This window comes from Castanea sativa, chromosome 2, assembly GCF_040712315.1.
Source record: "Castanea sativa cultivar Marrone di Chiusa Pesio chromosome 2, ASM4071231v1".
NCBI classification, from domain to species: domain Eukaryota; kingdom Viridiplantae; phylum Streptophyta; class Magnoliopsida; order Fagales; family Fagaceae; genus Castanea; species Castanea sativa.
Genome location: NC_134014.1, coordinates 8,082,379 through 8,226,557, shown reverse-complemented (window position 1 = coordinate 8,226,557; position 144,179 = coordinate 8,082,379). Strand labels below are relative to the sequence as shown.

At 35.7% G+C, this 144,179-nt stretch overlaps 6 protein-coding genes, 2 non-coding genes and 1 pseudogene across 10 annotated transcripts in view; 6 read left to right on the top strand and 3 right to left on the bottom strand.

Moving 5' to 3' along the window:
* The first annotated feature begins 4,581 nt into the window (after window positions 1-4,581).
* On the top strand, window positions 4,582-7,701 carry LOC142623480 (uncharacterized). Of its 2 annotated transcripts, none has more exons than XM_075796907.1 (4): window positions 4,582-4,734; window positions 4,810-4,968; window positions 6,110-6,375; window positions 7,204-7,701. In XM_075796907.1, the coding sequence occupies exons 2-4, from the start codon at window positions 4,878-4,880 to the stop codon at window positions 7,480-7,482; spliced, it is 636 nt and encodes a 211-aa protein (XP_075653022.1). In that variant the 5' UTR covers window positions 4,582-4,734; window positions 4,810-4,877; the 3' UTR covers window positions 7,483-7,701. The 2 variants fall into 2 exon arrangements, with proteins under 2 accessions (XP_075653022.1, XP_075653021.1); XM_075796906.1 differs by having other exon boundaries at window positions 4,648-4,734; window positions 6,127-6,375.
* Window positions 7,702-13,091: 5,390 nt separating this feature from the next.
* On the bottom strand, window positions 13,092-13,910 carry LOC142624830 (transcription factor MYC2-like). Its single transcript, XM_075798573.1, has one exon. It carries the CDS (start codon window positions 13,908-13,910, stop codon window positions 13,092-13,094), a length of 819 nt encoding a protein of 272 aa, XP_075654688.1.
* A 14,281-nt stretch (window positions 13,911-28,191) lies between these two features.
* Window positions 28,192-30,477, bottom strand: LOC142623687 (putative acyl-CoA dehydrogenase IBR3; annotated as a pseudogene).
* Window positions 30,478-32,437: 1,960 nt separating this feature from the next.
* On the top strand, window positions 32,438-32,633 carry LOC142626561 (U2 spliceosomal RNA). The gene has a single exon (XR_012842557.1). It is a non-coding gene; the product is annotated as a U2 spliceosomal RNA (small nuclear RNA).
* A 6,289-nt stretch (window positions 32,634-38,922) lies between these two features.
* On the top strand, window positions 38,923-39,118 carry LOC142626564 (U2 spliceosomal RNA). Its single transcript, XR_012842559.1, has one exon. It is a non-coding gene; the product is annotated as a U2 spliceosomal RNA (small nuclear RNA).
* A 3,933-nt stretch (window positions 39,119-43,051) lies between these two features.
* Window positions 43,052-88,195, top strand: LOC142625598 (DNA-directed RNA polymerase III subunit 1). 2 transcript variants are annotated; one of them, XM_075799247.1, is made up of 27 exons: window positions 43,052-43,292; window positions 43,409-43,538; window positions 47,713-47,859; window positions 54,057-54,234; window positions 54,504-54,694; window positions 54,857-54,966; window positions 55,109-55,208; window positions 61,396-61,608; window positions 61,698-61,846; window positions 61,926-62,067; window positions 62,156-62,296; window positions 63,364-63,552; window positions 64,589-64,805; window positions 65,463-65,556; window positions 69,294-69,528; window positions 69,770-69,961; window positions 72,615-72,713; window positions 74,988-75,191; window positions 75,270-75,545; window positions 76,491-76,638; window positions 76,757-76,908; window positions 77,909-78,061; window positions 78,148-78,264; window positions 78,392-78,477; window positions 84,194-84,398; window positions 84,503-84,705; window positions 87,627-88,195. In XM_075799247.1, exons 1-27 carry the CDS (start codon window positions 43,222-43,224, stop codon window positions 87,676-87,678), a joined length of 4,194 nt encoding a protein of 1,397 aa, XP_075655362.1. In that variant the 5' UTR covers window positions 43,052-43,221; the 3' UTR covers window positions 87,679-88,195. The 2 variants fall into 2 exon arrangements, with proteins under 2 accessions (XP_075655362.1, XP_075655363.1); XM_075799248.1 differs by lacking the exons at window positions 78,392-78,477; window positions 84,503-84,705; window positions 87,627-88,195 and having other exon boundaries at window positions 84,194-84,323.
* A 9,323-nt stretch (window positions 88,196-97,518) lies between these two features.
* Window positions 97,519-99,140, top strand: LOC142624829 (uncharacterized). Its single transcript, XM_075798572.1, has 3 exons — window positions 97,519-97,758; window positions 97,834-98,391; window positions 98,748-99,140. The coding sequence occupies exons 1-3, from the start codon at window positions 97,519-97,521 to the stop codon at window positions 99,138-99,140; spliced, it is 1,191 nt and encodes a 396-aa protein (XP_075654687.1).
* A 32,438-nt stretch (window positions 99,141-131,578) lies between these two features.
* On the bottom strand, window positions 131,579-135,429 carry LOC142623190 (uncharacterized). The gene is made up of 9 exons (XM_075796586.1): window positions 135,189-135,429; window positions 134,937-135,055; window positions 134,086-134,258; window positions 133,335-133,428; window positions 132,929-133,039; window positions 132,740-132,829; window positions 132,298-132,383; window positions 132,031-132,095; window positions 131,579-131,897 (listed from the first exon to the last, which is right to left on the bottom strand). Exons 1-9 carry the CDS (start codon window positions 135,382-135,384, stop codon window positions 131,788-131,790), a joined length of 1,044 nt encoding a protein of 347 aa, XP_075652701.1. The 5' UTR covers window positions 135,385-135,429; the 3' UTR covers window positions 131,579-131,787.
* A 5,931-nt stretch (window positions 135,430-141,360) lies between these two features.
* LOC142626449 (putative serine/threonine-protein kinase At1g54610) overlaps window positions 141,361-144,179 on the top strand; it is a 7,170-nt gene continuing 4,351 nt past the window's right edge. The window contains exons 1-4 of the mRNA XM_075800269.1: window positions 141,361-142,209; window positions 142,530-142,814; window positions 142,932-143,249; window positions 143,418-143,645. Coding sequence (XP_075656384.1) covers window positions 141,865-142,209; window positions 142,530-142,814; window positions 142,932-143,249; window positions 143,418-143,645 — 1,176 coding nt within the window. The 5' untranslated portion in view covers window positions 141,361-141,864. The remainder of the gene's footprint in view (window positions 142,210-142,529; window positions 142,815-142,931; window positions 143,250-143,417; window positions 143,646-144,179) is intronic.

The window sequence follows — 144,179 nt, the reverse complement described above, 5'->3', positions numbered from 1 at the left end:
TCTATGTGCTTAGTGCTCTGTACCTTAAGTGACCGAATAGTGGTCGCCTCAGCATAATTAAGCATAATCCTCACATGAAGGTTTTTTTTTTTTTTTCTATGTGTGTATATTATTACTGTAAGTGCACAATTGCATCTGGTCCCAAGAACAGTTACGGGCTCAGGCCCAATGAGCCTTAAACAATATGAATTTGTAAAGTGTGGGCTCGAAACCCAGGTTAGAAGTGTGTGAGGATTAAATGACAAGCCAAAGATTGCAAATACTCAAAACAACGGGGAATATTGTAAATCAACCTCCTCGGACGAAGCCAAGAGTTGTTCTTATATTATCTCTTTCTTTTTCTTATTTTCCTTTTAGATTACAAGGTCGTTCCCCCCCATTTTCAGTTCTAGGTTACTTCTTAAATACTCTTCTTTTTGATACTTTGTACACGTGTTGCCCCAACTCCCCCTTAGCCTAGATATTTCTTTTCTCAGTGCCTTTGAATAGTAACCAGAAGTTTCCCTTCCACTGTTCAGGTGTCACTTCCCCATTAATGCGGCCAGGGTGGTAGGTGCAGGGTCTTTAATGTGGAGGTGGCAGCCTTTATCTTTGGTATTTCTCTAACATCGGTGCTTCCAGGACATTCAAGGGTTCACCCCTTTTAACCAATGGTCTTGACCGTGTCCTTCCCTAACCTTTACCATGAAGTCCTGGGTTCTCCGGTGTCCGTCCGAGGGGAAGTTCACCCTCGGCTGGATCCTCGGATCCTCGGCGTATGGGCCGACCCATAGTACTAACAAGTTCTAAACCCAGGAGAAGGTCGGCATTCCTTAGCATGGCCCAAAGGCCCATATACCCATCAGGGTCTTTTTACTCCCCACAATTACTATTTAATTGTTTGGGTTGTTTGTAATTCTTTTGGACACTACTACATATTTTACTCATAAAGATACTTTGATGAAGATTTTCTTTCATCTTTTTTTCTTTTTTATATAGGTTTTGGAAGAGTTTTAGACTTGCATTTTCTTTTCTTTTTTTCAACTAACAGTACTTGCCCCTTTTTTGTATAATAATAATAATCGGCTGAGATTTTGGACTTCCTTTCATCAAGCTAGTGAGTTAGACTGCTTAGATTTGGTGCAAATGTGACTTTTACTTGAAACCATCAACTGACAATCAGGAGGAATGCTCTCATGGCATTGAGCAATCTTGATAACTCTTGCAACTACTATTGGCTTGCGAGAAGGAATGGAAGAACATGCATTTGTTATAGCAGTGATTTATTCAAAGAGTTTAGTTTGATTTGCATTATGCTTATTGAAATGTTCCGTTAAACATCACCATGTTAGCTTTAGTACTTACTTTTGCTTCTTAATTTTTTAATTCAATGACTTGTTGTAGTAATTGTGGAAATTGTTATCCAATGAATAAAAGTATTCGAGGTGTGCAACAATGTGCTATACAAGATATGATGTTTAGTAAGCATTTGGTTCCAAAAATACTAAAGCCAAGAGTGTGAAGTAGTTGCATTTTTTTTGGGATTGTGTGCTTTTGTGGCCAAATGTCAATTGGGCGAGAGGTTTTTATGGGATATTACACTTCTAAGTACGCATCAAAAAAGGTATTTGGTGTAGTAGCAGTATGAAATTGAGACAACTGATAATGAAATTGAAAATTAGAAAATGATTTGTGCGCACTTCAGAAGCAAGTTGAATCTAGATTGGCTCTTTAGCAAGAGGATCATGTAGAATAATTGTTCAACTTTTTCTTTCAAATTTTTTTTTTTTTTTGTTGACGAATGTGATGCAAACTCAACTGGTGAACAATGTCATTTTGGTCAACTTTGTTGACAATAACCCCTCTCTAATTTGGCCATTGAAATGAAAATGTCTAAATATTAACTAGAAACTCATTCGATGCAGAGAAACTCCACTCTAATACAACCTTAACTAAAAGATAAATACTATAAATTCATAAAGTTGTTATAAACTGTAATGTAAGTTACAATTTACATAACAAAATTAATGCGTTTTTGACCTTCTTAAGAACTTTTCACGGTCGGATTTTACTCATGCTCTTTTATAACCCAAACACATTATACCATTAAAAAAAAGATGTTATAAAACTATAGATTAACAACTCAAAATGATGTTATATTATTTTTTTATAGTTTCAATAGAATGTTAAATTTATGGTGTCTACAATAATTGCTCATTATCATTAGGCCTAAACACACCTAGCAAGATATTATTTAATATATATATATATATATATATGACATTTAATAAAATAACATAAAGATAAATATATTTTTTAATAGCTTTCCCATGCATCACACAATTTAGCAACTAGTTACATTTACAAATCCAACGTATCATTCCAATATATTAAAGCACATTATTTATACTACTATTTAAGGGGTTCTACTGTTTGGACCATATTTTTTTTGTTCTAAAATACCTTTACAACCTACGTTTAAGCAATGACAACTCAATAAAAATATATCTTTAACTCCCACTAAAACATTGCCTACAAAACAGGACCACTATCCTGATGGTTTTCAAATTATTTTATCCATTTATTAAAAAAAATTAAAACAAGCACAAGTTTATTTGTAAAAATACATCTGCTAATTAAAAAAAAAAACACATGCCATTATTGCTGTAAGGACCCAAATTGATCCAAGGCCCAAAATATTTGGACAATAGTCCAATAAACCCACAATAATAAATTTGTTAGAGAGTGGGTTTATTACTAAATGTTCAACGAGTCAAATGTGAATCACAATAGGTTAATTTAGTGTAGAAATGATTAAGATGAATAAGTTGAACGGTCAAGTCCGAGGATGATATGTGCTTATATTTAGCTCTCAGACCTATACAAATATTCAAGTTCTTGATTACAAAGTAGTCCCCCTCTTTTCTTTTTCATCCCCCCTTCTATAATGGAATCATTTTTCCTTTTATACTTTTTCTCCTCCTTTCATCTTAGCGTTCTACTTATTGATCAGATAACTAATATTTTTTATACTTGTCTCATCATAATTTTTTTGAAGTCTTTGTGGGTAGCTGTAAGGCTAGAAGTCACTGTTCAATTATTACCTCCACATTAATGCGACCAATTGATTAGGTGCAGATCATTCAAAGTGGTGATAGCAACTTTTTCCCCAGATATTTTTTTATTCTCCGTTAACTCACTTCTCTCTAAAGCTTATCCTCCAAAGCACAGTTGTCCACTGTCCAATACTTGATGGGTGGTCAAACTTTAGGCTTCCACTTTGTTGGTCGAGGAAGTGCGGCTCATCGGACAACATTACTTGCTTGTTGTGACTAGACCTCTTCCTTGGCCTAATAATCTACTTGCCTTTACTAATACTTGTTAGTCATCGAGCTCTTTGACGTCCCTAGGTGTGGTCCACAACCCAATATCCTTATCCGAGCCTCTCATTCCTACACTTCATTTTGGCTTCTGTTAATGGTTGTCTAGAAAAAGTTTTTCATTTTTTTTAGTTTCCTGTCTGTTTAGAATGATGTTGTTTCAAAGTGTCTCACAAGATTGATCCAAAGTTTCTATTTAAATTCTTCATCTTACTACATTGAGTATTTTCTATTAGTTTCATGTTATTCACATATGCGAGTATTTTTTAGAACACTTTCTTTTAATTTAAGCCTATATGCCAATAGAAACTTTTAGGAAATCCAAAAGAAAAGAGGAAAAAAGAGACTAAAAAGCCTATAAAAATGTGCATAGAGTGTGTGAAATAAAGAAGGCTACACACAAATGTTCTTTTGATGGTTTAGAATGCAGCTGACACATTTTGTTCATTTTTCTTATTATTTTTGTATGCATATGGATATTTTATTTGTTGTTGATAAATATGTATATGAATATTGTACATACATTGTTTTTCAATGTCATGTAAAAGGTTATATGATTTTGATATTGTACCAAAATAAATTGTTGAGTTTGATTTTGAATGCTTTTGATAATTTTTGAATGCTTTAATTGGCTTCCTTGAATAAAACTAGCTTTGAGCACGCTCAAAGACTTTTCTATTTTTTTGGTAAAAATTAATAATTTAGATAAATTATAAATTGAGATCGCTACATTTTTCAATTATAAAAATTATTAAGAGTGTGATGAGTGTTATGCATAAAGAAAGGTTAATGATTTTAATATTTGGTACAAATAAATAACACTCATTACACTCTTAAATATTTTTGTAATTGAAAAATATAATAATATCAATTTATTATTGATATAAACTATTAACATTTACCAAAAATAAATAAATAAACCTCTAACCAGGCGCTGTAAATATAAATATTTTGTTAAGAATGAAATAATTTACCTTTTTTTTTTTTTTCTTTTATTGGTAACATTGGCACGCAAACAGAAACTAGAATGACGCGTGTCCGCTCCTTAACTAAAGTCAGCTCCTTTGCCCACTTCTTAAACAAAAACTTTCCGGACCGAACTTTCCGTGTACTCCTCTGTCTTCTAAAAATCGGATTCGCTGCTTCCCCATCTTCAACTACCTTTTGCACCCTTCACGTGTCACAATACCATTCGCTGCTTGCTCCTCCCCATCTTCATTGCATTGCATTGCATTGCACCACACCGTACCCTCAAAAATAAAAATACAAAAGCAAAAACTGAATGATTTCTCATTCTCAAGCCATGAAGCAATCGGTGTGTAATCAGAGCTCGCTCCCAGACGATATTGCCTTCAAAATTGCTTCACTGCTTCAGGTTCATTTTTCAACTCTTATATTATTTTTCTTTTCGAATTTTGAAAATAAATTTTTTTTTTTAATTGAATTGAAGGTATCGGATGTTTGTGCCTTGGGTAGTTGCTGTCGGTTATGGAGGGAGTTGTGGGGTTCTGATTCCATATGGGAGTTTCTCGCAAAGGAAAGATGGCCTTCTATCACACTATTCCATGCCTCTTCTTCTTCCAATGTCATCAGTGCCCCTATCTCCAAGGTTTTCTCTACCTCAATTGTCCATGTTCCAATTTTAGTTTCTGGGTTTATTTATTTATTTATTATTATTCGATAATGACAATATTTCTGTCCCACTTTAATAATTTAATCACAATTGATATATATTTTTTATCAATTGTCGCAACAGCTTAAGCTATTAAGAATGATCAAATTTAATCATTTAACCATAATTTTAACACATGGAACAAGTTTGGTTCATTAAGGGTCAAGTTGTTAAAATCATAACCATTTTATGATAAACTAGCCTCACGCGAGTTGCGTGTGCTCACAGGCTCGTCTATTTTTTTTGTTCCTAAAGAACAAAACTTTTCATTCATCATTTAACCATAATTCTAAAACATGAGACAAGTTTAATTCCTTAATGGTGGAGTTGTTATAATCATAACCATTTTATGATAAATAAGTCTAGACTGTAGACAGAACTTTTTCACAAAATTGTTTAGGCAAGTTGTGGGTTAATTGACAATTACTAAGAATTTTTCACTTGGAATTTAAGTGATAGTCCGGTTGTAATGGCATCATTTGGGGTGCACATGGTTCTGGTTCGAACCTCACCTCTCCCTCCCCCACTATGTATCTAAAAAAAAAAAAAGAACTTGCCACTTTAGTTATGAAAAAGATTATATATGTCGAATCACTCCATATTTAAACAAGCATTAAGTGGTATTATTTTTCCTTCTAGATGTTGATGACATGACAAATTCTGAACCGTTTAGACTTTTAAGATCTTAATGGTGGAGTTACCCTAGAATCTTTAGAAAATCCTAATTTGTTTATTAACTTGTGGTTTAAAATGTGATACTTTACCAAAAGTATATTTACTTTTTAGCGTTTGTGATTTCATTCTAAATGATACCTCATCCTTGGTTTTTTTTTTTTGGGGGGGGGGGAGGGGGGGTTGAAACAAAATCATATGATCTAATCATTAAAGCCTTCTGATCATGATCAAGCTCTCTCATGCTTTTATGTTGGTTCTTGGGTAGTTTGAATAATGTCATACTAAATTGCTCTCTCTTTGTTTTTTTTTTTTCTTGATTCTTGCTGCATCTCCTTCGTACTTCCTATGTACATGGGTTGCACCCCTTTGTGCTCTTAATATATATGTTTACTTATCCAAAAAGATGTAAAATTGCTGAAGGGATGGAAGGATTTTTACATAAAGAGGCACAAAGAGGTGGCAGGGAATGCTACTGCTGTTGCCAAGTTTGTGGAACTATGCTCACAGACTGAATCACTTGAGGTTGGAGACCATCTGAAAGCAATTGAAGACTTGTCAACCACACAGCTTGGTTTTAAGGATGTCCAAATGTTCCTGTTCAAACCTAAGTGCAATGTGCTGCTTAACTTGGTTGGCTTGCATTACTGCATACATTGGCTTGGAGTGCCGGTATTTACTCTTTGGCCTTTCCATTGTTCTGGATTGTTTAATTTCTATGTAATACTAATATGTTTATTTTCAGATATTCGAACACCTGGTAATGTAAAGGGAACTAAGGTTATTTAACTTTATAAAGATATTTGGGTTCAAAATTAAATCCAAGTAGCCACCACTGTTTGACTAATGCTATGTCTGGTAGGAACTAGAGTGAGAAAATACAGACTTGCCTTAACAACTTATGAGAATTTAATTATTTTCATGCTAGGTGGTTGGGTGTTTCAATGAAATACTGGGATAATATGTTGGGTATTACAAGTTGTGTGTTAGGATTATTTCACATTTCATGAGAAACCCTCCTCTTATGGTTTTGATTGCATTGGCAACATAAAATGTATACCAGATAATCAGGTAATATGGCTAAAAGAAAAAGGCATGCAAGGTTTTTTACCTCTGGTTTCAATATAATTCAAAATTTTTAACTGATTTTGATTACTAGGCTTGTAATGTGCTTAAGAACAAACTGCAAAAACCAAATCTTGAAGATTTAATTTTGAATACGGACCAAGCTTAACTCCAAAGTACAAAATCCATTTTAGTTATGGGCTCAAGCCCCTTTTAGTATATATAATGCTAAGAACTAATGAACCAAAAGATGCCAAGCTGGTCAGTTGCTTATCAAACTTGATGTACATGCTTGTGGCACATGCATTTCTATTTATATTCCTGCTTCAATCCTTGAGTATTATTCTGGTTATGTGATTCACACTTGCTAGCTTTAGCTTTGGATGGCCCAGATCCTGATTTTGATTTTGGTATGTTAAAACTCATAATTGATAGGGCGAGTATGTCATCAAAGCACTTCAAAGTTGCAAGATTTCTGAGCGCCAAGTGTGTGTCAAATGGTGGAAGCTTGGCCGATGGTTTTATGGCTTTCGTATGCGGGATGAATCTCATTCTCGTTGGGTCTCTCTGGCAGATCTTGCAATGGCCAAAGAACCAGAGGTTCTTGTAGTGCTTCAGCGAGGAGCTATTCATGAGGTTTTAAGGGTTCAGATATCTATTGCTAATCCGACATGCACTCCCTGGTCTTGCCAAAGTACACAAACACAGAATTAGACAATGCAGCAATAAGCAGTTTCTTGTAAAGATTATTTCAGAGTAATCCTTGTGGTAATGGCAATATGGCATTAATGTATTTTGACTTCAAAAAAAATTTGTACCTGTGTATAAAGCACCCAATTCTGGGTAGGGATTTATGTAATTTGCTGTTTATGTATATCATCATACTCGTAAGTATATATATGATGTTCCCAATGTATGATTTGTTTGGACTAATGTGATTCTTAGTATTTGTATATCAGTGGGGCTAGCTTTTGTTCTAATGTTGGATAATCTCCTGTCATTGGTGAAGGTTTTTTTCTTGTTTCACCTATAAACCATAGCTTGAAGATAGCAACAAGACTTGCTGATTTTTGGTGATTGGACGCTCATCTTATAAAATCTATGGAAAATAAAGTAGGAAAAAAATTTAGTTAAAATTTGCCATCTTTCTTGAGATCTTTGGATGAGCATTGAGCCCAAGACGGCCTACGACTCCGATATTGGTTTTAGCCACACCATTCTAATTTGCAGATTGCTCTCTTAGCTTAACAACAATTAGTCATTTTGTAAGCCACAAAGAATTTTAGCAATCCAATGCATTGAACTAATTCGTAAACCACAACGGTCAGACCCACAGGCAATAATCAATTCAGTGCATCGGTAAAGAAAGTAGACTAATGATCTTAAATGCAAGCCCATGTGTCAATGCAGAGAAGCTAAACCACTTAAATGATTATAAAAACTGAAAAATGCTACCAGCTAGAATAGATTATATAGGGACATTTTAAACACACAGCACACACAAAATTTACAAGGAACTCACCCCTAACCTTTATTACTTAATCTCAAGTACAAAGTAAACCCTTTTACAAGCCTAGAAAATTACACAGAATTTTTCCAAGGCCAAAATACTCTCTGTTGTTGACACCCGCAACAGCCTTAGGGTTAAATACACAGAATTAACTGCTATGGCAGTTACTACCTAGTAACAACCTGGGTCCTGGACTATCTGCCACTTGTGTTCTAACTTAGGACACCTTCAATTGATACTGTCTTCGCCTGCTCTTCACATTTCCAGCCCTTACACAGCAAATTTGAACATCAAGAAAGCTAGAAATTGTCTGGTAACTGCTTAATAACTACCACTACACATGCTGCACATGCACAACTCATGCCTTAGCAGACCATGAGGCCTCTGCTCATCCTTCAGCAGCCCACACAACATGTTCCCACACATTTTAGGGAGGCTTGGCTCATGCTCAAGGCCTCCCATCAGCACTACAGTCCACACAGCATGCCCACATACAGCACAGAAAGTAACTGTCATCAGCCCACTAGCACTTGTCCATGCATTCAACCAGCCCCATCTAGCCCAATGCCTTGCACACAACATTTAATCATCATAGCAGCCCAACCCTGCCTTGCACTCAAGCTGCCAAGCCCACACGCAAGAAACCAACAACTAAGCCACCAATGCCATGCACTACCACATAGGGTCAGCACCACTTGTTGCTACCCATCATCAAAATATTAAAATATTTACTGCTTATACAAATATGCACTATTAAAAAAGATTTTATTTTTTGGTGAGATAAAATACATTTTTCCCCCTTTGTAAGAGGATGGGAATGCATGCATTATAAATTACTAACTGTTATTGGTTTATTGCCACCAAGATGGATCATGTATTGATAAATTACTAACTTTTATTGCCACCAAGATGGGTCCTGATCTGGTTGGCTAGCTATTAGAAAAGCAGTTCGAATTGCATCATGACACTAGACCATCAAATGGTAACTTGGAGATGCGTTAAAATCTGTCTAGACTGTTTTGCGACTTGGAGAATAGGTTACTTTAAATCTGTCTAAACTGTTTTGCAACTTGGAGATGCCTTAAAAGCAAAACAGTTTTGATGCCCAAAGGGAAACAATGATTTCAGGCCATGATCTATTCTATAGCCACTTCAAATCCATGGATTTTAACCACATTGAAAAAGGCATCTGATTTGGATGTAACAAGTGTCAGATTGTGGTTGTGTTTGACATTAGCTTATAAGGTCACTTTTAGTTTTTAACTTTTATGTATAGTTTTTTAAAACCTCACAGTTTCCCTCTTTTTCTCATATTTTCAAAAAAAATTCAAGGTACAAATATACTATAAGCATATTTTCAGCAAAAAAAATTTAGTAAAAAAAAAAAGTTATTTCCAAACTAACTCTGTATAACAATTAGTAAATTACTAAAATGTAACCAATTAGAATGACCTAAAATTCCATCAGCATCAAGCAAGTGTAACGGTCACACATCTAAATGGTGATGCAAAACCCACAAAGTTTCTTCTGCTTTTGCTTAAAGTAGTTAGTACCTCGGGTATATTACATCTCATATAAAAGTTAAGTATTAGCATCCAAGCTTTTAAAACATTTGGTAGTTTGCGCTCTAAAATTTTACTTTATCCATTATATCATACATTTCACAACTTACCTAACATCTCTTATTTTTTTTTTTACATATAACTCGTTAAAATAAAATAAAGAACTCATTTTTCTTTCCTCTCCCATCTCTGTCTTCCCTCTTTTCCTCTCTAGCTTTCTCTCTAGCAAACCCACCACCAGCAGCAATCATCTACCGCAAAACTCAGCTCAACCACCGAAACTCAAAACATCACCACCACCATTGAAACACTAAAAACCGAACCAACCAACCACTAATCACTAAACTGCAACCAACCACCACCAACAAAACTAAAAACCCAAAACCAACCACAAACCACCACCACTGAAACACCAAAACTCAACCACCACCAAGGAAAACTATATCAAGGCAATTTCCACTGAAACTTAACCACCACCATGGAAATCACAACCCACACACCCAAATGCCAATCCACAGCCTAACCGCTGATCTACATCCACCCAAAATTGAGCGAGAGAAAGAGAGAGATAGAGAAGAGAGAGTCAGATAGTGAGAGAGCTGAGAGAGTCGGAGAGTGAGAGGGACTGAGGGAGAGAACTGAGAGAGAGGATAGGGTCAAAGAAGAGAGAAGAGAGAAAGTAAATAAATATATTAATTTTTAAGTTTAACACCTAATTATAGTAAGTTGTAAAAGTAAGAACTAGTGTAGAAAGGTTTGAATTTCTTTTAGCTATAAGAACCCAATGTAGTGGTATTTTGGTGTTTTGGGGTTTAAAAATAACTTTCCGGAGTTTTAAAACTCCCAATGCTCTAATAATGTGACTCTGCATATAGGATCTACTTTGATGTGAAAGAAAAGTACATCGAGGGAATTAAGTAATTTCCTATGCTTTATGTATGAAAAATCTTTATCTCCAAATTAGTTCGGTGGAAAATTCTTCCAACTACTTGGTGATTGATAAAATCATCCACGTGTATTTTAGCTACGACTTATTTAATTGATCATGTGATTGTTTAAATAATACATGTAAATTGTTTTATGAATGAAGTTTTTGAATAGTTATATGCATAGTTGTTAGTATCTATATTGCATAACTATGGTGATAAAGTTGAATAGGGAGGATGATGAATATAATGAAAAATAATAATTATACTATCGTACTCATAAGTGTATATATGATTTTCCTAATATATTGATTTGTTTGGAATAGTGATTCTTAGTATTTGTACATCAGTGGGGCTAGCTTTTGTTCTAATGCTAATTAATCTCCCCTCTGTTTGGTGATGGCTTTGTCTTGTTTCACCTACAAACCATAGCTTGAAGGCAGCAACAAGACTTTCTGAATTTTGGAGATTGGACACATTCATCTTATAAAATCTATGGAAAATAAAGTCGAAAAAAAAAATTGTAATTGAAAGATCTCTGGTTGAACCTTGCCACTTAAAATGAGGAGCTAGTGCTCATATACCCAGTCATGGTTCAACCCATTCTGTTGTTTCCTGTCCCACACTGCTTAGATTATAGATTCTACATAAGTTTATAATAGGCATCACGTGCGTCTTTGCTTGCCGAGTTGAGTAGCGTCAACTTGTAACCTGAGCAGAGCAGGGGCATTAGGTTGGTGGGATATTGACTCGGCTTTCCTGGCAGGGGTGTGTCTCTGCAATTTCTTGGCCCGCCCGTTCCAAGTTGAGAGTTGGACCTTGTAATCTGGGCGAAGGCTCGGGTTACGCTGTTCCTAGAGTGGAGGGTACTGCGTGAGGCTGGTTTCACAGAGCAGCGAAGACCTCACGCTCTCAACAGTGGAAGGATCACGGGCCGGTGCACGACTGGACATCACATGCCTGGGTGAGTTGTGCGCCTTACACCATCCATTCTTTTTTTTCCTTGATATTTTTTATTATAATCGAAGCATTAAAAACCTATCGATTAAATCTAAATCCAAATACTAAAAAAACCTATTGATTAAAATCTAAATTCAAATACTAAAAACTATTATTTAAACTCTCCTACTAAATAAGGAAAGAAGGTTGATTTTATCAAGCAAGCAAGTATAAATCTTTTTTTTTTTTTTTTGTAATCGAAGCATTACAAACCTACTGATTAAAATCCAAATCCAAATACTAAAAACTAATTCTTTTTTTCCTTGATTTTTTTTTATTGTAATCAAAGCATTACAAACTATCATTTAAACTCTCCTACTAAATAAGAAAAGAAGGTTGATTTTGTCAAGCAAGTATAAATCTTTTTTCTTTTTTTTTTTGTAATCAAAGCATTACAAACCTATTAATTAAAATCCAAATCCAAATACTAAAAACTAATTCTTTTTTTCCTTGATATTTTTTTATTAAAATCCAAATACTAAAAACTATTATTTAAAATCTTCAAATACTAAAAACTATTATATAAACTCTCCTACTAAATAAGGAAAGAAGGTTGATTTTATCAAGCAAGTATAAACCTTTTTTTTTTTTTTAATTGTAATGAAAGCATTACAAAACTATTGATTAAAATCCAAATCCAAATACTAAAAACTATTATTTAAACTCTCCTACTAAATGGGCTTTCATTAGTTTGATTCCTCTAGGGAAAGAAGCTTGATTTTATCAAGCAAATATAAACCTTTTAGAAAGCATAACTGTTAAACAAAACAATAGAAAAATTAAAGCTTTTGCTAACTACTAAACACAACTTATGATAACCCACTATTAATCTTTTGTTTCGGTGAATTCCCTCAAATTTTCACCATCTATTGGAGAAAACTAAGCGCCATATGATAAAGACCACAAAAACTATTTCACTACACCACATCGTATGGATGTTGAAAATGGTGTGTAATGTAATCCAAGAATTGCTTTAGTTTCTAATGTGAAAAAATAAAGATAAAGATGGAAAAGTGTGGGCTTAGATCAAGGGAAAAAAAAGGAAAAAAAAAAAAAAGTGGTATAAGGAGCCCAACTCACCCAGGCAACGTGAACGAGTAATCCAAACTATTGCAAAATCTGGTTTTGCCCTATCCAAAGATCGATCTTTTATTTGGAAAAAAAACCAAGGAAAATCAGCTGATACAAAACGAGAAATATCTGGCAGAACCTCCTCCAGAGATAAATTATAGTGTCCTTTGCCCTTGAGATTATTCTCTTCTTTTATATTTTCAATTAAGCAAAAAAAAAAAAAAAATCTTGCCCTGGAGAAATTCACTTCAAAGTTCAAATCCTCGAAAGCCTAGTTCTTTGCAGTTCCAGGCTATTGAAATTGAACAAAACCCTGACTTTATTCATCAGATCCGAGCTCTGAAAAATCACCTCCGTGGATCCCAATTCCACAACCCCATTTGCAGAGGGTATAAAAACCATGGTTTGGAGCCCGAAATCCTGACCCTGGCGAGCCCGGTCGCACGGCGAGCTCGCTAAGCGATCGGCTCCGGTGACCCAAATCGGGTTGGAATTGAAAAAAGCCAGACCGGGGAGACCACCGCCATTAACGAAACTCTGAGTCATAGACACCAAAAAGAACCATTCAGTGTCGGTGACCTCCTCGTCAATAGCATCATCAGTAGCCGGAGTTGCCGACCCAGAAATCAAAGAATTGAGTTCTCGGAGGACTTTCTTCCGGTGCTCTTGCTCGGCCGCAGACGACGAAGCTTTGGGTTTGGACTTATCGTCCTCGCCTTTGTAGTACCCATCACCCCAACCCAAAACAGAGGCACCGTTGGAATAGTCGTAGGAGCTCTGCCAAAAGATAGCGTAGGTCCAACTCTCGCGCGCACCTTCGATTAAAGCTTGGAGGCGTTGTTGGAGCGTTTCCTGGTTGAAGAGAGCAACGGAGGGTTGTGATTGAGAGACGATGCGCGCGGGTGTGGGTGTGGGTGTGGGTGTGGGTGTTGAGGTCGAAGCTGCAGAAGATGGCTGGTGATGGAGCTGAGGTTGTTGCTGTTGGGAAGGAGGTGGTGGCCAAAAATTTGAGAGATCGGAACTCATGAAAGACTCGATGACCGATGCGTTGTCGTCTGAGGTCCAAAGATTCATCTCTTCTTCCAGTTCTGAAGATGATGATGGTATTAGCAGACTTTTTAACTGTTAACCGTTTAGTGAGAGAGAGAGAGAGAGAGAAGGGCGGAGTAGTAGATACTTTATGGCCTGTTTGGATGGAGGGGAAAGGAGAAGGAGTGGAGGGGAGTAGAGTAGTGTTGGTTAAAAATAAGATAATTTTGTGCTACTCTACTCTACTCTACTCTCCCTCCCTCCTCCTCAATCCAAACAGACCATTAGAGAGAGAGAGAAGAAGGGGCGGACGAGGTGAGGGTGGGGGTGGGGGTTTGGAGTTTGGGAGTGGGGATATATAGGATCCGTTTGGATAGAACTTATTGCTGAAAATTGAAAACTGAAAACTGAAAACACTGTAGCAAAATAATTTTAAAATGTGTGAATAGTACCGCGAGACCCATTTTTAATGAAAAAGTTGCTGAAAAGTGAAATTTGTGGGTCCGTGAACAGTGCACGAATGCACTGTTCACAGAAGATTGGGTCAACACTTGCGGCTGGAGGAAAAAAAAAAACAAAACGCGGACGCAGGAAACGCGCTATCCAAACTCCACCATAAAAGGAAAAAAAAAAACGTAATTTAGGGTTCATTTGTATTCGGGATTTATTTGGAGTGCATTTGAGCTGAATTTTAGTCCGGAGATTGAGGTGCGGTTTGGATACAAATCATTTGCGTCTGCGTTTAGAGAGCTCATGTTTCAGCTTTTTTTTTTTTTTTTTTTTTTTTTTTATTCAGCGTTTTCTGCTTTTTGGAGACATTGTTTTCGGTTTTTAATTTTCAGCAATAAGTTTTAACTGTTTTTATTAAAACAGTTAGAGGAGTGAAAAAGTAAGAGGATGAAAAATATTTAATTTTCTCTCTTGTGTTTGGTTGGAGGGGTGGAAAAGTGGGAGGGTAAAAAACTCTTTTGTTTGGTTGGAGAGAAAAATAGAAGGATAGAAAATATAATTTATATAAATTGACTATTATACATTTGTTACATAATATGTAAGAAATAGATATATTTATATTCATTACATAATATAAAATTTACCACATCATATATATAAATTATTTTTATTATTATTATAATGTAAAAGTTATAATATTGTACATATAAGTTTAATTGGGCAAAGGATTTTGTAACCATCAAAAAGGTAGTTACAAAATCAGGTCATGTTGAAAAAAAAAAAAAAAAAAGAGAACGTTGAAAAAAAAATAGATCAAGTCACGTTAAAAAAAAAAATAGAAGAGAACGTTGAAAAAATAATATAAAAAAATAAAATAAAACATTGAAAAAAAAAATGTGGGAAGAGGGCATTTTTGTAAAAGTGATACTATAACACTTTTTTCCCTAGATTTTCCTTTCGATTTGGGAGGAAACAAATGTGGGTTGGGAGAGAAAACTTTCTCCCGGGTTTTCTCTCCTTCTTATTTTCCTTCCCTAACCGAACAGTGGAAAGCAGCATTTTTCACCCTATTTTCCTCTCTCTCTATTTTCCATTCTCCCTATTTTCACCCCAAACGTACGAACCCTGAGTGAGTGGACAAGGGAAAAAGCATTGGGGCAGTTCCTACGAAGGGGCACACTGATTTAATCAGGGGTCATCCACTTTATTTATTTATTTTTTTAGTCTATACTTTGTGAAGACTGTAGACGGTAGAGTATGCTACCTGTAACTAGAGTAAATTAGTACCGACATTAGGGTGTAAAAATCCAGATATTATTTTACCAACTAAGGTATTCACAATAAGGTTGTCAACTCTCAAGAAAATAAAGCAAGGTTGTCAAAATAAGCTATATTAGGATCTGTTTATTAATGTTGTTTGAACAACATAACATCTATTTTTATAACATTTTTTCACTCACACTTATTTTTATAACACTTAAATAACATTTCTATAACAATATTACCAAATAGGCCCTTAATCATACAAACACTAAAAAAACCCTACATCAACGGTATCAAATTTATAATTTTTTAACAACTTGCTACAGTAAATTGCTACTAGTAACAACTCACTATAGCAAGTTACTTTTTCATTAATTTTTTTTTCTGTCTCTCTTTGTCTCGTGCCTCTTTTCGCTCAAGTCTCTTATCTATTCTCTCTCTCTCTCTCTCTCTCTCGTGCCTTTATCTCGCAACTCTCTCCAAAACTATAATCTTTCATCTCTCTCATGACTGAAGAAGCCAAAGCCAAAGGTAGCTTTCTCTGTCAGTGACTTCCCCATTGCCACTTCTCCATTGGCATTCTTCTTTCTTTGCTTTCCTCTTCGTCTCTCTCCCCTTACACAGTGGCCCGGTTTGCTCTTGGTGTTCATCCCTTGTTGGTGGCTATGGCACTGATATGAGTTGTGATGGGTTGTGGCTAGGTGTCAGCAGCTGTGGCTGGGTGTTGGTTAGGTTGTGGTTGGGTTAATCTCGTTTTAAGGGCTAAAGTTAGGCCTGGGTTAGATCTCATTTTGCGTCAGTTGTGATTGTTATTATTTGTCATCGTTGTGGGTAGTGGTTGGGTTGCCAAGAATGGGGCTACTACTAATTTAGTCTCAATGGGTGGCAATGATGGAGATTTCAGGTGGATGTTGTCAATCTCACATAGAGGTTAAGCTTCCTTGGTTTCATCTAAAACGAGGTGGGGGGTATGCTTGGCTAAATATGGGGATGTTGTTAATCATAACTGATGATGTTTTGGGTTATTTTGTTGGAATTGTGGGTGGTGTTGTCAACGGCTATGGCTATGGTGGTGGTTGCATGGCTAGTCGTGGTAATGACGGTGGTGGTTGCCATGGCTAGACGTGGTTGTGGTTGTGTTGGTTGTGGTTATTGATTATTGTGTTGTTTATATTGTTTATTATGTTGTATGTTAAAATAGAACCTTTGATATTGGATGTATTGTAAAGTGAGTTATTAAAATAGATAAGGTGACTTCTTTGAGTTGCTAAAAGTTAAATTTTTAAAAAATTTTGATGTGAATGCTCAACACCCCAAATTTTCTCTTTATTTGAGTATGTATTACTATATTTTTTTAGTAACCATGAATAGTGAGTTTTCAAATATACAACCTACTATTTATAGGTTGTAAACGTAAAAACATATATTATTAGAGAGAGTTTTGAGGGGAGTACAAATCTAGAAGTTGGGGATACAAGTATTTTGCACATATGTTTGCATTATATCATAATATTATATTAAAATGAAAGTTTAATTAGAATTCAAATTAAATTTAGATTAATTTCTAAATATTGTCATATCTTTGTACCACGTGCTTTTCTCCTTTAATTTTTTTACTAAATGACTCATTCATGATACATAGTGTGAAATTTGAGATAACCCCCTTACTTATTTATGTGAAACTACCTTATAATCACTACTTTTGAATGTTTTATAGCATTAGCACAAATTACAACCTAGTTTCTTATAATGAGCGAGTTAGTTTCACACACGGTAAAACTCACGTGTTTGTAAAATTAATTGGTGTATGAGATAATAATTGTTTTCTTGAGAAAGATGATACCACTCCAAGGAGGGATGACAACTAAACAAAATGGGTTAAATTATTGGTGCCTTGCTGCAAAGTAGAAACACTTCAAAAACCTTAACATGTCCAGACACTTTTGCATGCGTGTCATCATTATGGTAAGTGGAAAAACTTTATTTTTTTTATTGAAAAAAGTATTTTAATTTTAAATATGTTTACAAAGATTAGATATTCCTTATTTAGTTTGAAAAGTTATAAGCAAATATAAAATATTTCTTGTAAATAAATAAAATATACCAAATGGGTTGTGCAAAAAAACCACCTAGCCTGCCAAAGCTGCCCGACTCAATATATGTGTCCATTAAGGGTCTATTTGGAATTCGCTTATTTTACTGAAATTAAAAACTTTTTGTTGAAAGTATTGTAAATAAAGATAAAATTTAGCTGAAATAGTACAATGGGACCCATGAATAGTAACAAAAGTGCAGTGAGACCCATGAATAGTAGCAAAAATAAGCTAAATAGTAAAATAAGTTGGTAAAAATAATCTTTGCCAAACGGACATTAAGTGAGGTGAGTCAGGTTAGATAGTGAGTTGAGATATTTCTAACCCACCACAACCCAACCCACCCACCCACCTATATTATATATATTTATATACTTTGTTATGTTGCAAACTCTACCTCACATACCCACCCACTTTATTTATTTCATCTTTGTCTCTTCCCTTTTATTTTTTCATCTTCATCTTTCTATTTCCTAATAAACTATAGTTGCTCTCTTTAAGATTTTATTATTGGTCTTACAGCATGTACTAGTCTAATTTTAGATTTTGAGATGTTTTTCTTTTCAATGTGAAAAAACTTACGCCATTATTATAAAAAAAAAATCTAGTATTTGTAATTAAATTAATAAAAATTTTAATTTTTCTTTCCTTTTTTATTTGAGGTATAAAAAATGATTCAATTTATTTGAAATAATTTCATTTAATCAATTGAATTTGTTAACCTATAGAACCAGCTCAAACCGTCAAGTCGAAATTGCCAAGATATTCAACTGACCTGCTAGATTCAAAGATTGGTTTCAACAAATTGGAATATTTTCAACCTATTATTGGCGGGTTGGTTAAAAATATTGGCCTCTACATGCTCAAATGGACTTGCACATGTAGTGTTTTTATTATTCATGCTTTGACATGTAGCTATGTCTCAGGTCATGTCGTGTCGTGTCCGTTTGAGTGTCTATTTGGGAATAACTTATCTAAATTTTTGTTAAAGGTATGGTAAAGTATACTTGTACTTCGAAAAAGTAGAGTTTTAAAATATTGTACATAAAAATTAAGCTAAAAGAAAGTGTCCGTTTAGTAATTGCTTATTTTCGATAACTTATTTGCATAATGTGAGACAAAAGGCTAAAAATAGCTTATTTTCAAAACCAAAATTAAAATTATAAATAAGATATATATTAAATTCTATTTATAACAAATTTAAATACATATTTAATAATACACACACACACACACTCTCTCTCTCTCTCTCTTAAGTTGAGTGAAAAATATATGTTTCAATTGAATCCTTCAATTTTATCTAATTATTATTTAAAATATAAGACATGTTGTTGCAAACACAATAATAATGGAAATAACACAAAAAAGAAACTGAATATTATTTTTGAATATTATTTATTTGAGATTAAAAAAATATATAACATTGTTTGGATTGAGGTGTGACACTCGCTCTTTTTAAGAAAATTCAAGCATATTATATGACTTATAACTGGTGCAGGCCTTTTCTGACTTGTTTCTCCCAAAATACAACAACCCAACAAATGTAGTATAGCCCAAAACTGTTGTAATGATGTAACTTGTATTAGGTATGAATGGGTCTATTTATAGACTAAAGTAGGAGGATCCAAGAGATTGATTTATTTCCATTGTTGACACATTTGCCCTTCACTTCCCCCTTGAGCACGTATTTGACCCATTATATGAACCAATACATATTAATTCATTAATTATCACAATCAAAATAAAAATAAAGTAGTCTCTCTTATTTTCAACGTTGGGTTAAACATTTTCACTAATTTTTTTTATCTTACATATTAACTTCCACATCTTTACATTTATATTGTCATATAAATTCATTATAATTAAATAATATTAAAATGCTCCAACACATGTAATATTTAAAAATAAAATAAATTTTTTATCCACCTAAAATGATATTTTTTGCTAACATTAAGCAAGTTCACAAGATCAATAAACTTTTTATGAAAAAAACGTAAAAATGATTAACTATTTTGACAGTTTTTTCAGTTTTCCATAAAAAAATTTCTAAAATAGATGACTATTGTACGCTCTAAGGGCATACATTAACGAACCCAAGTAAAAAAATTGAAAAAATTAATGCCAAATGGAAGAATAGAACATGATATTGAGATCAAGTGCAATACTCGCACTTGATGTAATTGATATAAATGGTTGAGATTTAAAGTTGCAAAAAAACAATTTTAAATTTTAACCATTAATTTTTTTTTTAAGTAAAAGTAAAAAAAAATGTTATTAGAGAATTGTGGTGAATTGTAGGGATGGCAAAATTGGACATAACTCGCAAATCTAACATGACACGACACGAAATTAGTAGGTTATGGATTAAGGCTTAATGAGTTCGTGTCATATTCGAGTTGACATGACTAACTTGTTCAATAAATGCATTGGGTTAATGTCCATCATATGAAACACGTTTAACCTATTTGACTTGTTTAATTAAATGAAATTTTACTAATATACCCTTCAAACCCTAGGTATATAAACTTATTATTTTTTTTGGAGAATAACTTTTTAGTTGTTGTGGTTTATTTTCTTTGACATATTATAATTGATTATTTATGATGTTGAAAAAAGTTTTAATTTTGAATGATTATTTGTGATACAATTACTCATTATTTCTGAAATTTATATTAAAAATATTTATTTGTTTGGTTTTTCATAATTCATATCAATTTAGTTAATACTAAATTTTTTTTTTCATTTTGATAAAATTTGATTAGACATCATAATCGTTCAATCCAGTTCTGTGATTGATTAGACATTTTCTTTGCACAAGGCGACAATAGGCAATTTCCTATAATAATATTAATTTTATTTTGACGAAAATGCATTTTTGATTCTTACATTTTGGGTCAATTCTCATTTTAGTCAAAAAATTGATTTCGTTACTAATATCATCACTAAAAAAAGAAAATCATTTTAAAATGGTCCTTGCCGTCAGCTAACCAACAGAAAAATCCTATATGTCAATAAAATGTCCTATTTGCTGACATGACGCTGACGTGGCCATTAAAATATTATTAAAAAAAATTATTCGGCATTTTTTAAATACCACGTCATCATTTTCATTTAAAAAAAAAAGCCATGTTAGAAAATTTAAACAAAAAATAAATAAATTTTTAAAAAAGCCTTAAATATATATATATATTTTTTTTACTTTTCATTATTTTTTCGTAAGAACATAACAATTTGTTCTCCATGTTCTTCCCAAATCTAAAAAACAAACCCAACAACCAAATCTAATCTCCATCAATGCCAGGAAAACAAGAAATAAATCCAACAAACCAACTAATCTCCAGCAAACCCATAAACTCATAAATTTCACATTAAAATTATAAAATTCCTATTCCAAATTCATATTGATCATGAACACACAAGAACAACAAACCCATAATATTCAATCCCAAGAACAAAAGAATGGAAGCCCAAAATATTTTGGCCTTCCTTGTCCTGGATCTTGGCCTTGACATTGTCGATGGTGTCGGAGCTCTCAACCTTGAGGGTGATGGTCTTTCCTGTCAAGGTCTTGATGAAGATCTTCATGCCACCGTGGAGACGGAGGACGAGATGGAAGGTGCTTTCCTTTTGGATGTTGTAGTCGATGAGGGCATGGCCGTCCTCGAGTTGCTTTCCGGCGAAGATCAGCCTTTGCTGGTTTGGGGGAATTCCTTCCTTGTCTTGGATCTTGGCCTCGACGTCGTCGATGGTGTCTGAGCTCTTGACCTCGAGAGTGATGGTCTTGCCGGTCAGGGTTTTCACGAAGATTTGCGTCTATTAAAAACAACAATAAAGATATGAGATTACGATACTACGCCGTTTAAGATTTCATGAATTTCCATATATAATTTTCCAGATTCAACATATCAGATTAGATCAATCAAAAGTAATATGTAGAAACAAATATAGATTTAGTTTTTTTTTTTTTTCATTTTCCATACAGATCTTACAAAATTTATTGGATTTTAGTTTTAAAAAAAATAAATCCTCCACTATAATAAACTTTTTTAATTTAAGCTTTGTTTGGATAGCTCATCTCACGTCCATGTTTTGCCTTTTTTTTTTTTGGGGACCTATGCATGGTGCACTGTTCATGGCATATGAACAGTAACCACAGAGTGAACAGTTATTTTATTTATTTATTATTTTTTTTTTTTTCAGTTTTCAGCAAAATAAGTGGTATCAAAACGCACACTATGGCTCTGTTTGGATATTACTGATTTTGCTAAAAACTGGAAAAAAAAAAAACAAAAATAAAAAAAAAGGTTACTGTTCATAAGCCTAAAATCACTGTTCATCGACAATGAACAGTGCCAGAGGCGTTGTCCAGGAAAAAAGAAAAACACAAACACCTAAAATGCAAAACCCAAACGCCACCTTAGTTTAACTAATCTGATCTGGCTTTTTTTTATTAATTAAAATGCTAATGTGGTATTTAAAAAATGCCAAATAATCTTTTTTAGTAATATTTTAATGGTCATGTCAACACCATGTCAGCAAGCAAGGCATTCTATTAGACACGTAGGATTTTTCCGTTGGTTGGTTAACGGTAATGACCATTTTAAAAACGATTTTCTTTTTTTAGAGATGATATTAGTAAGAAAATCAATTTTTGGACCAAAATGAGAATTGATCCAAAATGTGTGGACCAAAAGTACATTTTCGCCTTTTATTTTACATTCGTATAACTTTTTTTTTTATATGTCAAGGTTTATTTGGTGTGTGTGTGTATATATATATATTATATTATATTACAATTTTTACAAGGTCTAAATATGTAAAAGAAAAATATAAATAGCAAAAAAACAAAGTAAAAAAAAGAAGAAGCAAAAGCTATAATTCAATTTTTTTTTTTAAATATTGTTACCTTTTCAAAAGAATCATGATTTCTAAGTTTAAATTCCTTAGACAGTAACTTGTTGTTTTCATTAAAAAAACATGTAAAATATAATAAAATTTGAAAATAATTATATAATATAAACATTGTGAATTGATACTATAAGCGCACAATTGTACCCGGACCCAAAAGCAGGTGATGGGCTCAGGCCCAATGAGCCTTATACAATGAAATTTGTAGAGTATGGATTTGAAACCTAGGTTTGGGATCTTGGAAGTTTGATTAACAGGCTAGAATGCCACAATCTATGCAAATGATAAGCAAATATAACAAAGAAACCTCATCGGACGTAAGCCGAGGACGAGTTGTATATCTCTTCTATTTATATGCCAAAGATTACAATTCTTAGTTCTTTTTCTAGCTAAGAAGTTGGGGTCCCCTCTCTTTCCTCTCTCGTCTCCTTATATACTTCTTCTTATTCACTGGTTTTTCCACCTGTCATACAAATCTTCCCCTTAGATACTTGTCCCATCCACCACCTTTTTGAAGTCTTCAAATAATAGCAGGAATGCTGACTTCTACTGTTTAGGGGTCATTTCCCCATTAATGTAGCCAGGGAGGTAGATGCAGGGATCTTTAATGTGATGGTGGCAGTTTTTTCTTTAGATATTTCTCACACGCTCTTGCTTTTAAAGGGTGCTTGGATCACGCTTTTACCCGCCAGTTCTTCCAGAATCCTGCCTCCTAATTCGTTTAGCAAGTCCCAGGGCCATTGCTGGATCTGCCCAAGGACATACTTCTCCTCAGACAACTCCTCGGACCACTATAGTACGAACCGACCTATGGACCCTGACCAAACAGACTTATATTTAACCAATTAGGCCCAAAGCCCACACACGTTTGTCCGAACACTTTTACCCCTCGCAGATACTATTTTAAAATTGAATTCTAATTTTGGTCACATAAAGGAGTGTTCAAATTTTATGTCTCACTTTTTCTGCTCTACTCTATACTCCACCAATAAGAACTTGTCACATGTTGACCTAATTAATTAAATACTATCATTATTGACTATCTTTTAGTTTAATCACCTAAATTAAATAAACAAAAAAGAAAGGTGTTACGTCCACAACATTTTTACAACAAATCATAGGTGGTTAGTTGTTACTAATTCAAATTTGAACCTAACACTAAGATTACTTTTTTGCCTCAACAATAACAATCAGTAATAACCTGACACTTATGATTTGTTATGAAAATGTTGTAAAAATATTGTGGACTTATCATTTCTCAGCAAAAAAACCAACAGCTCCCTACCATTATCACCAAGTCCACCACCAAACTTGGCCGCCGCTGGAAGCCTCTATCATAGACATCGCCAATCACCACCATTGATGCTGCTAGATATTAGTTTTTTTAAAATTACAAATATTTAACCATTTAATGAATCTAACAAAAGAGATATAAAAAAAAAATCTAGTAAATAGATATAATATAACAGGCATTCTATCTTTTTTATGGGTTTTTTTAATATTAAAATGCTATTTAATATTAGTTTGAATAGCATTTTTATAGATACAATAGTATTTTAAATCTTTGGTATTCGTTATGATAATTACTATTTATCATCAAATCAAGACACCAATTGGTTTTTAATATAAATAAAAATTAATTCTCAAATCTCTTATTTTACTAAAAAAAAATTTTACCAGTTAAATTAACTGAAATCCACAAGTGCCATATTATTTATACATATTAGTCTTCAGTAATTTTAAATATAAAATGCATTTGTTGTACTCCTTTGTAAGGTGTATAAACTATAAATTTATATTTACATATATAGAAATGTTACTTATAAATTTGATCTCTAATCAAATTCTAATATCATTCACATCAACTCATGTAAAAATTCATGTCTATTATAATTATTTACTTTTTTTTTTTTTTACATAATTATTTTTCAAAACACTACACATAAGATTATTTATTTTACACTATACTTCATTAAAATATCAAAATTTTTATGTTTTTAAAATTGTTTCTCTTCCTTTACACACAATAACTATTATCTACTCTCTCTCTTCATTATCGAGATATGTAAAGAAAGAATAAATGCAAAATAAATAATGTTAATATAAATTTACACAACTACTGTAACAACCATGCATTTTTACACAATTTTATATGAATAGGTAAATTTTAATCGGGTAAATGGTCCCTAACCTTTACGCCATACGTCAATTTGGTCCCTAACCTTAAAAATGTGTCAATTTGGTCCCTAACCTTTTAGTATTGCGTTAAAATAATCCCTGCTATTAGATGATGGATGGAAAATGCTGACGTAGCCAACGACCCAAATAAAAAATTATTTTTATGCCACATCAGATGACATGTGTAATGCCACATGGAATAAAAAAAATTGGTCATAAGAATTTGCTTTAAAAATTAAAATTGTAAAATAAAGTAAAGAAAATCATTTGAATCCCAGACACCCTTCAAACCTAGACCGATGGAAACCCTTCTCCTTAGCCACTTTTCAAACCCCAAGAAAACCATTACAGTGCGGTTGAGACTATGGCAACAAATAAAGCCGTACATATAGCATGGGCAACGGGTGCAAGAAAGTAAGAAATTGTTTGAGGAGTCGAGGATGGATGCTCAAGGTAGGCATGCCTCTATCACCACACTCAATTACGTTGTTGCCCTATTTTCACTCCCATATTTCAGTTGTGTACACCATGTTGTCATTGTCTTTACAGCTTTCATCGTCATTGGGCTTAATGTGTTTTCTCTGTTGGGATTTTAATTGGATTGAGCATCAACACTAGCTGGTAGTTCCCTTGCTTTGTTGCCCAAAACAAAGGATGAAATTGGCGGTGAAATTGCATATTTTAAATTTGAGTCATTTTCCTAGTATATCAATAAGTAAAAATGTTTTTCTTGGTTTGAAAAGTGGTGCAGGAGATGGGTTGCCGTTGGTCTTGATTTGAAGAGTGTTTTGGGTTCAAATGATTTTCTGTTTGGATGCTGAGAAAGTGACGAGAATATTCTAGAATGATTTTACATTATTTTAAATATTTAATTTTTAAAGCACATTGTAATTTATATTTCAACAAATTCTTATTTATATTTTTTATTCCATGTGGTATTACACATGTCATCTGATGTGGCATAAAAATAATTTTTTATTTAGGTCGTTAGCCATGTCAGCATTTGTCATCCATCATCTAATAGCAGGGACTATTTTGACGCAAGTAAAAGGTTAGGGGCCAAATTGACACATTTGAAAGGCCGAGGACCAAAATGACATATTGCGTGAAGGTTATGGACTAAATACGCAGTTTACCCATTTTAATCTTAACAGGCTAAAATGTTACTTTTTTTTATGGGTCCAATTAATGTATGCCCTTAGAGAACACATTAATTATCTATGTTTAAAAACATTTAATGGTAAATTGAAAAATCTGTCAAAAAAATTAATAACTTTTTCATTTTTTTATAAAAAGTTTTCTATAATAGTTTACTAATATATGCCCTAAAGGCATACATTTATAAAACCTTATTTTATTATGGGTCGGTTAATATACGCTCTTAAGGCATATTTTAATAATCTATTTATAAATTTTTTTATAGGAAATTGAAAAACTGTAAAAAGTGGGTTCTAATTAGTTCAACTGGTAAAGTTTCTAATGGTTGAATAAGAGATTTGAGGTTCAATCCTTACATACACCAAATACCGATTGATGTGTTGCTCTGATGATAAAGAACTATTATCAATAGTAAAAATCATAGATTGAAACTCTCTAAAAAAAATTGTAGAAAAAAGTGAATCATTTTCTCACCCTTTTTTTTTTTTTTTTTAATTTTAATTACTAAGAGCATCTCCAATGGCTTTTTTTAAAGTCAATTTTAGAGAGAAAACACCCCAAAAACCCATTCCAACAGTATCTATATCTTCATTTTTTATATTAGAATTGCTACAGTGCTTCTCCAAAAGTAGAGAACACTGTAGATTTTACTATTCATACCTCAAATTTTTTTTTTCTATTATAATAATCAAGTATTAAAAAAAAATATTGGAAGATGTGTAGTTGTTAAAAAAAGAATAAAGAATAAATAAAGAATGAATAAAGAAATAATGTTTAAATGAGATGGAGAAAATGATAAAGAATCTATTGGAAAGTGTAATTGAAAAAGTATGTAAGTAAAAGTTAAATATTACTGTTCATTGTTCAAACAGTATAAAAATTTAGATAAGCTACTAGAGATGCTCTAATATATTTCTTTAGGTCATATGCGGCTAAAACCCTTTTATTATTATACAAGCGATCTAATTGAAGGTTGACACATGCATACCCACCAAAAAGTGATACCATCTCTTTATGACTACCATAGTACTACTAGTACTAGGTACTAATTCTACTCCCCACCCCGTCACCTCTCATCATTTTCATCTTGGGTAAGTTGGGCGCCTTACACCACCCATTCTTTTTTTTCCTTGATATTTTTGATAGGCCGCACTTTTCCATCTATATCTTAATTTTTTCACATTAGAAACCAAAGCAATTCTTGAATTTGAAATAATATCTAAAATTGATAATGGATTTGTAATCAAAGCATTACAAACCTATTAATTAAAATCCAAATCCAAATACTAAAAACTATTATTTAAACTCTCCTACTTAATGGGCTTTCATTGGTCTGATTCTAATAGAGAAAGAAGGTTGATTTTATCAAGCAAGTATAAACCTTTTAGAAAGCATAACTATTAAAAAAAAAAAAAATTAAAGCTTTTGCTAACCGCTAAACACAACTTATGATAACCCACTATTAATCTTTTGTTTTGGTGAAGCCCCTCAAATTTTCACCATCTATTGGAGAAAACTAAGCGCCATGTGATAAAGACCACAAAAACTATTTCACTACACCACATAGGATAGATGTGGAAAATGGTGTGTAATGTAATCCAAGAATTGCTTTAGTTTCTAATGTGAAAAATAAAGATAAAGATGGAAAAGTGTGGGCTTAGATAAAATATATAAATGGAAAAAGGAAAAAAAGAAAAAGAAAAAAAGAAGGGGTGGTCTAAGGAGACCAACTCACCCCGGCAATGGAATCTAGTAATGTACCGGCCGTAAAACTAAGCGCCATATGATAAAGACCACACAAATTATTTCACTACACCACATAGGATGGATGTGGAAAATAGTGTGTAATGTAATCCAAGAATTGCTTTAGTTTCTAATGTGAAAAAATAAAGATTCTCAAAAAAAAGAAAAAAAGGAAAAAAAAAGAGATAAAGATGGAAAAGTGTGGGCTTAGATAAAAAATATCAAGTGAAAAAAAAAGGATGGGTGGTGTAAACAAGGAGCCCAACTCACCCAGGCAATGTGAGAACCAGTAATCCAAACAAGGTGTTTGGATTTATTCACATGTCCAAATCCAGATATCCAAATGCACCATTGTATATTATTTGGTTATTATTATATTACCAAGCGATACATTCAACTTTAGGCTCATTTTCTGCCTTTACAGAGATAAATTGTAGTGTCCTTTCCCCTTGAGATTATTCTCTTCTTTTATATTTTCAATTAAGCAAAAAAAAATCCTGCCCTAGAGAAATTCACTTCAAAGTTCAAATCCTTTAAAGCCTAGTTCTTTGCAGTTCCAACTTGCCAATAGTACCCAAGTGGACTTCATCTGGACCATCTGCAGTTCGTAATGTTCTTGCTGCAGCCCAAAGATGTGCCAGAACGGTATTAGAAGATAAACCAGCCCCACCATGCACTTGCATCACCATGTCAAGCACCTTCAATGCCATGTTTGGGGCTGCTACCTGCTCCACATACAACCAGACCATTTTAAAAGAAAATTCAGCAACAAAACAACCGTAAGCCAAGATTGGATTCCGGCACTTCATATTACAAACAACAATAATTATCAAAAAAAAAAAAATTACAACCAACAATTTACCTTGGCCATTGCAATAATCCCACGGGCCTTTTTGTTTCCACGCTTATCAAGTTGGTCAGCTGCTTCCAAAACCAACAATCTGGCTTTCTCTAGCTCTATCCGACATTGAATCAAAGAGCAAATGTAAGAAGAAGACTGCTATAATACTGCAGCTAGGAGGTGAATCTAAAATATAAGGATTCAAGGTGGACCACTAGTTCAGCAAAAGTACTTCTGGTTTTTGTATTATTGATTTAGCTTACATTATTATTTCAGATTTCGTGATGTGTAGCAACATAAATTTTTTCAATTTTCTATAATAGAGTTTACCTTTGCAATATCTGAAATATATGAACCTTGTTCTGCAATCAACTTTCCAAACACTCTTCTACTATGAGCCCTCTGAGCCATCATCTGCATGCCACGCTCAGCAGCACCAATCAGTCTCATGCAGTGGTGCAGCCTTCCCGGTCCTAGCCTACCCTGCAAGTAACTCAGTACCAAATATAAGATAACCATGTTGGTACACCAAGAGGCAGCTCAATAAATGTCACGTAAACTCTTCAAATTTCAATTAATGAAACACAACCATCAATCATATTATCACATCTGCATCAGGGGATGAGTTGGGTGCCTACCTGGTTTTAATTTTACATATGATCAGTAACAATCATTTCTACTTTCAGCATATGAATGTCAGAAACAAAACCTTTTTCTTCTTCTTGGTTTAAGACCAAGAACAAGAAGCTTGCTGCACTTACATTGATATGCACTATAAAAACAGAGAAAACTGTTGCTGTTTATGGAAATTTATAGAAGTTTCAACATTCCCTAGGAAATGCAATTTGTTATGAAATTTATGGAAGACAAATAAATTTGAAAAACAACTGTTTCATGTTGCCAAGACCTTAAATGTGAAGGCCTTGGGTTTGACCAACGAGAGGGGAAAACCCCCCACCCCCCCAAAAAAACACACAAATTCATAATGCACTAGGGAAGACGTTGAAGTTAGAACAACTTTACCGGAGCAATCTCAAATCCACATCCTTCTCGCACACGTACATTAACAAATGATACTACTGCATGCCCATGAGGTGCAGCATCAAAGCCAAACACCATTAGGGGTCTCTTTATGTGTACCTGAGGAGCATGGCCGGGTAACCACTATGCTCATAGACTGCTGTTTATGCTTAGCGGCAGTGAAGTCAGCCTTCAATCATTCTTGCTGGAGAGATGCTATGCAGGAAGAAAGAAATGCCCAGAAAAAAAAATCAGACTTAGTCTCATTGCCTGCAGGGAAACAAGCCATTGGCTGCAAGTGGATTTTTCCCTGTATATTGTTCAGATAACATTCCTTTAACTACATGAATGGAAATTTGAACTTTTCATGTTATGCCAAACAAGAACTAACCATGACTATGAGAACTTTGCACCTGGGATCCGTGGCCCCACTTGTCCACCACTTCGTCCCATTAATGATATATGTATCTCCTTCTCTGCACATGGATTTAACAAGCAGTCATACATAAATTGCAAGCAGAAGCTCTGGCAAAAATTGGCCTGTGCCACATATAGTTATATCCCATATATCCACAGAAGAAGTTTGGATGACTACTGGGAGACGCAGTCCCTGTACTATACTTGAAAAAATGATTTTGATAAACAATACTCCCTTTACAAAGGTGCCGCACACTACCTTTCAATAGAACACTCAATCTTGGTAGCATCAGAAGATGCAACTTGTGGTTCTGTCATTGCAAATCCAGACCGGATCTTACCGTTGAGCAAACGTATAAGCCATTTATGTAGCTGTTCTTTATTTCCATAATGCAACATTACCTATAATAAAAAGGAAATTTTTTCTAAGTAAAATACTTTTATTCAAAAGAGAAAATAGATCAAATACACACTATATGTATTGGCCTATTCCTAAAGACAGACACTCCCAAACTCAGAAAGTCTAGGAGGTCGAAAGGAAAAAGAATTGTTGTAACCTGATCAAGCCATACATGCAATATAGGTAGCATTCATATTTTGCAAGAAAATTTAAAACCATATCAATAATTTTTTTTCTTGATAAGTAAGAAAAATTTATTGAAAAAAAAAACTACTTTATGCAAATGGTCACAAAATAGCCAAAGAATAACAAAAGATAACAAAAACTATGTACAAGAAAGAAGAGTCTATAAACATTGGGAGAGAATCACTAGTTGGAGTCTCCAAGCCCTAGACCAATCAAATGAAGAGCCAACAAAGAGGCAAGAAGTTGAGTTGCCAAGCTCTCCACATCTTCAAAAATGCAGTTATTGTGTTCCCTCCAAATGCACCATATCAAACATAACAGTGTCAAATTTCAATATTAAATGAGGGTTTTCCCAATCAATTCCTCCATCCAAAAAGAAGATCTGGCACACGTCTTGGTAAAACCCAAGTAAGCCAATGCTCTAATAATGCAAGTTTGCACATAGGATCTACATTTATATGAAAGAAATGCACACCAAGTGAATTGAGTAATTTCCCATGCTCTTGGTATGAAAAATCCAAATTAGTTCAGTGGAAAATTCTTCCAACTACTTGGGGATAGATAAAACCTTTAAGTGTATTTTAGTTACGACATATTTAATGAGTCATGTGATTTGTTTAAATAATATATGTAAATTGTTTTTTGAACGAAATTTTTGAATACTTGTATACATAGTTGTTAGTATCTATGTTGCATAGCTATGGTGATAAAGTTGAATAGATAGGATGATGAATATAATGAAAAAGAAATTATTATATTATGTTTATGGCACTTGTAAGTGTATATATGATTTTCCCAATGTATTGATTTTTTTGGACTAGTAATTCTTAGTAGTTGTACATCAGTGGGGCTAGCTTTTGTTCTAATGCTAACTAATATCCTCTGTTTGGTGATGGTTTTATATTGTTTCACCGACAGACTGTAGCTTGAAGGCAGCAACAAGACTTTCTGAATTTTGGTGATCGGACACACTCATCTTATAAAATCTATGGAAAATAAAGTAAAAAATAATAATAATTGTAGTTGAAATTTGCCATCCTTCTTGAGATCTCTGGGTGAACCTTTAGCCTAAGACGGGTTATGACTCCAATCTTGGTTTCAGCCACACCATTCTATTCTTCTGACTGCTCTCATAGCTAGCAACAATTAGTCATTTAGTAAAGCCACAAGAAGAATTATAACATAGTCCAATGCATCAAACAAATTTGTAAGCCACAACCAATCACAGACTCACACAAGGCGGAATGGGCAATGCATTCAGCGCGTTAGTAAAGAACGTAAACCAATGTTCTTGAAGGCAAGCTCATATGTCAATACAGAGAACCTAAACCACTTCAATGATTATAAGACTGAAAAATGCTACATGCAGGAGAATGTGTTATGTTACACGAAACACCTTATGACATGGTCCATTGTCATTCATATATGATGCAGAGCTTGATGTAAATAAGAAAAAACCTTTCACCATTCCAGTTCAAAGCAGCTGTGGTAAAATTGGAAGAGGAGATTCATATGTTTTTTACTCTTCTTGCAAAAATTAGAAAAATTATTTTTTTTAGCATTTTCGTTCTTCATATTACTTTCAGCTAAAAAAAAAAGAAAATGTCTTTTATTAGGCTCAGTTAAAACAGTTTCTGGGCAAGCAAAGAGTGTGGACGACTGTGATGAGATCAAAATCTAAGAACTAATTAGAAGATAAGTAATGAAGGAAATTGAAAGACAAGCAAGAAGTCGTAGCATCAAGATTCAAGCAGCGAATAATGTGAATGTGGAATGCGAGATCAAAATACAAGGGTGTTGGGAGTGTGTGCGCTATTAGAAGAGGTTCGTATGTTTTATGTCCCACATGGAGTAAGTGAGAGAAAAGCAAAGCATAGACGATGGATAAAATGAGAAGCAAGCCGAATTACAAGTCATACCTTTCTCGGCCTTTTGGCTAAGATCAAGTGTAGTATCTGTTCTTATCAGTTTAATATCTGATATGTGGGTTATCGGCCCACACGATATTAAATTTATTTCTTGAGGGGGAGAGTCCACCACAGTAGCTTGCTACTGGGGCTCTCAAGCGTAGCCCATGCGTTGCACTATTGCGCGGGCCTGGCGCACCCCACCAATTCCAGTCGTAAGTTTTGTTTATGAAAATTGACTGGGTTGCCTAATTCAGTTTGGGGGCGTGTGTATAATGGGCCTCACCAATGCTTGTCTAAGAGTTAATTTGATAGTAGACTGCATCTCGCTAAGATTGGGGTTCGTCACTACGATGGGCCGAAGGTCTTCTTCACATATGGAATTCAGAAGAAGCTCTCTTTGGGAATCAACTCAGAAGAAACATGTTTCTAAACTTAATGCGTAAAAAAATAGAATAAACTTGTTTCTAAGCTAGTGCGTGAAAAATAGATTTACCAAAATTATATTTACACTAAAGCATAAAATAAATATTATTAGCGATAAATTATAGTTTATTTTGATGTAATATAGGAAAAATAGATTGTACTTGTTGACCAACTTTTTAAGAAGTTATTTGGTTTAATATTGGAGTAATGGATAAACTTTTTAATAAGTTATTTTGATTTAATATTAGCCGTAAGTAGTTTTTTGGTGAGGTAAAATGCTAAATAAAGTAGTTTTTTGGTGAGGTAAAATGCATGAATGATAAATTTGCCACCAAGATGGGTCCTGATCTGCTTGGCCGTAGAAGAGCAATTCGAATTGCATCTGATGTAGTGCAATTGAATGGCCTACCTAAATTGCATCACACATCTAAATGGTGATGCAAGACCACAAAAGTTCCTACTGCTTTTGCTGAAATTATTCAGTACCTCAGCTATATTAATCTCACAATAATGCGAGTTTGCACATGGGATTACATTTATGTGAAATAAAGGTACACCAATGAATTGAGTAATTTCTCATGCTCTTGGTATGAAAAATCTTTACTTCAAATTAATTTGGAGGAAAATTCTTTCAATCAATTGGGGATTGATAAAACCATTCACATGTATTTTTGTCACATGTTATATTGTTTTTAGCTCTATTACTATATTCATAATTGTACTTTCTATATTCCATATTCTTCTTGACTTTCATCCTACTTGTTTTACTACTGACTATTCTAAATATTGTCCAAATCCAACGGCTATGTTTAGATTAAGACATTCCTTCACCGTATATTCATAATTGTACTTAACTATATTCCATATTCTTTATGACTTTCGTTCTACTTGTTTTACTGTTTGTTCTATTGTTTTTATATGTATTGTCATATATATGCTTATATGCTTTCATTCTGGGTGGGTTGAGTGACACATCTATTCCTAATTTAATATCTCATACATCACTCATTGGGCCACATTTTTTTCAATTGGGCCAAATTTCAAGGCTGTTTGTTCTTTGTTTTAAAAAACAAAGAGAAAAAAAAAGAAAAAAAAAAAGAAAAGAAAGAAGAGAAGGCCAGTGGCGGTTCCAGAAATTTTTCTCAAGGTGTTTCTTAAGAAACATAAATTGCACAATCTAATAAAAAGAGAAATTCATATATTGACAACAATAACAATAAAAAAAACACGCAAATACATAAAGTATACAATTGCCTTCTATGAGTTTTCATATTTTGAAATCGTTGCATGATAATTTCATTATCAATGCTACAAGCTACATCTTTTTCAATATACACAATCAAATAATCATTCATCCACTGATCTCCTATTCGATTGTGCAGTTCATTCTTTATATATTTCATTGCTGAAAAATGTCTTTCTACTATTGCAGTAGCGACAAGAATGGTCAAAACTAACTTCACAAGCAAATAAACTAATGGATAAGTCTTATGCCTCCCTATGTTCACTAACTTTCAGCAACTTCACTAACTCCTTGAAGCTCTAAAAACAAGTCATTATTACTCACATAAAAAATGTAATTCTAAAGTTGAGAGTCAAGTGCCAAGATATCTGTCCCAAGAAAATCAGATGGATAGAACTTTGCTGGACGTATCAATTTTTCCTTATCAAAAGCCACAAATGAATCACTCGGATTCAAGCAAGCCATACAAAGTAGCAAGTCAGTATTCGCCTCTAAAAAAATGTTGTGAAGCTCTTGAAGTTGTATAACTATAATTGTGTAGAATAGCTCAACATGATAATGATGTAAGTTTGTATTTTGTTGGATGTTGTATCGCGGTCTCCCACTAACTACAAGTATTTCATCCATATTCAAGATAGGAATATCATGTGTGGTACAAAATGAAGACACTTTAGTCAATAAAGATATCCATTCACCATCTCTCATCACTTGCAATGGTTGCTTAGGCACTTTAACAAGTTCCATAACATTTACTATATCTTGATTTTTTTTTTTTTGTTGCAATGCTATTGACAACTCATGTGTGATCCCTCAAAAGATAGAATTGACCTCATAATAAATCGAGCCTTAACTTTTTGGTTGTAAAGGTCATCTTCTTTAATAAGCTTAAGTACATCAACACCAATAGAAAATATCAAAATTAAGTTGAGAATAGTCCCATAATATGATCCCAATGTGTATCACCAGGACGTTTAAGATTTTTTTAATTTATTTATTCAAACCTTGCCCACTTTTATGTACATCATTCTCTAAATCTTCTTTAATTTTGGCAAATTATGCATCTCAAAGAGCATCTCGTCTCTTACAAGAGCCTCCAACAATAGTTACTAAATTACTAACCACATAAAAAAATTCAGCAATGTTAATGTGATTTTTAGCAACAGCAACAAGTGTCAATTGAAGTTGATGAACAAAACAATAGACATAAAATGCTGACTTATTCTCTTTCAAAATTAAAGTTTTGAGACCATTGATATCACCTTGCATATTATTAGCCCCATCATAACCTTACCAACGTAGTTTCGATAAACTCAAATTATGTTCACAAAGTAAACATTCAATAGCATATTTGAGTGACAAAGCGGTGGTACTTGCTACATGTACAATATCAAGAAATTACTCTATAATAATTCCTTTTTTGTTCACATAACGAAGAATGAGGGCCATTTGCTCTTTCACTGAGATATCACGTGACTTATCAACTAATATTGAAAAGAACCCATTGTCAAGATTCTTGATGATGGCTTTGGATATTTCACGTGCAATTGCATTTACAATGTTTTTTTGAATATCATGATGGATAAGTTTGCAATTTTTTGAAACTTTTTGCAACACTTCATTGATAAATTTATTGTGATCTCCCAAAAATTGTAGAAGCTCAAGAAAATTTCCTTTATCACTTGAATCTTGAGATTCATCGTGACCACGAAAAGCTAATCCCCGACATAAGAGGAATCTTATGCAATCAACTATTGCATTTAAGTGAAGCCAATATTCAATTTTATCTTGATTTGATTGCTTAACCAAAACACTTTGAATGTGTTACTTTTCCTTCAGTAAATCTTCACTCTTTTTGACAGTTTGGTTAGGAGCACTATTAACTCCTCCAACATGGGAATTTAACTTCTCTTTTTGATTCCAAAGTTTGAATCCCTTCGTTACAAAAGTCTCAGCTCCTCTTTGCTTACCAACATCTTGCCCAAATAGGTAACAATAAAAACAAAATACTGCATCATTGTCTATACTATATTCCAACTACTTTCTATTTTCATACCATTCGGATCTAAATCGACGTGGCTTTCTAAAAAAATATGATAGAGGGTAATCATTATGGTGGAAAATAGGTTGACAAGGGCTTTTTTGTAACGAATATCTTCTTATTTCATCATAATTATTAGGAAGATAAGATGATATCTTTTCTTGTAGCCTAGGATTTGAAGGAAGATTTTCTAAGTTAAAGTCAACACAAATTCGCTTAGAAGATGAAGATGAATCTTGCACAGGAGATGAATCTTAGGTATGTGGTTTTTTTTTATCAAATATATGTCCATAATTCTAGCAAAAGAAAAACAATAAACTATAAGTTCATTTGAAATATTAATAAAATTATTAATTATTGTTGTTTAGTTGTTTCATTAATTTGTTTGTCTTTTATAAACTATATTTTGTTATATTGTTGTTCCATTAATTATAAAATTATTAATTGTTGTTTAGCTTAACATAATTTAATTTGTTTGTCTTTTATAATATATTGGTTGATTAAATTATTAATTATTGTTTATTAGTTGCTTTCCCCAATTAATTATTGGTTAATTAAATTAGTGTTTATTAGTTGCACTAGCACACATCCCATATGCATTTGCTTCTCCCAATTCAAATATCTCACCTAGCCCCATGTGCCCATCCACCCCCCACCCCACTCAACAGACAAGCCTCATGCCTGATGCCCCCAATCACAAGAGCCAGCTGACAATCATAAAATTTCACAATCACAATACAAATTACACTAAAAGATAATTAATATCTCACCAACACCAACGGATAAGATAAAGCCAAAAAATGAAAAACATGGCAAAATATTAATAAAGTTAAAGCTAAGCAATGAATCAGCCAATCACAGTTTAAAAGAATCTAATAAAGTTAGTTTTAAAGAATAAAAAGAGAGAGAGAGAGACTCTCATTCATTTCATTTCAGTGATTTTAGATAAAGAGAGAGAGAGAGACTGAGAGACTAAGAGAAAAAAAGAGAGAAGTTAGTAAAATGAAATACCTTGAGGGAGCACTGGAGCAGGGAAGCCTGAGGCTAAGGGGCAAGCAACGAGCGATCTCCGATCGACGAGCGAGCAACTTGACAGATCGGCGATCTCCGATCTGATCCAGTGAGCGATCTCTGATGCTCGAATCCCGATGCGATGTGCTCTGGACTGGAGCTTGGCTGACCGATCTTTGATGCGGCGATGCCTAATCCGTCCGTTGGCTTGTGTTGCAGCGTTGCTCTGTTGACGTTTTTGTCTTTAGGTTTTATTTAGTGATTTTTGATTTAGTGATTTCAGGTTTTCGATTTCGTGATTTGCAACGTATATTGGGGTTTGCTTGTTGTCCATTTTTTTTTTTTTTTTTTTTTTGAGAATCCGTGGGCTTGTCACTTGCTCTGTTACAAATTTTTTTTTTCCTTTAGATTCCAGTTCATATTTTTTTGGGTTTTTTTTTTTTTTTTCGCTTGAAAGTAGAACATATATATATATATATTTTTTAAATTTGAGGGTGTTCCTAATTTTTTTTAAGGGTAAACAAATATATATTTTTTAATTATTATATATAATTTTTTTTTTCAGGTCAGGTTGTTCTTGGGGACACCCTGAGCTGAATGTGGCGTTGCCACTGAAGGCTGTTTGTTCTTTAAGCTCCATTTGGTACCAAAAGGTCATTTTGGTTAAGGCTAGATTGAATGACAAAAAAACGAAAGTAGAGAATTTCATTCCAAATTCCAATAGGTACTACTGGCCACTAGGATGTCCTGCATAAGAAGAACATTAACACATTTCCAATATATCCAACAATTTGTAAACCACACCTGGTCTAGTAGCTAACATGGGTAATGCTTTCAGTGCGTTATAACCTATAACAGAAAGTAGACCAAGGTTCTTAGAGAGGTAAGCCCATATGTCAATGCAAAGAGCCCTGATACATCAATTCAGAGGACCAAAACCACTTTTATAAGAACAGAATAATGCTACAGCAAAACAATGGACTGTCATTAGTCTTTCGGGTACGACTATAAATTAACTGAGTTGTTTATAAACAAGTGTTTGGTTTGAAAAAATGTTTATTTATATTCATTTTATCTAATAAACAAATTATGCTTAATCACAGATATGGGATCAACTATCAAATGAGCTGCTAAAACATATATTCTTGAACAAATTTGTGAAAATGAGACTTGATTTGAGTATATATAATAGTGTAATATCATAAATTTTTATCTAAAAAAGTCATCATTTTGGGTGCTGAAATTGTGTTCAATTTGCTGAGCTTTGTAATACTAAGTTATGCTTTTGCCTTACTGAGTTGGACTGTGTACTAAGCAGGCTGGCTGCATTGAACCGAGATGGTAAAGGTTCTTTCTCAAGTGATCAGATTATATCATGTAAAAACTTGTTATTACCAAGACTAAGTGAGTGATCATAGTGGACAGTAGTAGCTATTCAAAACGATGTTCTTCAATGTGCTGAGGCAGCTCCAAACATGCTTCCTGCACAGAAAGCCTTGGGAGTTGGGACCATTTATTGTGTATTTTTGATTCGTTGGTGCAGTTTTGATTTTTAGCTTTCATCACATTGCCTTTGTTTGTGCCTGCAAATCATAGCAGTCTTAGAAGCATCATGTTCCAGGTTTAAGGCTGTGAAAGGAAGCAAAGCCAAGGGGGCAACACATTCGTATGTTTTTTAGTTTTCTTTTGAGGTCATTATGTCCCACATGGAGTAAGTGAGAGAAGAGCAAAGCTTAGACGATTGGTAAAACAAGAAGCAAGCAACGTTACAAATCATACCTTTCTCGGCCTTTTGGCTAAGATCAAGTGTAGTATCTGTTCTTATCAGTTTAATATCTGATATGTGGGTCATCGGCCCACACGATATTAAATTTATTTCTTGAGGGGTAGAGTCCGCCACAGTAGCTTGCTACTGGGGCTCTTGAGCGTCGCCCAAGCGTTGCACTATAGCTCGGGCCTGGCGCACCCCACCAATTCTAGCCAAAATATTTGTACTACCAAGATAGGAGGGCTAGATTTATTTTCTACGGACGCCTGCGTATTGGGCCAGCAAACAAGATGCTCTGGCTTTGGGGAAAAATGTTAAATATACGGTCTTAATTAAGAATTGGACTGCTAAATTATTCGGTTTTTATAGTACACTTTTTATATAATGTTATTTCTTTATTAATTTTTATTATTCTTTCAAATTTAATCGATGTGGGCGATTATTGACTTGAGTGCCTATTCTTTTATTTACATTTGACAATTATTTGAATGGATATTAAAATTTAATATTGTCTGTGCTGAGAATTGATCTAAGCACCATAGATAATATTCATGGATGATGCAATAATAACACTTAAACCATATATAACATTCATGGATATTGCATGTAACTTATAAAAGCAAAATAGATATTGGATAATACTATCCCACGACAGACTCAGGATTTCAGGCTTGGGGGGGGGTGGAGTAAACCGATTTTTTTTTCTTCAAATATGCATCCATATACTATTAAAAAACTATCAACCAAGACAAGTACACAAAAATCATTGTTTTTTAATATATTAAGATATAATCAACTACCAATAAAAACAAAAGACACGAAACACTATTGTTTTTTATTTACATGGGCTCTGGGCTGGCTGACATCTTGATGTATATGGCCAAGGATTGTTATGATGAACAGGGTGTGTTGGATCCTAGAATATGGGACATAGTGCGGCTCAACTTAGGCCTCAATTCCACCATCTCTAGCACTTAAAACAGGTTCATTGTCGTTGGCTGTGACACTAATGCATACCTTAATTTCCAGCGAGATAAATAAAATTTCTCAACAGGTTGCGTTTCTGTTTATGGAAACAATAGGTACATAGTCAATGGGTCTTGCTCTGGGCTGACTGACTCAATGGGATGGTTTAGGATTTTTGGAGGGGGGCTGGGCTAAAAAGAAAGGGGGAGCCCAAGTCTTCTTATCATTTTTCTTGGGGAAAATTTACTTACTAATTTTTTTTTTTTGGGCCCGGGGGGGCCTAGGCCCCCACCTGGGTCCGTCCCTGATCCCATATATAACATTCGAAAATAGATATTAGATAATATTATTCTCACTAAAAATGCACCAAAATAAATGCACAAAAAAACACCGATATATGGCAATACTTGTGCAAATATTTACCGTAGAAAGTAGCAACATTTAGGCCATTTTGTTATGTTTTCATTGGCCAAAATTGGAAATTAACTCAGTTTGCTAAACAATATAATTAGTAGGCATTGTTACAAAACTATATTTTTTAGTAACATTTTGACTTTAAAAGACTCAATTTTAGGCCTGAAAATTGAGTCTTTGAGGGTCGATTTTCATGTTTTGATCAAGTTTGAGTTGGCATTTTTTTCCACGTGGTGTCTACTTGAAAATCGAGTTTTAGAGACTCGATTTATAAAACCCTTTACAAAACAAAAACTGTTTTAAGCCTGCATCTGTTATGATCGGTACAGGCTTAATCCGGACTGGGTCATAAAGTGAGTCACCTGCGAGCAAACTAGGGCCATGCGTCGTCGTACCTGATCATAACCAACCATCGTCAAAGTTCAACCCCGCCATTGTAACCAATGCCCATAAAAAACAAGTGAAGAAGAACAAAAAAAGAAAGCAAAAAAATCACAACAAAAAAATGAGCAGATCGACAACAACCCAGATTAGAAACACAAATTGAGAGGCTGAAACCCATAGATCGACAACAACCAGCAAAAACCACACTCGAAACACAAGAGAGAGGCTGAAACCTATACCTAAAACACAAACCCAAATTGAAACCCATGCCCGAAAACAAAAATCTAGCCCGAAACACAAACATAGCCCAAAACTTAGCCGGAAATCCACTCTGAAACACAAGCACAAACGCCGAAAATAGAGAAGAGAGGCCAAGATGGGTCAACGTGGGTCGGCGGTGATGGGTTTGTGGCGGCTGGGCTTGTGCATATCAGCATGGAAGAAGAAAGAAGTAGATGGAGAGGTAGTGAGGAGAGAGACAAAGAGAACAGATGTACAGAGGAAAATGAAATGCATAAAAAAGAAGGAAAATAAGAAAAGCATTTTATGGATATAAATCGAATCTTAGAGACTTGATTTTCAGACAGACGCCACGTGGAAGAAATGCCACATTAGACATGATCAGAACACTAAAATCGAGTATTTAAGACTCGATTTTTAAGCCCAAAATCGAGTCTTTTAAACTCGAGATGTTATAAAAAATATAGTTTGAAAATAGTGCCTACTAATTATATTGCTTGACAAACTGAGTTAATTTCCAATTTTGGCTTGTTTTCATTACTCATCACTCAAAAATTTTGGGACCCACCTGTGCAATTTTTGTTTAGAGTAATGATAGTTGAGAACAAGTTTTTTGTGTTTTTAGGGGGCCGTTTGGTAATGTTGTTCTAGTAACGTTGTTTAAGTTTTTTGAAAATACGTGTGGGTAAAAAAGTGTTGTGGAAATGTGTCATGTTGTTTAAATAAGGAAAACTATTGTTTAGATATTCCTACCAAACACCCCCTATATTTTAAGTTATGAGTTAAGTAGCATTTTAGTAAATACAAAAAAGTAATGGGACCCACCGCCTTATCACACACACATGATAGACCAACTCTCTTTTTATTTTCTTTCTTCAATTCACTCCTCTCTTTCTTTTTTCTTTTTTCTTCACTTTGCGCTTGCCTTTCTTCTTTTCTCTTTATTCTTTCTTCTCATTACTCTCATATTTCCATGGTATTGGTCTCTTTTTTGTTTATTGAATTTACCAAATATTACATATTAGAGAAAATTGGAAACACAAACATGTGTATTGATCAAACCCAAAAATACAAACCCAGAACTGTGTTCAATCACACATAAATCCACAAATTTCTTCCCCCAAAAATAAGAAACTCCTGAGAGAGACCGCAAGAGAGAGAGGGAAGAGAGAACCCACTTGAGGAAATCCACACTATAGGGAGAGAGAGGGCTATTGGCCTAGGGAGAGAGAGAAGATGCCGATCTTTGGATTTTGGGGTTGAATACTCATGAGCTTTTATGGGTTTCAATTCTTTCTCTTCTTTAGTTCATGTGGGTTTGCTTGCTATTTGTGGTCTGTGTGTTTAGTTGATGCGGTGAGAAAAAACACTAATTGAGCTTCTTCCCCTAGTTCTTCTTTCTTCTTAGTAGTGTGGGAAAGAGAAGAGTTCATTCTTGAGGTAAGAGTATTGTAGCCGTTTTGAACCAATTAGACTAGTGGGATCCATCATTTTGAATTAAAGATGTTGAAAACTAGAGTCACATTTTGAGCCAAACACAATAAGGGAGGTTAAAAGAGAATTTGAGAATTAAAATATGAGATATAAATTAAAGTTTTGAGATATAAAAATTGAAATATGACTAAATAGTGAACTAAATATGCCCTTATTTTTATTTGTTATTCTCTATTCACTATTGGTATCGATGAGGATTGAAACTCAGATATCTTATTTAGCTATAAGATATTTTAACAAGTTTTTTTTGTTTGTTGAGAAGGTGAAGTGAATCCCACTTTCTTTAATTATACATAGGATGATTTCAAGTCCCACCGCCAACGTCTGTTCTCGATTGAATATTATCTCATTTTGCCCGCTAGGCCACGTGATAATAAATTAATTTTTTAAAGGTGAAGGCGCAGCACAGTATTGCTACTGGGCCTTTGCTTATCCCCCATGCGGTGGACTACAGAATGGGCCTGGCGCACCCTATCAAACTCTAGCACAAAATCTGCTAGTTTTGTCAATTGGATCAAATTTAAAGGCCGTTTGTTCTTAAGCCCATTTGGTAACAAAGAGTTACATCGCCCAAGAAAAGACCGTGAGGTTTCAACTTTCAACCCCACAGGGCCACAGGCTCGTATGCAAATTATTTTGGCATTACAATTTGAAAAACAGAAAAGAAAAGAAAATAACCACTGAACTATCTCGCAATCGAGAAAGAGAGCACGCTCTGACGGTTTCGCACTTTCGCGCCTAACACCTAAAACCCCAAACCCCCAAAACCCCACACGCCGTTTCCATTCTCAACGGTTTTGAATCAAACATGAATGTGCAAGCGCAAGACATGGTCTTCACTAAGCAGCCCTACATCGAAGATGTTGGGCCCCGCAAGATGTGAGAACCTCTCTCACTGTTGCTTCAATTTCATTCTCTTTCATCATATTTTATTTTATTTTTGTTTTGTTTTAATTTTTGATTTAATGATATGTATGTTGCTGTGAATTTTGTAGACAAAGCATGAACTTCAGCACGTTATCCGAATCGGAGATCAGTAGAATCGCTGAGGTTCAAGTATATAAAGGCCAGTATTATGATGCAGCAAGAATTCCTATCGAAGGTGGCTTATTGGATCCACGAATGGTACTCTCTCTAATCTCTATGATTCATGTGTGTAATTTTTAGGTCAATAGGATTATCAATAAGTTAAAACGTTATGTGGATGTATTTTCTAGTGTTTGGTGCTGAACTGTAGTTTTCTAGTGTTTATGAATGTTTCAACCTCTGATTTGTTTTGCTCAAATAGGGGTGTGTTTGTATAAGCAGTTGGAAAATTGTGTTTTGAGTTTAAAATGAGCGTTTTGTAAAAAAAAAAAAAGAAGCTATGAGGAATTGTGGTTGCAAAACAGAGTTTTGAGTTTAAAAAAAAAAATGCTATTTTAATCTCCCAAAGCGCCTAACCAAACCAGCCTTGGATGAGATCCAAACTCTAGATGTGGAAACATGAGTGTACAGCTTAGTGATGAATTCAATGTGGATCTAGCATCGAGATCATTTGGTATGCATGAGTTGGAATTGAGAAAAGTTGGAGGTTTGGAATTCTGCAATATCAATAGCCGGAAAATGTTGAGAGGTTTAGTTTATTTATTTATTATTTTTAATATGTAGTATGTAGACCAATCAAAACAGCGTATATTTAAGAAAGGTTTGCAAAACTTAATTCTAATGGAAAGGCACTGCAAGTTGACTTCATTGTCGTCAATTTATCTTTATCCTTGTTCTCTTCCAACGAAGAAGGATGGCTGCTACTGAAATTAAAAATACATGAATGGAGTGTTTGTCTTCTCCTATACTATGATCCAACTTCGATCTTGTTCTTCCTTTGATTTATTCTGATGAAATTTACATTATAGGGTGATGTAGTTGGTGTGATACTAATTAAGGGTGAGTTTGGATACAACGTTTGCGTCCGTGCGTTTGCATGTGTGTTTTCCAGTGGGTCCTGTGCACTGTTCACAGGACCTGCAAGTATCTTTTTCCTTTAAAAAAACTTCAAAACTGGGTCCCACAACACTATTCACACATTTAAAAATTATTTTACTACAGTGTTTTCAGTTTTCAGTTTTCAGCAATAAGCGGTATCCAAATACACCTTAAAGAGTAATTAGGGTAAAGTATGATATTAGGGGTTCTAGAAATCTTACTATGTAATCCTTACAAAGACATTAATGAATAAAATTGTGTATTATGTTGTTGACATGACTTTTATCACATAAGTTGCTGTCTCAATAAGTATATATATTTTTGTTTGTGGGGATTGTAAAATTGATAGTCAACACATAGATATTATGATAATCATTTTCAATGTGTTTATATGGAGGGGGATAGTTCATAGGGCTGAGGAGGGGGATTTAGGTCTCTCTGATGGGGAGATAGTTCATAGGGCTGGTTTGAGATCCCAGGTGGAGCATCTTCTTTCATTAGAAGAAATTTCTTGGAGACAAAAATCTAGGATGTTATGTATCAAGGAAGGGGATAATAACACCAAGTTTTTTCACAAAATGGCTAACTCCCACAGACGTTCTAATCATCTAAGGACCTTGGAGGTGGATGGGGTGGTCTTTGAAGAGGCCTCCGAGGTAACTTTTCAAGTTGTACAATTTTATAAAAATTTGTACAAGGAGACTGAGGAGTGGAGGCCTTTTGTGGAGGGTTTGGAGTTTGATCGCATTGAGAATAGGGAAAGGGTTTGGCTTGAAAGGAAGTTTGAGAGAGAGGAGATTCTTCAAGTTGTTAGGGATCTGGAAGGGGACAAAGCTCTAGGTCCGGATGGGTTCACTATGGCGTTCTATCATCATTGTTGGAAGGTAGTGGAGAAAGATGTCCTAGCGGTCTTTGAAGAGTTTTTCCATCATTGCAAGTTTGAAAAATCCCTTAATGCGACCTTCATTGCTTTAATTCCTAAAAGGAATGATGCTTCCAATATTAGAGATTTTCGTCCTATTAGTTTGGTGGGGAGTGTGTATAAAATCCTGGCTAAGGTCTTGGCTAATCGCTTGAGAGTGGTTTTAGATCAATTGATTTCTGAGAATCAGAATAGCTTTGTGGGTGGGAGACAAATCCTTGACTCGGTTCTCATTGCGAATAAGTGTGTGGATAGTCGTGGGAAGAGTAGGGTTCCTGGAGTCATTTGTAAGCTCGATATGGAGAAAGCCTACGATCATGTGAATTGGGAGGCTTTGTTGTATTTTCTGAATAGGATGGGTTTTGGAGTGAAGTGGTGTAAGTGGATCCGTTCTTATATATCCACAATTCAGTTCTCTATTTTGATTAATGGGTCCCCAGCTGATTTCTTTAGTAGCTCAAGGGGTTTAAGACAAGGAGATCCGCTATCTCCTATGCTGTTTTTGATCTTGATGGAGGTGCTTAGTAGGATGTTGAGAAGAATGGAGGGAACTGGCTTGATTCGTGGTTTTAATTTTGAGGGTAGGAGGGATGGTGGGGAATGTGTTTCACATCTGTTATTTGCAGATGATACTATCCTCTTTTGTGATGCAGATGTGGAGCAAATTCTTCATATTCGGTTGTTGCTCCTTAGTTTTCGTGCGCAATGGGTTTGAAGGTCAATGTGCATAAGAGCGAAATGGTTCCTATAGGGGAGGTTGGTGATGTGCATGCTCTCGGCGGATATATTGGGGCGCAGTTGGATCTTTACCTATGTTGTATCTTGGCATGCCGCTGGGGGCTTCTCACAACTCCCCTTCAATTTGGAACACAATTTTGGAAAATATTAACCGGAAATTATCTGGATGGAAGAAGTTGTACTTGTCTAAGGGGGGTCGTTTGATGTTACTCAAGAGTACGCTTTCTAGTCTTCCGACTTACTTTCTATCGTTGTTCTCAATTCCTACTCATGTGGCTAATAAAATTGAAAAGATGTAAAGGGATTTCCTGTGGGGAGATAGCAAGATTCATTTGGTAGGATGGGACAAAGTTTGTGCACCTTTAGCCAATGGTGGCTTAGGGATAAAGAAACTCACTACCTTTAATAAGGCTTTATTGGGGAAATGGTTGTGGCGGTTTGGTAAGGAAGAGGGTCGTTTATGGAGGCGGGTAGTAGCTTCAAAATATGGGGAAAATTGGGGGGGATGGACCTCAAAGCTGGGTAGGGGAGCTCATGGGTGTGGTTTGTGGAGAAGCATCCGCATGGGTTGGGAGGATTTCAGCAAAAATTGTTAGTTTGTGGTTGGGTTGGGGAATAGGGTGAGGTTTTGGCAGGATGGGTGGTATGGGGATCAACCTTTTCAATTGGCTTTTCCTAGGCTGTATGGCATTGCCATTGATAAGGAGGCTTCTGTTGAAGCTTCTTTGCATAGGCAGGGGGCGGAGGATAGAAGATGTTGGAATGTTCGGTTTAGTAGATTTTTTAATGATTGGGAGATGGATGAAGGGCTGCGGTTTCTTCGTATGTTGGGTGCTATAATCCCTCCTATGGATGTTGGAGACCGGATGAGTTGGAAATTGAAGCCTAATGGGGCTTTTGACATCCGGTCGTACTATAACAAATTAAGAAATTCTCCTTCAACTATCTTTCCTTGGAAAGCTATTTGGAGAGTAAAGGCCCCTAGGCGAGTTTCTTTTTTTGTTTGGTGTGTAGCTTGGAATAAGATCCTAACGGGAGACCATCTGAGATTGAGGAGATTAGTTTTTGTGGATTGGTGCATTATGTGCCGTCATTGTGGAGAGACGGTAGATCACCTTCTTCTTCATTGTGAGGTGGCCTATCGGTTATGGAGCTTTGTTTTTATAACTTTTGGCTTGGCTTGGGTTATGCCTAGTTCGATTCCAGACTTGCTTTTTGGATGGTGGAATTGGCTGGGGAAGCATTCGTCTCAAATCTGGAATTTAGTCCCATTGTGCATCCTTTGGTGTATTTGGAAGGAGCGGAATCGGAGGACTTTTGAGGATTTGGATAGCTCTAGTGATCAGTTGCTTGCTTCTTTTTGTGGAACTCTATTTGATTGGTCTCGGGCGTGGGGACTCACGTCTAGTGATTCCCTCCCTTCTTTTCTTTGTTCCCTTCTCCTATTGTAATTTCTTTGTTGTTTGGTTTTCTCTCTTGTTTCTCTTTGTTTTCTTTTTCTTGTATTTCTAGGTTGCTATGTGTTTTTCAGGCATAGAGTAACCTTCGTATATATATCATCATTCTTACTTATCAAAAAAAAAATGTGTTTATATGGTAGCTTTACTTATATTCTTTTCCCTATATTTTTCTTATATCAAGAGGTTTAAAATTTTTTCCTTTTATGTATTTCAGGGCCCAAATAAGGAAGGCACATGTGCAACATGCCATGGGAAATTTGATAGTTGTCCGGGGCACTTTGGATACATAAAACTTGCCCTCCCAGTTTACAATGTTGCATATAGGGATAACATTATGAACATTTTGAAGTGCATTTGTAAGGTCAGAAAGAGTTCTCTACCTTTTGCTCCACTTGTTTAATCTATTGTACTTTTTCCTGTTATAGATATGGTTGGAGAAAAACTCCATTTCTTAGTTATGTTGAGGTTGTAACTAGTTTCTTAAAATGTGACTGGTGGGGCATGATTTCGAGATATTTAGTCATAGGAATCTTAAAGTTTAACATAAATTCTTTGATGCAGGACTGTTAAGAAGTTCGGCACTATACTAGGTTTCTTGATGAATTCTTGACTAAGGAGTGATGTTTAAGAGTTTAGGTTAGAAAAGAAAGCATGTTGATGGCTGTTTGGGGCTGAAACAGGGGATAAACAGAAAATAACATAAATAAAACACTAGGCAATCACTCTTAGGTCTTCATAAGCATCACAACTAGGGTTCCTTGGCATCACACCTTGGAGAAGTTTGCATAACACAAACAAAGCTTAAAATAAGCTGCCGAATTTTATTAATCAATCACAATATTCTGCCCTAACATGATTACAAAGGAGCCTTTATATAGAGGCTATAGCTATCCTTTTCCTAATAGGACTTGGACTCTAAATAACCTATTCCTAGAATGAATAGGAATACTAATAATAATTGAATAAAAGACTTAATAATACGTAAACATAAAATAAGACTCATGGGCCTTTGGTATGGCCAAGGACAGCCCATTCCAGATTTCTAGAAATTACCAAATTGCCCTTATTCTAATAGAACTTAATTAAAACTGATCCAGCAGCTTCTCAACCTAAAAGACTTAACACTAATAACTAAAATGACCTATCAAAGGTGCTAAGAAGGTCTGACATTACTAGACCACAATTCTTGAATCTTTGTATATTTAATCTTCTCTTCCTTGTCTTCATCATTCTTGTTGATGATGCTGATAAGGTGTGGCTCAAATGGCACCTCCTTTTTTTATAAGTAAAATGATTTATTGGAAGAAAGGAGTGCTCATAATGCAAGCATCTTTAAAAACTCAAATGGCACTTCATCCTTTCACAAGTTTTGATAGAGGATGAGGTTGTAAGTTTAACATCCATTGAGTGCATGTTTAATTTACTAATCAAAGTAAATGGTTGTTAATAATGTTAGTCTCGCAGTCTTTTACAAATTGTTAAAAAAAAAGAAGTAATAATGCGTCATTGAATAAAATTGAAAACATACAAGGAACCAAAGCACATAGGCAGTGTGCTAAGGATCCAACAAAACAATGAAACTATAGAGCATGGAAAGTACAAATCAGCCAAGAATTAAAAGTAACGACACATGAAGCATTTGTTCACTATAGCAGAGTATTGAGTAAAGATAGCTTTAAATCATGAACTGATCACCCACTTCCTTCAAAGGTACGAGCATTCCTCTCTTGCCAAATATCCCACGCGAGACAGTGAGGGATCATGCTCCAAATCACCGCAGATTTATGCCTGTCAGACTTGCTCGACCAGCTAGCTAGAAGTTCCGCAACACCACTTGGCATAGTCCATTGAACCCCAAATAATAAAAACACCATATTCCATAACTCTTTAGCTACGGGGAAATGAATAAGTAAATGATCAATAATCTCCCCATCCTTCTTACACACACAACACCATTCAATCACAACTACTTGAAACCTTTGCAAATTATCAGTGGTTAAAATTCTTCCCAATTCCTTGGTCCAAAGAAAAAACTGACCTTTGTTGGCACTTTCAGCTTCCATAAAGTCTTCCATGGAAAGGACATTGGGTAGTAGAATGTAATGCTTTATAGTAGGATCTAACATCAAAAACCACCCTGGAATAGGACTTCTAGCGCAGCTGATCCATCCAAACAGATCTACTTTTGAAACTGGCTCCTAGAGGGAGCCCTAAATATTTCATTGGCAGGGTAGAAATTTTAACTTCCACTGTCCTTCTCCATTAAGTATTCCTCTCCATTGCAAAACACTACAACCATTTCCCAAGTTAAGCTTGATTAAATAGGACCAAATCTCAAATGCGTTGCCCCCAATTTTGAATTGGCTCACAGATCTACAGAAAATCTTGACATACGCTCTGTTTTAGATTTTGTAGATTTATGTAATTTTGTAGAAAATTTTTTCTTGTTCTTTTCTATTTTTTTCAGTAAAGTTTTTATTTACTGATCCATTTTTTTTTTTCAATACCCTGGGCAACACTCGTTAGGATAGGGAACAAAGATAAGAATAAGTAGGTAGACTGGATAAGGTGATCTTTCTCAAAGTAATCTGACCCCCCTTAGAAAGATACATTTTTCCCAACCAACCAAATGCCTCTCCATTTTATCTATCACACATTCAGACCATTCCATACAACTTTTGCTTTAAAAGTAAAGCCTAATGGGAAGGCCCATATATCTCATCGGTAACTGAGCTACCTTGCAACTCAAAATACCAGCCAAAGCTTCCACATTCAGCACACCGCCAACCAGAACCAGTTCAGATTTCATCAAATTTATCTTAAACCTGGAAATAATCTAAAGGCATACAAACAGTGCTTTCAAGTGCCAAATTTGCTCTGGATCTGCCCCACAAAATGCCCAAGTATTATCTGCAAAGAGAAGATGTGAGATTCTCACTGTGCTATAAGAATGGCCACCAACTGAAAACCCTGATATTTAATTGCCTCTCCCCACTCTTTCCAAGTTCTTGCTAAGTGCCTCCATTATGATAATGAACAGAAGAGGGGACAAAGAGTCTCCTAGTCTCAATCCCCTTGAGCTATGAAAAAAACCACAAGGGTTGCAATTCACAATCTCTGAATTGGATCAAGCTCAAATGACATTTTAGGTGGCCTATGCTTCCTGCAGCCATACGAATTTGAGAGATTGCGTTCCTACCTTTTTGATGCAGGACAGTCTAGAACCTAGGGTCTTTGTTTTCATTACCAAAGCAGTAGGATTTTATTTTTGTTTTTTTTATAAATAAAATTTTTAAGGGCTGGTTTGGGGAAAAAAGTTACTATATTCTGACTAGTTAGAAAAGTAATAAGCTTTGGATTACCGTTGGGTTGGAATAACTATATTGGTGGCTGATTTTGATGTCTAAGTGATTTAGTGATAGGTTAGAAAAATGATGAATCTTGATTGATCTGTTGGCTGCTTGGTTTTGAAAAACAGAAATTGAAGAAGAAGAATATTAGGGCAGGTGCAGAGAGTTTCTTTGGATAGGCGGTGTATGCTACGGGGGAGGGACATCATATTCGGTTCTGGTACAATTCTTGGAATGGGCTTATTCCTCTAAATGATCTCTATCCCGATCTGTTTTGTTGCTCTGTGTCTAAAGAAGCTTGGATTTTTGACTTGGTTATTCTTGCATTAGAAGGGGGATTTAGGAGCTAGAATTTACAATTTCACCGAGCTTTTCATGACTGGGAATTGGAAGCTGTGTGTACTTTTTTCGAGCTCCTTTATTCCAATATGCCAAGTGGTGAGGGTGATGACAACTTGATTTGGCTGTTGACTAGGACTGGTATTTTTGATGTATGCTCTTACTATAATTTCTTGCCTGGACCTTGAGCATTTGGTGTGTAAAGGCACCAAAAAGGGTGTCTTTCTTTTCATGGATAACAGCTAGGGGTAAGATTCTTACCATTGATAATCTTGTTAAGAGAGGTATGCCCCTAGTCAACTAGTGTTGCTTGTGTCGCCGTGATGGGGAAATTGTGGACCACCTTTTGCTCCACTGTAAGTTTGCTTATGCTTTGTGGAGTGAAGTTTTTATGTTGTTTGGGATCCTGTGGGTGATGCCGAAGATGGTTGCTTCTCTTCTTTTTGCATGGAGGAATTGGTTAGGGAAACACTTTTCAAATATTTGGAATATGGTACCATCTTGTCTAATGTGGTTAATTTGGTGGGAACGCAATACTTGTACTTTTAAAGATACTGAGAGAACTTTAGATCTTTTGAAATCTCTGCTAGTTGGGACTTTGCTTAAGTGGTCTCAAATCTAGGGTTTTTCACAATGTATTTCCATTTTTGATTTCCTACAATCTGTTAGGTTTTCTTGTTGATTTATCTGTGATTTTCTCAAGTACAAAGTGTTCATCATTGTGAACATGATATACTTTTTTATTCAATAAAATCTCTATCACCTATCCAAAAAAAGAAAAGAAAAAGAGAAGAAGAAGAATTAGTGACTCAAATAAAAAACTGTCTAAGCCCTAGACTTGTGATGCAACCTTATTGAACATGTAAGCTGCAAATGGTCTCAGACCATAAATGTCAAATTTCAAAGTCTCACATAGAACAGAAGTTACCTTTCCATGGCTGATTGACAAACATTTTACTTTTGCATAGAACAATGGGTAGAGGGTTTCCATACAGTGCCTTTTTTCTTTCAGCTCTTTGTCTCAAGCCCAGTTGTTCAAGGGAGATTTTTTGGGAGGGAAAGAGGGGGGAGGGGGGTATTTTGGAGAAGAGGCTTTCTGGGTGGAAGCGTCTCTATTTATCTAAGGGTGGTAGGCTCATGTTACTAAAGTCTCCCGACTTTTTTTTCTCTCTCTCTTTACCATCCCTAAAGCTGTGGCAAACAGATTGGAAAGTATTCAGAGGAATTTCCTTTGGGGGTCTTCTGAGGGGGGCTTCAAATATCCTTTGGTGGCATGGGATAAGGTGTGTTTACCCGTTGAGATGGGTGGTTTGGGGATAAGAAAAGTGGTGCCGTTTAATCAGGCTTTATTAGGGAAGTGGCTGTAGAGATATGGCCATGAAGTTACCCACCTATGGCGTCGTGTTATCTCTTCAAAATATGGCGAGGGACAAGGGGGCTGGAGGACTAACGTTTGTAGGAGGTCCCATGGGTGTGGCCTATGGAGAAGCATTAATGAAGGTTGGGAGAGCTTTTCTAAGCATCTGTCTTTTGTAGTGGGGGAAGGCACTCATATCTGCTTTTGGCATGATAGGTGGATTGGTGACGATACTCTAAAAGTTCTCTATCCTGAGCTCTACGTGTGTTTAGCAGTCAAGGATGCCTGTATCTCAAAGGTTCTGTGGATTCCAGAAGGGGGTAATGTTATAGTGCGGAATTTAACGTTTTATAGAGCTTTTGAAGATTGGGAGTTGGCTGCTTCGTATTCTCTTCTTCGGCTCATCCAAACTTGTATTCCTCAGGGTAGTAGGAGAGATATCCTTTACTGGCGGCTTAAAGGGGATGGTAAGTTTGACACTCGGTCTTATTACCTTGCGTTTCGGGGTGCTTCGAATCCTTGGCTTCCTTGGAGGGGGGTTTGGAAACCGAAGATCCCTAAGCGCGTGGCGTTGTTTCTGTGGTCTGCTGCTTATGGCCGGATCCTTACTTTGGATAACCTTATGCTTAAGAGATGCTCTTTGGCTAATAGGTGTTGTATGTTGTGGAGATATTTGGATGGCCATCCCTAATTGTTTGTTGTGGTGTATTTGGAAGGAGAGAAATAGTAGATGTTTTGAAGACATCGAGAGTTCCATGCCTAATCTTAAGCTTCTTTTTCTCCGAACCTTACTTGATTGGTTCTCTGTGTGGAGAAGCCATCCTTTTCTTTCTATTTTGGATTTTCTTGACTTTTGTAATGTTCGTCTTTGATTTGTTCCCCCTTGTATACTCCCTGTGTACTTGGGTGACTCTCTCTTTTTAATATCAATGAAATTATCTTTATTACTTATCCAAAAAAAGAAGAAGGTGTTGTATGTGTTGCAGTGACGGGGAGTCGGTTAACCACCTTCTTCTCCATTGCCTTGTTACCCATTCCTTATGGACTTGTTTGCTTCAGGCATTTGGTATCCTGTGGGTTATGCCAAGATCGGTGGCGGGTTTGTTATCTAGTTGGCATCAGTGGCATGGGAAGCATAAGTTGGACATATTGAACTTGGTTCCAGGCTGCTTAATGTGGACTGTGTGGTTGGAACAAAATCGCCGATCCTTTGAGGACAAAGAGAAGACGTTGGTTGAGTTAAAGCTTTTATGTCAGCGTAGTCTTTTGGAGTGGTCTCGTTGTTGGGGTTTTACTAATTGTTCTTCTCTATCTGAGTTCTTGTCCTCCTTTCGCTTAGTTTTTTGATAGCTTATTTCTTGTTGTTCATCATCATGAACTTCTTGTATGTTTTTTACTATCATTTATAAAAGCTTTCTGATTACCTATATAAAAAAAAAGAAATATTCTTTTGATTTCTATTGCTTATTATGTTGGCCTAGTCAGTTCTTAATCCCAAAGGTTTATCTACAGTCATGTGCTCGCATACTTTTGGTGGAGGACATACGTAAAGAGTTTTTGAAGAAGATGAGGAATCCTAGATTAGAGGCTCTGAAGAAGGCCGAATTACTGAAAGAGATTGTAAAAAAGTGCAATAGCTTGACAGGTTCCAAGAAAGCATTTAAGTGCTCAAGATGTGGATATATAAATGGTTTGGATTTTACCTTTCTGATGTTTTTATAATCGTCAAGATGAAAGAGAATTGTGCCGTTTGCTATGCTAATTGTTATCTATCGTTTTTTTCCCCACTAATTCTGACTTTTTATTTGAATGCTTGCTTTGCCACTTTTTGTCAAATGCCTTATAAAGCTGTAGAACTAAGGATTGATGCTGTGGTTTCTGTTTTGATTTCTGTAACTGTTTTAAATCTTTTAATAATGCTGTCTTGTGGTTATTTCCATGTTATGTATTATATAAAAGCTTTGGTGAAGAAAGCTGGTCCTCCTATCCTGGGCTTTAATCATGAGCGTCCAAACTCTAATGATGGAACTATGGAGGAATTTAGATCAGCAATCTCTCACACAAAAGATTCTAAGACGGTCTTCAGTGCACCTACTTTTAATCTTGACACTGTCGAGGTTCTTGCTCTTTTTAAAAAGATGGTGGATGAGGTATGCTTCTATTCCCATTTGCATTTTATTAATTTCTGCATGATTTTCTTATTTTTAGTACAGGAATGTGTGGTGCTTAGAATTTTAAAGTGAAATTTGTTACACTTTCTTTGCATCATTTTTCTTATTATCATAAAATTTCACAATATCTTTTTATTGCAGGATTGTGAGTTGCTTTATCTTTCTGATAGACCAGAGAAACTCATCATGGAAAACATCGCAGTACCTCCTGTACCTATTCGTCCTTCTGTTATCATGAGTGGATCTCAAAGGTCAGAAAGAATAGATTGAAGTGTACTTATTTCTAGCCAGTTTTCAGTTCTCAATTTTTTGACTAGATCGTCCTTTGTGACTGTTCTGTTGATGTTATAGTTTGTAAATTATGCTATGGGTTTCTTTTTTTGCCTGTTGCAGCAATGAAAATGACATTACGGAGAGGTTAAAGCGAATTATTCAGGCAAATGCTAGCCTTCGTCAGGAGTTATTAGAAGCAAGCACTGCATCCAATCGTCTGGTAGGATAAAGGAATTTGAACCCTTTCATACACAACTTTGTCCGACATTGAATACTCTAATGTTACTGTAAGGTTGCTTGTTATAAGTGATGTAGATCATGTTGTTTTATTTAATTTTTATTTTCTTATATAGTGTTTGTTTCCCCTTTGCTGTTGTGTTTGTAAATTAACTTCCATACGTACTGACTTATAAAAAACAAAACTTCCATACATACTGGCTCCTCAGGAATGAGTGTGATGTTATAACTATTGTTGTAGTTGTTATTATTTTCTTGGAATATCACAATTATTATTATTATTATTATTTTCGATTGTTGGAGTCTGAATCCATGGTTCTTACGTGTAAGGTGGAAATTAATATCTATGAATCTAAAATAGATTGATATATATGATTTAGGGTATGCCCTGATCACCAAAAAGAATCTATGATTCATGGCCGGAGATCAAGGCATTGACTAGCCTTTGCCTACAGAGAGACAATGACTCACACGTGAGGGAGAGATTGTTGGGCATACATGTATGAGTGAAGTCCCACATTAAGTAATAATCAAAAGAGTGAGTGGTTGATATAACACAGTTTGCCCCAAATCCATCTGCTTGATCTTTTGGGTTGAGTGGTGTCCCCCATATGTTATTATTATTATTATTTTTGATAGGTAATAAAGATATATATTCAAGAACACTAACTTATGCAGAAAACATAAGGCAGAGAGAAAAATACAAAGGGAAAAGAAAGAGTATAAAGATAAAGAAAAAGAAAGGAAAAGATACTAAGTACACAGGAGAGAGCTAAGAAACATAGGGAGAGAATCACCAGAGGTGAGTCCCTAAGTCCTAGACTAGTCAAACAAAGTGCCATTGAAAGAGGCCAATAGTTGATCATCTGAACTTTCCATGTCCTCAAACGCCCTCCTATTTTACTTCCTCCAAAGACACCACATCAAGCATAATGGAGCTAAATTCCAAATGCTAGACAAATGCTTTCCAGGCTAATTCCGCCAACTGAATAGAGTATCCGCAATCGATCTTGGCAAGACCCAAGAAAACCCAAAAGATCTATACACCAAACTCCACAGCTGATAAGCCTTTCCACAATGTAATAACAAATGATTCACCGTCTCCCCATTACTACGGCACATGATACACCAGTTGACAAAATCCAACCCTCTACCCCTCAAATTATCACCTGTAAGGATCCTATCCCATACAACAGTCCACACAAAGAAGGAAACACGCCGGGGAGTTTTAACCTTCTAAATACCTTTCCAAGGAAAAATAATGGGCAAGGGGCTTCTCAGCTTATTGTAAAACGATTGAATATCAAAGTCCACATTCTTTGTCAACTTCTATCTCATACAATCTCCGTTCTCAGTAGGAGGTAGATTTGAGCCTAAGGTACGGAGAAAATCATCCACACCACCCATTTCCTAATCATTTGGTGTCTGAGTAAAATGAACACCCTAGCTTCTCCGCTCCTCTATCCCCAACCGTTCAAGAGAAGAGGCCACCGATGCCTCTTTATTGGATGCAATCCCATACACACTCGGAAAAGTCAATTGAAGTGGAGAATCCCTACACCATTAATCTGTCCAAAGCTTCACTCTATCCCCCACCCCTACCTCAATGTGAATATTCTTACTAAAGTCCTCCCATCCTATGCAGATACTTCTCCACAAGCCACACCCATGCACCCCTTTACCTTCCTTGGAAGTCCATCCCCTACCCCCCATTCTTCCCCAAACTTGAGAGCTACAACCCTTCTCCAAAGCCTTGTCTCCTCATTCCCAAACCGTCATAACCACTTCCCTAGTAAGGCTTTATTAAAAGTAGTTAATTTCCTTACTCCTAACCCATCATTTTTCAAAGGTGCACACACCTTGTCCCATCCCACCAAATGTAACTTAGAGTCCCCCCACAAGAAATCCTTTTGCAACCTCTCAATTTTATTGGCCACATGCATAGGGATGGTAAAAAGAGACAAATAATAAGTTGAGAGACTAGATAAAGTGCTTTTAAGCAACGTTAGTCTTCCACCTTTTGACAAATACATCTTCTAACCGGCCAACTTATGCTCAATTTTCTCCAAGATAGAATTCCAAACCGTAGGGGACTTGTGGGACGCCCCCAATGGCATACCAAGATAGGTCATAGGCGAAGACCCAATCCAGCATCCCAAAATTTCTATCAGGACATGGACATTAGGAACCTCCCCAATGGGGACCATCTCACTCTTCAGCGCATTAACCTTTAAACCTGTCACTGCCTGGAAACAAAGAAGAAGCATCTGAACAGGTAGAATCTACTCCTCATCAGCATCGCAAAACAAAATCGTATCATCCGCGAACAAAAGATGCGAGACACATACCCCTCCACCCTGTCTACCATCGACCCTTAAGCCTCGAAACAAATCAGCCCCTTTAGCTCTTTTCATCATCTTATGGAAGACCTCCATCATAACCAAAAACAATAAGGGGGATAGCAGGTCCCCTTGTCTCAATCCCCTCGAGCTCCCAAAAATCAGCTGGAGACCCATTAAACAAGACTGAGAATTAGGCTGTAGATATGCATGTGCGGATCCACCTACACCACCTCACCCCAAATCTCATTCTCTTCAACAAATCAAGAAGAGCTTCCCAGTTTACATGATCATAGGCTTTCTCAATATCTAATTTACAAATAACTCCCGAAATCTTACTCTTCACCCTACTATCAACACACTCATTAGCAATGAGAACTGAATCAAGTATTTGTCTACCATCCACAAAACTGTTCTGAGACTAAGATATCAGCTTATCCAAAACCTCTTTTGGTTGGTTTGCCAACATTTTAGCCAAAATCTTGTAAACACTCCCCACCAAACTAATAGGTCTAAAATCTCGAATATTGGAATCTCCATTCTTCTTAGGGATTAAGGCTATGAAAGTTGCATTAAGAGATTTTTCAAACTTACTGTGTTGATAAAACTCTTCAAACACGGCTAAGATATCTCTTTCCACAACTCCCTAACAATGGTGATAGAAAGCCAAAGAGAAACCATCAGGACCTGGTGCTTTATCTCCTTCCATCTCTTTGACAACTTGAAGAACCTCCTCTTGTTCAAACCTCCATTCAAGCCAGTCCCTCTCCAACCCCTCTATCTGATCAAACTCCAAACCTTCCACAAAAGGCCTCCACTCCTCTGTCTCCTTGTACAATTTTTTATAAAACTGTACAACTTGGTTTGCCATCTCGAATTCGTTCTCATAGATGACCCCATTCACCCCCAACATACTTATATGGTTATGCCTTCTCCGAGAATTGGCCATCTTGTGGAAAAATTTGGTATTGTTGTCTCCTTCCTTAATGCAAAGCATCCTCGATTTTTGTCTCCACGAGACTTCTTCCAATAAGATGGTTCTGTATTTGAGATCTCAACACAGCCCTCTCACCTAACTCCACTTCAGAAAGGTTGTGCTCCCCGTCCTTAACATCTACTAATTTCAAAGCCTCCTGTAATTCTTTTCTGACGCTCTACATTTCCAAACTCACTCTAGTTCCATGGAATAATATCTTTTTTTAATGCCTTCAGCTTCTTGGCAAGTACAAAACTGGGGGTATCTGAGAAAGAATATCGATTCCACCAAGAATGAATCCTATCTTTGAATCCATCTGACTTTAGCCACATGTTCTCGAACCTAAAAGGACTTTTCCCCCTTAAAATCCCTCTTGCCTCCACTAATATGGGGAAGTGGTTTGAAATTGGTCGAGGTAAAACCCGTTGGGTCACTGCCAGATAGTGATCCTCCCAATCATGAGAAACCAGAGCCCTATCTATCCTAGACATCGAAGGCTGATCCAAATCACTCGACCATGTATAATTCCCTCCTTCCAATGGCAAATCTATCAAGCTAAGCTCCTCAATGAACTTAGAAAAATTCTCCATAGCCGGGGTAAATCGTGACCCCCCAACTGTTCACTTGGGAACCGAACAATGTTGAAATCCCCTATGTAACACCATGGAACTTTTCAAAGTTGCTGAATTCCAATAAGCTCATCCCACATTTGCCCCTTCAAGTTATTATCATTCGGGCCATAAATTCTAGAACATGCTCAAATAAAACCATCCCCCAAACCCTGCCACCAAACTGATGCGGAAAATTAACCCACCATTACCTCCAACTTTTCTAAAACCCTCCTATCCCACATTATCAAAACCCCACCAGCTGTCTGATCCGCATCCAAGGCTACCCAGTCTACATAGGGACAACTCCACAAGTTGCAAATCAACTGTCTATCCATGCCTGCAAGCTTAGTTTCTTGAAGGCAAACTACATCACAATTCCATTCCCATAATAAATTTCTAACTACCAATTAGAGTCTCCCCAACAGTTTTCCTCTCTTGCCCACGTCTCTGTAGTCTTGGTAACAGAATTTCAATTGCTTCCTAATGTCTTAGCCATAGACAGATGTATGATGAGGCTTTGAGCTGGATAGGTCACTCTGAATTTCAGTAGTTAGAACCCAAACAAAATTGTGTTTAAGGAATGGACCATAGGAGCCTTTGTCATGGAGATGGTGTTTTATGTGTGAAGTTTAATTCAAATTTTCAAGATTACAGCCCCTATTGGTGCTTAACATTATTCATAAACCTGCAAAAAAAAAGAATAAATGTGTTCCAAATGGAGGATCATTGTAGCCGGTATTTGGTTGGTCTTCATGAGCATGACAGTTTATATGTAATTTGTAGATGTGTAGTGTTTTTTTGGAGCAAGTAAGAATTTTTATTAAATGGAATCAGGCAATACAACTAAGAAACAGAATACTAAACACTCTGCAGAGCATCAAGGTGCTTGGAACCTCAAAGAACACTTCCTAACTAACAGTAAAACCCTTTGCCACTGCAAAACTACTTGGGTTTCCTGTCAAGTATGGAGACAGGAATCCCCCAAGAGCAACAAAGCGCCCTATTCAAATCATAATTTCAAACTTCCCTCTTCAAGAAATCCGAGTTCTGACTTCCCATTTTTTGATGTGCATAATACTCTCCTCAGCTTTAGTCTGCCCTCCATTGATACTCAGGTTTCTTTGAGACATTAAGTGGTATACTGTAGCCTCCAAGAAATTTTGCACAGAGCAGCCCCAAATTCTTTCCTTCCAGTCTTTTTTAACCTCATTCAACAAGCTTCCCAACTTGTTTCTGGTTTGCAGAGCAACAGAGCTTCATGACCTCTTCTAATAGACAACCTGTGAAGGAACACTTAAAAATGGATGATTATGACTTTACAGAGATCTCCTACAGAAGAGACAAGTTGTATCTTCGAGTCTCCTCATTGAATCAGCCTATCTCTTGTAGTTACCCTATTCTTGAGTGCTAACAACATTATGAATGTGTGTCTAGGGATTTCCATGGAAAACCATACGAGTCTAGACCATTCAACTTCAGGAAGCTTAAACCTGAGAAGATTCTATGGCTCTGCACTAGAATATTTACTAGATTTTGAGGGAAGCCAAATAGGCTTGTCATGGTCGCCAAGTTCAATCAATAGCAGCTTACTTTGGATAGCCGCCAGTGCTTCAAATCTTACCAGCCTCCAGCACCAATTTTTTCCTCTTATCACTAGAAACCTTTGCTTCCAAGTTACTAGCTGCGTCATACACTACCCGGAAGCTGTACCTTGTATGGAGAACTCCATCTGGATGCCAGCAGTAGTCCAACCACAATGAAATAAAGCTTCCATACCCAATCTCAAATTTTAGAAAAGGCCTGACCTCATTTCTGAGTCTGATCATTTCACTCAATCCCCATGAGGACTCCTGCTCAGCTTTAACCAACTGGAAGCTTCTTCCTTTTATGTCTGAACTGTTTGTTTCATTTCTTGGATTTCTTCTTTTCCATGTGTTGTAAGGATGTTGCTCTCTCTGTCCTTTGTTCTGATTTCAGTCTGTATTAAAAGCCATTGCCATTATAATTGTTTGTTTTTTCGATGTTTCTGTAAACTTTTAATGAAACCTTGTTATGCATGAACCTTGATTCTAAAGTGTGAGTAAAGGAGAAGGCTGGTTTTGCATATTTTTATATTACAGTTAGGATTCCTGCATTAATTTCTTTCAATTATGGCATCAGCAGAAATTTTAATGGGATAATAAATATTACTTAAAGGTCCTATAATGTCTTTATTCTATGCTTATTCTTAGAATTTTGGCTCAGGCTGGTTGGGATGTTCTTCAACTTGAGGTCGCACAGTACATAAATAGTGACGTTCATGTTCCATTAGCAATGCAAGCTTCCAGGCCATTAGGTGGCTTTTTTCAGCGCCTAAAGGGGAAGCAGGGGCGATTTCGTGGGAATTTGTCAGGGAAGCGTGTCGAATATACTGGCAGGACTGTTATATCACCTGACCCGAATCTGAAAATTACCGAGGTAAGGCATTGTACCCGAACTTGAACAACTTTTCTGCAGTTTTTGTGCCTGTTGTTGATTTGTTTCTTTAATGTGTGCGTTGGGTTTAGGTTGCAATCCCCATCCAAATGGCTCGAATCTTATCTTATCCTGAACGTGTTTCTCACCACAATATAGAGAAGTTGAGGCAACGTGTCAGTAATGGCCGCGATAAATACCCTGGCGCACAAGTGGTCATAAATGCTGATGGGAGTAAGAGGCAAGGCTTATAATTGTTCTTGTTTTCTTATAAGCAAATACTTGAGGTAATGATGGGGATTTACTATTTGGTGCTGCAGGATCCCAGTTTATGGTGCTAAAAAGCAAATTGCTGATGCACTGAGATATGGTGATATAGTTCACCGTCATTTAGAAGATGGGGACATTGTCCTTTTCAACAGACAGCCAAGCTTGCATCGAATGTCCATCATGTGTCATAGGGTGATTAAATTAAATATAGGGTTTGTGACATTGTGCAACAAATACTTTTATTTTACTATCTGATTACATTTTATCATTTTGCATGCAGGCAAGAGTTATGCCTTGGAGAACATTGAGATTCAATGAATCTGTGTGCAATCCTTATAATGCTGATTTTGATGGTGATGAGATGAATATGCATGTCCCACAAACAGAGGAGGCTCGAACAGAAGCTGTTATGTTGATGGGGGTAAAATTCTTGTCATATAGATTTGTGGGACTGTGTACCCATCATGTTTTGGATCCAAATTCTGTGATGTGTTTGATGCCATCCAGTGATTTTAGAATTGATCTCTCATATATTGGATGGTAAAGTGAAAGATTATGCATGCCAAATCATAATTTGTCTTAAAATGATCCTTAGTCACTGTTGAAAGGGACATTGATAGATAAATATGACATGTCTTGAAGCCATGAGTTTTACTGAAGTAATGAAGAAGATGATGGTGGTAGTTTTATTTACATGCCTAATACAACACTGAGTGACTGAACAGTTCAATTTGAATTAGGGATGTTGTATAGTATACGTGGTCTTTAACTACTGCTGTATCTGATCATGTATTACCATTACATATATACACGACAACAATCAAGCTTTAGTCTCAAAACTCTGAAGTTGACTATGGATCCTCAATGGACTAATCATGGTCAGCCACGTATTCTTATTCACCATTCTATCCTATCCAATATCACATTCATTGTCACCTCCTTAATTGACATGTCTTTTTTTTTTGCTACTTATAGTAATTTAATTTTAGGTCTTCCTCCTTTTTTTGTTCCTTCAACTTGAGTCAACTTACTTGCTCACTCACTCTATTGGTAATTACATTGGCACTCTGTGAGTCTTTAATGCAAGACCTCACCCGTCATCTTGCGCCTACAAGTTACAAGGATAGGAGATGCTATTTGAGTTGGAGCTTATTGGCATTATATATTAATGTAGGGTTAAGAAACTCAAAGCCACTATCTACTATTCTTTTTTAGTAAGTGCATACTTCATTAAGGGCAAAGGGGTGTAACCCATGTACACAAGATGTATACAAACACTGATATTAAGCTCTAAAAGTCATCTGTCAAGCATCTTACTAAAATTGGCAAAAGAGAATAGACCTGAAGCCTTATACAATTAGATAAAGATTTGAGGAATAAACATATTAGGTCAGAAATTTGCATTTATGAAAGGGGCTGTTTTCTCATGTTGAACTTGTTTTTCTAGTTTATGCATCTTGTTCTTTTGTAATAGTTTGTGTTTTTCAGGTGCAAAACAATTTATGTACACCAAAAAATGGAGAGATTTTGGTTGCTTCCACTCAAGATTTTCTAACGTCTTCTTTTCTCATAACAAGGAAGGACACGTTTTATGACCGTGCAGCTTTTTCTCTTATGTGTTCTTATATGGTGGATGGCATGGATCCTGTTGATTTGCCAACTCCTGCAATACTTAAGGTTTGTGCGTATTATATTTCTGCTGTATTGAAGTGATACATATACAAAAATATACACACGTTACAATCCCAAAGTCTCTTCCCTCCCCCCCGCCCCCCTTCCCGGCCCAATCTGCTTTACTCTGTGTTTGAATCTCATATCCAGTCTAAAAGGCAGGTTTGTTATTTACATTTTTAGTGTTTTTATTTTTATTTTTGTATAGATTCTTATATGCTTTGTTCTTCTTCTTTCTACTTGTATCCTTAATTGATTGAAATTATAACTATATGTAAGAAAAATATTCCATAGGAAACATTTTTGATGTATACACATTGCACTTACTCATGTGGAAATTATATTCCATAGCAGTTTGCAAAATATTGTAAATCTTCACTCCCCTCAGCAGCTATTGAAGAGATACTACACTTATTCTTTTTGCCATGGAATTGCAGATTGCTGGTCCTGCACCTATTTGATATTACCTTTGAGACAATATTTAGTATTTTTCTTGTTGACAACCTTCCTGAACTGAAAGCAATGTCTTCATTGTGTTCTATGATGATGTTGTTCTGTTTGATCTCTGAGATTTTTTGTTTGATGTTGAGAGAGTATGTCTATAGTGGCATGGTTAGTCTTCTTCTGGTGGTGGAATAACAGTCATGTATAATGTTGGGACTTTGGAAAAGAAGTTGTAAGAATAATGGTTAAATGATTAATTTTCATCATTTCCTAACAACTTATGCTTTTGGGATAAGTGGTAGTTTATCATGGTATAAGAGTAGTTGTTTTGAGTGCAAACACAGTCCCCACTCTACCTCCCATTTAAAACTAAAAAATTCCACGTGTTGGGCCCCTCTCATTGAGGGGGCGTTGGGGCCCACATGTGAGTGGGAGCCTAGAATAATGATTAAGTGAATAAATTCTTCGATTCCATAAAATTTAAGCTTTTATGACTGGTGATAGTTTATCAAAGGTTATTTGAGAAAGGAAATGGATGTCTTATGGGAATAGCAGGTTTCTTTTTTCCATCATTGATTCAAGTGTAATTGTTCTGCAGCCAATAGAGCTTTGGACTGGCAAGCAATTATTTAGTGTTTTAGTGAGGCCACATGCAAATGTGAGAGTCTATGTAAATCTTACTGTAAAGGAGAAAAGCTACACCAAGCCTAATAAAGAAGGAGAAAGAGAAAAAGAAGCCATGTGCCCTAATGATGGGTTTGTCTACTTCCGTAATAGTGAGCTATTATCTGGACAGCTTGGGAAAGCCACTTTAGGTCAGTTATTATCATGACTTGTGGATTCCAGATTTTATTCTTCCTCTCAACTAGTATCACTATTTTTTTTTTGTTGAAATTCATTTTCCAGATTTTTTCAGTCTTCAAACAGTATCTTTGGTTGTTGTCAAAACCTGATTTCTTGTTTGAGTGGAATATTTAAGGTTTTTAAAATGTATTCAGAAATCAGTTGATATTTACTTTGTCTTAACTGGCGCACTGAAACTGGCTGCAGTTGCAAAATGGATTTTTTTTTTAATAATCAGGAAATTTGCTTTTTGTGGAGTACACTAGGCAAGGGTATTCTGATTTTTTCCATTTTCTAAACAAAAAAGCAGCAGTTGAAACTGGCTGCAGTTACAACTTTTTTCCAAGTTGTATAGTTGTACATTTGTCTTTTCTGCAAATGTGAGTTGAGTTGGATACTATTTTCTTCTTCCATTAGTGCTTTTTATAAACTTATTTTGAGATTGTTGGTTTTGTTGCGGGGCCAAGTTTCTTGAGCTTTGCCCTCTTTTTTGGGTATCTGAATGAGACTTTTTGGCCTCTGTTGTGAGCAATATCATAAACGTTAATTTTTTAATTTCTTTTAGCTTGGATTTGTTTTTGTTTAGTCAATGTGTATGCTCTTATATACATAATATAACTTCATTCCAGGAAATGGAAATAAGGATGGACTTTTCTCTGTTCTTCTTAGAGACTACAAAGCACATGCTGCTGCTACATGCATGAATCGTCTAGCTAAATTGAGGTACTTGTCTAGCACAAGTTTTTTATTTTTATTTTTTTTATAATTAAGTTCCTGTTAGTCCATCTTGGTTGGTGTTTAATATAATTTGATCCATATTTATTAAATATGCTATGGTTTAAGCTTTTTAAGTGCATATCTGGATCCTTACTTTTCCATGTTCTTTGGAACGTAATACACGCACATTTGAGAATATTGTGTGCACTCAAGAAAAATTGCAATCTGTCCATTTTGCTGGTGTTTAATATAATTTGATCCATATTTATTAAATATGCTATGGCTTAAGCTTTAAGTGCATATCTATATCCTTACTTTTCTATGTTCGTTGGTACGTAATAAACACGCCTTTAAGAATATTGTGTGCACTCAAGAGGAATTGCAATCCGTGCTTATTCGTACTTTGTTTGATTGGCCTAGAGAGTGTGGGGTTTTACACGTTGTAATTCTTAGAGTTCCATGACTCTTTCCTTTCTGCCTGATTTTTGAATTTTTTTTACATATTGTCTTCATCATCGTGAGCATGAGGTGAATTTTCACATTAATAAAACTTTATTACTTAACAATAAATAAAGTTAATGATATTTTACATTATTGTTTGGTGACATGGATTCTGTTTGACTTAATTTGATTTAAAAAAAAAAAAAACTTTATAGTGATTTATTCCGACAGGGATTTAACTTGTATGCTGAATTATATGTATCTTGATTTAAGCCTCTTATCATCTATATATATTTTTTTTGATAAGTAATAGAATTTTATTAATATAAAAAAGAAATGAATCCCCCAAAGTATACAAGATGTATATGAATGGGGACAATACAATCAACTCCTCAAGTTACAAATATCAATCAAATCATAAATTGAAGATAAAGAAACACAACTCATAGTGGACATCCAAATCCAATGCTACAGAGTTCTTAAAAAGAACAATATCCGGCATGCTTCTTTCGATGTCCTCAAAGTTTCAAGCATTCCTCTCTCTCCAAAACATGACATCACACAATGAGGAGAGGCTTTTTGAATAATACCATCTCTACGATTTCCAAATTGCCCTTGCGACTTCGGTGTGACCCAATACACTCCGAACAACCCTAACACCATAGACCATAAATTCAAAGCAATAGTACAGTGAAGCAATAAGTGATCCATTGTTTCTTTGTTACATTTACACATATTACACCAATCCAAAACCCCAATGCCCCCTCTTACACAAAGTGTCAATAGTCAATATTTTTCCTAGGGCTGCTGTCCAGGAGAAGAAAGCTACTGTAGGCGGGATCTTTACCTTCCAAATGCTCTTCCATGTGAAAGACATGTCACTGGGAGAGTTCAAAGCACGATAATACCTACTCATTGTAAATCCTTTACTCTTATCAAGTTTCCAAACCATCTTGTCATGCCCAGCTCTAGTTAGTGGAATAGAATAAATCATCTCTAAGAAATTTGACGATGACTCCAATTCCCAATCCTGGACAGGTCTTATAAAATGCATGTCCCATTGAAGAACACCATTAGAAATTTTCATAAGATCTGCCACTGCAATCCTTTTGTCCTGGCTGATACCATATTGTTTTGGAAAGACCAATTTCAATCTTTCATGCCGATGCATTATGTTTCTCTGTCTCTGTCTGTTCACCTCTCTCTAATTTTCCATTCTTGTTAGGTGCTATCTTTATTTAGTTCGAAGTATGGCTTGTCTCCTAATGTTCTCTGCTTGTTTTATGATAATTTTCTGCTTGCGGCTTCTACATAGCAAACCTAGCATTTGATTTTGTTGGCGAATAATGCTAGTACCACAATAAAACCCACAACTTTGCCACAGCTTGCCCACGTGGTGAGCTGTGAGTGGTGGAGTAAAAATAGTGTCCACAACTCCATCTCTCACAGCTCGCCATGTGGGCAAGTTGTGGGTTTTGATGTGATACTATTCTTTGTTGGCTAGTTGTGTTTGAGATCGTTTGAAATCTTGTATCTCATTATAGCATGGTAGTAAATGTTTGTCATCTCTCTCCCTCTATTGATACATTTTTTGATGTGCTTTATGGGATAATTTAGTTCACTAATAAGGTCAATGCTGATTATGTAGTCAAGACATAGCAGACATATTGTTTGTTTATTTCTTATGGTGTTTTTTTTTTTTATGAAGTGGATAAAGGCTTCTCAAATGGTGTACAGTGACTATCTATGAATAATGTTCATATATATCTGTAAAAATTTAAGGGGGGGGGGGACCAACATCATTCCAAAAGCTTTTGTTTGAACAAATTGGATCAACAAGTGACGCTTAGTTGAATAATCTCCTCTGTCAATGGTCCAAGCAATGGAGTTGTTATATAATTAGTTGTACTCTTATGCTTCCATCCTGCAACTGCATAAGTTCCAATGAAGTTAGTGGGAAAGTCCACCTATGTGGGACAATCTTGAGACCTTTGAGCTTATGGGATGTCTTGCAAAAGAAAGTGGGTGGAAACTGATTATGAGATTTTATGGAAGAGAAGTTGATAGTTGTGGGGAATTTTCTGACTGACTGAAATTGATGTTTCACATTGCAATTTTAGTTTTCAGTTTGTTAGAGTAAGACAAATTTGTAGAATTGGAGACAGAATGGATTTGGGTGAATTATGTTAAGTGAAGAGAAATCTTGGAAGCTGTGAACAGTGATGTGAAGGGTAATAAGTTGAAATTTTTGGTTCTTATGATTGAATTGTGTGATTGAGGAAAGGGTTCGGCTTGGTAAAGTATGATTTTTAAAATTTTGAAAGGTATCTAGGTATGGTAATGGTTTGAATTTGTTCTCTTCTTTTTAATTAAAAAATTGTTCCAGAAAATACAAAAATGTTAAATAAGGAAAAGAAACCCTCTTATTACACGAGCTAAAGTGAATCTTCAAACCATAACTATCAAATCTGTGGGATTTACTCCATAAGGGGGGGCTACAACCCTATAAGGAACTAGGGGAGTCTAATAAAAGCTGTTTTTGTAATTCATAAAGATGAGGAGAATGTTTCCTGTTGAATTATACTATTGGTGTAGTGTGGATGAAGTTTGATTTTAAAATTCACTTAAGGTTGAAGGTTGATTTTAATCAAACTGCTAAGGCAAACTACATAAAATGAGAATGCCAAGATGGAAAGGATGGCATTATATGTTTAAGGTGGGGTTGGCACTTATTAATGAAAAAGTTGGGGAAGAATTGCCTAAAATGATTTTGCCTTTTGCATTGGGAGTCAGATGATGAAAAGTTATAATTTAAGTTATTTATTACTTTTTTTGGGGGTGAGGGGAGGGGGGTGGGGTGGGGTGGGGATATTTGTTATATATAATATAAGTTGAAAGAGCGAAAGACGTGGAGGGAAATCTAGAATAGTGAGGGTTGAACTAGTGAAGGATGTGATGAACAAGGATGTGTTGTAGTTATGACCTCTAAAATGCACTTTGAAGAGAATAAAACAAAATGCAACTACAGGATGTGAACAACCACCTTGGGCACTCAATCTATTCCAGAAAGTTTGCTGATATTTTTATCCCTGAATCCTATTTCCTGGGGAACTTTGTATAATAACTGCAGTTGAATATGTGTTAGTTACTGTTGTATTTGTAGAATGTCTGTAAATGCAATTTACTTAAAATGGTCTATGGGGATATGTGATGCTCATTTTTGATGATATAACATCTGGATCCAATGAAATGTAGATTCAACAGTTTCATGTGAATAATTGTGTAAAGTACCTTGGGTGCAGTGCGCGGTGGATAGGTAACCATGGGTTCTCAATTGGGATTGATGATGTCCAACCAAGTAAATATTTGAATGAAAGGAGACTGGAAACAATCTTTAGAGGTTATCAAGGTTGCCATGAGAAAATAAAGTCTTACAATGAAGGAAAGCTACCGCCTGAAACCGGATGTGATGCTGCTCAAACACTAGAGGCTGAGATAACTAGAATTTTAAATAATATTCGAGATGAAACTGGCAAGGTAAAGTTCTAAAATTATTTTATTTTTTTAATTATGATGAATTTCCTACTTGTATTTGTTTAAGGATTGCTCTAAGGAATGCTAATTATAAATATTCAAGTATTGCTATCGTATGTTTCTGATAACAAGTGTTGGAGAAGTTTGTTGTTTGAAAGGCTTCCCTTGCCATCAGCATTTGAAGTTCATTAAAATAATTTACAGGAGCAACTATATATATATGTTGTATTTTTTTTTTTGTTAGGTCTGCATGAAAGAATTACATTGGAGAAATAGTCCTTTGATTATGTCCCAGTGTGGTTCCAAAGGATCTCCTATCAACATCAGCCAAATGATTGCTTGTGTTGGCCAGCAATCAGTCGGGGGTCGTCGTGCTCCTAATGGATTCATAGATCGGAGCCTTCCTCATTTCCCTAGAAAAGCAAAAACACCTGCAGTAAGTTTTGCCGGACTTTATCATGAATGTCTTAATTATGCAAGAGCTTGCTATGTTCTTATCCTAGTTTTTCTTTGGGATCTCGTACCCCAATCAGTAAGTTTTGCAGCTCTTTATCATGAATGGTTTTTGAAGGTATCTCTATGATTATGGATGAGCAGTGAATGATTAGTAACAAGGGCAGTTTATGACAAAAAATAAAAATAAATTAATAGGATTTGCAGATCTATAATACATTGGCAATGACATAGTATTTTGCATTGATTTTTTTTTTTTATCACCACCTATACTGTGTAGGTGGCTGTATTTTTTATGTGACAAGGTCGTTTATTCTAAAATGACATGCCTATAGACTGGCTTATTTATGTTTAGATTTGTGAGGGGCTGGCTGGCCTTTATTCATTGGTTTCGATGGGAATGAGAAAAAAAATTTAAGAATGAAAAAAAATAGAAGGACTGATATGAAACCTTTTAAGAGAACAAAAATATCACCGCTATTATACCCCACATTTAGCAAATTGTTTTCTTTCCGTGATATCCTTGGCTCCTAGCATTAAGGAAAGTTCAAAGATATTAAATTCCTTGTATTAATGAAGGTACATCTGAAATAAGATATGCTCCGCCACTTTTAATGTCTACCCTTGCCATCATGGCTGCCAAATCATTGCTATTTGTGCCATAGATGCTGTTAGAGAAATAGAAAGATGTTATTATGAGTTGTACTTTTGTGTTGTATGGGTGTTACTCTTTTGGAAGGGTTGGGAAGTTTTTAAGAAGTTTCTAGTGATGATGTGTCCCTGACCAGCTGTCCCATACAAGAATATTTGTTGTCCTATTGTAACCACCCTTTCCTATCTAAGAAATGAATGGTAAAAGGGCTTATCATCAAGAATTCCCAGCGCCTCCTTACTGTAAATATCATTTTTATTGTTTTCTTACCTTTTCAAAATGTTATCAGGGCAACATATTTGAATTCCTAACATTCTTGTCTTTGGTCCTTGTCCATTTCAGTTTTTTTCTTTGAGCCTCAATGATTACCTTGATTAGCTTTAGTGGTTTTGGTTTGAAGATTTACTATTTTGATGATGTTGGAAGGTGATTGAACATGTTGGAACACTGTCTTCTTCATTCACCGTTATCAAAGTTGATGTTTTTCACTGTTTGATTGGAGCGTTTGGATGTTGGCTTGGTGGTTTGTTTGGCATGGTTTGGTGGATTTCCAAAGCGATTAGGTGTTTCCGGCTATTGCCTTGACAATTCTGACTTTGTCACGATGGTTTACTGGTGGTTCTTGAAGGAAACTATTGCAAGTTTGAGTGGCTCTAACTTGGTGATAAGTTATGTCGATCTAGGCGTTTTCAGAAGATTCTGAGTACGACCAGTGAAGTTGTCAGCTGGAGAAGACAGGGAAGACCCGTGTTTGGTTCACAGTGCGGGTTGTTCCTTATTTTGGATAAGAATAGCTAAATCCTGGTAGGGATACCTAGAGTTTGGCAGAGTTGGCCATTTGGTATTTTTGGATCTCAACAATTGTGTGTCCCTTATCTTGGCAAGGAAAGTTTGGGCGGCCTTGGAATAGTGTCATTTGGATGGTTGTCCCTCATTGTTTGATGTGGTGCATTTGGTGGGAGAGGAATAACTGGCATTTTGAGGATTCAGAAAAAACAGTTTCAAACCTTAAACTCTTCTTTTTTTAAGATTCTTTTGGACTGGGTTGCAGTGTTAGTTCGAAGTTTCAGTTTACTTCTTCGGCTTCTCCCATGTACAAGAATAGTGCTTTAATGAATTTTCATTATTATATATATATTTTTTAAAAATCTTATGCACCTTTGATCTTTTTCATAACACAAAAACTAATATGGCAAATGAATGCTAACTCAAATCACTCTTTTTCCCTTCATATAATGAGATGGAGAGTGAGGTCACGAGTTCAAGACTCACTAGGTGTGTAACCTTACCTATAAAACAAAATAAGAAGAAAAAGACTCATTTGATGCACCTCTATTTTCAATTTTCTTTTGGTAAGTGCACATCTATCTTTCATGGGTTTTTTTTAATTAAAACATGGGTTGCCCTCCATTGTTTGATGTGGTGTATTTGGAGGGAAGGAAATAATAGGAGCTTTGAAGATGCAGAGTGAACTATGCCTGATCTCGAGTTTTATTCTTCTGTAGAACTTTATTGGATTGGTTGTCAATTTTGTGGTGTCATTCTTTATATTCAATTGTTGATTTGATAGATTTATGTAATTTACGTGATTGATTGTATGGTCCCCATATACTCCCTCTATATTGGGGTGACTTTTATTTATTTTTATATCAATCAAGCTTTATTACTTTAAAAAATAAAGGATTTAATTTTTGTTGTTGTTATGGCTCCAAGGAGCATTAGCATATAGTTGTACAAATCTTGTGGTTAATTGGGTAATGCATTTTGAGAAGACGTATGATGATTTGTTTAATGATTGAAACCTACTCCAAAAATTATCTAAATCCCCATTTCTTTGTCGAGTTAGTTAATTAAAGTATATATTTAAATTATTGAATATTAGGATAACACGGATATAGATTCGTTATATTGTTTTACTTCTTCATCTAATTTGCAAATTATGTGTATTGAAGCATTTAGAGACCTTTTGTTATCTTTGATGCAGGCCAAAGGCTTTGTTGCTAATTCTTTCTATAGTGGTTTGACAGCCACTGAATTTTTTTTCCATACAATGGGAGGACGAGAAGGCCTTGTGGATACGGCGGTATAACTATTCTACCTAGCTTTCCAATTATGATTAATTGTGGAAATTTAGACATATATGTTGTGTTTTTACCAATTTTCCTAACTGCATGATATGGCTTTATTAGAAACTTTGTGGAACTTTTTACTCTGAAGATAATCAAAACAATAAGCTTTTGTTATTCTTTTGCTATGAAGAAGTACCATGAGTTGCATCACTCTCATGAGTGTGAAAGGAGTTCTCAACTTGTGGCTAGGTTGTTCTCTCACTGATATTACTTTGAGATAGCATATAAGCATCATGTGTGAAAAATTACTGATTATTAGTATTATGCATGTGTGATGCACGGTTTAATCTAAAATCATATGTAAATAAAAAAATATATTTTTAATATAAAATATGTGATATATTATAATTTTTTTTTCCTTGTACAAAATCATATGTAAAAGGAAAAAATTATTTTATGTTAATTTATCCTGTTTTTATCCTCAAAATACAGATTAAAACTATCCAAAGCTTATCCTCAAAAGCTAATAAGGATAATTCAATTAAAAAAATGATAAGTAGAAAAGAGACATGTTAAAAAACTGTAAACAAGTAAAAGTTATTAAGTTAATATTGTAAAAAAAAAAGTTATTAAGTTAATAGCAAAAGTTGCAGTACACATGGAAATCAGTTATGATATTCACTTGGCGCAATCACGACTTTTAAGGCCAAACTTCTATTATATTAGTATGTTATATCATATGATTAAGGACAAAAAGTTGGTGATTTTTCAAAAAAAAAAAAATGAAGGTGATCCTTTAAAATGTTCTATTAGAATTCTACTTATATAAAAGTTATGTAATTCATAATAGACTTGGACGGTTAGTAATTGAATATATTGCAAAATGTGAAAAAAAACAATAATAACAAAAAACAAATTTATGATGGTAAATTTTACCAATGAAAGGGCAATAAATGTGATTAGAACAAAGAGATAATGTACCTTAAGGATATGTTTTATAGGTAATTAAGTTGTATCCATTATCCATTGACTTTTTTTTTAATTGAGAATTATTTCCTTTTTAGAAGTCTTTTAGTTGTAGGACTACAATAATAGTAAAAAATTGTAGTTCACTTGAAAATGAGTTAGGATATCCATTTGATGAATTAAAACTAATTTTAAATTTTATTTTAATTTTTTGTTGTTGAAATTTTTGGTAATAGAATTTTAAATTTATTGAAACTTAGATAATGGACTTTGCCTATATTAAACTATCCTTGAAAAAATTCAAGGAAATATATCCTAACAATTAATTTTAAAAAACTATTGTAATAATTAATGAGAGTGTAGCCACTTGTCATGGTGAAGAAATAGCCACTTGGTGCAATCACGGCTTCTAGGACCCAAATTTTATTATATAGTATATGATATGATTTTTTATATGATATGATTTTCCAATGGCTGATCAGCCACAAGCAGGTGAACTCGTATACCTCTTAAAGACATAATCAACCTCTTCCAAAAACGAGAGGGAGAAAACCCAAATTGGGAAAAGCTATCTTCTACCTACCCTATCCCTATTAATAATTTATTCAATTACTACCCTTTTTTTTCTGTGTCTTTTATCTTTTAAAAGTTTCTGTTAATTGCTTTGGAATTTTTTACTACAAACAATGAGAACAAGACAGATCTATGCATTCCTTGCAAGACTCCTGCTCCCTCCTGCGACCCATTAGAAAAGTCCATAGACATGCAGAGTTGCCATCCATGTTCAATCGATTCTTTGTGCATAAAAATTACCATTAAGGAAAAAATTGGAGTCTCCAAAGGCAAAAATTTGAGCTGAACTTGACCAAATCAACAAATTACCACTGCCAGGTTTTTGATGGGAAACTTATTTCTTGGTGTGGGGGTAGGGATGGTGACGGGGTAGGTTAAATATGGAGAGGGCTATCTTCCATAGTTGGCCATAGCAATGAGTGGCCTCTAGGGTTGAGGAGAGGAGGAAAAAAGGGGGGGTGGGGGGAGTTCCCCAAGACTTGACACCTAGGAAGCACAGACGCTAATATGGGTACAGGTACGACACGGTGACGTGAACAATTTTTGTAATAATAACATGACACGGTGGGTACAATACCGGTATGACACCAGTAAAACATGGGTACGACACTCCAAATGAAGTGTTTGTGCTTCCTATGTTGACACTATTGCTGCTACCTTATGCTTTGGGGTGGGTTTCTGAGTCAAATCAACCAGAAGACAAGTCATCTTTGGGCTTTAAAACCATTATATTGCTTTGATTATTGCAGGTAAAAACGGCTGACACTGGATACATGTCACGAAGATTGATAAAAGCACTTGAGGACCTATCTATCCATTATGATGATACAGTACGGAGTGCAAGTGGATGTGTAGTTCAATTTCGTTATGGAGATGATGGCATGGATCCTGTACATATGGAAGGAAAAAATGGAGCTCCTTTGAATTTTGACCGATTGTTTTTGAAATCCAAGGTTTGACACCCTGCCTTTGTCATGATTGTGAAATTTGTGTGATCTTCTTGGAGATGAGTTGATAGCATTCATTTACAGGCTACATGTCCTGCTGGAGGGAATGCATGTCTTTCTCCTTCTGAAGTGTCTGAAAGAGTGGAAAGCAGGCTTTCAGAGGATGATATGACTCCTGAGGGTGGTTGTTCTGTGGCATTTAAAAATTCTTTCAAGTGTTTCTTGGATGAATATGTAAAATCTCTAACAAAAACAAGGGAGACATTGGAATCAGTTGAAAGTCTTGCTGGAGAGGAAAATTCAGAAATTCGGGAAAGAATTGTCAAAAATATATCTGGAGTTACCCCTAAACAGCTAGAGGTACTAAATGTTATTTTCTTAATAGTTTGCTTGCAGATGTCCTTTTTTTAAGCCTTTTTAATGGAAAAAATTGAAAATTGAAAATTGAAAATCTTATTGACTGCCAATGCTTCACTCATTAAATTTGAAGTTCGAAATTTCGAATGTTATAGGCCTGCTTCTGATCATGCTTGTCATTTTCACATATTGATGTATGTAACACTGTTTGGTTGTAGCTAGGCGAAAAGAAGAGAAAGGGAACAGTAAGGAATTGGAAAGAAAATAATTTTCTTTAGGTGTGTTTGGATGTAGGGAGGAAAGGATAGAAGAAAAGAGTAGTATATATATTTCCTTTGTTTGCTTCCAAAGGGAAGGGAAAGGGACCGTATATGTTTTTATCTTTATGCCCTTATATTTAATTTTGACATTTTTCTCTACTTTTATTGTGTAGTTTGCATGAATTATAAAAATAAAAATTATGTGCTTTTTTTGTGTTCATTGGACCATTGTGGTCAAGGGCGAGCCAGGCGTCCGCCTAGGCGAACCTTAAAGGCTCTAAGGTGAGGTGCTCACTTTAGAGCCTAGGCAAGCAAGACGATTGCCTTAAGCCATGAAAAAGGCGCTAAGGCGAGACCATGATATACTAGTTGTTTACATAGTTTTTGGTATTGTAAAGTCCACAAAGCTTCACTTCCCTCCCATTCCCTCGTCATGGGCATGTAAGTCATTTTAGACTTATATGTGTTGAAAAGCTTTTTTAAACTTGAAAACTAATGGTTTTCTCCTCCTTTGTGGCTATTCTATACTTTGTATGCAGTAGAGTTGCACTCTCTTCTTCTTCTCTTCTTTTTTTTTTTTTCCTGGTATAGATCTTTTACAGTGATGCCCCCCCCCCCCCCCCCCCAAAAAAAAAAAGATGTAAGACAGGTGCATCTAATACAATTTTCTCTCTTACCCATGCTTTAGGTTTTCTTGAATACCTGCATCTCTCGTTATCATTTAAAAAAAATAGAAGCTGGAACTGCAATTGGAGCAATTGGAGCTCAAAGTATTGGAGAGCCAGGGACGCAGATGACACTTAAAACTTTTCACTTTGCTGGAGTTGCAAGCATGAGTATCCTTGATTGATTAATATTCTGTCGGAATGTTTAAATATACTCTAGTTAAAATTTCCCATGGCATTTGGCCATTCACTTGTTGGATTTCAATGTTATCCTTTAACTCTTATTTAGACATTACACTTGGAGTTCCTCGTATCAAAGAAATAATAAATGGAGCCAAAAAGATCAGTACACCCATCATCACTGCAGCACTCAAGTCTGATAATAACGTGAATACTGCCCGGATGGTAAGAGGTCGAATTCAGAAAACAAATTTAGGCCAGGTATGGGATGAATTCATTAGAGGAATTTTTTGTGTATTTCATATTGGCTTTCAACATGATATTCGTTATTAAATGAAGTTTACAACATGTAAGAGCGCTAGCATCAGCCATTCTAAAATTATGCTATTTTGACACACTAAAAAGTTACTTTATCTATTTCAACACACCACTGTACAATACACCATACATTACATGTTCTATTTTAAGATTACAACACATTAAAATAACCTTAAAATTCCCTCTATAAATATTTAAAAAAAAATCCGCAGCCACCCCAACAGCCCACCTCCACCCCATCAGATCAGAACCCACCCCTACAACTACCACTACTGCAAATCCACTTCCAGCAACCACCACCAAAAATCAACTAAAAATTGCAAACCCATATAAAAAACCCATCAACATCAAAACCCAAATGCCATAATTCTCGGAGCACCACCACTGAAACCCAAATGCCAACAAAGAACCCAGACCACCAACAATTAGACCACGCCATAACCCATTCCAAAAACCAAAGAATATCAACCCAGTATTAATGGGTTGCAGTGCTGATCTCCATGGCGCCTGATCTCTGCTAGCAAGGTCTGAGAGAGACAGGTGTGGTCTGCGAGGAGAGAGAGTGAGAGAGAAGAGATAAAAGAAAGAGAGGCAAATGGGAGGGAGAGAGAATTAGAATAAAATAAAGGAATTTTTTTTTTACAATTTCTACTGTACCATTCTATTATCAGAATGGTACTGTAGATCAATGCCAGAATTTATGGCGTTTGGAACATGTGATATGGGTGGATTTTTTGTGTTTGGTGTGCTAAATGCTAAAAATTTAGCATTTAGCACATCTGATACTAGTGCTCTAACACTCTAGATTCATGCAAATTAATTTATTTTATTTACATTAGAAGTCTTCCTTTGTGTACAAATTTTGTCTTGCTTCCCCTTCAGCTCTCTGTCAAGTGTCAAGTATGATTTTAGTGACCTATTTGACCTTCCCCTCACAATGCAGGTTGCTAAGAGTATAAAACTTGTAATGACTTCAAGATTAGCATCAATAATTGTCACACTTGATATGGAGAGAATTCGAGATGCACAATTGTGTATTGATGCTAATAATGTGAAAGAATCAATTATACAAGCAAAAATCAGAGTGAAGAATGAGGTGAGCATTTGTTTTGGTAGTTTTTAGCTTTTAACTCTCCTTACTCTTTTATGCTCTTAATATTTCAAGATCGTATAATTCTGCAGCATATTACAGTTTTGGATGGTGGGAAGTTGGAAATTCGTCCTTCAGAAACCGATAGAAGTAAAATGCATTTTCATCTCCACTCTCTTAAAAATTTGCTTCCAACAGTTATAGTAAAGGTAAAACTTCTAGAGTTTCCTTAATTTATCATCTGATGAAAGTCTTTGATGCACTTCTTTTCCTTTCCTGTTTTATTTTTAAAACCATCCTGGATCACAAGCGTATTCACTACTTTATGGTTGACAGGGTTTAAAAAGTGTTGAGCGTGCCATTATTAAGAAAGAAGAAAATAAAAAGATGAAGACAATCAAGTATGGTCTTCTGGTAGAAGGGTTAGTTCATTATAACACTTACCACAATGGAGCTCCTAATGAAAAAAAAGTGTTCTTGAGTAAATTTTCTGAGTCTTTGTGGGCTTGGGGGTTTTTATTTTTATTTTTTTATTCTATGAAACTGTATACTGCTGTTTTTACTTTATTTTCATATTTATATCTTATAATGAGAGAAATTGCAGATCCCTATTTAATTTTTTTTTCTCCAGCAAATTCTATATTAATTTATGTTTGCATTGAATGTGGTGAAAGGCTAGTTGGTTGGAAGAGGTTGTATTTATCTAAGGGGGGTAAAGTTACCCTTATTAAGAGTACTCTCCCTAGCTTACCTACGTATTTCCTTTCTCTTTTCCCTATCCCAGATAAGGTGGCTAAGAGGATGGAGAAATTACAAAGGGATTTCCTTTGGACTAGTATGGGGGATGAGCATAAAATTCACGTAGTAAATTGGTCCAAGATATGTAGGCTAGTGAAGAATGGAGGGATAGGCATTAGGTGTTTGAGAAGGTTTAACTCTGCCTTATTAGCCAAATGGTTGTGTCGCTATGGTTTGGAGAATGATGCCCTTTGGAGAAGGGTCATTGGGGCGAAGTATGGGAATGAGTGGGGTGGTTGGTGCACAAAATTTGTGTCTGGGGCTTATGGTGTTTGTTTGTGGAAGTTCATTCGGAGTGGCTGGGGGAATTTTTCCAAGTTCATTCGGTAGGAAGTGGGTGATGGAACTTGTGTGAAGTTTTGGGATGATGTGTGGTGTAGGGATCGTCCGCTTAAGCAGGCATTTCCAGATCTATATAATATTAGTAGGACAAGGGATGCTTCGGTCTCTGAGGTTATGTGCTTTGTAAATGTGAGAGTTTCTTGGGACATTCAGTTTCGTCGTTTAGTGAATGACCAAGAGTCACAATCTTTGAATTTGTTTATGGTTTTGATCTACTCCACAAAAGTGCGGGGTGTTGGTTCTGACATTCCTTGTTGGATGCCAGCCAGCAGACGAGGTTTTAAGGTGAGTGGGTATTACTATTCTATTTCCCCTTCTACTGGCAGTTCTTTCCCTTGAAAAATGGTGTGGCAATCGAAGGTTCCTCCTTAGGTAGCTTTTTTCTCTTGGACTGCGGCTTTAGGCAAGATTCTAACTATAGACAGCCTTCGAAAGAGGCATTTTGTTGTCCTTGAGTGGTGTTTTATGTGCAAAAGGTGTGGGGAATCTATAGATCATCTCCTCCTTCACTGTCCTATAGCCTTTGAGATGTGAAGTATGATCTTTAGCTTGTTTGGTGTTTGTTGGGTGATGCCTCAGAGGGTAGTGGATTTGTTGGATTGTTGGACATGTAAATTCAGGTGTCATTGTAATGTAGTTATTTGGAGACTTGTGCCGCACTGTTTGATGTGGTGCATTTGGCGGGAACAGAATTCTAGAAACTTTGAGGGTCGTGAACGGTCCATGATTGAGCTTAAGTCTTTCTTCTTTTTACTCTTCTCAAACGGTGTCTTGTTTTACCATTTTTTTCATGTATTTCCCTTCCTGTGTTGTTAGATCATTGTATTTTGGTTTTTTGATATTTTGCCTTTTTGTACATTTCCTATGTACTGGGCTGTGTGTTTTTATATAATTTCTTTGTTACTTATCAAAAAAAAAAAAGTTTTTCAATGCACAGGCTAAAATATCATTTCCTGAAGTAAATTTCTTTGAAAAAGATACAAGGGTGCCAAGTTGCTTTTTCTTTTGATTTAATTACTTTTATGTTTTGATGTTGGTATGACATACCGACATCAAAACATTATGTGAAGCACGGACACACCAAAAAGGGTAATGTGTCAGTGTCTGACATGGGTACACACACAGGGCTGCATGTGTGTCCCCTGAGTGTACAGTGAAAATATTTTTCTAATGGTGACATGGCTTGGACAAAGTCACAACTCGGTAAGGATACTGCTGATAAAAACAAAAAAACAGAAGGAAAAAACGTAGATCTTTTCTACCTGCCACGATCTCCACTGTCCATAGATCTGTCCTTAAGTCTTCAAATTTCGTTCTCTCCCCATTGCAGTGCCTGCCTTAGATTCGATGTTAGATCAGCCACCGGGACCCATCGGCAGACCATTGCAACTCTCTTTCCTTCACTCTTCTCTTTTCTCACACCTCTCTCACCCTCTTTGGTGATGGCAGCCTATTGCACCTCTCTTGCCTGCACCCTTCTCTGTTCTTTGATACTTTCTATTTAATTTTTTTTAATTCTAGAACTAATGAATAGTGACTACTATTCTAAAGTGTAGGAACTAATGAATATTAACTACTATTCTAAAGTGTCATGATCCCTACTCACTTTTACTGTTTTTGCTTTTGTTTTAATTATTGTTAGTCATTGGTGCTCTGTTTGTTTATTTATTTTTATTAATTGATATAATGAATAAAATTAATGTTATTATGCAGATCATTTAGTTGCATTTAGGGGCGGAACTAGAATTTTAAGAGTGAGGGGGCCAAAGTAATAACAAACATAAAAATTTATCCAATTTAAGAATGCTACATGAGAATTATGTGAATTTTTTTTTTAGGGGGGGGGGGGGGCATCCATATATTTTTGAAGATTTTAACTAAATTTAAGGGTAGTTATTTAATTATTGAAAAGTTTGGGGGGGCCATGGCCCCCACAACTCAATGAGTAGTTCCGCCCCTGCTTGCATTATTCTATTTTATTTATTAAATTGAATTATTTGACTGCTACTAGTAAATTTAGATATGCTTTCAAACATTTTGATGGTTGTTCATTATTTTTAAAACCTAAAATAAACATAACTTATTCCTTAAAATATGCCTAAATATAAATGTTAATTAATTAATTAACTGCCGTATCCCCAGCGCATTGTACCCTAGTTTTTTTAAGAAACGGTATATCTGTGTCAGGTCATATCGGTGTCCATGCTTCCTATGCCTCTGTCCCTTTCAAAAGATCTAAATGTGTTCCTTCTTGGTTTTCCTTTGATCACAAAGCTAGTGGTGGAAATGGCACTTTGAAGTGTCATGCCTAAACTTGAATTTGACGTGTTACAATTTGAATGGTTGAAATTGCTTTGAAATAGCTACCTTCTATGTATGCCTTGAAATGAAAAATGTCAAGAGCACATTGAGCATAATCTAATAGCCATTTCAAGTGACACCATGCTGTTCTTTACCCCTTTCTGAAATTTTAGTGCAGATCTTGGCATCAACTAAATCACTTTTAATCCAGAGTAAATCAAAGCCATGAAAATAAAATCTCAGTCACCAACTGCTGTTGATGTGGAGGAATGATCTTTTCCTTTTGAACTGCATACCATCAAACAGAGCCCAATAACTCTTAATGCTATCTCCTGCCACTGATCTTGCCTCGGCTACACTTCTCAAACAGTAGAGAAAACAAAATGATGTAGTTCTCTAGCAGCTGAATAATGTAAATGATTCTTAGTATTGCTCCATCCCTGAAGTGCATTCTCTACTAGTAAGTTTTGATATGTCCTCTCTTGATTAGATTTTCTACCTGATGAAGTCTCCTTAACTCCACTTTCCACTCGAATGAATTTCACTTTGGTAAACATTCCAATCCTGCCAGATACTATGAAATTGCATAGTTTTCTGTCCAAGATCCTTTAGAACCTTATAATTACTTGATCTCAGAATCCTCTCTTTTAGTTGGTCTTAGTCACTTGTTTGCTGTCCATACGCCTGATCTCTTAGCTTTATGTAGGCATTCCCAGAGATCTTTATGTAGGCATTCCCAGCCCTTTGCATTCATGAGTTACCATTAATGAGGCTTCTTAATAAACTTCAAAAGTTTATGCCTTGAATACTTGGAGTTCTTCAAAACCTCTTCCCTAAACTTATTCCATTAACTGCAAAGGCCCCCAGAATTCCTTCATCTCAAATTCCAATAAGCACAGTTTCTTTGTTGTCAGCATATGCATTAGAAAGATCCTCAATTGTGAGATCAAGGTGCAAAATATATTAGAAGGATACATAGGATTGAATTTTTTCTTAGTAAAAAAAAATATTTATGTTTAATTGCTTCAATTGAAATTGGTTTTTCTGTGTTAATTGCCATAACTCTTCTTATTAGATGTGAAATGATTGTTAGAATCACTTAGAAAAGAAGTCATAAATGATTGTCTAGTCCTCTTACTAATGTTTTTCCTTGGAAGAGCATTTGGTGTGTAAAGGTGTTAAAGGGTGTCTTTCTTCTTATGGATAGTAGCTTGAAGTGGGATACTTAACATTGATATTCTTGTTAAGAGAGTTTAGCCCCTAGTTAATTGGTGTTGTTGCAATGGGGAAACCATGGACCATCTTTCGCTCCATTGTAAGCTTGTTCATGCTTTATCGAGTGAAGTTTTTTTTGGTGGGTGTCTTTCATTTTATGGATGGTAGCTCGAAGTGGGATACTTACCATTGATATTCTTGTTAAGAGAGTTTAGCCCCTAGTTAATTGGTGTTGTTGCAATGGGGAAACCATGGACCATCTTTCGCTCCATTGTAAGTTTGTTCATGCTTTATCGAGTGTAGTTTTTTTTGGTGGGTGTCTTTATTTTTATGGATGCTAGCTCGAAGTGGGATACTTACCATTGATATTCTTGTTAAGAGAGTTTAGCCCCTAGTTAATTGGTGTTGTTGCAATGGGGAAACCATGGACCATCTTTCACTCCATTGTAAGTTTGTTCATGCTTTATCGAGTGAAGTTTTTTTTGGTGTTTGGGATCTGGTGGGTGATACCAAAGACGGTTGCTTCTCTTCTTTTTGCATGTAGGAATTGGTTTGGGGAACACCTGTCAAATATTTGGAATATGGTTCTAGTGTGTATAATGTGGTTGGTTTGGTAGGAACGCAATACTCGTACCTTTGAAGATATTGAGAGACCTTTAGATCTTTTCAAAAGTGTGGGGAGTGTGTGGACCACCTTCTTCTTCATTGCCCAATAGCTTACAGGTTGTGGACAATGGTGTTTTATCTTTTTGGGCTCCAATGGGTTATACTGAAGAGGGTTATTGATTGATTCTCTACATGCAGGGACCCTTTGGAAAGCATAGAAATATAGCCTTCTGGAAGGCTGTGCCACTTTGCATCGTGTGGTGTTTGTGGTGTGAATGGAAAGCTAGAAGTTTTGAGGGATGTGAACAGTCTATCCTAGATGTTGAAGCCTTCTTCTTTTGTACCTTGTTAGACTGGATTTTCTTAGAAATGATCGAGCATTGTAGTTTGAAAGTTTGATTGTACTTCACCCTAAGTACACCCCCGGTGTACTTAGTTTTTTTTTTTTAAATAAATTTTTTTTTGTTATTTATCAAAAAAAAAAAAACTTTTCTATTTGGTACTTTGTTTTAGTGGACTCATTTGTGGGGTTTTACGTAATGTATTTCCATTTCTAATTTTCTACAATCTGTTAGCTTTAGTTCATGAGTTATTTGTATTTGTTTCATGTTCAGAGTGTTCATCATTGTGAACGCGATGTTATTTTATTTCAATAAATTTCTTGTTACCTATCAAAAAAATAAAGGATAATTTATAATTTATCACTGCCACAATAGCAAGCAAGAAAACAGAAAACCAACTGGCTTATGTCATATGACATCTTGCACAACATCAAACAATAATAGACAGTATTCAAATTGTAGTCATTTTTTGTTTTGCTATATGTTGAAAGCTGTTCTTTCATTTATTCTTAATATATGTCATGCTTCTTTTTAGCTCGGGTCTTCAAGATGTTATGGGCATTGAAGGAGTAGATGGACGTAAAACCACCAGTAATCATGTCATTGAAGTGCAGCAGACACTTGGCATTGAAGCTGCAAGGAAGTGTATTATTGAGGAGATAAAATATACAATGGAAAGTCATGGAATGAACATAGACATTCGCCATATGATGCTTTTAGCAGATGTGATGACATTTAGGGTGAGTCTTTCACCCCCTTCTGTATCATTGTGCTCACTCTTTCCCATAATGTGTTTCTCTGTTGTGAAGACTATATTGAAGAAGAATTTTATTCCCAAAAACAGGGTGAAGTGCTTGGAATCACAAGATTTGGAATCCAAAAAATGGGCAAGAGTGTGTTGATGCTGGCTTCATTTGAGAGGACAACAGATCACCTTGTCAATGCTTCTGTAAATGGTAGGGTTGACAGGATTGAAGGAGTAAGTGAATGCATAATCATGGGTATACCAATGCAGATAGGCACTGGAATGCTCAAAGTTAGACAAAGGTAAGAATGCAGTATTTACTATTCAGCATCTTAGTGTGGTCAATAGCAACTGGTTTATACATAGTACATTGATTCGTACACATCACTTTATTTAATGAACCATGTTATCAAGAACCCTAAAAAAGCATCTAATGCTGTAGAAATTTCATATAAATGCTTTCAATGTTTCAGCAGAAAAAAAAATCTTTACTTCTATTTCATCCTTTTGCCCAAGATACCCTTACTTTATTTATAAATTTTGTCTAGATTTTTACCGTTAACTAACATACAATTATGGATTCCATAAGTGGGGCGCTTAGCACATCAAAAGCATGGGCTAAGGCCTGGTGCAACATTCATGAAAGAATTAATGGAAAAATACATAGAGATCTCTGAACTTTGAGTCATAATCAAACTAGCCCCTATTGTTCTAATTTGAATAGTCCCTAAAGTTAGGGAAATGACAAAATCGCTCCTTTTACATTTCCTTTGGTTGAGTGAATGGAAAATTCTATCACATGCATTGCACATGATATAATTTTAATAAAAATTTATTTTCAAATTAAAATGTAATAAAATTTTGTTTTAGATTAAAATTTTTTTTCTCCTCAATAATTTCTCCCTTAATGTCGGGAAGATAACGCTTAGGGAGCCTCCAATTAAGTAGTTAATATAATATATAGGGACACCACTTAACTTAAAAGCTTAAGGTTATGAGTTTGGGTCCAACTATGATATATTAACTACCAACTCTTGTCATTATTATTCAATTTGGGACTTCACTCACATGTTTGTATCCAATGCCTAAGCAAAATCTTCCCTAATTCTCCTCTTATCTTCAAACTTAACTGATTTTCTCTCAAACAAACCTCAAGGTGGTGGCTAGGTATTCATGTGGAGGCAGCTGGGGTTTTATGAAGCGGTAAATGTTGGAGACATTTGGGTTCTTTGGTTTGTGGTGGAGATTGGTGGCTTGGGGTGGGGCCACCTTAGGCAACTATGAATGGGCTTGGAAGTGCCCTGCCACGGGCTGATTTGGAGTTCAATGGGCTGAATTGGGTGACAACAGCAGCGTCAATTTGGTTTCTGATTAGTGTGTGGGTGTGATTTTCTTTTCAATTGAACTTGAAATTTTTTTTTGTTATTGTTTCTGGATTTGGGTTCCGATTGGTGTGATTTTTTTTGGATTTAGTGTACAAACAAGTGGAGGAAGCACAAGTGAGTTTCTTATCATTATAGGTTTGCATTAGGGATCGACATAAAGCCTCTCTTTGTGACTAGTGATGGATGAGCTCACTAAATTGATTCAAGAGGAAGTCCCTTGGTATATGCTTTATGTAGATGATATAGCCTTAGTGGATGAAACTAGAATTCGAGTTAATACCAAGTTAAAAATTTGACAAGACATTCTAGAATCTAAAAGCTTTTGGTTAAGTTGGACTAAAATAGAGTACATGGAATGTAAGTTTAGTAAAGGTAGAAACACAAATAAAGAGTTGGTAAGACTCAATGTTCAAGAGATATTAAAGAGTGAGAGCTTTCGATATCTTGGATCAGTAATTCATAGATATTGAGAGATTAAAGAGGATGTGAATCATAGGATAAAAGTAGGGTGTGGATGAAGTGGAGAAGCGCATAAATCAGAGAATATCTATTGAGTTAAAAAGAAAATATTATAAGACTGCTATACGACTAGCTATGCTCAATGGTACCGAATGTTGGGTTGTTAAGAAGTAACATATTCATAAAAATGAGTGTAGCTGAAATGAGAATATTAAGATCTATAAATGAAAATACATGGAAAGATAGAATCCTAAATGAGGAAATCTGCTTAAAGATAGGGGTAGCTCCTATTGATGAAAAGATAAAGAACAGTCATTTGAAATGGTTTGATCATGTTTAGAGGAGAGCAGTAAGAACGAGTGAGTCGGTTTAAGTTGAGAGAACAAAAAAAGGTAAAGAAAAAACCCAAAACAATATTAGTAAAAGTAATAAAAAAGACTTATCAATTAAGGAAGCAACAAAGAGTATGACTTTAGATAGAATAAATTTGATCTATGATTCATAGATCCAAAATTTTGGTATTAAGGCATGTTGTTGGATTCAGACCAAGGGGTGGTGGTGAGTTTAAGGGAGCTGGGTGTGATTTTTTGTTTGGGATTCGATTGATGTGTGTAGGTGTGATTTTCTGTTTCAGGCTGGTATTTTTGTTTAGGGGAGGATCGATTGGGTGATTCTGGCTGCAGCATGGATTGCATGTTTGTTGGTGATTCTTGGTTGCCAGAGAGTGAGAGGAAAGGAAGATAAGATATATAAAATAAATCAAAATGCTATCACATGTAATGGTGCTCACATGACAACAATTTCCATCCACCTAACTAACGTAAATGTAACGATTTAATCCTCTTCCAAGCTTTAAGGACTAAACATTTCAGGTTACAATAAGGGTTAATTTGGTATTTTTGCATTTTTCCCAAGAATTAATTTTATGTTTTGGAATTAAAATGCTTATTATAAATTATAAAATCAGTCATAAGGATCATATTGGAATTTGAAGCATGAATAAAATGGTCAACTCTGAGTAAAGTTAAATTTCAGAAATCTGTGGGTATAAGTAACAATTTTCGTACATCAATGCACATTAATTTCACCTTAGCGAGTGCCAGACCTGTGATCAAAAGCCATACATCTCTATTTAATTCACCTTTCATGTGGTTGTTAAACTAATTAGCTGTTGGAAGCATGCAGAATTTCTGTCATGTTAAAATATTTGATATTGAAGCAGTTGTTTTTACCTACGTATAGTCAGGGATAGTTCTCAACATCATGTGCTTCTTTGTTTTTATGTGCATTCATCTGCAATTTGACTGTCATACTTCTTAGTTTTGTTTGAGTACATTCCATAAGCTTTAGCTTACTATATTTTCTTCTCTTGTGAGCAGAGTTAATCTACCTTCGGAGCTGCATTATGGGTCAGATCCAATTCTATGTTGAGTTCAAGTCCAAGTTGTGTACTAAGGAGTTTCAGTTGCAGGCAAAGGTCGTAATTTTTATGCTGAAAACCAAAAACCTTGGAAAAAGAAACTTTGTTCAGTATTGTAAAAGCATCTCCACTAGGCTCTTTAAAGCCAAGAGAGGTGCTACGTCCACAACATTTTTACAACAATTTTACAACAAATCATAGGTGGTTAGTAGTTATAGGTTCAAATTTGAATTTAATACTAAGATTACTTTTTTGTCCCAACAATAACAACCAGTAACAACTTGCCACTTAGGATTTGTTGTAAAAATGTTGTAAAAATGTTGTGGACATATCATTTCTCTAAAGCCAATTTTGGAGAGCACACATACAAAAACTACCTCCAACAACCTCTCTAAACTCTAAATTTTTTGAAGAGTTGCTATAGTAGCTCTAGAGAGCACTGTATTAATTACTATAGCAACTCCAAACATTTTTTCTCTCTTAAAATAATCTTCCGGTTGAATAAAGAATGATTCTTTTTCTCTTTCCTCCCTTTCTTGTTCTTCCCCACCCTCTCTCTCTCTCTCTCTCTCTAGCTTCTCATCAGAAAAAAATATCTCTTCACTTCTCATTAGAAAACAACGGGGAAGCAACTCTCTCAAAATCTACATAGCTTTCTCTCACAAAACGATTCATCTATATCTTTCAACCCCTAAATTGTGGCTCAACCACATGTGAGAAAAAAACAAAGATCTGAGAACATCGGCTCAACAACAAAAATTGGTATCCAAAATTGATTTCATGGGTTTTGCATCATGTTTGAATTTATTGGTTTATGCTAGATTTGGTGGTTTTACATGATTTGCTATAGCAACTGTTTGGGTTTAGGTTTTGGACTTTTGTGTTCTTTTATCTCTGCTTCTCTCCTTTACGTTTCTCTCTAACTCTATTTCTTGATCTCATCTCTATTTTGCTATTTAATTAATCTTGTTAGAGTCAGTAAGCTAACCTGACATTTATCTCTCTCTCACTTTATTTTCTAATAAAAATTTTGGCCTCATCTCTAAATTTGCACGCCAACTATTCGTCTCAAGGCCTTCTCTCATAGATGTACAGAACCAATGATATTGTTAGCACATTGCTCAAAAAAAAAAAAAAAAAAAAGTAACCTGCTTTTGGGCGCAGTCTGGCTCTCCTTTAGGACCTGTTTGGTTTGAGCAAAAAATTGGTATATTCTGTATTTATTTTCAGTTTTTCATGGAACCCACCACTAAAAAATTTGTTTGGCTTTGTATTTTTATTCAGATTTCATTTTCAGTATCCAAAAAAATAGGATTTAAATACAAAAATTGAATACAACTTTTTGGTGTTTTCATTTTCTTAAAAGTAAATATAGTGGCATATTTTTAATTAAAAAAAAAAACCAAATTTGAGGGTCCTATTAACACTGAATTGTCCCATAAAAAACTCTCAATTGTGTTGAATTTTTAATTGAAAAATATAAAGTGAAAAAAAGAAAAAACAAGAGTAGAAAATAATGCTAAACATAAAATGGGTTGAGTAGAGAAAATGAAAACCGGATTTAAGAAACAAAAACTCTTTTCAAAAATGAAAAGAGAAAATGAATTTAACTCAATGATAATCAAACAAGGCCTTAATCTCTCAAGTGAGACTAACCAGTGCCCATAACCATAGCACAATAGTGATGGTAAATCCACTGCAAAATCAGTGTGTTTGTAAAATACTTAGGGTTTGTTTGGTTGGGGAGGTAAAAAAGTGGGAGGATAGAAAATGATTTGAGAATAGAAAAGATTTTAATTTATTTTCTTTTTGTTTGGTAGAGAAAGAAAATGTGGAAGGATGAAAAAATAAGTTTGTATAAATTTATTCATATATCCTTATTAAAAAATGATGTCCAATTAAAGCAAAAAAAGTGACAAAAAATCATCTAAATTTATTAAAAAATAAAAATCATGTCTAGTTAAACAAAAAAAACTAAACTAAAAACAAAAAAAGAGACGAAGAAAAACAAAGCAAATCGATGTCATGCCCGCGCCTAGGAAATCAAGATAAAGATAATAAAAAAGCAATGCATCTCAGGAAAGCAACAAAAAAAAAAAAAAAAAAGCCAACGTTGGAAAGCAAAAGCTTAAAAAAACAAACAGTTGGGGATATTTTTGTCAATCAAGTCACTCTTTCCCTCAATTTTCTCCTCATTTTGAGGAGAAAACATTTTGGTGAGTAAGAGGTACTACGTTTACAATATTTTCACAATAAATCATAGGTGATTAGTTGTTATTGGTTTAAATTTGAACTTACCTCTGAAATTACTTTTTTGCCTCAACCATAACAACTAGTAACAACCTACCACTTATTTGTTGTGAATAGGGATGGCAATTTAGATCCGACTTGCAGATACTCGGCCCAGCCCGACCCTAATGGGCTGGATTTTACCCGATCCGATAAAGAATAGGGTCGGGTATGAGTTTTAAAAAAAAAAAACCCCCGAAGCGGGTCTGGGTTGGGTCCGGGTTTTATCAAAAAAATCTGAAACCCGACTCGGATAAATACCCGGTATATTAAATTACTAAAACACCCCCTTATATATATATATATATATATATATATATATATATATATATATATATATATATATATATATATCATTGAGAATCTGATTTTGTAACCCTAAGTCTCTACTCACTACACAGCTCAGCCGCCCCTCTCACTACACACCCTAAGTCATTCCTCAGCAGTCAGCGACTCAGCAGCCCCTCACACCCTCAGCTTCATGCCTCAGCCCCTCACGCCTCACGGCCTCAGCACGCCCTCACCTCGCCTCATCACGCCTCAGTCAACCCCTCACAACTCATCACGCCCTCTCAGCCCCTCAGCACACAGCCACGCCTCGGCCAAGCTCACAGGATCAGCCACGCCTCACACCTCAACATTGTAAGCTAATTATTTTCCTGTTTTTATTTTTTATTTTAATTTTGGGTGCATGAACGCAACTTAAGTGTTCCATATGTTATTTTTGGATTCTTATTTCAATTATATATGTGTGCGTTTTTGGGCAATTCTATGTGGGTTATGAGCTTACAGTGAATCTGTATATATGGGTTTCAGAGTTTAAATGGAATTTTATGATATTGTTTACATAGTTGGGGTTTGGAATTTCCATGTTGGGTTTTGCTAATTTTGAATTTTGGGGTTAAAGAGTTTGTTGAATTTGAAATATGGGGTATGTGGGTTTTGGGTAATTCTTGTTGAATTGAGTTTTTAATGAATTTGTGTAATGGGTCTGGTTTTTGGGAAGGTGGAGGGGTTTTTTGAATTTATGTTATATTCTTGTTGAGTTGTGACTTGTCAGTTTCCAGTGAATTTGTGTAATGGGTTTTGAGTTAAAATTTGATCTTTGATGTGTTTATGTGGTTGGGGATTTGGAAATGTGGAGAGATTTTGGAATTTGCATGTCGGGTTTTGATAGTCTTGAATTTTGGTTTAGAAAATAAGTTGGGATATTGAATTTGGATTATGGGATACGTGATTAATTGGATATATTTGTGAGTTATGAGTTTCCAGTATTAGAGTGGAGAATTTGGAGGTTTCTTTATTTTTGAAATTTATGTAAGGGGTAATGTGGGTTTCATGTTTGGTGATGCGTATTGGTGGCACAAAGTATCATACTAGTGTTAAATAATGGAAGAAATTGTTTATTGATTTTGTGTTTATTGAGAATGCAGAGCCTAAAACGGAGATGGAAAACACAAGCAAATCTAGTTCTTCCTTGCCAAGCGGCTCTCCCTTGAGAACCGAACGTTTTCCTTAATTTCTTAGACTTATTGGATTAATTTGTTGGTTTGTAATTATTCTAAGCCTTTTGTAATTTCTTAGTCTTTTTAATTTATTGGTTTGTGGAGGATAAGACATTTTGTAATTTCTTAGACTTTTGGGATTTATTTTGTAGCTTTTTAAGTGATTTATTGATTTAAAATCTTAGTTGTGATTTATTGATTTGGCTGCCATATAATGTGACTTAAATGCCATATAACAGGGCAAATTTTGGTTGCCATATAACACAGCAAATTTTGGCTGCCATATAAATGGAGGTAAATGATTTGGCTGCCATATAACAGGGCAAATTTTGGCATTTGGGCCACGTTAAATGGCTTGAATGGGCTTGAATTTAGGAAAAAAAATTTCATGGGCTTCAAAATTTTTTTTTTTGGGTTGGGCCAAATTTGGGCCCAAGAAGTTAAACGGGGCCCGTGGGGCCCGCGGGGCGGGTCTGGGCTGCGGGAAAAATACTCGATTAATAATTGGGCCAGGTTTGGGTTCTGGTCTTGGCTCACGGGTCGGGCCCGGGTATGCAAAAACCCAGCCCGAATCCTGAAAATGTTGTGGATATAGTATTTCTCTTTGGTGGGCTCAGGGAGAAACAACTAGGGCCCCACCACATGTTTTTCCTCTTTCCCTCCCAACCAAACACATTCTAAAAAGTTTTCCTTCATTTTGTTCTTCTCCTCTTTTCTTTTTTTTTTTTTTTATTTTTTATTTTTTATTTTTAACTATTCTCCCTAAAATCCACTTTACCAGGCACACTCCTTAGTGTGTTGTGCAACACTAAAAAACAAAGTGCCATGTCAAGGAAGATGCACTAATAAAGAAACTTAAATAGATGACATTTAATGTGCATTTTGATAGAAATATCAAATGAAAGTTCTTTTGAGGTAAGCATAGAAAATTTTATTGAGGAAAATAGTTAGAGCCCTAATCAAAGGAAGTACACAAGAAAAGCCCCTAACTACAAAGAGACAAGATGAACTGTAACGTGTTTGAAGTCAATTTAAGTCAGTACAATAGAACATAGCCAAACTTGGGATATTTGCTCACTAGTATCATCATATATAGTAATTATTTCATTAGTAAGCAAGGTTTTGCAAAAAATTTAAGGAAATAACATCTCAAACCCTAGAGGCTCGAGTTTAGTGATAAAACTCAAGCCTCGAGGGCTCAAGTTCCCATTGCTAATATAGAGATTTTTGCCACCTAGAATTCGAGTCTTTAATACTTGAGTTCCATAGAAGAAGAAGAAGAAGAAGAAGAAGAAGAGGAAAGATTTGAAGAATTTGACCATGGGAAGAGAAGAACAGATGAAGAAGAAAGAACTCACTCGACACCCATGAAGGAAGAAGATGAACGGATCTGGAGGAAGAAGAAGAGTAGGTGGTGAATGAAGAAACTTGAGTGTTTAAAACTTGAGTTCCATGTGAATTTTTTTCCACATCAGATTGTTACCACATGGAACTCAAGTTTTAAAGAATCGAGTCCCTAAGACTCGAGATGCTAGTTTGCTAAATGGTTTTGCAAACATGGCAACTAACTAAAATGTTTCAAAAATAAAGCTAAATACAACCTATATATATATATATATATATATATATATATATATATATATATATATATATATATATATATATATATATATATATATATATTTATTTATTTATTTATTTATTCTAGCCAAACTTCCTCTTTTTTTTTTTAGTGTTTGAAGTCAGCCAAATTCAAACTCATATTGTACGGAACGTTACTTCTCTGTAAGCCCAATACCCACGAAGCCCATCACAACAATGCCATGAGTACAGAGCCCAAAACTAGTTGGACCTCGAATCTTAAAGTATCAAGCACGAATACAAACTCTATTGGGCCACAAACATGGTCCGGGTGATCCTCGTCACCCCACCAAAAAGCTGAGAAGCACTATGAAGCCAGTTACAACATGAACCACGAAGGTGAAGTCCTACTTGGTCCAGGAATGCAATTTCCTGAGGAGATGAGTCCTAGTGAGCTCGGTGAAGCCTAGGGAGTATCGCTGCCGGGCAGTCCATCCAGCGGTGGAACCAGTTTCAATGCCACTCTCACCACCTCCCACTCCCAGCTAAATACTTACTTAAGGGTAATAGCATTGGACCTCTCCTCCCACTTACCATGAAAACAATCATAACCCTTCAACTAGCCTTGGGCTATAAATAAGATATGTGAATTTGAGAGTTGGGGGGGGGGGCAATTTGAGAGGAAATACTGAGAAAAGAGGGTGATCATTTTGGAAAAGCTAGGGAGAACGATTCTGAGAGGACAGGGAACAAGGGTATTTGGGTTGCCAGACATAGGACCACCCATTGTACGAAATCCAAAAGCCCACAAAATAAATAGATTGTGAGCCAAGATAGAAGTTGGGCATTACAGCTCCTTTTGGGAGCGTACAATTGGCACTGTCTGTGGGAATCTCCTACATAGCTGTGGTTCCATCATGACACGCATAAGAAAATGTCTAAGAGTCGACTAGGTAGTTATGCTGAAAGTGGTTCTGGAGGGTCTTCGCGGGCGTCCACATGGCGAGAGAGAAGGCAGAAAAGGCATGAAGACAGGCAGAATGAGGAAGTAGAACAGTTCGAGCACGGAGAAAGATCATTTCAAACACTTCGGACAGCATCCGACACCTCAGGGCGCAACCTCAATGATAGAAGGGACTAGGAGCTTGAGCAAAGGGACCAGGAGCTCAAGCGTCTACGTAGGATGGTGAGGGATTTGGAATTGGAAGCAAGGGGTAGACGTTGGAGAAGGGACCATGAGGAACGAAGGGAAAGGTCGGCTAGTGTAGGGAACCACCGTGCAGCAGGGTCCCATCAATCCGAGTCTTATCGACACCGCGATCGTTCAAAGGAATATGCGGACCATGATTCAACTTCCCCGGATAGGGGAGAACCTCGAAATATGGCCCTGGATTCAATGAGTCGGGCTCTCGATCACCATTCTCGAGAGACATTGAAGGCGCACCTATGCCGAGAAAATTCACACAGCCGCCGTTCAACTCCTACAATGGAAAGACAGACCCAGTGGAACATGTAAGCCACTACATTCAAATGATGTCTCTGCATGCTCAAAATGACGCGCTGATGTGTAAAGTTTTCCCTTCGAGCCTCGGCCCCATCACTCTGAGGTGGTTTAACGGATTAAGGAAATGCTCGATCCACAATTTCTCCAAACTAATCCAGGAGTTTGGTGTAAGATTCATGACTTGCAGCCGAGTTCCGCAGCTCGTGGACACGTTGCTGTCAATGAAAATAGGGGCTGGGGAGACCCTCCGCAACTATGCTAACTGATACTGGGAGTTGTATAACGAGATCGGAGGGGGAAATGAAAAGATTGCAACGAGCACTTTTCGAATGGGGTTGCTTGAGGATTCCGAACTGAGGGAATCATTGACGAAGAGGCCCCTTGAGGATATGAGGCAGTTGATGAGGTGTATCGAGGATATAAGGGGTTAGAAGATGATCGATTCTAGAGCAAGGGGAAGGCCCCGGTCATAAATCATCCTCGGAATATTGGTTTCCAACCCAGACCCCGGAAGGATCTAAGGATTCGAGAGCTTGGGACGAGAACTGGAGAAGTTAATGTAACTTCAAGGAGCCGGAGCACAGGATCGTCAATTGAATAAAAAATGAACCGTATTTTAAGTGTTCGAACAAGATAGGGGCGACCAATCAAGGAGAAATCAGAATTTGTATTGTACATACCACAAAGATAAAGGGCACACCACCTAGCAGTTCAGGGTATTGAAATACCATCTAGAACAGTTGGTGAAGGTGGGGCATCTGAAAGAATTTTTGGCGGCAACAAGGAATCAAGAGGCTGGGCAGGCGGATCGGCTGCGCGGAAATCCTTTCCCACCCCCTTTGGGAGTAATAGAAGTCATCCATGTAGTTCCAAAGGGTGCTCCAGTGTCCAGGACAAGGGGGATATTGGCCGTGGTACCGGCAGAAAGTTAAGCGAGCAAGCATTCTCTTGGGAAGAAGCTGAGGTACACTAAACAACCTATTGCTTTTGATGATGATGATAAGGAAGGCACCATTCAGCCGCACGACGATACTTAGGTAGTCACGGCCCGTGTAAGGGGTTTCATAGTAAAAAAGAATAATGATAGATCAAGGGAGCGGTGCGGATGTAATATACCCCGACTTGTACAGGGGGCTCGAGCTGAAGAGGGAAGACTTGTCCAAGTATGATACGCTATTGATGGGGTTTGATGGCCATATGGTAATTCCAGAAGGACAGATTTCACTCCCCGTCAGCATAGAAGGTAAGGAGGTAACTATAACGTTCATAGTGGTCGCTTTTTTCTCACCGTACACAGTAATCCTTGGAAGGCCATGGATTCATGACATGGTGGCCGTACTGTCCACCTTGCATGTAAAGGTCAAGTTCTACACCGAGGATAGAATCGCAGTGATAAGGGGCAATCAACAGGTAGCCAGACAGTGCTTAGTGGCCACAGCCAACCGAGAAACTGGGCAAAGGGAGCCCAAGAAAAACCTCTTATAGCAACTACAGCAACCCTAAGAGGAAGTGGGGGCCAGCTGTGCTGAGAACTTGGTGAAAGTGAAGATTCTGCCGGATTATGAAAGGAGTTTCCTGATAGGGGCAAGCTTGAAGGACGAAGAGAATGTGGAGTTGTTACAAAACGTGGACGTATTCGCTTGAAGTCCATATGATGTTTTCGGGGTTGACCCTGAATTTATAGTTCACAAGCTTAATGTGGACCCTTTATACCTTCCTAATAAGCAGAGGCTGAGAAGATCAGCTAAAGAGCATGTCGAAACCGTCAGACAAGAGGTTGGGAAGTTGAAGGAAGCCGGGGCCAAAAAAGAACCGTTCTTTCTGGAATGGCTTGCAAATACTATGGTAGTAAGGAAGAAGAACGGTAAGTGGAGGGTTTGTGTTGACTTAAACCGAGCATGCCCAAAGGATCCGTTCCCAATGTCGAAGATTGATCAATTAGTAAATGCAATGTACGGGCACCCAAGGATGAGTTTTTAGATGCTTTCCAGGGTTATCACCAAATTACCCTAGCTGCCGAGGATCAGGAAAAGACTACATTCATAACGCCTGATGCTAATTATCATTACACCGTGATGCCGTTTGAATTGAAAAACACGGGAGCCATTTATCAACGAATGATGACGAGGATGCTCAGGGATAAGATTGGGCATACGATTGAGGTATACATTGATGACATGGTGATAAAAAACGGGTAAGAAGGGCAACATATTGACGACCTTTAAGAAGTATTTGAAATACTTCGGAGATACCAATTGTGTCTCAATGCCGATAAGTGCACTTTCAGGGTAGGGGCCAGCAAGTTCCTAGGCTATTTAATCACCAAACGGGGCATCGAAGTTAACCCCGATCAAAGTGAAGTCGTGAAACGTCTAAAATCGTTGAGCAATCCGAAAGAGGTTCAAAAATTGACCGGTATGTTGGCTGCCCTTAACCGATTTATTTCCAAGTTTGCTGATCGGTGCCGACCATTTTATCAGCTTTTGAAGAAGTGGAAGGGGTTCCGGTGGGACAAAGAATGTGATAAGGCTTTCCAAGAACTGAAGGATTATCTTGGTCGGGCACCAATGTTGACAGCCTCGGAACCCAGAGAAGATTTGTATATGTATCTCTTGGTATCCAAGCATGCCGTGAGCGCAGTGTTGTTGAGGGATAATGGTGTACAGCTACCAATCTACTACACAAGCAAAAAATTTGTTGACGCCGAGACAAGGTATCTGCCACTAGAGAAATTAGTGCTGGCACTCGAGCACTCTACCTGAAAATCGCCCCATTACTTTCAAGCTCACACCATCCACGTTCTGACTGAGTATCCTCTGCAATCATTGTTGAGGAGACCTGACTTTACGGGGAGGATAGCTAAGTGGGGGACTCGGCTGGGTTCTTTTGACATTAGATATAGGCCTAGGAACTCGGTGAAGGGCTAAGTACTTGCAGATTTCATTGCTGAGTTTTCGCTGAAAAGTACGGAGATGGTTTGCCTTGTAGGAGTCAACCCGTGGAAGGTATTTGTGGACGACGCATCCAATACGGTAGGGGCAAGAGCTGGAATTGTGGTCATTACCCTGGAAGGAATAAAGCTGGAACATTTATTTAGATTAGGTTTTAAAGCCTCTAATAATAAGGCTGAGTATAAGGCTTTGCTGGCCAGACTGAGAGTTGTCTCAGACTTGGGAGCCAAGGAGGTGGAAATCACCTCGGATTCCCGGCTGGTAATTAATTAGGTGCAGGGGAGTTTCAAAGCCAAGGATCCCTGGATGGTTGAGTATTTACTGGTGGTCATGCAGACTATGGGCTACTTCTCAAGTGTGAAAGTGGAACAAGTTGCCAGAGGGCAGAACCGTTACGCTGACTCCCTGGCCACATTGGCATCATCAATAGCTAATGAGGTGCCCCGATTAATTAGGGTGGAATTGGTGGCTGAATCAAGCATCAGCGTGAGGACAGGAGTTTCACAAGTTACCACTGCCAAGAAGTGCTGGATGGATCCTATAGTCAAATTTTTCGCTGAGGACCGAATACCAGAGGACGAAAAGAAGGCGGCCAGAGTACAACGGAACGCTTCTCGGTACTGGCTATCTACAGATCGAAAGTTATATCGAAGGTCTTTTGAGGGCCCGTACTTGCAATGTTTGCACCCTAGCATGACTGACAAACTGTTGGCCGAATTGCATGAAGGTGTGTGCGGCAGTCACGTTGGTGGACATTCATTGGCTCACCGAGTAATGACTCAGGGATTTTGGTGGCCACAAATGCGGAAGGACGCCATCGAATATGCATGGAGGTGCGAGCAATGTCAAAGGCACGCCCTAACAATCCATCAACCTGTTGGGAACCTGAATCCTGTTAGTAGCCCGTGGCCTTTCGTTCAGTGGGGGCTAGACATAGTTGGACCTTTTCCTCGGGCAACGGGCAACTGAAGATTTGTATTGGTAGCAGTGGATTGCTTCACAAAGTGGGCAGAAGCGGAGGCGCTGGCAAACATCCAAGATGTTGATGTCAAGAAGTTCGTATGGAGAAACGTTATAACGAGATTTGGGGTGCCAGAGTCCCTCGTGTCGGACAATGGGTTGTAGTTCGACAGCAAAGCTTTCTGTGAATTCTGTAGCAACCTATCAGGAACCAGTATTCTACCCCAGCATACCCGTAAAGTAACGGACAAGCTGAAGCCACCAATAAGGTCATCGTTAACTAATTGAAGAAAAGGTTGGAGGGCACTAAACTTAAATGGGCCGAGGAATTACCAAGTGACCTATGGGCATACCAGACAACTCTGAGGAGATCCACGGGGGAGATACCATTTTCTCAAACTTTCGGAGCAGAGATTGTCATTCCAGCTGAGATAAACCTATGCAGCGCCCGAGTCGCAGGATTCGCTCCAACTGAGAATGAAGAGTTGATGTACGGACAACTAAACTTGTTAGAGGAGCACCACGAAGTGGCGACCATTCGGCTGGCAGAGTATCAGCAGAAGCTCGCCCGAAGGTACAACAAAAGCATGAGGAGAAGGGAGTTTACCGCGGGAGATCTAGTGCTTCGTAAGGTTGTTGGGAATACACGAGACATCAATGCAAGGAAATTAGCCCCGTCCTAGGAAAGGCCCTATATAGTGACCGCCATTGCAGGTGTAGGAGCATATTGCTTGGAGGATTTGGAGGAAAGACTGCTTCCTCGGCCATGGAACGTTCACAACTTAAAGAAGTTTTATGACTAACTGGTTGTACACCAGGGTGCAAATTGAATGTAATCGTGCATATATGTTTTACATGTTAATATGATGGTATTTATTCATGTAGATACATTTAACTCCATTGCTGTTAATTTATTATTGCCGATCAACAAATACGGAGAAAGTTGAGTAGGCAAAGGCAACTCGTCCTACACTAAGGACAGAAACCTGTTCCCGGTTCGATCTTCATCATCGAACAGGTGGAAACCTTAAAGTATAATATTCTAAGGATAGAAACTTGTCCTTGGTTCGATCTTCATCATCGAGCATGTAGAAACCTTAAGCTATAATATTCTAAGGACAGAAACCTATCCTTGATTCGATCTTCGTCACCGAGCAAATGAAAACCTTAAACTATAATATTCCAATGACAGAAACCTGTCCTCGGTTCGGTCTTCATTACCGAATAGGTGGAAACCTTAAGAAACTTCTCATTGGTTCGATCTTCATCATTGAACAAATAAAAACCCTAAGTCGGAATATCCTAAGGGCAGAAAACTGCTCACAGTACAATCTTTATTACCGAACAGGTGGGAGTTATGAGCGAAACAGGGCTAACCCCGATACGGGTTCCTAGCCACCATGAGTGAGAAAGTAAGGTATGATGAGCAAATTAACCATAATCATGTGCAAACTCAGTAGTTATCAAACAAGCATGAATGTTATTTAAAAGTAGGGGGAGGGGGAAATGAGTAAAACTCACAAGTTTCCATCTCAATGAGATTAATTAAAACCATTCAAAGGTTAAAGAAATTGTTTTATCACCATATCTCGGCGATCTAGGCTTACCAAACATAAAACCAGTAAATAAAAAAAAACTAAAAAACTAAAAAAAAAAAAAAAACTAACAGTCTTCACGCAGCAGGGTCGGTAGGTGGAGTGTGAGTAGTAAGTTGCTCGGGCATATCCTTGGCTGACGGAGCTGTAAGGGGGGGGGGTCTGGTTTTGAACATCTTCGTCTCCGATATGAATAGTACTTGTGACCTCTAGGTCGACCATTTCAACGTGGGAGTCAATCGCCCGTACTAGATCCTTCATGCTTGGCGTATCCTCCTTATCCTCAGCACCGGCTCGACTTAGAACGGGGGGAGGAGGGGTCGAATAGGGAATTTGCTCCGGATTCTACAATGGAGAGTCCTTAGCCACTCCCATTGCTTGAAGGGCGGCCAACCACCCCTCCCTGAACCCATGATGCCGGGCTTGGTGGATAATAGGCTCCACAGAATTTTCCACCTCCGTGAAACTTGCGTTGTACCATTTATCCTCACAAGCCTCAAAAGCATCTTTCAAGCCAGCAATTTGGTTGGCTTGGGCCAAATTTAAGCTATCTGCCGTTGCCAGTTTGAGCTCGGTCTCGCCCAGCTTGGTCACCATGTTTGTCAGTTTGTTTTCTACCGCTAATCGGGCTTTCTCAGTGTCTATTGCTTTTCTTTCAGAAGCATCGGCAGCTTATCCCTTCTCCTTGGCCGTGGCCTCGGCAACAGCCTTTAGTAAAGGCCTGTCACCCAATCTAAAGACGGGCTGCCAACCAACCTCGGGCTGGGAGGAAGATGCCACATTGGTCCCAACCACCATTTGAGAGACACATATTGTCTCCTGGATTTTGGGCCCATCTTTTGCACATTGCATGTTCCTCAGTGGAGTGTCACCCGGGATGGGAGTGTTTTCTCGGCAGCGCGCTTCCTTTTTTTGCTTTCACCAGCGGGAAGAGTCTGATCCTTTCCTTTGGGGGGTTGAGGTTGAGCCATGGGGCTGGCCTCGGGCAAAAACCGAGCAAGGGTCAGTGTTCTTTGCTTCACCAATTTCTCTACTGGGCCGGATTCGGCACTCGAAATGCCGATAGGTTCGGTTGCTTCTTCTTCGGTTGCCTGGACTTGGGCTTCGTTTTTCTCGACGGGAATATGTTCCTGCTCTCTAAGAGCCCGGGAAACTCGTTTGGTTGACTCGTCCCTGACTGGGGCAAGGTCTTCAGCAGTTATGTAGTGAGGACTGAGATCTCGGGCTTTGCCGGTGGTCAACGAGAGGGGGAGGAAGTTGGCATGCCGGACGTCGATATAAGATAGCGGTGGGCTATCTACCAAAAGGGCTTGGCTGAAGGATTGCCAAGTCTTGTACACGGGGGTGCAGCCGAGTATGAGGTGCGATGCATGAAGCTGCCCGTCGGTGTGAACGAATATCTTAGACCTAAGCACAAAATTCAGGTCTCTTACATTCACCACTTTGAGATCTGGGGTAAATACTTTACCGTCTGCAACAAAGAAATATAGTGAGTTAGTATCTAGATAAAAAAAAAAAAAAAAAAAAAAAGGAGAAGGGAAAAACGAATTAGTGATTGGTACGAACCAAATTCGCGCTGCGAGAGGGGGCAAGGGAATGTCACTGGCAAACCAGTTGCCACGCACCCGGACGAACTCCCCTGCGGAATTCCTGTTAGAATCAGGCAGGCATGAAATTAGCTTTACCCGCATATCTCTGACTTTCAAATAATAATTGGTGTTCTTATTCCCACACAGTCTGTACATGTAGTTTATATCGTGATGGTTCAATTGCAAACCGTATATCTAATTCAACCTACTGACACAACTAATTACCTGGTAAAAATTGGGAAGGAGTTGGTCTAGACACAATCCATAAAACCTAAGGGTATTGAGTAAGAGAACATCCACAAGGAACCTAACCCCACCCTCCAAGATTGACATTAAAGGAAAAAAGTGGTGTTAGAACCTTTATAGAGAGCAATTTCGCTCTCATGGCAGTATGCCACATTCACATCCTCAGGGATGTTGAATGTTCGCCTAAAAGTGGCTAAGGACGCCTCAGTGTTTAGAAGGTGAGCATAACCCATCCTAGACTCCAAGATTGAAGAAAGAAACTAAAAGTAAAAGAGAGAGGTAGAAGACTTACTTTGGGCTCTAAGAAAGAGAGGTATTCTGGGCTGAAGGATTAACACGCAGATGAATGCTCGGCAGAGAGGAGACTCAAAGGATGAAAAACATAAAAGTGAAAGAAGGATTCGGAGTGAATTATTTATAGGAACTAAGAGGGGAAAGATTAATGCTGTTTATTAAATGAGTAGTGAGAAATCCTGCGAATCCCCATATCAACTGCCACGCGCGTGTCGCCTCGGTTCACGAACCATCAGGCAATGATGACAATTGAGCTAGCGGTCACATACCACACACCTTTTTAGGAGCGCATTAATGAGTCTTCTGAACCACCTTATGCCTGTCCATTGAGTCTCTCGGATAGCGCTTGACTCTAATCCTTGACTTGTGCCCAGGGGCCGGGCACGAATCAAAATGGGGCTATTGTACGGAACGTTACTTCTCTGTAAGCCCAATACCCACGAAGCCCATCACAACAATGCCACGAGTACAGAGCCCAAAACTAGTTGGACCTCGAATCCTAAAGTATCAAGTGCGAATATGTACTCTATGGGCCATAAACATGGTTTGGGTGATCCTCGTCACCCCACCAAAAAGCCAGGAAGCACTACGAAGCCAGTTACAACATGAACCGTGAAGGTGAAGTCCTACTTGGTCGGGGAATGCAATTTCCCGAGGAGATGAGTCCTAGTGAGCTTGGTGAAGCCTAGGGAGTATCGCTGCTGGGCAGTCTATCTAGCGGTGGAACCAGTTCCAATGCCACTCTCGCCACCTCCCACTCCCAACTAAACACCCACTTAAGGGTAATAGCATTGGACCTCTCCTCTCACTCACCATTAAAACAATCATAACCCTTCCACTAGCCTTGGGCTATAAATAAGAGATGTGAATTTGAGAGTTGAGAGGGGGCAATTTGAGAGGAAATGCTGAGAAAAGAGGGTGATCATTCTGGAAAAGATAGGGAGAACGATTTTGAGAGGACAGGGAACAATGGTATTTGGGTTGCCAGGCATAGATCCACCCATTGTAGGAAATCCAAGAGCCCACAAAATAAATAGATTGTGAGCCCATATAAAAGTTGGGCTTTACAGCTCCTTTTGGGCGCACACACATATAGAGCTTAATCCATCTCTAAGTACTCACATCTCTCAGTAGTATCCCTTAGGCACTAATCTCATGAACTAAATAAATCAACAAGGGAATTGATACATATTGTAATTTTATTGGTATTAATGCAGTTTTTTTTCTAGCTCACCTTCACATGTATTGAGTTTGCAGACAATGCATCGAACAAGCAATAGATTTGGAAACATGAGCTTAGAAATAAAACAAAGCTTAATTGTGGTGATAAATTTTGAACATAAGATCCTTTTAAAAGACTTATTAGAAGTACCAGCTATCCAAGAGCAAAAATTAAAAAAAAAAACACTCTAATGATACATATTGCTCTCATGGGTTATGCTTCCCTTTATTTCTTCCTTCCTTCCTTCTTCTTCTTCTTTTTTTTTTTTTTTTTCAATGCATTTTTATTCATGTGTTAGAGTTTACTGTTAATTGTTAACTAAATGCATTTTGATTCACAATTGAAATGTTTGTACTGTTTTTTTTATTAATTACAACCATTGTGTTCTAGAGTTAGCAAGAAAGGATGTAGAGCGTGCATTTAGAATGCTTCAATCATGATTTGCAATTATTCGTGGACGTACACGTCTTTGGAGAACAAAGGCTCTTGATTACATTATGAAGGAATGCATAATATTAAATAACATGATAATTGAAGATGAATGTGATGCCAATGGAACAGAATACTTTGATTATGAACAAGTACTTGAAAGCATCCCCACAGCAGTGTCACATGAGCCTATAGAAGAATTTAGTCAATTTATGTCGTTCACTACAGTCCATCAAAAAAATTAGAAATAGAGAAACTCATTCTAAACTCCAATTGGATCTCATGGAGCACTTGTGGCAACGATATAGAGAGTCGTAGGATCATCTAATTTTAAGTTTCGTGCTTGCATAAATTTTTATGTCTTTAGAATTTATTGTAATTTGAAATTTCTATGTAATTTGAAATTTATCAAATTACTTATCAAATTTTTATTACTTAAAAAATTCTATGTAATTTGAAATTTATCAAATCTTAATTTAGAAAATTTATCTAGTCCATTTGAAACATATGACTATTGAGAAATATTGCCATTTGAAAAGTACGACTGATAAAAAAAAAGAAAAGGCTATTGGAAAATTTGAAAATGTTACTATTAGGAGATTTAAAAATATAGTGTTAGGAATTTGAAAAATATAGTTGTTGGGAATGAATTAGTGATGAAAATTTTGCCCCATTCCACCCCTCCCGGCTTCATCTTGCCTTGGTTTTTCTCATCTTGCATAGGTGGTGAGGCGGGGATGGAGCAAAATTTTAGCTCCTGCCTTGGGATGGGGCGGGAATGGGTTTAGACATTTTATCCTAGCCCCTCCCCTCCCCACCCCGCGTTGAAAAGGGCTATGATTGTTAATTTTTCATATCCTAAATTCCTACTATTTAAACAAACAAATCAATACTAACTTATTTAAATGTTTAGATATTAAGATTTTTGTTACTAGATTATTTAAATGCATGGATATTAAGATTTTTTTTTGGTGACATTATTTTATTAAACATTTGGATAATATTATAAAATTCTTGCTAAAAATTAGTTTAATTTGATGTGATAAATTTAATTAGTTGTGATTTCAAATATATTTATATTAATGAAACAGATTTTATTTTAAAAAATTGTAATAATTGTGAGACAAATTAATAAGAAGTAGAATTTTACGGGGTGGGGTGAGACCCCAAGGGACGTGAATGTGGCAAGGAAGTTTTTCTAGTCATATGAGATGAGCTGGGGATGGGGCAAAATAAAACCATGTGGGATTAGAGTGAAAATGTATTTGAAAAAGTAGATAAGTAACATGTAAATACAATTGTTCACTCTCCAAACAGTACAAAAATTTGGGGAAGTTATGATGCTCTAACACATGGATTTCATGTACCTAGTATATAGATAAGAGAGCAACTTGAAAAGCAAAAAAGAAATCCATTTTCACCTACACATAAGCTAAACCTTTTTTATTTTGCCCTTAGAGCTTCCTTGTGGGGATATTTGCCATCTACCATAATTTTCAAACTATTTTGTAAGTAATTTTGGAAACTAACATCTCAAGTTTGTGAAGCTCGAGTTTGATGACTAACTCGACTCTTAAAGAGTCGAGTTTTAGTGCTGAGGTGGAACAATTTATCCGTGTGGAACTCGAGTTCTATAGAAGTATCTAAAGACCGAATATGAAGATGAAGAAGAAGAACCAAAATAGAAGGAAGAAGAACCAGAACCAAAGGAAGAAGAAGAACAGAGAACACGATTTGGAAAACGCAAATCCATAGAAGAAGAACAGAGATCTGGAGAACGCAAATCTGAAGAAGCAAAAGAGGAAGAATCTGCAGAAGCATATGAGAAAGAAGAGAACAAATGAGAAAGGAGAAGTACGGAGGAAGAAGGAGAATGATCTAGAATAATAGAACTCTAGTATTACAAATTCAAGTTTCATGTGGGTTCCACGTGGATAATTATGTTTGCCAGCTTAGGAATTCAAGCATTTAAGACTCGAGTTCTATCATAAAACTCGAGTCTTAGAAACTCAAGATACTATTTACCTAGATTGTAATGCAAATGTGACCACTAACAAAATTGTTACAAATTTAAGGCTAAATGGGAAAAAAACCGCTTTCCTGTACCTCAAAAGCGTTAGAAATTAATTAAATACAACCTCCTTTCTCAATATCCATGATCTTTCTAGTAAATCTGCTAAGCTATCTATCCATAGTTGGTGTTTCATATCTCATAACCTTATATTATTTATCAGCATTTTTTTCCTTTCACAATTTCTTCTATTTTCATTTACATTATTAGGGCAAAACTATATAACAATAAAAAACTCAAAAAAAAAAAAAGATTAGGGAAGAAAATTGAGAGGAATATTTTATTTATTGTAATTAAAGAACAAGACAATGATTAAAAAGTAGAAAGTACTCTCCTTTAACAAACCATAACTAAGTATATCCCTAACCATAAAGTATACCCTAGGAAGATATCTTACGGTTTTTTACAGGTAGAAGTTGCTGATGATGACAATGATAATTATTATTATTAATTTATTATTACGGTGGTGGGAGATAATTTTGTTAAAAGGTTTGTTGAATATGTAATATTGGATATATTTTATGGTTTCCTATAAGGAGAATACTATATACCTTATGTGTAAGGTTGTAATATGATTATATATATAAAAGGTCGTAATATCAAACCATAACAATCCCATTTTTTTTTAAGGAACATATCAATCTAATTTTGTATCAAGCAACTTTTAGGTAATTCTTGTTTTACATAAGTTTTATTTAAATCTTATAATTTTGAATAATTTTATTTAAACCTTAAGTAGCCTTTGTTTTTATTTAAAAAGTCAACAAAGAAAGCTCCTAACATACCTTTTATTTTATTTAAAATATCAATACATCTCTTTTACTAAAATTTAAATTACTAAAATATAAATTAAGGAGGATAGTTTTGAACTTGTACCTTTATATATATATAAAAGATAATATTTTACTAAATGGTACACCCTGAAAAAGTTATATTTTCTAAACAAATGTAACAATATGAGATGGAGAAATATTTAAGAAATTAAACTAGTTGCCATGTTATTGAATTTTAGGATTCACCTTCGAGTAAAATGGGTCAAATTTCGGTTTCATTTGTGGGTCAATGGATTTGTTCACCTTATGTACGTAATGCTTTAAGAATTATTTGACTATGGATTTCATTGGCTAATTATTTCAATGGATCAATAACGATGGTATTGTACGGAATATATATCTTTTGTTTCTAGGTGTAGTGTTTGCAAAGTAGATAATCTTAACGACTTACTCATATATAATATTTATAGGAGTAATGCTACATGCACAAACTATTTTACAAGTATAAATGCTTGTGGGGTGTGGGGGGTAAGGGCCGGGGTTCAAGTTTTCAGGAGGAAGCTTCACACATATATATACTTAGATTAGGCTAGAGTAAAAATTCTATCTTGTATAAAAAAAATAAAAACAAAAAGTTTTCAATATTTTTACAAAATATTGATGTAGCTAACCTCTTATTGGTTTTCATTTATACCAAACATTAATATCACTTTCTTATTTACCAATAATCACTCACTACATCAGCAGTTTGTAAATTTTTTGTAAAATAATATATATCTCTAGTATTATTTTATTTATAGATAACAATATCTCCACTAAAAATGCACCAAAATAAATTTTAAGCCTTTTTTCCCCTTAAAATTTTGTAATTTTACTATTTTAGTCTGACTTTTAAAATAATAATTACAGGTCCTTGTTCTCAATTTAATATCTCATACCTCATTCATTGGGCTATCCCAAAATGAAGTCCTCACCCATTGGGCTACAGGATAGTAAATTACTCTCTATTTCAAATTGTTTGACCTCTATTTCATTTGTGATTAGGGGTGGCAATTCATGTTTGCATGTCGGGTTCGTGTCATATTGACTCATGAGTATTTGACTAAATGAATCAACCTTAACCCAACATATTTTATTAAACGAGTTAGGATTCCTCAACCATAACACAACCCATTTATTAAACGGGTTAGTCATGTTGACATGTTTATCAGATTTTATAAAAACGAAAAAAAAAAACTAATTTTAGTATTAATCAAATTGATATGAATATTGAAAAACTAAACAAATAAATAATTTTAATATAAAATTCAAAACTAACGAATAACTGCATTACAAATAATAATTCAAAACTAAAGCATATCTTAATATCACAAATAATCAATCATAATATGTTAAATAAAATAAACCACAGCAACTAAAAAGTTTATATACCTAGGGTTTAAAGGGTATATTGGTAAAATGTCATTTCATTAAATGGGTTAGACAGGTCAAACGGTTCCATATGATGGACACTAACCCAACCCAACCCATTTATTAAATTAGTCATGTCAACACGAATATAACACGAACCTATTAAACCTCAACTCATAACCTACTAATTTTGTATCGTGTTACGTTGGGTTCGTGGGCTGTGTCCAATTTTGCCACCCCTATTTGCGACATCCCAAAATGAAGTCTTATTTGATAAGTCAACAAATTAATTTCTTAACATATCCTTCACTTAATTAGAAAATTCCAATACACCTATTTCACAAAAGTTTAAATTAAGAAGAGTCGTTTTGAGAACTTAAACTTTTTTTTATTGGAAAATGCTAGAGATACAAACTTTTTTATAAACTGTTGATGTTGTGAATGATTATTAGTAAATAAAAAAAGTGATATTATTAGTGGCTCATGTAAGTGCACAATTGCATCTGGACCCAAGGACAATTGTGGGCTCAGGCCCAATGAGCCTTAAACAATGAAATTTGTAGAGTGTGGGAATGAAATCTAGTTTAAGGATGCGAGGAATTTATTGAACATACTAAGGTACAATAATGATTGCAAATGGTAAATGATTATTGCAAAAGGGCTTCCTCGGACATAAGCCGAGGACAATTTCTGTATTATTTCTCTTTCTTCCTTGAAGGTTACAATGCTAGGTTTCTTCCTCCTTTTTCCTTTCTTTGGCCTCCACCCCTCTTTAAATACTTCTTCTCTTAGTGCTTTATCCACGTGTGGCCCAAATCCTTCCTTACCCAGAAGGTTCAATTCTACTGTTCAGGGGTCACTTCCCCATTAATGCGGCCTGGGAGGTGGGTGCAGGGTCTTTAATGTGGAGGTAGCAGCCTTTTCCTAAGATATTTTTCTACCACCGGCGCCTCTAGAGGGTACAGGGATCCCCCCTTTTACCAACAGTATTTCTGGAACTCTGTCTTGATCATTCTAGCGAGACTCCAAGTCCTCCTGGGCCTATCCGAGGAGAAACTCATCCTTGGATGTATCCTCGGACTCTCGGCGCATGGGCCGATTTGTAGTTTTAACAGGCTTTTTATTAAGAACAGGTTGGCCCTCCTTATTAGAGCCCAAAGGCCCAAAAATGCCTACTTGGGTCCTTTCACTCCCCACAGCTCAGATAAAAACCAGTAAGAAGTTGGTCACAACAACAATTTATAAAAATGTTGTAAAATAGTTTTATAGCAGTAGCATTACTCTTATTTATCATGTTAAAAGACAATGCATTAAATGACATTCTTCTTAAAAAATTTGGATACTATAAACAAGTTGGGATGGAGGGAGTAATTTTTAAAGAGCCCAGTACAGTAACTTGCTACTAGGCCTTTGTGTGTCGCATGGCCCAAGCAACGCATCACAACATGGGCCTGGCGCACCCCATCCAAGTCTAGTACAAAATCCACCATTTTTGTCAACTGGGCCAAATTTTAAGGTGGTTTGTTTTTAAGCCCATTTGGTACCAAAAAGTCACTTGGCCCTACAAAGTGTAAAAACCAGCGACTCTTTCTATTGAGGAGCAACCTAGGACCTCAAAAACATGTACAACCCCTACTCAGAATCCATCACATGCCGAGTTACAGTAAAAGTTGCCATTTCGGCATTGGAATTTAAAGCGCCTACTTTGCTGGTATTTGGTAAGATTTAAATGAAGTTCTCAACTGTGCTGGCATTAGGTAGAATTTAAATAAAATTTAAAGCGTCCTTTAAGTAATTTTTATTTTTTCCCCTACCATTATAGGCGGCAGCATCACCTTTTGGTAAGGGTCCGTCCGTTGGGTGAAAAATAGAGAAAAGAAAGATAGAGTGAAAAATATTATTTTTTACTGTTCATTTAGGAAAAGAAAATAGGAATGAGAGAAAATCGAGGAGAAAGTTTTCTCTTCTGGCCCACATTTTTTTTTCTTTCAAATCGACAGGAAAATCTGGAAAGAAAAATGTTATGGTAATACTTTTACAAAAATACCCTCTTCCCACCTTTTTTTTTTTTTCAACGTTCTTGTTCTTTTTTTTTTTTTTTTTTCATTGTGACCTAAATCGTTCTCGTCTTTTTTTTTTTTCAACGTTACCTGAACGTTCTCTTCTCTCTTTTTTTTTTTTTTCAACGTGACCTAATCTAATTTTTACATTATAATAATAAAATAATAATAAAATTTTATATATATGATGTAATAAATTTTATATTATGTAATGAGTATAAATAAATCTATTTCTTACATATTATGTAATAAGGGTATAATAGTCAATTTATATAAATTACATTTTTTATCTTTCCATTTTTCTCTCCAACCGGACAAAAGAGTTTTCCACCCTCCCACTTTTCCACCCCTCAAGCGAACACACAAGAGGAAAAATTAAATATTTTTCGTCCTCCCACATTTTCATCCCCACAATTTTCCATCCTCCCACTTTTCCACTCCTCCAACTGAACGGACTGTAAGTGCAAAACCTTGGAAGCTAATTTTTCACTGAACTCTATATTTAATAACCATTTCGACGTTAATTAAAGGTATGAAAAAAAAATCCCTGGCGAAATTTGTAGTACTATTTCTTTTATTGTGTAATCTTTTATCATTTCTCACGTCTAAAACTCTTTATCAATTTGATTACCAAATGGGACTACCAACTTCAAAGCACTTAATTATCACTATAATTTGTCAAACACTCGGAAATTCTTAATTATAAAAGTTCCACATGTAAAGCTCTAATTTTAACAACAATAATTAAGCACCACTATTTTTCCACTTGGATAAATAGTGGAAACAAGTAATAGTGGTGCTTATTTATAACTTGAAAAATGATGGGGGAAGGTATGCTGTATTATGCTAGAGTTGAAGGAGAAAAGGAAAGCATGCTTAAGCCTGAGGAAGAGGCAGGAACAAGCATGAAAGATGAGAAAAAAGAAGAAGAATGATGAATAAAACATATGAATGGCTAATTAATAATTATACCACCTCATTGCATAAAAATGAAAGTGTGCTGGAACTAAAATATGGTTGGAACTATATACAAGTTAAATAGAAAAACTCACAAAAGTGTCAATTATCACTCTTTAATTAATTACTTAATTTTTACTTATTTATTTTGATAAGTAGATAGTAGGAGAGAGAGACGTAGGGTTTAAATCACAAATATGAGACCCTAAAAAAATTTCTTTCCCATTGAATTATTACTTAAATTCTAAGAGCACACTATATTTGGGATATAGGTAATGATTTTTTTTTTTGTTTTTGGTAAGTAGGCAGGGAGTTGGTCATGTTTTATTGTATTATAAGCTCTCTATAAATCACTTCCATCTACTTTCTTGTCCTTTTTCTTCTTTCTTTTTTAATTTCCCAATTTTAATCATTGCAAATTGGTTCATTTAGGACAGGAAATTAATATTTCTGTATTTCGAAGTCAAATCACATATTGTTCTTACTACTTAATAAGCCTTTCAAATACTTGAGGCTTTGCAATATGATTTTACATAAGACCCTACAAACTGGAGTTGAAAATTTTACATGCAAAAAGGTCATCTATCTTGATAAATTGTCATCCATGACCATAATTGCCAAACATACTCATGAAAACTGACCGTTGACTGCCACAACTGGATCTAAAGTATGACATTTTGTCTCTTGGGATCCTCTGGCCTAGTTCACATGTTCTTTTTCTTAACCACGAAAAAAAAAATTAAAAAGATTTCAAAGTTCTAGGCTTCTTGCTCAATAAATTTAGATGATCTTAAACGGAGAAAAAAAAATACTAAACAAAAATAAAAACATTTACAATAATTTTGTCTCTTATTACATATGGAAGAAGCAACACTGTTCCCTAGCCATCGTTGAGAAACAAATCATTGTATTTTTTTTTCACTCTAATCAAAATGTTCTATTACTAGTAATCATAAAATGACCATTGACTTCCACAATTGTGGATCTAAAGCATGAGAGTTTGTCTTTTGGGAGCCTTTGGCCTAATCACATATTCTTATCAATGAAAGCAAGAAAAATAAAAATCAAGTTCCATAGCACAATAAATCTAGTCGATCAAATTGTCTAAAAAAATAACAAAAATGATTACAATATCTTGTCTCTTATTACAGTTTTATGAGGAACAACATGGCACCCGAAGACAATGTTGAGACACAAATCATATCCCTCAAAACAATGGCACACCCATCATTTTTTTCAGTCTTAGAAATGCAAAAAAAAAAAAAACTAGAAAGATTTTTCACAAATTGCTTACCAGTTGTCATTTGTTGCTTGCTATGGAGGATCTATCAATAGCAACGATATACAGCAACAACTCGTCGCTTTGGAGGAGTACATAGAGCCATGAGAAGAAGAGCTAGAACTAGCACTATGAGAATACCTGTGAAATCGATACCCCCGTCGTCTGATTCAGAGCAACACAGGGTTCCCATAATGATCAGAAAAAGCGGTGTCTTTTGCTTTGTTTTGTGTTTGTTTTTGGTATCCTAGTTTCTTTGCATGAAAGAAGGGAGATTGGAGATTGGAGATTGGAAGATAAGGGGAACTGTTGCTGTTTTGTACTGTAGTCAAGCTGACTTTAGACACTTCTTTTATTATTTTAGTTTGCGTTAGGTGTTGGAAGCTTCAATCGATGCAATCCACCGTGCGCCTTTTTTTGTTTTATTGGATACTGTGCACTTTTTACGAGCATTGCAATTTTTTTTATTAATAAAATAAATATTAAAAATAGGTATTATAGTATTATTTATGTATTTAAAAATTATTTTATTACAATATTTTTTATTTTTAGTTTTTAGTAATAAGTGGTATCCAAGTATAGATACTATTTGATTCTCTTTAAAAAAAAAAAGTTTTAACAAAACAAAAGATACAAGTAAATTAATTTTAATATATGTCAATTTGATCATTTATTTATGAATTACTCAAATTTCATTTTGTGTCATTAAATTTATATATGATTAATTATGTATTAAATTTGCAACAATTTCCACTTTTGATGTACATAATCAAATAGTGTATTAGAAGATTATCTTTCATTTTGTTACAAAACCTAGCTTTGATAATAATCATGATTAAAAATGATTATTCCTTAATTGCAATAAAAATTAAAATTAAAAAAAAACGTACAAACACAATCACTCTATCCTAAACGGATTGGTAGGCTATTGATCTTCTAATACTAACCAGCTATTAGCATAATTCTAAATCTAAATTATTTAACTTCTTTTAGGCCTAGATGTCGAACTATGTTATGTTAATAATGGTGAAGTTCCAATTTCAACCATGTATTTTTCTTGATTTGTGAATTATTGCAAATAAATCTTGTTTCCTAACAAACGTTTATCATAAATTCTATATAAAAAAATCATGCGTCTCCTAAATACTTATAATGGAGTTTTATTTATTTATTTAGAATCATTTAGAATGGATTAGAGAATAAACAATTCCATTATTTTTTTGAAGTGAAAAATTTTATTCATAAAACCAAAATAACCCAGTACATCAGTTTGCAGTTGGTGAAGGGTGGGTTATTCACCAAACAACTCCATTATATGTTCACTAAACCGATAATTTGATTATTGTAATTGATATTTATTGCAATAAAAAAAATCTAATCAATAATGATGCCAAATTTGTAAAGTCATCTTACTAATAAGTAATGACGAAATAAAACACCCAAATAATCTTCTATATAGAGCCAAACAATATGGTATTATCCATGTAGGGATGTTAGAAATAAAGACTCAAGCCCACTTAGAACAGTGATACCTTATCCTTCAAATCAAGCCTGAACAATAGAATTTTTAAGAGAGTGGGTCTCTATTTCAAGTGCAATACAAAAAAAAGTCCAAGTCTAAGACTGTAGAATCCAAAGTGACAGATAAAGGCAATTGGAACAATAATTGAGGATTGAGGATAATACCCTCCTTGGGCATGTTCGAGAATCAATTTCTTATAAATAAGATTAGTTTTGGTTCCTTATAAGGTAATCCTCCTTTCTTCTTACTTGTTTCTTTTTACTTAAAAATTGTTCATTCCCTTTTTCTAGAGGATTCCCTTCCTTTTATAGTCACTTCTCTTGCATCCCAGCCCTCCACCTGTACTTCTTAGGGCAATTCTTAGAATACTTGTTCCGTGAAGACCCTTCTGGAGGTGGTAGAAGGAGTTACTAGCTGTGAAGTTACTGTTCAAGGGTCATTTTTACATTAATGCAGCTAATGAGATTGGTGCAAGGCATTGAATGCGATGGTGGAAGGTATCTCCTTCAGGAAACTTCCTCTCACCATCCTTGCCCTAGTTGTTATCTCTTCTCCTATCCTTGGGCCTTTAGGAGATATCAGTTGTCCTGATTCTCTTGCTCTCCTTGGGTAGGCGCATACCTCAGAGTTTGATTACCTGTTTTGGCTTGGATCAGGCAAATTAATCATTGGCTTGGACTCCTCAATCCTCAGTCCTCAAACCCCCCACAATATCCCCCTTAAAACCTTGCTCTCAGGAGATACTCTGAGAGTGAGGTTTTAGTAGTAGTGAGAGGACAGGTACGTGCTAAACTTGTTCCCACGTAGGGACATCATTTCACCTATCTTGTGAACGCTCCTGACACTTTGATATACACTTCGCTGCAGTTATTGCATTAGGCGGCTATTTGTCCCCCATGTTTTACAATGCAATGGTGATCCAACGGCCCAAATTTCTTGGGATTAATGAGCGGAAAATTTACCACTCATTTCCCATCCCTATATAAGAGGGGGAGTGGGAGTAATTTTTCCCATTTACATATTCTCTACAATTTTCCTTCGAAGCAACAGTTCGAGGAGATCTACTTTCAGTACTCGTAAGTGCCTTTGGCCTGTCACCTATTGTTATAAAAGAAACTATTTTCTTTCTTCCCTTCTTATTTTTACATGATAGTAATACATGCATAGGTTTTCTAAGTTAGTTGATACTCCTGAGGACATGACCACTTTTAGGGCGAAGTATAGAATCCCTAAAAAATGGGGACCAACCTTACTTGCCATGACGTGAATTGGATTTACAATTGCCAAAAGGGAAAGGAAACGGGTTACTATTTTAAGTGTAGAGTTCCCGTTGTTAAATTGATTTCTTGTATTCCCAAGTCCAATAAGGGTATGGACAAAGACTTCCTCATCGTTTCGGGTGAATGGCACACGATGGTTTGCATTGCCTTACCTAAGATGGTGGACTAGGTGGGGTGCCCAAGGATTTAGAATAACTTAGAGTACCCTCTTTCCTTATTTTATCCTACTTTGTTTTCAATTCTTGTCTGAACTAACTTCTTTTCTCTGTTTCCTTTACAGATGAGTTTCACACTACCCTAAATCGCAACTTGGTGAACTTTACAAATCTTAACAGGATTTTACAATCCGAAATCTTTCTCCACCGAGATGAGCAACTTCGAGCAATTCACGTGATCCTTGGGTTTAAGCCCATATCCAAACACTTCTAATCCCCTAAACACATGATTAAAGCCAAAGATCTGAGGCTTGCACTAATTGATGTAGTTGTCCCTAGATTTTTGACTGAATCTCCTCCTCCCGATACTCAAGACATTGGGCTACTTTTTTAACTTGTGATCAAGCTCCTTTATTCACATGAGTAGACAATCCCTTCCGACAAGGAACGGGAAGAACCAATCTCTGAGCCCACCCAAGCTGATATAGAGAAGGATTTCGAGGTATTCAACCAGGCTAACTCTAAGGATCCTCTAGAGCCTAGTCATTGTCCTCGTGTTACTACTTAAGTCAGCACTAGCCAAGAAGCCACTAATATTCCTAAAGCGATGGTGCTTGAAGAGAAGATGCCCAACCTTCTGGCACTACTTATTGGTCATGCGTAATGGCTGCTCCAAGAATTTTTTTCAAGGTGTTCGTTAAGAAGCATAAATTATACAATCTAATAAAAAGATAAATTCATATATTGACAACAACAACAATCAAAAAACACGCAAATACAAAAAGTTTACAATTGCCTTCTACGAGTTTTCATATTTTGAAATCGTTGCATAATAGTCTCATTATCAATGCTAAAAGCTACATCTTTTTCAATATACACAACCAAGCAATCATTCATCCACTGACCTCCCATTCGATTGCACAGTTCATTCTTTATATATTTCATTATTGAAAAACTTCTTTCTACTATTGCAGTAGCGACAAGAAAGGTCAAAACTAACTTCACAAACAAATAGACTAATAGATAAGTCTCATGCTTCCCTGAGTTCACTAACTTTTCAGCAAGTTCACTAACTCCTTGAAGCTCTAAAAACAAGTCATTGCTACACATATAAAAAATGTAATTCTGAAGTTGAGAGTCACGTGCCAAGGTATCTGTCCCAAGAAAATCATATGGATAGAACTTTGCTAGACGTATCAACTTTTCCTTATCAAAAGCTACAAATGAATTACTTGGATTCAAGCAAGCCATACAAAGTAGCAAATCAGTATTCGCCTCTGAAAAACGGTTATTAAGCTCTTGAAGTTACATATCTATGACTGTATAGAATAGCTCAACACGATAATGATGAAAATTTGTATTTTGTTGGGTGTTGCGTTGCGGTCTCCCACTAACTACAAATATTTCATCCATGTTCAAGATAGGAATATCATGTGTGCTACAAAATGAAGACACTTCAGTCAATAAAGATATCAATTTATCATCTCTCATCACTTGTAATCGTTGCTTAAACACTTTAACAAGATCCATAGCATTTACTCTATCTTTTTTTTTTTTTGCAATACTATTGACAACTCATTTGTAATCTCTAAAATGTTTTTCATCAAGTGTAGAGCAAAGACAAATGCAAAAGATAGAATTGACCTCATAATAGATCGAGCTTCAAATTTTTGGTTGGAGAGGCCATCTTTTTCAATAATCTCAAGTACATCAACAACAGTAGAGAACATCAAAATCAAGTTAAAAATAGTCCCATAATATGATCCCAACGTGCATCACCAGGACGTTTAAGATTTGTCTCTTGATTCAAACCTTGCCCACTGCTACATACAACATTCTTTAATTCTTCTTTAATTTTGGCAAATTTTGCATCTTGAAGAGCATCTCATCTCTTACAAAAGCCTCCAACAACGATTACTAAATTACTAACCACATAAAAAAATTCAGCAATGTTAATGTGATTTTTAACAACGGCAACAAGTGTCAATTGAAGTTGATGAGCAAAACAATAGATATAAAATGCTGACTTATTCTCTTTCAAAATTAAAATTTTGAGACCATTGATATCACCTTGCATATTACTAGTCCCGTCATAACCTTTCCCATGTGGTTTTGATAAACTCAAATTATATTCACAAAGTAAACATTCAATAGCATATTTGAGTGACAAAGCGGTGGTACTTGCTACATGTACAATACCAAGGAACTACTCTATAATAATTCATTTTTTGTTCACATAACGAAGAACGAGAGTCATTTGCTCTTTCATTAAGATATCACGTGACTTATTAACTAATATTGAAAATAACCCATTGTCAAGATCCTTGATGATGACTTTGGATGTTTCACGTGCAATTGCATTCACAATGTTTTTTTGAATTTCATGGTGGGTAAGCTTGCAATGTTTTGGAGCTTTTTGCAACACTTCATTGATAGATTCATTGTGATCCTCCAAAATTGTAAAAGCTCAAGGAAATTTCCTTTATTACTTGAACCTTGAGATTCATCGTGACCACGAAAAGCTAATCCGCGGCATAAAATGAATCTTGTGCAATCAACTATTGCATTTAATTGAATCCGATATTCAATTTTATCTTGATTTGATTGCTTAACCAAAACACTTTAAATATGTTGCTTTTCCTTCATTAGGTCTTCACTCTTCTTGACAGCTTGGTTATGAGCACTATTAACTCTTCCAACATGGGAATTTAACTTCTTTTTCTGATTCCAAAGTTTGAATCCCTTTGTTACAAAAGTCTCACCTCCTCCTTATTGACCAACATCTTGCCCAAATAGGTAGCAATATAAACAAAATACTGCATCCTTGTCTATATTATATTCCAACCACTTTCTATTTACATACCATTCAGATCTAAATTGACAAGGCTTTCCGAAAAAATATGATAAAGGGTAATCATCATGGTTTTGGAAAATAGGTTGACAAGGGCCTTTTTGTAACTTCTTATTTCATCATGATTATTAGGATGATAAGATGATATCTTTTCTCGTAGCCCAGGATCTAAAGAAAGATTTTCTAAGTTAAAGTCAACACGAATTCGCTTAAAAGATGAAGATGAATCTTGCATAGGAGATGAATCTTGGGTACGTGGTTTTCTTATCAAATATTTGTCTATAATAGCAAAAGAATAAACAATAAACTATAAATTCATTTGAAATATTAATAAAAATTTTAATTATTGTTGTTTAGTTGTTTCGTTAATTTGTTTGTCTTTTATAAACTATAATTTGTTATATTATTGTTTCATTAATTATAAAATTATTAATTGTTGTTTAACCTAACATAATTTAATTTGTTTGTCTTTTATAATGTATTGGTTAATTAAATTATTAATTATTGTTTATTAGTTGTTTTCCCCAATTAATTATTGGTTAATTAAATTATTGTTTATTAGTTAATTAAATTATTGTTTATTAGTTGCACTAGCACACACCCCATGTGCATTTACTTCCCCCAATTCAAATATCCCACCCTGGCCCCATGCCCCCATCCACCCCCCACTTAACAGACAAGCCTCATGACCCCTAATCACAAGAGCCAATCAGATAAATTTACAATCACAAATCACAATACACTAAAAGACAATTAACTGTATCTCACCAACACCAATGGATAAAGCCAAAAACAGGGGCAAATATTAATAAAGTTATAAAGTAAAGATAAGCAATTAGTCAATCACAGTTCAAAAAGAATCAAATAAATTCTTAAAGAGAGAGAGAAAGACTCTCATTTCATTTCACTTTCATTTTTCAGTTAAAAAGAGAGAGATTGAGATAGACTGAAACCCATTAACCCAATAACCCGTATATGTAAGAGAGAAAAGTTAAGTGTAAATATGAAATACCTTGAGGTTAAGGGAGTAGGGAGGCTTGAGGTTAAGGGGTGGCGCTGTCGGGCAGCACGTCGAGGCGAGGAAGACCGATCTCCGATCCAATCGAACTGATCCTCGATCTCTGATGCCCGATGTGTTCTGGTCTTTTGGAGCTTGAATTTGAGGCCCGATGTGCTCTGTTGCTCAAGGCGAAAGCGCCGTCCGTTGGTTGTTGTCGTTGATGACTGATGAGGTTTTTTTTTTCTTTAGGTTAGGTTTCTGATTTGCTTTCAGTTTTTGCTTTACTTGATGAATCGGCGGACGTGTATATTGGGTTTTGGTTTTTTTTTTTTTTTTTTTTTTTTTTGAGAATCCGTGAGTTTGCTACCATCTATAATCTGTTGGGTTTACTTTACCTTCTTTTTTTTTTCTTTAGATTGGGTTTGCTTTACCATCTGTTGTTTAGATTGATGTTGGGCTTTTTTTCCCTAGTGGGCTTGCTCTATTACAAATTTCTTTGGGGTTTTTTTTTTTTTGCTTGAAAGTATAACAAATAAAAAAAAAAATTATTTGAGGGTGTTCCTAATTTTTTTTTAAGGGTAAACAAATAAAAAGAATTTAATTATTACATTTTTTTTCAGGTCAGGGTGTTCCTGGGAACACCTTGGACTGAGCGTGGCGCCGCCATTGGCCATACATGAGGGAATGCTCTCGTAGTGCCGGTTTTTCCTTGGCCACTTACTCCTATCTCACTTGATCCCTCTGCCTTGGAAGTGGCTGAAAAGAAGAGAAAAAGAGGAAAACCATCAGGGAAGGATAGCTCTGAGGAGGGGGAAATACCCTCGACCACTCAACAACAACCATCTTCCAAGGAGCCCAGAATTATGAGGGCACAACAAAAGAAAGGCCCTTCTAAAGGGGTTGGTAAAGTGCTGAAGGGGAGCAACGCACCAAGGCCACCATCTGGAACCTGGCCTTCATGCTGAGCACAGGGGGCCCTCTTACATCTGAGGCAACTCAAAAAGATGCCCAGAAGGGCAGATCCGAGTTAGTCTCCAGGTGTCTCGAACAAGCACCACTCCTTCCTCAAGACATGCATGAGCTAAAGGACATGAGGAAACGTGAAGTGGTTCTCTCTCTGAAGAGGGACCTTGCCAAGGTTTGCTTATTACACCTAAATTTCCATATAACTTATTCATGTCTTTAGTGTTAAGACCTTAACATGCATACCCCCTTTTTTTTTGCAGATTGCGCAGGCATCCTTTGTGGCCGAGGAATAGGTCAACCATACTTTCTCAAAGTCCTGAAATCCATAAAATAAACTGGCAAATTCGGACAGGGCCTTGGCTAAGGCAGAGAAAAAGTATAAGGATTCTCTCTTCCACCTAGCCAAGGCTGAAAGAGAGCGCAAAAGCGCTAAAGCTACCTTAGGAGGGGTTGAAAAGTAAGCTGAGGAGATGTGAGTGTCATTGAAGAAAACCGAAGTACAGCTAGCTTCAGCCAAAGAATAGATCGAGCTCCAATTGAAGGAGTTAGAAGGCAAGGATGCTGAAAGGGTGAAGGTTGAACAAGCCGCATACGATGCTGGCATGACCAAGACTGCCCAAAGTCTGATTACCTAGCTTCGAGATGTCACTCAAGCCTTCTGGCTTGAGGTGTGGGAGGAGACTTTAAATGCAACAGGGGTAGATGCTAGCTCGGGCCTTAAGGGGCCTTCTAGTGTTTACTATCCCCCTACCCTTCGCATTGCTCCCAGCTCCACCCCCCCAATGCCTAGCTCCACTCCCGCACCCTCGAAACTGCAGTCTTTAGTGATTTCATCTTTCGAGCCCTCTGTTGAGAAAGAGAAGCAAGGACCATCCAAGTAGTAGTGTTGGAAGCTGAAGAGGCTGAGGCAGGTGTGCAGCCAAAGGGTAAAGGCAAAGAGAAAGAGAAGAAAGCTGCTGAATAGCTCCATTAGTTAGGGACTTGAGCAAATTTTGTAATAGGCTAGACCTAGTAGTTGTTCTTTCTTTTTCTTTTGCTTTCCTCTTTATCCCTTTTTTTGTAAAAAGAATTCCAAACATGAATGAATAGATCAAAAAAAAATTGATAATCTTGTCTTACTTATGCATTTACCTTTTGCTTTGCAGTCTATCGCACATATTAAATATATATATATATATATATATATATATATTTTTTTTTTTCTTTTTTAAGATGGTTTACCCTAGTTATGTGACCCAAGGGACCTAATATAACTAAAGTCCTCTTCAACACTTGGCCAATTTCAAATAAGAGTCAATTTATCCAAGGCATGTGACCCAAGGAGTCTAACATGGCCGAAGTTTTGTTTAACACTTAACCAACTTCAAATAAGAGTTAATTTATCCAACACATATGACTCGAGGAGTCTAACATGGCCGAGGTTCTGTTTAACACTTAATTGATTTCAAATAAGAGTTAATTTACCCAAGGCATGTGACTCGAGGAATCCAACATGGACGAGATTCTGTTTAACACTTAACCAACTTCAAATAAGAATTAATCTACCCAAGACATGTGACAGGTTAAGTCTAACATGGCCGAAGTTTTGTTTAACACTTAACTAATTTCAAATAAGAGTTAATTTACCCAAGGCATGTGGTCTAAGGAACCGAGCATGGCCGAGGTTCTATTAAACACTTAACCAAATAACAAGCATTAAGTCATATGGACATTAGCCAAAGGAAGAAACTTAATAACCATATAAAGATCGAAAGATGGCTGACAAGCCTTTCATTAATAATAATGTCTTTGAAGATTATTTACATTCCATGGTCGTGGCACAACATTTTCATCCAAATCCTCTAAGTAATAAGCCCCTATCCGCGCTACTGAAGTGATGTGATAGGGTCCTTCCCAATTAGGCCCTAACTTTCCCCATGATGGATTTCTTGCAGTACTCACCACTTTTCTTAAGACTAAAACTCTAGGGGTCAATGGTCTCACCTTGATTCCCCTGTTGTATCCCTGCTTAAGCTTTTGTTGATAATGCGCCAACTGGACCATGGCTACTTCTCTTCTTTCATTGACCAAATCTAGACTTGCTTGGAGTAGTTAGTCATTCTCATCAGTGTCAAATTGGCTTGTTCTTAAAGTTGGAAACCCAATTTCAAGGGGAATGACCACCTCAGAGCCATAGGTCATGGATAATGGAGTTTCTCCAGTCAATCTCCAAGGAGTGGTATGATATGTTCATAGCACATGTGGAAGTTCATCTACCCACCTACCCTTCACTTCATCCAGCATTTTCTTCAACCCGTTGACTATTACTTTGTTGACAGCTTCGGCCTGCCCATTCCCTTGCGGATAAGCAGGGGTGGAATACCTATTTCTAATGCCCAACTCATAACAATATCTCCTAAAAACTTTACTGTCAAACTGGAGTCCATTGTCTGAGATTAACGTGTGGGGAATTCCAAATCTGTTGACAAATTTTTTCTAAATGAACTTCTTTGCATTTACGTCCCTAATGTTAGAGAATGGTTTAGCTTCGACCCACTTTGTAAAATAATCGATCCCGACGATAAGAAATCTTCAATTTCCAGTTGCTTTTGGAAATGACCCAACTATATCCAAGCCCCATTGCGCAAATGGCCACGGACTAGAAAGGGGGTTCAAAGTGTCTCCAAGTTGGTAAATGCTCGGAGTGTACCTTTGGTACTGATCACACTTCTTAGTATAGTTTTGAGATGCTTTTTGCATGCTCGGCCACTAGTATCCCTAAGTAAGGGCTGTGTCTGATAAGGATCTTTCTCCGATATGGTTGCCACAAATGCCTCGTGCAATTCTTCCAATAAGGGCTCAATTGCCTTAGGGTGGACACATAACAAGTATTGCCCTAAATAGGAGCGCTTATACAACTTTCGTTCCTCATAGAGCCAATACCGCAGAGCTTTTCTTTGGATCTTTTTTGCCTTACTTTTGTCTTCGGGAAGTGTTGCATCTCTCAAGAATGAAACTAACGGGTCCATCCAGCTCGGTCCAACTTGAACGCTGTGAATCCCGACCATGGTACGATCATAATAGTTGGAAATTGCCAGATCATCTACGATTATAACCCGGGGGAGGCCTTATCCCGAAGAGGTGGCTAGTGTGGCCAACAAATCAGCATGAGAATTCTGGCTTATTGGGATTTGCTTTATGGAGAAAACTTCAAAGTTAGACTATGCCTGCCTAACCTTGATAAGATATCCTTGCATTCGCTGGTCTTTGGCCTCGAACTCTCCATTGATTTGCCTAACCACTAGTCTTGAGTTCGAGAAGACCTCTACGGCCTTTCCTTCTAGCTTGCTAACCATCGTCATTCTCACCAGCAAGGCTTCATACTCCGCTTCGTTATTTGTGGCTGGAAAAGCTAACCTCAATTACTTTTTCCACATTTATCTTCTCGGGGGACACTAGGACAATTCCCACACCAAATCCTTTCTGACTAGCTGCACCATTAGTATAAATCTCCCACGTTGGAGGATAGGGAGTGGAGACCACTGAGATCTTGGGACCCGACATCTTATGTTCCTCTGCACCATTGGTAAACTCCGCAACTAGATCCACAAAAACTTGTCCTTTTATAGCTGAACGAGGCATGTATTTAATATCAAAAGCCTCGAGCATCATCCTCCACTTGGCAATCCTTCCCGTATTGTCAAATCTCCAAAACAGCGCCTGCAAAGGGAGTTGGGTGAGGACCACAATGGTATGCGCTTGGAAATAATAGGGAAGTTTCCTTGTTGCATGTATGATAGCTAAGATTGCCTTCTCCAAGGGTAAGTAATGAGTTTCTACCTATTGAAGAGACTTACTAACATAATAGACAAACTTTTACACCCCCAACGTCCGATCTGGCCAGGAGCAGGCTTACTTCATGATCAGTGACCGCTATATAGACATTTTCACATTAATGCAGCTGATGAGGTTGATGCAGGGCATTGAATGCGAAGGTGGGAGGTATCTCCTTTAGGAACTTCCTCTCACCATCCTTGCCCCAGTTGCTATCTCTTCTCCTATCCTTAGGCCTTTAAGGGATATCAGTTATCCTGATTCTCTTGCTCTTCTCGGGTAGGAGTGGTCCTTGGAGTTTGCTTACCTGTTTTGGCCTAGATCTAGCAAATTAATCCTCGGCTTGGACTCCTCGGTCCTTGGACCCCCCACAATCCAAATTTTGAAATCCAAACTTTTAATTTTCGGTCCCAAATAAAGATAGAGCCAGAAATTAGTGTTAGGGGGCAAAAAAATTGAACACCCTGACCTTAAATCTTTTTTAAGTCCAATTGAAATAAGCTCAAATATGATTCTCTTAACAATCAATTCTTGCAAATAAAGTTACAATTAATTTATACATTTGACCAAATCTATAAGTATAGTGGTTGAATTTAAATGCGTTTTTAATTTGTTATTTTTTAAGTGGGGACTAAGACATGGCTCTGTTAGTAGTTAGCAACTTAGCAAATGTTAACATTAAATGACAATTGAACAATTAAACAATGGGCAATTCTTAAAAAATATATAAAAAATTAAACAAGCAACGTGGTACAAGGGAGTGATTGAATGAAGACAAAAACAAATGTGAAAACAACAAAAAATTTCTTAATACAATTACAAAGACCAATCTAATTGTCAAAGTTGAGTTGAATTGTTAAATAAAAGAATTGTACATATTAAAGACATAAACTAATTGATAACATAGTAGTTAGCAACTTAGCAAATGTTAACACTAAGGCTGCATTTGGTTAACGGTAAATCAATTTCAGAAATTATTTTTCGCATTTGTGTGTGTTTGGTAGGCACCGAAAATTTGGTCAACTAAAATTATTTTACAGTTTGATCGTAAAATAGCCCTTATACGATGGAAAATCAAATCCGTTCCTATTTTACCTTCAAATCACATTTTCGACTGAAAACAGAGAGAGAAAGAGCGAAGAGAGGGAGACAGAGAACGAAGAGAGGGAGACAGAGAACGACGAGAGAGAGAGAGAGAGAGAGAGAAGTGCCGACGAGCTCGCGTCGGCGAGATCGAGCCCTAAGCTCAGACCCGCCGACAAGCTTGCGCCGGCGAGATCGCTACCACGTCGGTGAGCTCGCGCCGGCGAGATTGAGCCGCAAGACCACCGTCCCAAGCCCAAACCCACCCCTACCCCCACCCCCGTCGTTACCAATCTGGCCACCGTTACCGATCTCTTTCCCTCAATCTCTCAATCTTTCTCTCTTTGATCTCTGAATTTTTTGTTGCTGTTGTGGTGGCGTGGGTAGTGGTGTTTTGGTGGCTTTTGATCTCTGATTTTTTTGGTGTTTTGGTGGCTTTTGATCTCTGATTTTGTTGTTGTTGTTGCGGTGGTGTGGGTGGTGGTGTTTTGGTGGTTTTTGTGTTGTGTGGTGCTGGTGTGTGGGTGGTGGTGGTGGATTTTTCTGTGAGTGCTGGGGGATTTTTTGATATAAAACTTGTTTGGAAGTTGAGAAAATGTGAGAAATTAGTGGAAAATTTGCATTTTCTAAATGTTACCAAACACTTCAAATTATTTTCCAATATAATTTTAAAATTGCAACCAAACACTAGAAATTATTTTCCTTTTCCGAAAATATTTTCACCTGAAAATATTTTACACCCGGAAAATATTTTACACCCAACCAAACGCAGCCTAAATGACAATTAAACAATGGGTGTTTTTTAAAAAATATATAAAAAATTAGACAAGCAACGTGGTTCAAGAGAGTGGTTGAGTGAAGACAAAAACAAATGTGAAAACAACAAAAAATTTCTTAATATAATTACAAAGACCAATATAGTTGTCAAAGTTGAGTTGAATTGTTAAATAAAATAATTGTACAGATTAAGGCATAAACTAATTGATAAAAATGTTCTAAGAAATAATAATTAAAGTTCACAAAACAACAATAATTAATATCTTTTTTTATTTTTTTAAATTTGAGATGGAAATCCTACTTTAGCTTAATTTAAGTGTATGTGTATGAAGCTTTCTCCTAGAGACTTGACTTGAATCTCGATCCTTGCCTCTACACCCCACAAAAACTTGTACTTGTGAAATGATCATCATGCCAAGGGTGCATGGTAGTATTGTATTTAGAAACAATAGATTATTTCTAAAATTTAATCTTAACAACCATAATTGGTATGTTCATTATATTAAGAAACAACATACCTTTTACCTCAAAAAAAAGAAACAATATACCAAATGAACTTATAATTTTCTTTTACTTTCTTCCTAGTACCATGGACAAATTTATAATAGAAAAATCAAGTAGACTGCAAGATTCATTTACCACTCAAAATTTATCATTGTATTGGTCCCCTAGAAAAAATTCCTAGAGCCGCCCCCGTTCCCATGTTCAAGCTTATATATTTTTCTGCCCTTGGTCCCAAGCCCAACCACCTAAATGTCACACGAAACATTGTTATAATGCACACCTCATTTGTGTTATTTCTTAGTTTTAATTTATTTATTTTTATAAGATTTGTTTGTAAAAGATGGTTTTTATTTTTGTTTCATAAGGGCGTTATTGGCCACATATATGAACTAGATGACCTCCTTAACTTCGGGTTTTTTTGGAGATTGATTTTCAATTTTAGGAGGGACCAAGTATGAAATTATAAACCAAAACTTTTATATAATATATAATGTCATATATTAGTATAAAAAATCTAAATTAGAAGGGCGAAGACCATGGTCCCCCGAGTCTATACAATAGACTCTGTACATGGTTCTGTCCTTGATTTTTACACTTTCAAAACACTTCATGGTTTTTGACACTATGTTTTGTCCCTAGATTTTCTCATTGCATTTGGATTAAGCAACACGGTTCCGATTAATTGTTGGTAAACAAATCATAGTGTTTTTTTGTACACTACTCAAAATGTTTTGTTACTATTTATCATAAAAAGGACCATTGACTTCCACAATTCTGGATCCAAAGCATGACATTTTTGTCTTCTGAGATCCTTTGGCCTCGTTCACATATTCTTATCAGCAATGAAAGGAAGGAAAAATAAATAAAAATCAAGTTCTATAGCAATATAAATCGAGTTGATCTTAATACAAAATTGCCTAAATAAAAATAACAATGATTACAATATCTAGTCTCTTATTACAGGTTTGATGAAACAACATGGTAACCGCAGACAATGTTGAAACACAAATCATATCCTCTTAAAACAATAGTACATCCATCAATTTCTTTTTCTTTTGCTTTAGAAAAGCAAATAAAAAATGAAAAAAAACAATGAAACAAACAAGAAAAATTTTCAGTTACCGGTTGTTATTTGTTGCTTGCTATACCAAACCAAAGAGGGTCTATCAATAGCAACGATATACAGCAACAACTCGTCGTTGTGGAGGGGTACACAAAGCCATGAGTAGAAGAGCTAGCACTATCACAATGATAATCCCTGTGAAATCGAAACCATCCTCTAATTCTGAGCAACACATCTTTCCCATGATCACACCAACACAACTATCACTGTTTTTTTTGTTTTTGTTTTGAGTTTGGTTTGTGGTATCTTCGTTTCTTTGCATGTAAATAAGAAGAGAGATTGGAGATTGGAAAATAAAGGGGAAGTGTTGCCGTGTTTATACCTGTAGTCAAGTCTGTTTACTTGGACTTTTTGCTTTTAACTTTTTGAATTATAAAGTTAAGTGAGGTATTGGAAGCTTCAGTTGATTCAACCAGTGGTTTCTCTGAATTTTCATGGATTATGACACTATTAAAATATTGTATTGTTTTTGTTGCTTTTTGTCTCTCTTTTTCCTCCTTGGTTAAACTAAACACTATTGTCTTTATAAATAAATAAATATATACATATATATATATATATATATATATATATATATATTACACCTGTATCTCTAAATTATATTATGCCACTTAATAATTTTTAAATAGATGTGAATTTTGACAAATTCACCGTTAGATTAAATTATCTTCATATATTTTTCATGCTTACAAAATTTCAAGGTGATCAAATATTAATAGCCATTTCGTAAATCAATTGTTTAAATTCAAGTTTTTGTAGTTTAAAATAATGCATAAAAAATGAGTTTATGGATTAAATGGTAAATAACATCCAATTAACATGAAAATTGGCATGAATGTTAAGAACATATAAAACATGTAGTTCAACGGTGGGATTTTCAAAATATAAATTCTATAATAAGTTATTGGGTGGTGTAACATTACTTATAGTTACACTAAATGTAACTTGAACAATGTTACACCACTCAATATTATTTAATTAAATGTGAATTTTAACAAATCTACCGTTAGATAATATTATCTTTGTACATTCTCTACGCTTACAAAATTTCAAAATGATTAAATATTAATAGTTATGTTATCAATCAATTGTTTAAATTTAAGTTTTTGTAGTTTAAAATAATTACTAAAATATGAGTTTATGGATCGAATAATAAATAACAATTGATTAACATGAATATTGGTATGCATATTAAAAACATATAAAACATATAATCTAACAGTTAAAATTTTAAAATATGAATTTAATAATTAGTTATTAGGTGGTGTAATATTACTTAGAATTACACCAAATATAACTTGAACTTAGCTCTTTTTTATATATATATATGGGTTGAGGACTCTTTAAACCTACCTTTGAAAGCACAATTTTAAGTTTTTACATGATAAGAAAACAATTTTTTTCACCAAAAAATATTATAAATTTCTCAAAATGTGAAAAAAAAAAAAAAAAAAAAAAAAAACTCTCTGATCTTTTCCTTATTTCATTAGTCAATGAAACCAACAAATATCTTATCTGCCTAATCTATAAAGCGGATCTCATAGAAACCTTTGTTCCCTATAGGCATGGGACTCATAGGACCATGAGGCCCAGACTAACCACTCCAGTGGGCATAGTATGGTCCTGTTTGCTCAATATTTTCAATATAGAAATAAAAGCACAAAGTGGAATTAATATTTACATGCTCCCCAAATAGAAAGAGTTAGTATTTTCATTATATGAATAGGAGATCAATTTTGATGTTCAAAATAATTTATCAAAGGCACCATGATATTTTAAAGAACTCATTTTACATTCAAAAGAGAAAACACGATTTTCAAATTTTATTAGGTGAAGGGAGACCGGTATTAAACTAGTTGACTCTAGTTGTGCACCTAGAAGAAAAATAAAAAATGGGAAAGAGGGGGGGGAGGAAATGACTAAGAAAGATGATGATTGAAGAATAGAATAGGAGTAACAAATAGCTTCTATTGGCATAGGCATAGCCAACAAAAATTGACAATGTCAGCAAAGCATGTATGATGTATTATTATTGTTGATGTTGCCCACCAAAGACAGATATTGACAATCAACAACTATGTATGATGTATTACTGTTTATGTTGTCACCAAAGATGTATTATTTGTTGGTTGATGTTAACACTGCGGAGTAAAGATAACGACCGAGGACGATGATAGCTTCCATGGGCATAGGCATGACTCATGAGCATGAGCATGAGCATTTAATAGTAACAACTAACAATATACATCATGTAGGCCTGTACAAATGTACATCACATGGCCTTGTTTTCCATAGGATACATGTCCCTTTAGTGCTAAGGTTGTTTAGTAATCAGTAGAGAAGTTGGACAAGAAAACGTGTGGAGGTTAGGTGGCTTCGTTGCCAACTAAACTTGAAAACTTCACTTTAATAAACTAATCTAATAGACTAATACCATAATCAATCCATTTGAATTTTTAAAGATCATATTGTAGTGGATAGTACATTTTGGTTGGTTTCCAAACTTCACTTTATATGCACATATGGCATTTTGTGCAAGGTTAAGGGATAGTTTGGTTTAGCTTTCAAATACTATGTCTTTTGAAAAAGTGACGGTTTTAAAAATTGTGATGTAAAACTGGTTTTTTTTTTTTTAAGTTGAACATTTGGTAAAAAGTAAAAACTGTTAAAAAAAATGTTTTTTGAAAAAAATAAGTGTTTGACTAGCATTTATAAAAGTGGCAAATTAAATTGTAAATTACCAAAGAAGAACAATGTATATATAAGAAAATTTATTTCATACTTAAATCAACTACTTAATAATAATAATAATAATAATATATCATTGGTATTATTTTAATAATGTTTGTGTTAGTTTTTTTTAGTGTCATAATTATTTGTTATAACTATTAATGACTTCTTATCAATATTAATTAAATGGATAAAATACAAAGCTGACCTTCTAAATTTCTTCATATTTCATTTCAGTCCTCTAACTTTACTTTTATTCATTTCAGTCCTCGAACTTTCAAGTTTATTCAATTAAGGCTTTTCTATCAACTTTTGTTTTATGTTTTAGTTAATTTATCAATTTTATAAAATTTTCTTCAAATTTTTTAAATTAAAAAAATTCAATTAATGGTTGAAAAATATTTTCCAATTTTTTTTTCCCAAAAGTTTTAACAAAAGTTAACAGAAAAGCCTTAATTGAATAAATCTGAAACTTAGAAGACTGAAATGAATTAAAGCAAAGTTAGAGGACTGAAATGAAATTTGAAAAAAGTTAGAGGATCAGTTTTGCATTTTAGCCTAATTAAATCCCAAAAAAAAAATCATCGTGGAGCACCACACCAATCTCCACACCAATTGGTTGAAAAGTCGTATCTATATGCATATATTTTAAGAAGGAACTCCTAATCCTAAATAAGATCCAAGATAATCTGTTTAGACACCACACCATCAACCAATTTAGAATACTTTAAAAATCTGTTTGGATATCGCTTATTGTTGAAAATTGAAAACACTATAACAAAATAATTGTTAAATGTGAGTAGTTCCGTGTGGCCCAGTTTTAAAGTAAAATTTGCTAAATTTCGTACTTGCGAGTCTTGTGAACAGTGGACATGACCCACACCAAAAAAACGCAAATGCACATTTTTAAATGCAGCCGCACAATCCAAACCCATCCTAAGTAGACTTTGAATTAGATTTTTTATTTTTTATTTTTTATTTTTTATTTTTTATTTTTGATTTTTGGTGTGGCAAAAATCCAAATTACATCATTTAAGGTAGGGTGAATTTTCATTTTCGACCTTAAAAATTATTTATTTATTTTATCACTTTCATCCTTAATTTTAACGTTCTTGTCAAGTTAATCCGACCCATTATCGTCTACGTAAGGACTAAAATGAGAAAAAACAAACATCAAAGCCGGAAATGACAATAAAATAAATTCCGAAAGGTAAAATTTAGCTCAATAAAACCGTTTTTGTAGCAACATACACAGCCAAAAACATCACTTTATTGCTAAAACAACCGCTGAAGCTAATGTATTTGTGTTAAAGATGTTCTACTTGCCTCCAATCAATCAAATAGATCATATCAAATTGAATATGCATTAAAGATCTCGGCAAAGAAAGAATATGCATTAAAGAATAATTTTTTATAGGTAATTTTTAATTATTATCAATCTTCTGTACATGTTGGGACACAGGAAACCAACTATTATTGAAATTTGAGATGCCAGCAGCTTCATGGTCAAGCTTTCTGTGAAGCCCATAAATCTAGTTTTTTTTTTTTTTTTTTTTCACCTTGATTAAATTTAAAACCAACAATGAAGATAGACACAGCAATTACTCAGATAATCCAAGAAAATTAGCAAAGCTTGGGTATCTCGGCTCCCATCCCAATTCCTTGCGAGTTTTTGAGTTGTTCAATCTCTTACCCAAGGGATCACTACTGCCTGGAAAAACATGACATGTGACAGTGTGTAAGTTTCAGGATATCAAAGAGCAAAGAATGGGTTGCTATCAAAATCATAGTAATGAAAAGTAGGATTAGTGTGAAAAATATCAGTGAGGGCCTTAGAAGCCAACCTGTAAAGGCCTCAAACTTTTTGCTGAATTTCCCACTTTTTGTAACCAAGTCCATTACTTCCTGCCTGCAAAGAAAAATGGATGTGGCAGAGAAAGTCCCACAGCGGTAAGTAAGAACACTTGAATAGGCATTATGTCACTATTTACAGGGAAAAGATAGGGTAGGAATCTTTAAAGGCTGAAATAATAGAGTAGTTTTGAAATTTTGTATAAAGGTTGTCAAGGAGCCACAAAAGTGAATGATAATGGCAAAGACTAAAAAGAGACCTGGATAAAGGATGATTATCACAACCCAAAAAAATCTGGCCACGAAGTTTCTTCTTTAAGATTGCAATTGCAAGGGAAGCTGCATCCTGTTAAAGAAGTACACAGTTCAAAATAGCAGGAAATGTCACTGCAAGAATAATAGGAAATTCTATTTGTAGCACCAAGATACATTATAAAATGCAAGAACAATAAGAAATGTCACTGACAATGCAAAGATAGACCCAAGGCATATGAAACTCAAGAAAACCTTTTTTTTTATTGTTATTTTAAGATAATCAAAGTGACTGTACAGGTAAAATAACTCATCAGAAAAATAAAAATTCAAGCCTTCAAGGAATTGAAGAACAGATTACAAGAAAAAACAAGGGAATCTGCATAAACGAATTATGTTGACCATAATTTACGAAGAAGAATAATAAATATAGAAGAAAGACATCGTCACCTCATAGTGTATAAGATTCAGGATATGATCAGGACGAGTTTCAACAGTCCCTTTCTCTAACCAATAAACATGTGCACCTCTATCTGCTTTGTGTTCATAGTTAAGTTTAATCCCATCCACAACAAATCATTGGAATTTCTCCTACAAATGTAAATAACATCCTCACAATTCAAGTATCAAAAAGGATATGTAAAGTCCTGCCAACCTAAGAACACAACCACCATATTCCAGCACTACTTTCTCTGCTTTTAGAAGGACATCTGTCCTAGGGCTCCTTCCGATGGGTACTACTGGGGTGTCCTGCATAAGAAGAATATTAACACATTCCAACATGTCAAAACACTTTACATCCAACAAATTTGTATGCACACAAGGTCATAGAAGGCAACATTGGTAATGCATTCAGTATGTCAGGAAAGTAACTTGTCCATAGGTTCTTAGAGGGTGAGCCTAAAATGTCAATACAGAACCAAAACCACTGTAATGATTAAAAGAACAAACAAATGCTACCACTTATCCCAAAAAAAAAAAAAAACAAAAACAAAAAACAAACAAATGCTACCAGCAGAACAACGTGTTATGTTAGATGCAACACCTCATCACATGGTCCATTGTCGTTGCAATCATATGGTGCAGAGCTTGATGTAAATAAGAAAGAACCTTCACCATTCCAATTCGACGCAGCAAGCCTGCTTATTACACAGTCCAAAGCCAAGATGAGTAGAATTCAGTTTTAATATCATCCAGCAAATTATGGATTATTCCATAGATCATCAGTATCGGCTTAGTCCAGTAATTCCACTTCAATCCATGAAGATGGAAGCAACTAATCCAGAAAATCAATGAATCAACTCACAGATATGAAAAATATAGGTCCTGAAAAAATAGAATTTCTCAAATTTCATGCATGATTTAAGAAAGTAAGAAGATTCTAGAAACAGAAATAATGTAAAAGTTAACTCTTTGGCTAGAGTACAGTTTCACGGAGACAAGTAACTGTTAATGCAGACCTTTCTATTGTAGTACTTAATATTTCCCCTTAAACGGTGTTTAAGACGTTATTCTACCCAATTTTATATATATCGTAGCCTTGTTACCTAATATATCCAAGTATCAAGATGCATCTAACATCAGACATACCATTGCCATTCATATTACATACCTTCCCACAAGATATTACCACTAACACAGTGGGCTTATATACCATATGCCATACGCTGCCCTAACAAGCACCAATACAATCAATTTGTATACAAGAAAATTTAATAAAACATCCATGTCTATATCAGGAAGCTGGTTTAAATTAAGCACTTGATACTTGATAAGTAATAATTCTCAATGCTTACCGCACATCACCGGGATAGTCTGAAGTTCGGGAAGGAGGAGCACAGAAAATAACATAGGGAAACCGATTCGTCACTTCATTCCCCTTCGAAGATGGATTAATCCCCATCTTAATCAATTCGTCATGGTGATCAGTGGTAACTGTTTGCCCAAATATTTGGCTACCTGGATGTTCCTGCTTGACAAAGTAATCCCACAATTTGACCATTATATATCCCCTTTCTTTTCATTGTTAAGTTACTCAGGCATTCAACTGGTTTTTGAACCCGCAGCCTTACCCTCCACCTGAGGAGGAAGTGCCATTTGAGCTAGCGCTCATTAGCAATTTGCCATTATATCCTATAACACATGCACTTAACATTTAACAACCAATGCCAATAGGTATCTTCTAAGCACAACAACTCCTTTAGAAAATCAAAGAATTCCCGAATACCATTACAATAATACCAAACCAAAAAGGTTCATTTCTCATAATTCTAACACACGTCCACAGGGTATTATTCCAAACCCACACCAAAAAACAAAGATAACTTCACATGCTGAAGCTAATCAAACACTATGGGAGGATGAAGTGCCATATGAGCTAGCACATCAGCCATTTGAACATTATATTCTAAAACACATACACACTTGACAACCAATGCCAATAGGCATCTTCTAAGCACTACAACAACTCCCATATCAAAAAAATTCCCAAAAACCAGTGCAACTGTGCAATACCAAACCAATAAATAAAAAAAAAGTTCAATTTTCATAATTCTAACACATACCCGCCAAATATTATTCCAAACCCACATCGAAAACAAAGAAAATTTCACATTTTTAAGCTGGTCAAACAGTACTAGTAAACTACCTCCCGCCATTTTTCCGCGACTATGCGACCAAGAACACCTGGTCCCACAATCAGCAAATCGTTCTCTCCCACAAATCCAGACGAACCAGCCTTCATTTCTTCGTTTGCCGCTCCTTCAGCTACACAACCACAAGAATATCAACATCTAAATTTCGCTCTAACCCACTGTTTGGTTACCAAGAAAAAAAAAAATCCTCTTAAAACAATGACTTATTTAAAATCATGAAAAATAGAGAGAGAGATGAAAGAGACCAATGGTGGAGGAAGCGTGGACTTGGATAGACGAGGCCATCGAAGAGCGTTTCGTGAAGAAGAGCGAGCGTTTCGAGGCGAAACGTACCGATGGAAGAGGAAAATAAAAGCTTGGAGTGTACTCTGAGAAATGTGTGAGTCTGTGTCGCTGAGTTGTTGTTGTGGCACACGCAATGGTAATGGCTCCCATTGACATTGATTGAAAACAAAAAACAAAAAAACAAAAATTTAGTACCACATTCCAAGTTTTAATAAGATGGGTAAGGGTGTATTACAATTTTAGAATTGTTTTCTTAGAGACAAAGAGATATTGAGATTGTGATTTTTGAACTGCCAATGATTGAGCTACACGTGGTTTTGGATGGGGTTGACCTTTCTCATAATGATGATCGTGACCGTTAGATTTGCCACCATTGCTTCATCCGTCTGTCATCATGCTTGTTGTGAAAGGCAAACCTTGGAGACTTGTGGACAAGTTGTTAAGAGATTTTTTAACTAGAGAGTTCTTAAAATTGCATCCATTGGTTTTGAAAAAAGTATATTTGATTTTAGCGAGTTATCAATAATATTAATAATGTGATAAAATCTAATCCACTCCATCTAAAATGAATCAATATAATTTTAAGAACTCTCTAAGATAGAGTTGTCCTAAGAACTTTAGATGATCTTAATCAAACTTGTGATGGCTTTACCAAAATTGGTTAATGAGAGTATAAGCCATCTTGTTTTTTTGGGACATTTTGCTTAAAATTAACTTTACAAAATTTTAATATAGTCAATTTTTATTTCAATTGTCAAATTAGTCATATAGATTTTTTCTTGGCAATTTAATCGTTCACTTTGTAAAAATGAGTTAATTTGCTCATTTCTTCTAAATCGGTTAGAGGTGTGCTATTTAATAAAAATTGTTGTTTGATGAGTATTTCTCACAATTTTTTTTTTTAATTGTTTGAACAACTTCATTTCCTGATAAAAATGCTCACATATCCCTAATTTCTTGAGTACCTTCTTAATTTAATATGATTAAGATAAGAAAAGTTCATTATACATGCAAGTTAGATTTGAGTTTTATATAGAAAAGTAAAATAAGTTATCTAACAGTATATCTACATGAGAAAGTTTGAAAAGATACAAGCTTTGACATGATACTCGAACAAGAAAGAAAGAAAGTGATGATAGGACATGAAAAAGATGCACACTTAAATAAGAAGAATAAACTGATTACTAAAGCAGCACAGGATATGCGTGGAAAATCCTAAAGAAGGGATAAAAAACCACGATTTGAGCAAGAACTCTGCTTAGCTTGTATTATCTGTGAAAAGAGACCAATTTCTTTCAATCATATTGCTTTTCTTTCCTTCCAACTCTCTACTCTCTTCTCAAAATATCTATTGGGGTTCTTGCCCTAATAGCACAGCTGTATGTTCCTTTTATACTCAGAGGAATATGGTTGAGTATAAGGACAGATGTCAAGTCATCATCTTCTACTTTAGACCTTTGTACAACTGTGATATTATATGTTGATTAGAGGACAAGAACTGCGCCAACATGGCACTGAGACCCATGGGTAGGTGATTTTGCCACAGCTTGGGAAACAAGTCTTAAATATTGAGAGAGGTATCAGAAGTACTGTGATTGATACACGTATCTCTGAGGTGATCCATCATGCATTCAACTAATAAGAAGTGTCCACATAGCCTCTGACCTTAGAAAGTCACTATCTCCTTTTTTGTGAGTGCTCGAGTACCTTCATTTCCTAATAAAAAATGCTCACATATCCTTAATTTCTTGAGTACCTTCTTAATATAATATGATTAAGATAAGAAAAGTCCATCGTATGTTCTAGTAATCTTCATTCCTAGCATCACATTTGCAACACATCCTTCGTGTCGAATTTATTTGTCAACTTTCTCTGGGTAGCTTTAATTATGTCATTATTGCTACTACCTACAATGACAACTTGCATTGTCAAATTTCTCCTACCATTACTTTGAAGTTTGCTTTAATCCGTACATAGATTTAATAACCTTACAAACTTTACTTTTTTGCCCATAAACAATAAACCCCTCAAATTATTCCACACATATTTTCTCACTCAATTCACCATTCAAGAGTGCACTCTTGACATCTATTTGGTGTATCTTAAATTTACGTAACATTGTGATAACCATTAACGTACAAATGGAGGTTATTCTTGTAATTGGCAAACATGCATCAAAGTAATCAACACAATCTTTTGTTTATAACCCTTTACTTTGTACTTGTATGATGCATATTCTTGTAATGGGTGAATATGTATATAAGTAATGCACACAAGCTTTACATTGTACTTGTTAATAGATCCATTATTTTTTATTTATATTGAATATCTATTTATATTCTATAGGTTTAAGATGCACTAGTTTTCACGTATGATTTTGTAAGATAAATTCAATTTTACTATTGACAGTCTCCTTCCAAAAGATGAATTCAGTGTTACTATTGACAGTCTCCTTCCAAAAAGGCGTTTCAGGCGTGGACATTGCTTCCTTGAAGATTTGAGGTTTATCTTTTAATGCATAAGTTAGAAAAAATTGGACCAAACGATTTTGACATTTTGTTATTTTACTCCATTTAGGTTCACCTTCCATCCTCTAGTCCATCACCTTATAAAAGAGTTTTGACTCTTGTGTGAACTTACAAGGAAATATATGCTTAAAGAATGATGCATTCTTATATTCAATAACTGTATTTACATGCATGCCAAGAATGTCAGATTTATAAATATATTCGTGCATTATTGGTAAGAGCATAACTAATAAAAATAAAGCCAATTGTTTTTTTTTCCCCCTATCTTTGTCTTTTTAGGATTAAGAATCACCACTTTTGCCAAACTCCCCCACAGTTTCAAGAATTTATGGGAATTTATGAGCATAACTTCAAGTAGTTTTTGAATTCCTTCTAAGATGACGGCAATTTTTCTATGAATACATTCACCTGGAAAGATTCACTCAAAAACATTCATTTCGGTATACACATTACAAAATGTATTAAATAAAAAATTATCCAAATTAAATACTAATGTGCCCACAATGGTAAATAAATCCACTAAAAGTATATTTCCTTTCCTACATTGGATTATGGGGTTTTCACTACCTATACCCATGTTTAGGTAAGTATTTTTGGAGTCAATTTATTATTCACTTTTTGATAATTTTGAATAAGTGACTACGTGATGATGTTATTCTCTTCACGAATAAGAACATAATCTAACTTAAACATGTGTACTTATTTTACTTTTATTTTGACTTAAAAGACTATTTTTCTCAAGCCTCTTCCCTAGGATTCCCAACAAGAAAGAGTAGCTCAGCAACTGTTGGTTAAGATTAAGAACCTGCATGCCTTTTAGACCACACTAACCACAAAAGCATTAAAATAAGTGATAATGTACAGTGCATGGTATCATCACCACAAACTCGTGCTGCAGATCTTCCATAAAAGGAAGGGGTAAAAGAGACCCAAACGTATGAGTAGTCGGGACCTCCCCCACCTTCTATTTGCCCAAACTGTTAGAGCTAATTTGATTCTTATAAATTACTTTAAATTTTTGCTGACCTAATGACAACTAACTATGCTCCTGTTTTTCCTTTCATTCTGTTTAAGTCTAACCACTTCCATTTCCATATGGAACATGACATAATCGAAAACGATGATCTATCTGTCTATGGTCAGGTCAACATGTGGTAACCTACCTTAACAACCTTGTTTCTAAGTCCTTGTCCACTATTTTCACTCAAGACTAATCAATCTTTTATTGGATTTGCTTTTAAGATAATATATATTAGAGTGTCGGTAGAAAGTACTATAAATTTCACTATATCGAATTTCCAAATTGACGTGTCATTAATTATAGAGAGACAATTTGAATATTCAATTATGAGGTCGATGAAGCCCACCAATCATATTTATTATTACATCAGTTTGTAAGTTTTACATAATAAATTTTGTAGTACCTTTAGCATTTTCTTATAATATTTCCACTATTATGTGTCACTAATCATAAAAAGACAATTTAAATATTCGGTGATAAGGTGGTTAAAACTCATCAACTACATCAATTAAGTTTTATGTAGTAAAACTTGTAGTACCTTTAGCATTTTTTATGGATCATGTTAATAAGTGCCCTTAAGATAATTGTTAATAAATTATATTTGGAAAATTTTGATACCACTTTTATGAAAAATGTAAAAAACTGTCAACAAAATTAATTACAATATCATTTTTCCATAAAAATATTTTTAAAAATAGTTTATAAATCAATGCCCTTAGAGCATTTTTTAACATTTCCCATTTTATTACATCTCACCCTATTAGCTGCTCCTTTAGTGAGACAAAGCTAGTGCAAATTAATCCTTTGTATTTGCCACGTTAGCACACATTGCTGGTCGATGGAGGAACCTTTTGATTGCGTTATGTTCATCCTCTTGCTCGTCTTTTTATTTACTTTCACACAAAAAAAAAAAAAAAAAAATTCTTCCTTTGCTTTTGGTGCAGTTTATATAGACTGCCTTTTGTTGTTGTTGTTGTTGTTTTTTTTTTTTTGATAAGGCCTTTTGTTGTTAATAACTATGTTTCACCATTTTAGCTATATTCCTTGTTCATTAAGATAGAATATATACAATCATACTTTGTATTATAACTACTCCATTTATGATTTATCCTTTGGTGCTTTCCAGCTTAATATATGGGTTCATATATACTGATTGTGTTTTTTATTTCATCATATTATCACCATCATTACAGAGAGAGGGCTTAAAACTAAGAACAAAGTTTGCAAGTGCTTCTGAAATTGAAGTGTTCAAACACATTGACACTTGCGTACCAGTGTTGAATGAAGTACTTTGTTTTTTTGTTTTTTGGTATTCCATTCCTTTTTTGGTCGTTTCAATCATATGTAATGCCCACCCTCAGTGTCAGGGAATTTAAAGTAATACGAAAGTGGAGTATTCCTGCTATAAATTTGATTATTAATAAGACTGGCAGCAGATCTCAAGTGAAATTTTAATAATAGTAACATAAAGTCGGTCCAAATCTCAAAAATTTTAGCAAACCAACAATCCCATTGTGGTCCTACAATCAATGACCCATATAAATATATAAACCACATAGGAAAATACTCACCAATAAACAAATTAGCAACTAGGCATAGTCTGTTTTTCATTTATTAAAAGAACCAATATCAAAGGCCCCCTCCCTCTCCCACGATTCTATCAATTTATAAAAACAAAATAACACGTGTGTTTAGAACAACTGCATCAATTCATGCAAATTTTTCTTTTATTTATTTTAGTATAAAAACTTATTTTTTTCAATTTTACATATTAACTTTTTAAAACAACTCATAACAACCATAGTCTACTCTCTTCTTTCACCATAGGGATATGCAAAAAAATAATTGCAAAATAATAGTATTATTATAGGAACTATGTATTTTTACACAACTTTACATAGCTTGATGTAAGTGAATTTTGAACTTAATTGACTAAAATGTAGTTTTTTTTTTATACAAGCATCGATACGGTTGCTCTTAAACTCGAGTGAATATTAAATATGTGTTTGTATTAACTTATTATTAATTTTTTGACTTAATAAAAATAGAGAAAAAGGTTTCAAAAATTTGAAAATATATATATATTAAAAATGTAAATAAACTCCATTAAAAAAATCCGAAAAAAAAAGCCCCTTTCATTTAAAAAGAAGTAGAAACCAAAGTACCATACCAAACCAAACCAAGCTAACAAACTCCATTAAAATAAACACTCAAGCGCTCTCAGTTTCTTGCACACTCCAATGTGGAACCCACAGCACCTTCCCACCCACCATAACCAACCAAATTTCGCCACATCAAAACAAAAAAGAACTAACATCCAAGTTCCCTTGCCAATCTTTGACGTGGCGACAACCTATTGGCTATCTCAAGCACATACATGGAAGCTTCCCTTACAAAACCACACACCCCGATCAATTTGAGAAAAGACCATTTGACTTGCCTTGCTGTACCTCTACAAGCCTAGTCAGGCTTTAGTCAAAAATACAAAGGAAAAAAAAAAAAAAAAACAGAGAGAGAGAGAGAGAGAGAGAGATCCACATTCTTTCTCTTTCTAACATTCTTTTACTACAGAAATCTTTGAATCTGGTAAGTCCAAACTAAACTCAAAAAAAAAAAAAAAAAAAAAAGAGAAAAAAAAAAACTCACTCTCACTGTACTAACTTTAATCCCTCAAATCAAAATTTTCAACAAAAACAAAAAAAACACTAACACATAAAAAAGCTAGTTTTGTTTCACTGTTCTTTGTTGCTTTTGCCTTTTTTTTTTTTTTTTTTAGTGTTGTGTTAATAGCTCAAATTTTTTGACTGTGCCACAATCTGTGGCCAACTTCAAATCATTGCTGTTCTTCACTTTTGTCTCAAAAAAGCTACTCCCCCTCTCTTCAATTAGCCTATGCACATTCTTCAATCAAACTCTCTCTTTTTTGCTATTAGGGTTTTTCTTGTTTTTTCTCTCTGTCTAAGTGTGTGTATGTGTTGTTTTTTTTATTTATTTATCTGTTTGGGTGGTGAGAAAGTGAGGGGGAAAATGTGGTTGGAAGAGAGTATTATGAGTAGTCAATGAGAGTTCATCATATAAAAAAAAAACATGGGGTGTGTGTTTGGGAGAGAGGTGAAGCAGGGTTCAGTGGAGAGAGAGAGGAGGAAAGAGGAAAAGGTGGAAGAAGAGAATGAGGTTAGGGTTGAGAGAGTTGTGGAGGTTGGAGGAGAGGCTCAGAATGGTGAGAAAAGTAAGGAGAAAGAAGAGGAGAGAAGTGTGAGGCCAAAGAAGAGGTCTTCTTCTAGGCCAAATCCACGGCTGAGTAATCCGGTGAAGCACGTGCACGGCGAGCAGGTGGCTGCCGGGTGGCCCTCCTGGCTCTCTGCTGTCGCCGGTGAGGCCATCAATGGCTGGACGCCGCGGCGGGCTGATACATTTGAGAAGCTTGACAAGGCAAGTTCATGTTGTGTTTTTGATTTATTGTTATTGCTAGTGACTTGAATTTCGGAATATTTATAATGTTTGTGTTTAGTTCTTTTTTTTATTTGATGAGAATGATGTTGTTGTTGAAGAAGTTATTAATTGCTTTTAATGTTGGAGAAAGAAAAAAAAATGGAAACAAAATTGCGTGTGTTGCATGTTTTCTAACAAATAGCATACTGTTACTGTACTAGAATTAGGAATTTTGGTTAACTTGGATTTTTTTTGGTGAAAAAATGAAAATGTTGTTGATGTGTTAGTCATTAAATGTGTGTATGGTATATGATAATTAGATTGGGCAAGGTACATACAGTAATGTGTATAAAGCTAGGGATAATTTGACGGGGAAGATTGTTGCATTGAAGAAGGTTCGGTTTGACAATTTGGAGCCTGAGAGTGTGAAGTTCATGGCCAGAGAGATTCTCATTCTACGCCGTTTAGATCATCCCAATGTTGTGAAATTGGAAGGTCTGGTGACTTCGAGGATGTCGTGTAGTTTGTACCTTGTTTTTGAATATATGGAGCATGATTTGGCTGGTCTTGCTGCGAGCCCCGGAATTAAGTTCACAGAACCTCAGGTATGGGCGGTCTTATTTTGCCTGATTCTTTGTTTTGTGTAGTTGAAGATGTTTATGCCTCTTGTCAAATTTGGTCTTTTGGGTAGTTATATCTTGTGTCTATTGTGGACGTGGCAGGTCAAATGCTATATGAACCAATTATTATCTGGGCTTGAACACTGTCACAATCGCCATGTACTGCATCGTGATATAAAGGGTTCAAATCTTTTGCTAGACAATGAAGGAGTTCTTAAGATTGCTGATTTTGGATTGGCTTCCTTCTTTGATCCTAATCACAAGCAGCCTATGACCAGTAGGGTGGTTACTTTATGGTACCGTCCTCCAGAACTTCTTCTTGGGGCCACTGATTATGGTGTAGGTGTGGACCTTTGGAGTGCTGGTTGCATTTTAGCTGAGTTGTTGGCGGGGAAGCCTATCATGCCTGGACGCACGGAGGTAAGTACTGAATTTTTTAATAAATTCTGGATATTCTTTTTCTGCTTCCTTCCATAACTTTATGATGCTTTAGTTGGCATTCTTAGTATTAGTTGAATTTTGTTGTGTACCCAGCAATGGCTTCTGTTACTAAATTTGCTACTGACATCTATCTTTTATGTCAATTAGGTTGAGCAGCTACACAAGATATTTAAGCTCTGTGGTTCTCCATCTGAAGAGTATTGGAAAAAGTCAAAACTGCCACATGCAACCATATTTAAACCCCAACAGTCATACAAGCGATGCATAGCAGAGACTTTCAAAGATTTTCCACCATCATCTATGCCACTAATTGAAACCCTCCTTGCAATTGACCCAACTGAACGTCAGACTGCCACCGCTGCATTGAGGAGTGAAGTGAGATTTTATATTTGACTACTATATTTTCTATTCCTTAATTGCCCTTACTCCCCTTGTAGCTGTTATCTCTTTTCAATATGGACAGAGTTTTCCTCCAAATTGGGTTGGAGGAAAGTTTCTCCAACTCAGTACATGGGGATTTATAAGGCTATCAATGTGAATTTTAGTCACACGACTTACTTAAAGGTCATGTGACTTGTTTAGAGAGTTTAATAAATCATGTGATTTAATACACATGGATAATCTTATAAACTACCTCGTATTAGGTTGGAGGAATCTCCTCCAATTCAGTTTGGAGGAAAACTTTGTCCTTTCAATTTGGCTTTGGCCCCTTGTATGGCCAGCTTGCTTAATAATATCTACATATCAAGCTACACAACTGCCTGGATAATTTTTTAGGTGATGTACATATTGCATTTGGTAAAATATCCGCGGAGTCCATGAACAGATCTTCTTACCCTTTTCTTTTGATTGTTATTTTGCCCTTCTTTAGAGGTGGTTATTGGAAATTGTGCGTCTCTGGCAGAAGCA

Coding starts and splice junctions, on each gene's coding strand:
- LOC142623480 (XM_075796906.1), top strand. CDS start 4,663: ATGAAGCAATCGGTGTGTAATCAGAGCTCGCTCCCAGACGATATTGCC. Junction 4,735..4,809: donor AAATTGCTTCACTGCTTCAG/GTTCATTTTTCA, acceptor ATTGAATTGAAG/GTATCGGATGTTTGTGCCTT. Junction 4,969..6,126: donor TCAGTGCCCCTATCTCCAAG/GTTTTCTCTACC, acceptor AAATTGCTGAAG/GGATGGAAGGATTTTTACAT.
- LOC142624830 (XM_075798573.1), bottom strand. CDS start 13,910: ATGAATCTTTGGACCTCAGACGACAACGCATCGGTCATCGAGTCTTTC.
- LOC142625598 (XM_075799247.1), top strand. CDS start 43,222: ATGAATGTGCAAGCGCAAGACATGGTCTTCACTAAGCAGCCCTACATC. Junction 43,539..47,712: donor GCTTATTGGATCCACGAATG/GTACTCTCTCTA, acceptor TATGTATTTCAG/GGCCCAAATAAGGAAGGCAC. Junction 61,847..61,925: donor AATGCTGATGGGAGTAAGAG/GCAAGGCTTATA, acceptor TTGGTGCTGCAG/GATCCCAGTTTATGGTGCTA.
- LOC142624829 (XM_075798572.1), top strand. CDS start 97,519: ATGGTTTGCCTTGTAGGAGTCAACCCGTGGAAGGTATTTGTGGACGAC. Junction 97,759..97,833: donor TCACCTCGGATTCCCGGCTG/GTAATTAATTAG, acceptor GTGGTCATGCAG/ACTATGGGCTACTTCTCAAG. Junction 98,392..98,747: donor CTGTTGGGAACCTGAATCCT/GTTAGTAGCCCG, acceptor AACTAATTGAAG/AAAAGGTTGGAGGGCACTAA.
- LOC142623190 (XM_075796586.1), bottom strand. CDS start 135,384: ATGTCAATGGGAGCCATTACCATTGCGTGTGCCACAACAACAACTCAG. Junction 133,040..133,334: donor ACAATGGACCATGTGATGAG/GTGTTGCATCTA, acceptor CTTCTTATGCAG/GACACCCCAGTAGTACCCAT. Junction 132,384..132,739: donor TGAATCTTATACACTATGAG/GTGACGATGTCT, acceptor CTTCTTTAACAG/GATGCAGCTTCCCTTGCAAT.